The sequence below is a fragment of the Cervus elaphus genome, chromosome 23 (genome assembly GCF_910594005.1).
Source record: "Cervus elaphus chromosome 23, mCerEla1.1, whole genome shotgun sequence".
Classification (NCBI taxonomy): domain Eukaryota; kingdom Metazoa; phylum Chordata; class Mammalia; order Artiodactyla; family Cervidae; genus Cervus; species Cervus elaphus.
The window spans coordinates 23,346,418-23,490,596 of NC_057837.1; the positions used below are offsets into that span (position 1 = coordinate 23,346,418).

The following is a 144,179-nucleotide window of genomic DNA, read 5'->3' on the forward strand; positions in this document are numbered from 1 at the left end:
CTTCCTGACCTGCATATAGGTTTCTCAAGAGGCAGGTCAGGTGGTCTGATATTCCCATCTCTTTCAGAATTTTCCACAATTTGTTGTGATCCGCACAGTCAAAGGCTCTAGCGTAGTCAATAAAGCAGAAGTAGATGTTTTCCTGGAACTCTCTTGCTTTTTCGATGATCCAATGGATGTTGGCAATTTGATCTCTGGTTCCTCTGCCTTTTCTAAATCCACCTTGGACATCTGGAAGTTCACAGTTCACATACTGTTGAAGTCTGGCTTGGAGAATTTTGAGCATTACTTTACTAGCATGTGAGATGAGTGCAATTGTGCAGTAGTTTGAGCATTTTTGGCATTGCCTTTCTTTGGGACTGGAATGAAAACTGACCTTTTCCAGTCCTGTAGCCACTGCTGAGTTTTCCAAATGCTGGCATATTGAGTGCAGCACTTTCACAGGATTGTCTTTTAGGATTTGAAATAGCTCAACTGGAATTCCATCACCTCCACTAGCTTTGTTCGTAGTGATGCTTCCTAAGGTCCACTTGACTTCACATTCCAGGATGTCTGGCTCTAAGCTGGTGATCACACTATCGTGATTATTTGGGTTCATGAAGATCTTTTTTGTATAGTTCTTCTGTGTATTCTTGCCACTTCTTAATATCTTCTGCTTCTGTTAGGTCCATACCATTTCTGTCCTTTATTGTGCCCATCTTTGCATGAAACGTTCCCTTGGTATCTCTAATTTTCTTGAAGAAAGATCATTCAGAGGGGAGTTTCTTGGTGTTTTGAGTTTTTCTTTCTAAAAATAATTTTAAAATCTTAAATCCTAAAGTTATATAATTTGAATTATAAATGGGAGGAGAGGAGATTCAGAGAATCATGTGGCTCGTGTTACTTCTCTAGGCTTTTTCCTAAGTAATAAAATTAGGGAATTGGACTAGACCATCTCTGAGCTCCTCTCCAGCTACCAAACTGTATTTCTAATAGAAATAAATGAAATGGTGCCGTTCTTTCAAAATAGGAATCAAAATTCCTAGTGGAAGTCTCCTTGTGGCTATTATGACCCCCAAAAGAGACAGGGCACAAAGATTCCCTCTATATAACCCAAGTTGTCCTGGTGTCCTAAGATTTTTAGAGACAAGGAAGTCTAGATTCATCCTCACTCTTTCAAAGGCCATCAGAAACAGATTCTCCTGATTATCCAGAACATCTCCATAAAAATAAATGTTGTTGGGAGTTTTCTGGTTGGTGGTCCAGTGGTTAAGACTTCATCTTCTAATGCAGGGGGTGCTAGTTCCATCCCTGGCTGGAGCGCTAAGATCCCACATGGCCTATGGCCAAAAAACCAAAACATAAAAGCAATATTGTAACAAATTCAGTAAAGGTTTTAAAAAAATGTTGTTGTTTGAGAGAGCATACTATATGGTTTTGGAATCTCTGAAAACATCTCTGATGCTGTGAGGCACAATTTGTAAACCAGGATTTTGAATAATAACAGCTGTGAGTTATAAAGTGTATATACTGGTGTACAAACTGGTCAGTTAGTAAGAATTCAACAAAACATAATTTTATAAACAATCTTTTTCTCTATGCATTCTTTTACATTTTTTAAAATGATTCTTAAGAAATTAAGTTTGAAATATTGGGATACACTTGACATTTCTTAATAAATTACACTCCCGTATCTGTAAAAAAATATTTTTAAATTTTGTATTGAGGAATAGTGTAACAGAAAGGGCCATGTATCATAAAGGTGTATTTCATGAACTTTTATCAACTGAATATACCAGTGTAAAGAGCAACAGATCAAAAAACAGAACAACATCACACCCCAGGACTGACTCTCTTCTAGTCACTACCTCCTCAGCCCCAACCACCGTGAGGACTTCTATCAACATAAAGTAGCTTTGATTGTATTTGAACTTTAAGTGGAATCATACAGCTTCTTTCACTCAGTACTGTGAGCTATATACTGCAAAGAAGATTTGCTGGGTCATATAGGGTGTGCAGATGGTTCAGCTGTAGCAGAAAGCAGTGTTTTCTCAAATAATTGCAACCAATGTACATATCTATCATTCTGTGAGAATCCCTATTACTTCACTCCCCTTAGTATTATGTGATTTAGTATTTATATACCCATTTCAATGCAGAGTTCCAAAGAATAGCAAGGAGAGATAAGAAAGCCTTCCTCAGTGATCAAAGCAAAGAAATAGAGGAAAACAATAGAATGGGAAAGACTAGAGATTTCTTCAAGAAAATTAGAGATACCAAGGGAACGTTTCATGCAAAGATGGGCACAATAAAGGACACAAACTGTATGGACCTAACAGAAGCAGAAGATATTAAGAAGAGGTGGCAAGAATGCACAGAAGAACTATACAAAAAAGATCTTCACGAACCCGATAATTACGATAGTGTGATCACCAACCTAGAGCCAGACATCCTGGAATGCGAAGTTAAGTGGACCTTAGGAAGCATCACTACGAACAAAGCTAGTGGAGGTGATGGAATTCCAGTTGAGCTATTTCAAATCCTAAAAGACAATCCTGTGAAAGTGCTGCACTCAATATGCCAGCATTTGGAAAACTCAGCAGTGGCCACAGGACTGGAAAAGGTCAGTTATCATTTCAATCCCAAAGAAAGGCAATGCCAAAAATGCTCAAACTACTGCACAATTGCACTCATCTCACATGCTAGTAAAGTAATGCTCAAAATTCTCCAAGCCAGACTTCAACAGTATGTGAACTGTGAACTTCCAGATGTCCAAGGTGGATTTAGAAAAGGCAGAGGAACCAGAGATCAAATTGCCAACATCCATTGGATCATCGAAAAAGCAAGAGAGTTCCAGGAAAACATCTACTTCTGCTTTATTGACTACGCTAGAGCCTTTGACTGTGCGGATCACAACAAATTGTGGAAAATTCTGAAAGAGATGGGAATACCAGACCATCTGACCTGCCTCTTGAGAAACCTATATGCAGGTCAGGAAGCAACAGTTAGAACTGGACATGGAACAACAGACTGGTTCCAAATAGGGAAAAGAGTACGTCAAGGCTGTATATTGTCATCCTGCTCATTCAACTTATATGCAGAGTACATCTGAGAAATGCTGGGCTGGATGAAGCACAAGCTGGAATCAAGATTGCCAGGAGAAATATTAATAACCTCAGATATGCAGATGACACCACCCTTATGGCAGAAAGCAAAGAAGAACTAAGGAGCCTCTTGATGAAAGTGAAAGAGGAGAGTGAAAAAGTTGACTTAAAGCTCAACATTCAGAAAACTAAGATCATGGCATCCGGTCCCATCACTTCATGGCAAATAGATGGGGAAACAGTGGAAACAGTGGCTGACTTTATTTTTTGTGCTCTAAAATCACTTAAGATGGTGACTGCAGCCATGAAATTAAAAGATGCTTGCTCCTTGGAAGAAAATTTATGACCAATCTAGACAGCATATTAACAAGCAGAGACATTACTTTGCCAACAAAGTCAGTCTACTCAAAGCTATGGTTTTTCCAGTAGTCATGTATGGATGTGAGAGTTGGACTATAAAGAAAGCTGAGTGCCACAGAATTGATGCTTTTGAACTGTGCTGTTGGAGAAGACTTTTGAGAATCTCTTGAACTGCAAAGAGATCCAGCCAGTCCATCCTAAAGGAGATCAGTCCTGGGTGTTCATTGGAAGGACTGATGCCGAAGCTGAAACTCCAATACTTTAGCCACCTGATGTGAAGAGCTGATTCATTTGAAAAGTCCCTGATGCTAGGAAAGATTGAAGGTAGGAGGAGAAGGGGACAACAAAGGATGGGGTGGCTGGATGGCATCACTGACTCAATGGACATAAGCTTGAGTAAACTCCAGGAGTTGGTGATGGACAGGGAGGTCTGGAGTGCTGCAGTCCATGGGGTCACAAAGAGTCGGACACGACTGAGCAACTGATCTGAACTGAACTGACTGAGCATTTATGTCTTTTTTAGTTTTGTTCCTCTAGTGGCTATACCAATATGTGTGTGTGTTTAATATTTCTTTTAAATTGAGGTGAATTTCACATAAGATAAAATTAACCTTTTAAAAGTGAACAATTCAGTAGCATTTAGTACATTCACAATGTTCTGCAAGCACTGTATCTATCTAGCTCTAACATATGTCATTTTCTCCCAAAAAAATTCTTCACCCATTAAATATTCACTCCCTCTTCCCTGACTACTCTCCACCTGTCCATGGTCACCACCAATGTGCATCCTGTCTCTGGATTTACATATTCTGAATACTTCATAGAAATGGAATCATACCATATATGCCCTTTTGCTTCTGGCTGCTTTCACTTGGCATGTTTTCAAAGTTCATTCACATTGGATCGGGACTTCATTTTTCTACAGTGGACTAATATTCCATTGTATACATAGATCACAATTTGTTTATCCATGCATCCATTGAAGAACATTTGGGTTGTTTCCCAAATTGTGAATAGTGGTGCAATGAATATGTATGTACACATATTTGGTTGAATAGTCTTCCTTTTTAAAAAAAATATTTATTTTTTAAAATTTGTTTGGCTGAACTGGGTCTTAGTTGTGGCACCTGGGATTTTTGTTGCAGCATGTGGGCTTTTAGTTTCGGTATGTGGCATCTAGTTGCCTAACCAGGGATTGAACCCAGACCCCTTGCATTGGGAGTGTGGAGACAACCGCTAGACCATCAGGGAAATTCCAAATGCCTCTTTTCAATTCTTTTGGTTAGGAATATATAATTCCTAGGAGTGGAATTTCTGTGTTACATGGCAATTCTTTTTAGCTTATTAGAGAATTGCCAAACTGTTTCCATTTTAGATTTCCACCAGCAATGTACTAGGGCTCCAGTTTTTCTACATCCACAGCAGAAAAAAATAATGTTTATTTTTTGGATGGCCATAGCCATCCTAGTGGGTATAAAGTGATACCTCGTTGTAGGTTTGATTTACATTTCCCTAAAGACAAATGTTGTTGAGCAACTTCTCATGTGCTCCTCGGCCATTTATATACCTTCTTTGCAGAGATTCAAGGTCTTTGCCCATATTTTAATTGGATTTTTTGTCTTTTTGTTGTTGAATTTTAAGAGTTCTTTATATATTCTGGATACTAGGCTTTTATAAAATATATGATTTGTGAATATTTTCTCCAATTCTATAGGTTATCATTTCGCTTTCTTGATAGTGTCTTTGGACATTAGCACAAAAGCTTTTAGTTTTGATGAAGTCCATTTTTTTTCCCTTTTGTTGCTTGTATTTTTGTGTCATATCTAAGAATCCATTGCAAATCTAAGGCCATAAAGATTTACCACCATCTTCTAAGAGTTTTATGATCTTAACTCTATATTTATATTATTGACCCATCTTAAATTAATTTTTACGTATGGTGTGAAGTAGGGATTGAGCTTTATTTCCTTGTATGTGGATCAGTTATGCCAACACCATTTGCTGAAGAGAGTGTCCTTTTCCCACTAATTGGATATGGTTTGGTGGCCCAGACAGTAAAGAGACTGCCTGCAATGCAGAAGACCTGGGTCCAATCCCTGGGTCAGGAAGATTCCCTGGAGAAGGGATTGACTACCCACTCCAGTATTCTTGCTTGGAGAATTTCATGGACAGATGAGCCTGGAGGGCTACAGTCCATGGGGTCACAAAGAGTTGGACATGACATGAGCGAGTTTCACTGAGTGTTCTTAGCACCCTTCTTAAAAATTATATACACAGATGTACAGGTTTATTTCTTAATTCTATTACATTGGTCTACATGTCTATTCTTATATCAGTACCACACTGTTTTGTTTACTGTAGCTTTACAGTAAGTTTTGAAATTGGGGTATGTGAGTTCTTCAACTTTGTTCTTCTAAAAATATTTCTTGCCTTTTAATAGCTCCTCACAATTCCATATGAGTTTGAGAGTCAACTTTCCCATTTCTGTAAAAATTATCATTGGAATGTTGGTAGAGATTGCATTGAATCTGTAGACCACTTTGGGTACTGCTGCCATCTTAACAATATTGTCTTCTGTTCAATGAATATAGGATGTCTTTCCATTTATTTACAACTTCTTTAAGCAATGTTCTGTAGTTTTCAGTATACAAGTCTTTCACCTCCTTTGTTATGTTTATCCCAAATACTTCATTCTTTTGGACACTCTTGAGAATGAAATTGTTTTCTTAATTTCCTTGTCCATATATTTATTGCTGATGTACAGGAACACAACTGTTTGTGTGTGTGTATGTGTGTATGTTGATCTCACACTTCTAAAACTTTTCTGAAATGTGTTTATTATCTCTAGTATTTTTTTTCTTTTTGGTACAGTCTTTTGAAATGTTTTTATATATAAGATCATGTAAAAAATTTTTTTAAAAGATCATGTCAAAAAAAAAAAAAAAAAAGATCGTGTCTTGTGAACAGAGATAGTTCTACTTCTTCCTTTCCAATTGGGATGCCATTTATTTCTTTTTCTTGTGTAACTGCTCTGACTAGAACTTCCAGCACATTGTTGCATAGTAGTGATTAAAACAGGCATCCTCACAGTGTTACTGATCTTACAGGGAAATTCACCATTGAATATGATGGGAGCAGTGGGTTCTTCACAAATGCCCTTTATCATTTGCAGAAGTTCCCTTCTCTTCCTAGCTTTTTTGGGAATAGGGTTTTAGATTTTGTCCAATGCCTTTTCTGTATCAACTGAGATGATCATGTAATGTTTCACCTTCATCTTATTGATGTGGTATGTTTTGTTGATTCATTTTCTTATGTTGAACCACCTTTGCATTTCTGGGATATTCCTCACAATGTCATAGTATATAATCCTTTAAATATGCTGCTAGATTTGATTTTGTTAATGATTTTTTAATTAATGTTTATAAGGAATATTTGTCTGTAGTTTTCTTTGCAATATTTTTGTCTGGTTTTAGTATCAGAGTAATACTTTCTTATTATGAAATGTTTCCTCTTTTTCAGAAGAATTTGAAAATAATTGGTATTATTTCTTTAAATGTTTGGTAGCATCAATTGATTTTAATTTGCACTTCCCTATTGTCTAAAGAAGTTGAACATCTTTTCATAAGCTTATTGGCCATTTTTACATCATCTTTTGTGAAAGTCTGTTCAAGCTTTTTGTCCATTTTCCTATTGGTATCTTGTCCTTTTCTCAATTTGTAGAAGTATTTACATATTCTGGATGAGTCCTTTGTCAATATGTGTATTGTTTTATCTTCTCCCACTCTATAGTTTGCCTTCTCATTCTCTTAAGGGTCTCTTTTGATTTACAAAATTCTTAATTTTAATATAGTTCTATTTGTCATTTCTTATTTTTTGGTTAGCCCTATTTGTATTGTGATTAAGCCATCTTTGCCTACTCCAATGCCATGAATATTTCTCCTATGCTTTCTTCTGAAAGCTCTGTAGTTTTCCCTTTAACAAGCAATCTACCTGGAACTTAATTTTTGTGTAAGGTGTGAAGCAAGGGTTAAGATTTTTTTTCCACTTATATATCCAACAATCCAGCACCAATCCTTTCCCTACTGGCCTGAAGTGCTACTTTGGTCATAAATTAGATAACCATATATGCATGGGTCTTTTTCTGGATTCTTTATCCTGTTCTGTGTGGTGGTTTGTCTGTCTATGCAGGAATACCTAATACATTTTCCTAATTACTGTAAGTTTTGTAATATAAGTCCTAGGATCTGACAGTGAAAGTCCTCCAACCTTGTTCTTTAAGATCGCCTTGGGTAGTCAGCACCCTTTACCTCTCCGTATTAATTTTAGAATCAGTTTCACAATATCTACAAAGCAAAAAGGGAAAACTTACTGGGATTTTGATTGGGAGTGTGCTGTTTATAGGGCTTTGGAAGCTGAAAATAAAAAGGGGACAATCTAGAATTCGGGGAGAAGATCAAAAGAAACATTGTTTATCAATGAATATTTGTTAGGTGCCTGATTCCGGCCATGCCCTCTGGGCGGTGTGGTGGTATGTGGAGATACAGTGGTAACCAAGACACAGTACCTCCATGTAAGGAGCATCTAGTGGACCTCCGAGTCCCACACTGACACTCCCCATAGCACTGGTGCTGCTTGTGTGTTGCTTGTTAATCATGTGTTGTTGATAATGGGTAAGATCAGACTGAGGCATTTTCTGATCATTTGTAAACGTCTTCTGGATGAAACTGAGTGCTTTCCAAATCCTCATGAGATTCACTTAAGAAACAGAAATTCAGAGTTTAAAATGTGCCACTGAGAATTTCATAGATTTTAATTCTCATGACAACATCACCCAACAATGAGATAAAATATTATCCCTATTTTTACAGATGAAGAAACCGAGTCTTAAAGAGGTTGAGTACTTTAACCAAGGTCATACAAGTGTACTACAGATCTAGTAGCCAAAGCCAGTGCTCTTAACCACCATAAATCAAAAATAGAAATGATGTAAAATTATTTATCCTTGTGATTCAATTTCTTGCAACATGTCTGCATGTGCAAAGTTATAACAGAAGAGCCATGACATAAACAGAGTCTTATCGGCCCAGACAGTAAAGAATCTGCCTGCAATGAGGGAGACCCAGGTTGAATCCCTGGGCCGGGAAGATCCCCTGGGGAAGGGAATTGCTACGTACTGCAGTATTCCTGCCTGGAGAATTCCACGGACAGAGGAGCCTGGCAGGCTACAGTCCATGGAGTCCCAGAGAGTAGGACACGACTGAGTGACTAACACAAAGATAGACATGTATGAATTTGTTGGTGTTTCTGCAGTGCTCTGGGGGTAGGGGACAGAAAAACTAGAGTGATTGGGAACCTGGCCTGACCAGGTTGGGGCTGAATGGAGTAAACAACCAAGCAGTTTTGAAGGATGGAACTTTGGTAATACATAGTGCAATTAACTATGGCCACCTGGCATGAAGTGCTATTATATTTCATATGAGGCACTGAGAAATCAAAGGCTTTTCCCCAAAATACAGCATGGGATGTTGAAGAATTCAAAGATATGATGAATTCAAAGACTGCAGGGTAGAACTGGGGCTTCCAATGGTATGGGAGAACTTAAAGAAAGAAAATGGACTTTATCAAGGACTCAAACTGGGACTTTCTATGATTATTCTTAAAGAATCTCTTATATATTGTGTAGCAGGGCTGATAGACCTCAAAATAAATGCTGAGATTACTGAAAATCGAACATCCACTTAGATATTGTGAGTTATCTAATTTCAATACCAGGTGAAGTACCAGCCTCACCAGATTGCTCATGTTCAAGTGAAGGCTCTGAATAAGCAAGTGTAGGACTTGAGGACTGGAGTATAAATACATGGGAGGATTAGACTCAGTATATACTGAAACTCCAACTTGATGGAGTTTCCCTTGCTAATTACAGCAGATAAGATTCTGCTTGCCTTGCTAGAAAACTCCATAAAGACTTGACCTGGTGAGAAATATTTTCCTCATACCTTACCTCCACCACCCATCATTGTCCGTCTCCTATCTCTCTATCTAGATATATAGTTACATATACATGTGGTAATGCGTGTATGTGTGTGTGTATATATATATATACACACACAACTATGTACAGCTACATATATATTAATAACTATGCACATTTATACCTATGTAACTATATGTAGTTACATAAACATATTATATACATATATATATACACATTGGCAGGTATATTCTTTACCCTGTGCCACAAGGGAAGAGTCTAAATATATACATAAGTAACTACATATGTAGCATATGAAATGCATTTATTAGTATATAGAATACATATAGTATATAATAATATGTATTATATATACCCTAGCATGCCTTTGAGGAGATATGTGATTATAACAAAATCCAGTAAGAGAGATAATGACTACATATCAGAAGAATTGTAAAATTATGCTAATTTATATTTGTAAACTTTGGAAACTGATTCTGAAGATGTTAGGCTAAGACTAAGGGATAGAATTTTAGGTCAGACTGAATTTATCGGGTGTGCTAATGCCAGCAGCTAGGACTGGGTCTAATGCTTTGCCCAGTTGGTTGACTGAAACCTGGCTGAATAAAGTTGAGATGCCAGAAATTCCTTGATATAACGTCAAAGAAACAATACAAAAAGCAGAGAGATAAAATGTTGGAGTGGATCCATCAGGGAGAGGCTGCTCCCCCGACTCCCAACTGTGTACCCTTAGAGGGTCCAGAGACACTCCTTGATGAAGGGGGTACCAGCACTGAAGAACAAGCACATGGACATTGTCCTGGCTGTTCAGTGTAGCCTGGGGATGTGTTAGTTGAAATAGTTCAGTCCCCAGTGAACTTGCAATGGGCGTTCCAAGGTCCCACAGCAGTGTCACCAGGCAAGGTGTGTGTGGCAGTAGACTGGGAGTGGTAAAAAGAGTGAAGCCTACAAGAATCTTTGTTAGCAGCTATTTCAGCATTCAGTCCCTTGAACCAAAATTGATGGTCAGCCCCTTAAAGGACTAATTGATGAAATAACCAACAACTAATGAGACTGGTGAATGACAGTTGCTCTGAACCTTGGCATAGGGGGTTCAGAGCCGTTCACCTGATTTCTGAACCTGAGTTGGTTCAGTGACCCTGAGCGTCTGCACTGAAGGGGGAGGGGGACCTGTGGAGGATAATCCTATCACAACAACGCACACGGGTACTGTGAATCTTCCTTCTGATTTTCCCCAATAGTACCTGAAGGTCATTGTTCAGGGGAAGAGTACATTGTAGAGGCAAATACCTAGATGTTTTGGGGGATTATTGGAAACTGGCTAAGAACTAATTGATTCCTGAATGAAACTGGTTTACAGGATAGAGATTATTCCCTTGCTGCCTTTAATCTTAGCAGAAATAGAGCCTTCTCTGTGCATCCTATTTAAAAGTACAAACACCTCCCCATCTAGAACTCCCTATCTGCTTTCCTTGACTGATGTTTTGCTCCATAGAATTTATTGCCTTCTAAGGTTCTATATTATTTAGTTAGTTAATTTATTGTTCCCTTCTTTTAGAACATAAGCTCCAGGAAGACAGGGATTTTTGTCTGTTTTGTTCCTTGCTGTGTCCCAAGAAGCCAGAACGATGTCGTTTATAGGACAGACACCTACAATGTAGTTACTGAATAAATAAAAATGAGAAATAATGTTTTGATCTGTGTTCATCTCTGTAGGCCCAGTAGGACTCTGATTTCACTCATCTGTTGCTAAGAGCATAAGGAATAGATGAAGTGAAAAACTGAAAGAATGACTCCTTGTCATAGTAAGAGCAAGAGCTATGACAGTAGGAAGGGCTACAATCAGACCCCTTGGAGCATTTCCTGTGTATCCCCCTATACCAACAAGTCACCAAAAAGCAAGCCCCATACCTGAGGGGTCACAGAGATAAAGATCATCATAACAAACCTATCGGATGCAAGGACAGGATTCTTTTCACATCATCACTTAAGTCACCTGTATAGTCAGTGAAGCTGATACATGTTTGCAAAAGACAGCGTATTATCAAAACTTTAATTCAAACAAAAACTTAAGAGAAGTATAACAGTGAGCTGATATCTATGGAATTCACTTATGCATCACCCAGAAATAACTGGCCTTATGGGAAATTCTCTAGGCAAGAATACTGGAATGGGTTGCCGTTCCCTTCTCCAGAGGATCTTTCTGACCCAGTGATTGAACTCAGGTCTCCTGCATTGCAGGTGGATTCTTTACTGTCTGAGCCACCAGGAAAGCCCAAGACACTGAGCTGGTACCCTTGGAATTCACTTATGCATCACTCAGAAGTAGCTGGCCTTATGGAATGGTGGAATAATGACACATGTTCTTGATAGACTGCTGTGCTTTCTCATGGGATACAGCAAACCAGCAACCAATTTTCCCACAGCCAACCAGGTGAAATACAGAACTGAGCAGATGCTTGTCACTCATTTTTGTCACCAAATATCTGGACTCTTTCTCCGTATTTCTAGAACCCCTCACTTTATGAGACATGACAATGAGAAACACTTCTTTTTTCCCCACCTGAGTGAGAGCTTAGTGCTGCAGCCCATGAGGTCACAGAGCTGGGCATGACTGAGCGACTGACCTGAACTGAACTGGGCGAGAGCTGTCAGTCAGATGCCTCTACCAGTTCAAAGTCCTGGGAATCAGCAACACAAAAGACACAAGGGCTGTGGTGCTCTGGTGACAGATGCCAGCTGGGGGCTGTTTCCTGAACCAAGAATGAGCACTAGTTCCAGCAGGACCCTCCTGTGCCCACCCAGTGACCGGATCTGTGCCCAGCTGTACTGTGTGCCATTAGCTATTCTGCGTGCAGGGCTAGCTTCTGTAGGGCATGCTGTTTCCTGGCTGAGTGGCCACCAAGCAGGAGTGCGCTGGAGCCAGGTTTCCCTGCTTGTAAAAGGTAATCGCCAAAGCTTCAGGAATTTTGTAAGCCAGTCATTAAATGTAATGTTGAATATTAAATTATATAATATAAACTCACAATTAAATAAATTATCTATAAAACAAAGTAATATACTCTCTTACATCTATAGCACATTTCTCCCTGATTTCATGTTCAGTGACATCACACTGGAAGCTCGGACATCAACCATCATGGGAGTATTTACACCATGGAAATTGGCAAACACCACAAGTTGAGGCTTGATTTATTATTTTGTTGTCTAGAGTTTGACTGTCTAAAATTTAACTGATGGAGAAATGTTAATACAAATTACACTGAAAAGCATGTCATGTTTATAACCATTACTTGTAAACAGCAGAGAAATTTAACAAAACATATTTTTCCCAGAGAGCTATATCTATAACAGGACAGTGTCTTTGCAGTAGCACACAACAAAATTCTCTACAATGAGACTACAATGTCAAAGGGAGGGCAGGACTCTGTCTTTCATTCTGAAGCTAAGCCTCAGCTTGTAACAAGAACATTCCAATGCTTTGAACAGTAGTTCAGTTCCTGTTCAAAACTGTTCATCTTTTTATATGTCCTGATTTAGTGGCAACATCTCTTCCACATCTTATAGCATACACCCAGTGTCCCTAAATGCATGTTTATGTTTTGACATGGTACTAGTGTGCCTATTTTTGAGGAATTTAACTACTCTATTAAAAGTCACAAGCATTTATTGAGTACCTGCTACTCGCAAAATAACTGCTGAAAAATAAGGAGAAAGTTTTATGTGGTCCTTGAAGACCTTTATCATTCAATACTAGAGGTGACATATACACAACAGCTGTAATTCAAATGAAATGTTAGGGGACTTTCCTGGTGGTCCAGTGGTTAGGACTCTGTGCTGCCACTGCAGGTGGCCCGGGTTCAATCCCTGGCAGGGAACTAAGGTCCTACACGTGTTGGGGTGACAAGTAAAAATAAAATAAAATAAAATGTTAACAACAACAACAAAAATGTTAGGAAACATAAAACATGTTCAAATTGCTGGGAAACCTGATTTCAACATGGTAACAATTAACCAGTTATGCCATCTATAACAATAAACCGAGCTTTATAATGAGTATCATCCAAATAAAAATCTTAATTGCTCTTTTCAACGTGAGAAGAAGGAGTCAGACAGACCTGGGCTTGAGAAGCTCCTCAGCAACTTGCTTTCAATGGTTACCTAACTGGTTAATCATTCAGCTGGGGAGGCAGGACCACTTAGGACTGATACAGACTAAGGGGTTCATTACAGGGAGTAGATATTACACAAATGGGGGGGGTGGTGAAGATGTGATAGCAAAGGTCTGTGAAGGAGGGGGATAGTTGGAGGATCAGATAAAACTGCTAACCTTGGAACATGAATGGAAGCTGATGAAGGGCTCTCTTGAAACCCAACTCCTCGGCCGGTGGCCCCAAAGTCATCTGCCTGCAGAGTGGCAAGGCAGGCAGTCAGGAAGGAAAGCTGAATGCCAAGTGGTGGGAGGCAGGCACAACTGACTATGGTAACACAGCGTATTGCCTTCACACCGTGTCTCTTGCTGCACCTAATCTTGCCCGGGATCAAGAGCATTTAAAGGAGAAGACTGGTGGCATTGAGGAAGCTGCTGAGCCTCAAAACGAAAAGATGAGCCAACAAGGACATCGGTGACAGCCTGCTTTGAGGGTGACGGCTGCCACCTCACTTCAAATCTTATACAGATTTCTCCAGAGCCAACTTTAGACAGGAACCACACAAGTGCAGAACTTCCCAGGTATCTCAGCGGTAAAGAATCCATTTGCCAATGCAGGAGGTGCAGGTTCGATCCCTAGGTCCGGAAGATCCTCTGGAGAAGGAAATGGCAACCCATTCCAGTATTGCCTGGAGAATTCCATGGACAGAGGAGTCCCGAGGGCTACAGTCCATGTGGTCCGGAAAGAGTCGGACATGACTTAGTGACTAAACAACAAATACAAGTATAGAAATTTTGAGGAAAATAATTCCAGTTTAGCTAAAACATTATCGAACCAATATACTATATTACCTCAAGTAAAACCCTCTTAGCCTCAGTTCCCTTATTTGTAAAAAGGAAATAATGGTACTTACCTGGGAGTGTTGTTGTGAGGCTTTGTATGGCAAACATATTTTAAAAAGAAAAAAAAAAACCCCCAACTCATTCCTTATTAATTCTCATTTGGGACTTCCATAGTGGTCTAGTGGCTAAGACTCCATGTTCCCAATGCAGGGGGCCCAGTTTCCATTCATGATCTGGGAACTAGATTCCACAGCCCAGGGATCAAACCCAGGTCTGCCGCATTGCAGGCAGATTCTTTACCATCTAAGCCACTACAGAAGCCCAAGAAGACTGCAGTGGGTAGCCTATCCCTTCTCCAGGGGATCTTCCTGACTCAGGAATTGAACCAGGATCTCCTGCATTGCAGGTGGATTCTTTACCAGCTGAGCTACCAGGGAAGCCCACCCACATGGCACAACTGACCGAAAATAAGAATTTGCATGCCACAACTAAAGGTCCCATGTGCCACAACTAAGACCTGGGCACAGTCAAATAAACACATATAAATGTGTTTTTTTAAATTCTCATTTAACTGAGCATCTAATATTGTATACGGCAACACTCTCCGATTCTCCATTCCTTCAGAGGATCCCTGACCTCACTAATCTAAAAATCTTTTCTACTGTCCTACTTCTCATACTATTTTTGCTGTCAATTCCCACAGCAACTCACTTCACACTCAGTATACCCCTAGATGAAGCATTATCTTAACCTCTAACAGGATTACCCTTTCCATCAAGTCATGTCTGTCTGCACTCTTGACCCTTCAGAGAGAATCTTGGGTTCATTTTCGAGTGTCCCTCTCCATCTTTACCTACCTCCATACATGACTGAGTTCTGTCAATTCCTTCTTTAAAGTGACTTTCAAGTGCTCCTTTCTTCCTTGTTTTCACTGCCACTACCTCTCCCTGACTCTTATCTGCTAGATAGTCTCCTTAACCCCAGTTTCCTTCTTGGATCCTGTCTGAATCCTACTCAGCTTCCCGATGTCTCATTGTTCTGTGCTGATTAAGAACTTACAGTTGCTTGCTCTTGTCTATTGTACTAAGTACTATGAAAAAGTGAAAGTGTTAGTCATTCAGTCATGCCCAACTCTTTGTGATCCCATCGACTATATGGCCTGCCAGGCTCCTCTGTCCATGGGATTCACCAGGCAAGAATACTGGAGTGGGTAGACATTCCCTTCTCCAGGGGATCTTCCAAACCCAGGGATTGAACCTGGATCTCTTGCACTTCAGGCACTCTTTACCATCTGAGCCACCAAGGAAGTCCATTAAGTACTATAATTAATGTCAAATCTTTTGATCTTTGAAGAACAATATTAAGAAAATGAACAGACGAGTGGAAATTTTCTCACACACAAAAAAATAGGTAACCTGAATAGTATTATATCCCTTTGAAAAGCTAAAAGCTTTTTTTGAAAAGCTAAAGGCCTTAAAACAAAGGCAAGTGGAGGCCCAGATGGCTTCCCTGGTGAATTCTACTAAATATTTATGGAAAAAATAATACTAATTCTATATAAACTCTTCCAGGAAATAAAAGAGGAAGGAAGTCAGCATTACCCTAATACCAAAAGGAGACTGTTAGAAAAAAGAAAACTAAAGACCAGTATGTCTCATGAACATACACAAAATATCCTCAACAAATATTAGCAAATCATACTCAGCAATATATAAAAGGGATAATACATCAAGACCAAATAGGTCTTGATGAATTTATACCATAAATGCAAGTTAGTTTCAAAAATGTAAAAATCAATCAGTGTAAACTTAAACATACTCACATCAAGTCCCACACCTTGGTATTTATTTGAGAGAAATAAAGCATATGTCTATACAAAATTAGCCCACAAATCTCTATAGAGGCTTTATTTATAATCTCCGAAAACGAGAAACAATCTAAATGTCCACCAGTTGGTGGACTGAATAAACAGACTGTGGTATATCCATACAACAGAATACTATTTGACAATAAGAAGGAAAGAACTATTGATACATACTTCAACATAGGTGCATCCAAAAATATTATACTTAGTAAGAAAAGCCAAACACAGAAACTGCATACTGAAAGATTCTATTTGGAAGACATTCCAGAGAAGACGAAACTATAGTGAGACAAAGTAAATCAATGGTTGCCTGGAATCAGGGGTGAGGCAAGTATAATGACTGCAAAAGGGAAGATAGGAAATTGTTGGGACTATGCCAATGCTCTGCTTATTGAGTGTGGTATGGTTACATGACTGTGTACATTTGCTAAAACTCATTAAATTGCTCAATACCTTGGAGTCCTGTGTAGCTCAAATGGTAAAGAATCTGCCTGCAATGCTTGAGACCTGGATTCAATCCCTGGTTCGGGAATATCGCCTAGAGAAGGGCATGGCAACCCACTCCAGTCTTCTTGCCTGGAGAATCCCCAAGGTCAGAGGAGGCTGACAGGCTACAGTAAATGGTGTCGCAAAGAGCTGGAGATGACTGAGCGACTAACACACACACAAACTTTGGAGTTGTAGAGCTCAAACCTCCATATTCCAAACTGTGTGTCCTCCACTCCATGGTAGGCAAGGGTTCTTTTTTTCTTATTGTTTTAAATTTACTTTGTCTTCTCAATGCTTAGGAAGCATGTGGCTTATGCAAAGATAGTCCAAGCAGAGCCAAAGGACCACAAGTCATGGATTACTTTAACCAGAGGATGAAATAGTAACTCCCTGACAGTTGCTGTAACAACAATCAAGGTTTAGATCCTATAAACTTCAATATACTTTAAGAAGGCAGTGTAACATATATAACTTTATAGTGATCCTTACAGTTAAGATAAAAATAAATGAGAGGTGTTCCAGAGGAAAACATGAGGATGTCTTGACTTTGCTCCTGGACATTTTCTAATGAGTTGCTAACAAAGGAAATGAATGGATCAAGAAAAACTAGGGTAAGAACCAGAGGAAAGAGAAGGAAGGCCCCATGAGGCCTTCTTAAGAGGGAGGTGTTTAGAGGCTGGCTGACCATAATGGACGCTGGCCTGGATTCTGAGATTCCTGGGAAGCCAAGAAATGAAGGGTAAGATAATTACTGTCATCAAGGTCTTTGCGGGTATCTTTTGACTGTTGCTATTAAAAGAGTTCTGTCAGATTCACTGTAAAGAAGTGGTAGGCAGCCCAGAAGGTTTTTATTTAATTTTCTAAGTAGGGGCTTACGTGCTTGGGGTCCTCAAATGGTTATATCATGTGCACTACAGCTGTAAATCTGCATGGAAAAATATCTATGCCAGTGAAAACAAAATTCAGAATTACAATATTTGGTTATAATTGCATGCATGGAACACATGCTAAGGCTGGGCACTGAATGCTTTGCACATACTTAGGCTCTGAACGCTTTTCAAGAGCCATATGAAAGAGATGCCATTATTCCTTCCATTATACATTTGAGACAAATGAGACTTTGAATGTAAGTCCAAGGTCATAGAACTAGAAGGTTGGAGAGGGATATGAACCCAATTTCCTCTGACTCCATGGTCTATATTGCCTTCATTCATTCAATAAATATTCTTTACTATCTGTTATGTACCAGGTACTTGTCTAATAAAAGAACTCTTTTTATAAAAGGAGAGCAAAGTAGAAAAATAAAGAAGTAAAAAATGTAAAGGTTTAAATTTCATGAGCTTCAGTATACTTTAAGAAGGCATTGTAACTTATTTTTATAACCTTATAGTGATCCTTACAATTAAGATAAAAATAAACTTTTAAAGCAGAGTTATGAAAATCTCCCTATTTATCTAGAATATATCTCTGGATAAGTACTCCACAAGAGATTTTTTTTATATTCCTTTTCAATAAATCTTATTATCCTAACCAAGTATATTATTTGAAAAATGGACATTCAATATGAAATCATGGATAAATTCTAATCCTAAATTTGCCATTTAAACTCTTCCATTTCCAAAATATTATTCATCTAATTATTCAGACATCCTGAAGGAAAGAAAAAAGAGAGTAACAATTTTCTTTTCATTCAAAGAATGGTGCTTTATTATTACACAGAGCAGCATTATCTACTCTTTGATTATTGTATTTAGCTGGAATGATCAAGTGATCACTTAAATTTTTTGCATAACGTAAAGCAATGCAGGAGATTGTGTTAACAGTTTAATGTAAAGTTTTGGTTTTTTTTTCCCTTTATCATTTTGGGAATTGTAACCAAGTTTTCTGTTTACACAGTTTTCTAAAACTTTAATAAAATAAAGGGAAGCTAAGAGAAAAAGCTTAAGACAAACACAATTAACTTGTCTTTATACCATTTATATCAATGGACAGATAATTAAGGCATAAGTAAAGGTTTAAGTCTGTTACTTTATGACATAGGCTCCTTGCTACCTTGGCCATTACTTGACAGGATGTTTGCTTGCAAAATGACTATTTTCCTACAGTCACTCTTGATTTTAATATAACAGACTATCATTATGACTCACCTTGAAGATTAGTCACCATAGAATGTCATAGTCTCTACAAACAGTTGAATATTGATCATAGCAACTTCTAGAAACAGAATAACCAAAATGAAATGTAAATGAATTAAAAAGTATTAGTTTGAAAATGCTTTTAGGTTTCTAAAAACACATTAATCATTGGTTAAAATGTCTTGCAACTCTCTGTATTTTAAATTTGTATTAATGTCTACCCTGTTATAAAAGTAATTTAAGGCAAACCTCAAAATTATAACATGCACAATAAAATACTGTTTTCCTTCTATTATAATTGGCATATGTAAAATCAATATTTCCATATACACTGTTAAAGAAAGAGTCCTTTGTAGAATGAGCACTCTCTATGTTCTTTATACAGAAATTTATAAAACAAAATGTGCATCTCCTTATTGATACCATTGGTCTTATAAAATATTCTTTATTTCAATTCACAAATATTTTAATTCAATTACTATTTTAAGAAAAACAAGTTTTCTTAACCCTCTGTCCATCACTACTCACCTATATATTGTAGTTGGGCCTCATTAAAAATCTTCTATCACCTTCAGATTTTAAGAAAAGCATATGAAAATTCCGAGTTTCCTTAGGCCTCATTTGCCCATGTATTTCCATTAACATTATTATTCTTTGCCAAATTTCTCCTCATTTCTTGGTCTATAATTTATAGAACACTGCAAGTCAAATAAAACTTGCCAATTATCTGATTAATTTTGATTTAGAACACCGTTGCTCCAAATGATCCAGTCCTATTTATTTTAGCACAAAATAAAATGTTGAGTAATTACCCAGATACTGGTAACTCAAATCCAAGTTTCTAATAACATGGACTGAATTGACTGTATTAATACAATTCTCCCTTTTACCCTGTTGCCACTCATTATTTTCTTGATATTTTATGACATTAAGATGACTTTATAAATCTTGCTCCCCATTTATGGAAAGTTTCCATGAAACACAGGTTAGAATGCTTACACAAAGGAATGTAATTTTGAAAATAACACTTGAAAGAGTTAGGACAACTGTGGTTATGTTTTAACCTTAATCATCAAATGTTTAGGGAGAAAGAAATGGAAATTTTCATCTATTTCATAGGCACTTGTTTTCACAACAGTCTATAAAATTACTTTCTGAGCATTTGCTATGGTGTAAAAATCAGTTATGTATCAACTCTTTAAAGTATTTTCTTACCAGAGGCAAAGAGGTTGGATGGGGATGAATGAAATAGGTGAGAGAGACTAAGAAGTATAACTTCCAGTTATAAAATAAATGAATTATCAGGATGTAATATATATTATAGAGAATACAGTAATAAACATTGTAATAACTTTGTATGGGGACAGATGGTAATGACTTACCAAGATGATCATTTTATAATGTATAAAAATATCAAGTCACTATGCTGTACACCTGAAGCTGATAGAATAGTGTAAGTCAATTACACTTTAATTAAAAATAAATTAATAAAGCAAAATTTCAGAATATTCTATATATGCAAAAAATGTGACAGAATTGAACACAATTATTCTAAGAATTTTTAAAAGTATTTTTAGACTGAACTTCTTATAAACTTGTTTCAAGTCTACATTTTATTTTGACAAGGGAAATAAAAATATGTATTCTCTTGAAAATACCATTCAAAAAAAATAATTAAAATGTTAACTTCTTATCCAGTATTATTTAAAATGTCATATATCTTTCAAAATATTAAAACTCTTTCACCAAAGACTTTTTTTTACGAAGTAATCTCTCTTAACATATTATTTTGGTTTAAGTGGTTACTTTAAATGAGTTTAAAGCTTATTTTGTTCTTGTGTCTGCAATGTATTTAATTCAGATCACCCATTCTTATATTATACACATAACTTCTGAAATAAGTCATTTGATAAAAGATGGTCAGATCTTTCATTTTATAAGCAGTACAGATGATTGTTACCTGAGTATAGTCTACAAAATACTTCTTTTATTTTTTGTTTCCTTTTTTTAAAATGATACTCCTTCAAACAAAATAAGTATCATTTTTATGAATTACTTAAATTTCAAATTTTAATATATAAAAAGCATGATCTCAAAATACGAACTTTTAAAAAATACTGGCTTTATACAATAATATTCCTTTGAGTAGGCCCATTTGTTCCTTTTCTGTTGTTGTTGGAATTCATTGATCTGGTCAAAACTTTAGTTTCTGAGGTCTTAGAAAATACAGTGTTAGAGTAGAGATTCCAAAAGCAGGACCAGAAAGGAAGGGAATCTGTTAGATATTTTCTGTTGTTCTAGAGTAAGTATAAGCCATCTTAAAACTAGTTAGGTTCTGGACATGACAGATCTTTTGTTCCATTTTGAACATGACTGTGAGACTTAGTTGAATTCAGTGGAGCTAAGAGAATCTTGCTATAATGTACTGTGTCAGAGCAAAAAAAAGTAAAGAAGTTTTTTGTGACATTTCTTCTCTTCAAGGGAAAAAATTTCCTCCCTCCCTCCCTTTTTTCCTTTCTTCTTCCCTTCCTTCTTTTAAGAAATATTCAATCTCTTTCTCCCTCTCTCTTTAAAAGTATACTAACAATTTAAAGGACAGTCTGTATGTATATGGAAGAATTAATCAGACATATTCATCAAAGTAAACTTGTTTCGACATGCCCATGCTTCACTTTCATTCAACTCTAGCTAACCCATGGGTCATTCTGGCTGATACCAGATCAATGAAGTAGGAAATCAAAGTGGTGATCTTTATCATTGAAGTTGGGAATAAAACCAACCTGCTATTGAGGGGGAAATTGTTTATTATCTAAACTATTTGACAGAGTTTATTGGATGATTGGCCAGCTTCTAATTTTTATATCACTTCACTGGTGAAGTAAATATAAATTATGTGACAAGGAGTAAACTTGGTTATTATAACCCACACAAAAAGACACTTTGTCATCATTTCAATCACTTACTGAATTTAAAAGTAAATAGTTTTGATATGTCTGGGTAGAGAAATTCTAAGACACATAATTCAACCTGCTCTTTTCTCATGAATTATACTGTGAACTATAATTGCCTTCCTTGTTTCTTATTTCCTTACCTTTAAATTAAAATTTGTCTGCATCCGTTGCCAAACAGCATTTTAAATTTTTCATTTCCTTTTAAAAACTCATTCCCCATTTCTTCCTAGCTGAAGATTTCATGATTTTAGTCAGTGAGACTCAGATATTCCCATGTGACTTTACTTGCTTCAAAATAAGGGATTAAACTTCCTAACAGAAGCCCTGGAAAGTAGACACGATTTTTCCAATATGCAGAAAATCCTTTGAAACTTATAGACTGTTAAGATACAAAGATTTAACATTAAGAATTATCATTTGATTATTATGCACATTCCTTTAATATTATAGAATTATCTCATTCTGACTCAAGAAGCTAACAAAATCAAGGCAGGACACTCAATGATAAGTTCTAAATTTTACGTTATAAATTCATGACTATTTTCCTTTTTAAACAATATCTTGACTACAGACTTTCCTATTTGCAAAGTTTAACAAAATCATAATTTCTTAATTTCAAAAGAAATACTTTGATACTAATCTATTTAAGAAACTCAGTTTCTTAGTAGTATGATCATTTAACCTATTACAATTTAGATTTGAAATATTTAATTTTGATTACTGTTATATCACATTTTAAAGTTTGATATTTTCCTAAAGCAACTATCTGAAAAGTGAAAATTTAAAAATACCACTAAATGATGAAATTATTAAATAAAAATTGTACTAACTAGTTTAAATGTTTTGAATTACAGTTTTGGGGAAAAAATTCAAAACATTTGTACAAAAACATAAGCATGAATTTTATAAGCATTTTAGAGAATGCTGTAGCACTGATTTTCATTCCTATGGTTCCAATTTCTTTAATGTGACTAGCATTTCACTTGCCCTCACACACTAAGGCACAAACTCCATTGAAAGGAATTTGAGTTTATGCTCCAATCCTCAAATACAGGACAGGCTATATGATGTAAGGGAAGGAAAAGGTTGTATTTGCCTATATTAATTATTGTAGCAATGATCATTTATAAATTCTTAGACACTGGATTAAATATTTACTTTGAAAATTAAAGCTTTCTTGTCCCCTCTGAATGCTCGATGTGGTCTTTTGACATGTGCCACAAGACTACATTTGAAATCACTGAACTCTGCTGTCATAAATGTGCAAAAACTTGATCATTTAAATTCCAAGACCCAATCTACACCTTGCCAAGTTAAGATATTTAATAAAAGAATGTGTGTAGATTTTATAAACTTGACTAATTTTGACTTACACTTTTATATACTATTTGCATCTCAATTAATCACTCCTTCCAAATGTCCATTTGTGGCTAAAATAATTTTAAAATAATAAATTGTTTTTATTAATATTTCTCTCAAGGCTTTAAGATCACTAACCATCAAATAATCCATATGAGGGAATAGAGACAGAAGATGGCTTCTTGTGTTTGTATAATATTTAAGCATTTTTAACACCCTTCTTTCTGGAAAATGAGCAGATAATTCCATGAGTAGGGATAAAACAGAACCCCATTAGAACACAGTATGTATGCCAATAAAACCTTTGGATGCATGAGCATTTAAGTATATTGGCTTTTTTTTCTCCCTGTGGATGTTCAAGGAACTCTTTTGTCTAAAGGAATACTTTACTTAAGTTTTCTCTGCACAAAAGCTAAAGTATTTATACAAACTAAAAATTAAATACTAGAAATTGTTTTCTGCAACTAACAAATGTACCAAGGAGGCCTCTGGGAAAAGCTGACCACACAGATCCTACAAATGCCCCAGCATATTTAAATTGTACCCATGGTACAGAGGCCAATATTAAATTGGCTTCTAAAAAAAACAAGTTAACTAACCAGCACAAAGGATATAATGTATTTTAAGACATTCTAAAACATTATTTAAAATGATACTTTCTAATTCTTTGAATAATTTGTAGAGCCTCAAAAAGAAACCCAAATTTATCAGCATTGTCTATCTTAATATTTGCTGTGTAAAAATAAAAATACATTATTAACACGATCTTTGAACATTTATTTTGCAATTTTCAGCTGAATATAATTGTTATTTTAAAACGCTCTTTCAGGGCAAATTTAATCTATTGGCTTTAAGGCTGAAGAATTTTTTAAGTCTAGTGAAAGCTCCAATGCCATTTTCAGTGATCAAAGTAAAAATTTTAAATAGTCCCCCCCCCAATTTCAGAATGTGTTCATATATAGCTTTTCTAATAATATAGAATATACTGATCTTATTGCCACAAGGAAGAGAGCCTACATCTACATAATCATGCCTTTTAATGATTATACTTAAATGTATTTCAATGGCTTCCTTGTTAAAGATACACATGTATGATCTATAAACAAATACTTAATCCTGTGCCTCCTTCAAAGGGAGTTGAAATAAATGTAGCTATAGGAGAAAAATTCAGTTTTTCTAGTATCAGAAAACATTACGGTGCAAGTTTTGGTGTGAACTGGAAATGGACCCATCACTTAGGCCTAACACAGAAATACATATAGGCAGAAGAGGACAAATGCCTTGTAAAAGAAAGGACTTACATATATACAGGAGAGTAACATGACAGTTATTACAGAAACAATTCTTGTGAATTTCCTAACTTTTATGCTCAGAAACTCACATTTAATTGTACTTACTTTCCTCTTTTAAAATAGCATTTTAAAAAAATCTATGCTCAGCATTACTGCCTTCTTTTTTGACACCAAATTACGATTACAGTTATCAACTCAAATTCTTTTAGAGTATTAACAATCAATGTTATGCAAGGTTATAAAATATATATGTAACAAACATAATGAGCTTGGGTGTTGTTAATGCTGTTTAACTTTTACACAACTCTGCCCTGTAAAATATTCCTTATGCAAATCAGATATCTTGACATTTTTCAACTGACATTTTACTACTGATGAGAAACAGGGAGTTTAGAAAGAAAAGAGAGATGGGAAGGAAAAATGAACATGATTAATAGGTGTTTGTATCATAAAGACTCAAGGGAGACTTTTAAATTCTTCACTGTTCCTATAGGCTGACCAAAGTGGAAAGCTTGTTCTCATGCCTTTCAATGCTTTCAAAGGAGAACTGAGTAGTTACTCAATCTTTACTGATGCTAAATTATTCTATTTGCGTTCTGTTGTTGTGAAATCAGGTACTTTTTATCCATTGATGCAAGGTTAATGTTGACTGTATTCATTAGGAACTTGTTTTTCAAATAAGCACCTAAATTATGCCTTTAAAAGTGTTTCATTCTAAGTCTGTTTCAAATTATGCCTCCTGAAGACTAAAACATCTTCCTCCTTCCTTATCCCTCCTCTCCACCCGAAAGAATTTTAAATTCTTTTGATAAAAAAAACTCATAACCTACTTTGTTGTGCTTTTTTCTTTTTTTAAAGAATCATTCTTGTTCTTCAACTTCGTATAACTATAAAGGGGGAAGTTACTTTATACAATATTTGAAGCTTCAAAATTATGGGCATTCCCTTCTAATAAAGATTTTGTCATTCTTAACTGTATTGTACTAAGATAACTATCTGATATAAATATTTGAGGACTGCTTGACTACTTAAAACAGGACCCATAGATGTTGTGAGCACAGTAGCACAAAATTTGTACCAGTTTCTTTTGGAAAGGTGTTTATTTGCAGCTGCATCTAACTATTTTTTTATCATTTTGTCCAATGTGTTCGTAAATAAGGTATTATTCTCTCAGTTGTCGAAATACAGAACTTACATGCGCGCACTGTATGAATGTATACATGTTTACACACACCTCCACGTAGAAAGGAATCAACTGCCGTATTCCAGAAATGACAATGAAAAAGGAGAAATAAGCAAGAATTATAATTAGAGGTCTACAGTCTCATTCACATAAGGGCAGTGCTAGGGGGTTAAGCAGTTGAGTTAAAAAACAAAAAAGCTCAAAACCAAAAACCAACCAGTTGCCTTAGATTGGAGCTTCCCGCAGCTTTCGCGCTGAGCGGGGCACGGGGAAGGAGTAGTTCTCGGGGCCGGTGGGGACCGGGATCCCGACACCGTCACCAACACCCGCGGGGTCTTTCGGGAGCGCTCCCGCGGGCCCCGGAGGAGCCGGTGACAGTCCTAGGTGAGCGCCGAGCGCGTCCACAAAGCGCCCGGGCCGCCCCTCGCACTAAGGCGCGGCGGCGGCGGCGGCTGGCGCAGAAGGAAGGGCGAGACGGAAGCGGCGGCGGCGGCTGGCGGGCGGCCGGGGACGCGGGCCGGGAGGCCGCCGGGGAGGCCCCGGGCGGGGAGGCCCGCAGCCCGCGCCACCGCCGCCGCCGCCCCAGCCGCGTGCGCGCGGCCGCATCAGCTGAGCGCGCGGCGCGTGTCACGTGGTGCGCGTGTCGAAGGTCACGGCGCGCTCACAATGGAGCTCTCGGAGTATGTGCAGAAAGGCTTCCAGATGCTGGCCGATCCCGGCTCCTTCGACTCCAACACCTTCACGCTTCTCCTCCGGGCGGCTTTCCAGAGTCTGCTGGACGCCCAGGCGGACGAGGCCGTGTTAGGTAAGCCGCTCGGCTCTGAGCTGGATCGGCCTGGGTGGAGGGGCGCTCGGAGAAGAGGAGCGAGACCGAGCGAGAAGGGGAAAGCCCCGGGAAGAGGAAGTCTTCGGGCTTTGCCCTTCGCTCCGGACGGAGTGTGGGGATGTGGTTCTGCCAGAACCCACAGCGGACCCAGATCACTGTTCTCTCCTCAGTTGGCACCTGCACACCGCCAGCTACACTTTCCTGGTCTGATTTTCCCTCTCAGGCTCTTTGTTCTTTTGTAAAGCCGGTGCTCAAGTCTTGTTTGTGGCCTAAACATCTAAGGTTTTCACCCTGGTCTGGGGCAGACTGACACTTGGACTTCATCAGGGCAGCTCCCTGCGATTCAAGCTTTCAGTACTAGGCTGGCGAAGGTTTTAAAGGGTCTGCTTCCAGAGTAATTACTCGGTCAAATAGTGTTGACATTTTCCAGCTTAGAGAATACCTCAAGTTCCTCTGATCATTCCAACACTCTAGTTCAACATGTTTTGCACAGTTTTCACGCCCAGACTCTTAAAATGTGGTGTATAATGTTTTGTTCCGCATCAGTTATCAGGAAGCAAGTCTGTTTTAAGTGGTCCGGTCATTGCGGAGTGCGATGTCAGTATGGATGGAGGCATATTTTAAGATAGATCGCTTTTAAATGCTTTTCTTAATTATAAATATCTCAACAATTCAAATTTTTGTGTTTTTTTCCCCTATAGTTTCACGAGCTAAACATGTGTACAAAATGTATGAAAGTGGAAGTTCTTTAAACGAAAATAGTAACCACCACCTGGGTTGATCTCCAAAAAAAAAAAAAAAAGACTGTCGAAATTTGAAAATATTTTGAACTCTTTCCTTCTCCTCCACCTCCATGTATTAAAGTCCGTGGAGCCAGTTACCTACCCTAAAATTAGTCTTTAGAAGGAAAGTTTATTCATTCTTAAATTTACACCATGTAAAATATTTATCTTATATTCCTCCGTCCAGCTTTAAAGTGACCACTGTATATTTTACAATAGGACTTTTTTTTTTTAAGTATTAAGGTAAAATAAAAAGAAGGTAATTTGACCAGGTAACAGCATGATTATTGATGTGTGCTCTTCATTGTTTTGCCATTGACCATATTGCTCATCTCATTTACTTAAAATTTCTAGTCCTTATAGTTGAATTATTCTTATTATCTTGTTAAAGAGAGTTCTTCACCAAATGAAAATACCTTTTTAGAAACAGGACTATAAAGAATTTATTATCACAGGCATCACTGGCAATTACTTTTATTGTAGATCACCCAGACTTGAAACATATCGACCCAGTGGTTTTAAAACATTGTCATGCAGCAGCTGCAACTTACATACTGGAGGCTGGAAAGCAAAGAGCTGACAAATCAACTCTAAGGTACAGGATTTATTTAAATATCCATTTGTTTTAAAATAGTGCCTTTATGATTCAAATTTCAGTTTTTAAAATGGAGACTAAACTTTGGCTTTTTTTTTTTTTTAGCACTTATCTAGAAGACTGTAAATTTGACAGCGAGAGAATAGAATTGTTTTGGACAGAATATCAGGTTACTTAAATTTTTAAAACTTAACAATTACTATTTTTCTTCTACTCTGTTTGCAAAGACATGTTTTCTTTTTCTTTTTTTCTTACCAGAATAATAGGAATTCCCTAGAAATCCTACTGGGAAGGTAGGTACTGTATAAGGTGTCAAGCTGAGCCACTTTTCACTTGCAGGTATGAATGGAGAGTGCTGGTGTGAAACAGAACAAAAAAACGGGGATCTAGGCCAAAAGAAAAGGGGCCAAAGGGCAAGTGAAACAATTAAGTTAAGCTAATGTTTTTAAACATAAAGTTTATTGAGATAATTTTTAAAATGCTCTAAATTCAGAACTTGAAATAAAGTTTAACAGTATTTTAATTTCAGAATGGATTAAAATTGTGTGTGTGTGTGGTGCAGGAGGTGGTAGACACCATTGTTGGTAAAGGACAAATACTGAAAGTTTTTCTGTAGCTATTATGTACAAAACTGTCATTATATCTTTCAGTATAGGCAGATCTCTCCCTCATATAACTGATGTTTCTTGGCGTTTGGAATATCAGATAAAGGTAAGGTTTAACAAATGTTCTCTAGGGCAATTTAGGGAATCTAAAAAAAAAAAAGAGCTAAAGACTGAAATCTCTGTGTTATGTTGTTTTAGACCAATCAACTTGATAAGATGTACAGACCTGCATATTTGGTGACCTTAAATGTAGAGGTATTTATACAGAAGCCCTGTCTAAAAATTAAATGTATAATGAAATTTTCAATTTCCTTGATTTAAATAAACAGCATTTTTTTCTTCCCTAGAACACTGACTCCCGATCCCACCCAGAGATTAGTTTTAGTTGCAGCATGGAACAATTACAGGTACAGTATTAGGATCTGTGAATATGCCTATCTTCTTACAATTTTTAATTGCGAATTATGCCCATGGAAAGTTCAAAAGAAAATTAACCATCTGTCAGTAGATAATGAAGTTTGGTTAAAGAATTATTGGGAAGGGGTCTTCAAAAGAAATATTTTAAAATAGGCTTTTGAAATTAAGATGTTAACTAATAGAGAACTGGTCTGGTTTGCTGTTCCCTTCAATTAAAATAAACTTGTAGTGTTGAGTGTAAATTCTATTAGTGATGTGTTTGAGCCAGTAGGACAAAGGAAAAGAAAGCTTGGCTTTGAAAAATGTTCTCTTTGCTTTCAGAAACTTTGAAAACATGATTTTTAAACAGTGGTTTTAAATGACTTTTAATAAAGGGGCAAGTTACAAAAATTCTGAAACTGTTCATATTGTCTGTGTAAGACACTGGGGAAATTCAAAATTACATTGATTAATGGACATGACAACGAATTTATTTCTTAGCACTTAAAAAAATAAAGGACATCACTTGAAATTTTGATGAAATTGATTTTTTCCAAAGGAATCTCCTGCAGAGTCGTTTTAATGTAACCATTAATTGAACTTTAAACTTTCCAAAAGATGTGAATACAGCATTATCCTTGTTAGATAACTTGAGAAATTTAATTTTGGTAAACCTTGAGTGTTCAGAAGATTCAGTTAGAAACTATATTTCACATCTGAGGGCAAGCATTTTGAAGATGAGACATTTTAGAGGAAACGTTTACTTTGATAGTGGTTTGTCAAAGGTTTAAAATCTTGAGTTTAAAATTGTTGAGAAAGTGTCTCCCGACTTTTTTCTTGCATCTTTCTCAAGCTTGGATACTTCTCTCTTGTGTTTTATCCTAAAAACGAGCCATGGTATACATCTTTCAGGACTTAGTAGGAAAACTTAAAGATGCTTCGAAAAGCCTGGAAAGAGCAACTCAGTTGTAACTTGGGAAAGTTAACGATCTGCCCGGATCTAGAGGAAGACCAGGAACGTCTTGCCGTCCGCTGAACTATCATTTCTGCGAGCTGGATGTCTTCCTTTTCAGAACAGATTTTTTTGTTTTGGATTTCTGTCACTCATAGGTTTTGACACTTTATTTTTTTACACCTCTGGAAGGGTTAAGAGGGAATTTCTGCCTAAGTATTTGAATCTTTAGTATTATCCGTACACTTGATCCCATTTGATCTTTTCCACGTCTTCCAAAAGGAAGTAGACAGTATTACATTCTGAATAAATAAGTTGTTCCCACAAAAGAGTGGTGAGAGTTTGTCTGGATTTGAGTTTGTTAATTATTACTTTGAAGACATAGACACGATTGGCGTTAACTTTTAACGATCTCCTCTCCTCAGGATTAAAGTTAAACACTCTGGAAAGGATGCGATCTCCGGGGTTGCTTGAAGACCCCAGCTTCGGGACGTGGGGAGCGGGAGCGGGCGCGGTCGCCCAGCGGCGGGAGCCCGTCCATTCCGTTAACTGCGCCCGAGGGCTCGCCCGCAGCCCGACCCTCGCCCGCGGAGCTCCCGAGGCCCGGGAGGGCCGGCCCCGCGCGGAGCCCCTGCCCGGAGCGAGCGGCTGTCCGCGCGCGCCCCGCCTCGGCCACTGGCGGGCGGGAAAGGGGGCCGGCGCGGCCGCGGGAAGACTGGGGCGGGCGCTGTTGTTTCCGCGAGCCCAACTCGGGCGCAGGTTCCGCGCCGTGGCGCCGGAGTCTGGGCCGCAGCCCGTGGGGCCGAGCGGGGGGTGTCGGCCGGCGGTCTCTTCGCAGACATGTGTGCCGCGGGCGGAGACGGACGGCGGAAAGAAAGAAATAACGGGGGTTGGGGTGGGCTGAGCTGCGTGCGGGGCCGGAGCGATGCCCGCGCCGTGAGCAGGGTGGCGCGTGTGGCGCTGTGGAGAAATGTCTCCGCAGCCGCGCCAGCGCCGCCGCCGCGCCGAGCGAAGAGGAGGAGGGGGCCGGGTCGCGCTGCTCCGAGGGGAGGGGGCGGCCGCGGGCCCGACTACACCGACACTAATTCCCAGGCCGCCCTTAAGGAATGAGGGGAGCACGTGACCCGGTGGGGGGGCGGCGGGGGGAGGGGGCGGGCGGACTCTGAGCCATTTTGGAGCCGGTGTCAGTTTCCACTCTGCCTTCAGCGGTGCATTTTTTTTTTCCACCCTCCCCTCCCCCGTCCTCAGCCTTCCTCCCCTCCCCCCGCCTCTCCGCACGCACACACACGGCGCCCCCCACCCGCCCTCCTCCCCCCCAACGGCAACTATGAAATAATAATCGTAGTATTAAAGGCAGAGATCGGGGCGAGACAATGGGGATGTTGGCGAGGGAGCCCCGATCCGGATTAGAAACACCTCCCAGCCCCGCAGAATAATACTGATCGCGCCCCCTCCGCGCGCTCCCTCCCCCGAGTGCGGAGCGGGAGGAGGCGGCGGCGGCGGCGGCCGAGGAGGAGGAGGAGGAGGCCCAGGAGGAGGAGGCGTTGGAGGCCGAGGAGGAGGAGGAGGAGGCCGCGGAGGAGGAGGAGGCCGAGGCGGAGGAGGAGGAGGAGGAGGAGGCCGGGCTCGGGAGGCAGCATGAGCCGAGCGCGGCGGCCGCCGCTCCTCTCGGCTGCGCTCGTTGCCCATTGACAGCGGCGTCTGCAGCTCGCTTCAAGATGGCCGCTTGGCTCACATTCATTTTCTGCTGAACGACTTTTAACTTTCATTGTCTTTTCCGCCCGCTTCGATCGCCTCTCGCCGGCTGCTTTTTCCGGGTACGTAGGAGGCGAGGCGCCTCCGGGACGGGGCCTGGGGGCGGCGGGGGCCGCGCGGGACTCAGGCCGGCCGCGGGTAGACGGGGAACGGCCCCCCCCCACCGCGCCTCGCCCGCGCCGGCCGGGAGGGCGCTGACAGCGTGGGCGCCGAGCCCCGCGCCGCCGCCCGCCGCCGCCCGCCGCCGCCCGCCGGCCCCGCGCGCCGCCCGGCCCCGCGCGCCGCCCGCGCCCGCGAGCGCGCGCCCGCCGCCGCCCGCCGACTCCCGCGGCGCCGGGACCGACCCGCAGCCCGCGCCGCGCCGCCGCCGCCAGCCGGCCTCGGCGCCGCTCCAGCCGCCGCCCGCTCCAGCCCGGACGCGCCGCGCGCGGCCCCACGTTTTAGTTCCTTTCTCCCCCGAGCGCCCCTCTACACCCTCGCGACGCACATGGCCCCCGAGAAGAATACTTCTATTTGCAGCCTCTGCGGCTCTCCCGGCCACGGCGCCCTTTGTTGAGAGGTAGATTTTGATGAAACGGGGACGGGTGCCTGAAATCGGGAGCTGCTTGGGTCAAGTGGCTTCCCTCCTATCCCGAAGAAAGGGCTTTGGAGGGGTTTAAACAGCCAGAGAACGCCCCCATTTTATAGGGACGGGTTGCTTGGGGGGCCGCGATCCCGCCAAGGTGGATGTTAGGCTGAAAGGAGCCCGAACAAAAATGTTATTAACTTAAGTTGGAGGGACACTTGGGTGAATTTAGATGGCTTGTAAGATGGCGGTTCCCAGTTGTTTCCAAGGTCTCCTGCGTTTGTGTTTAAAATGGTAAAGTTTTCAAGGTGTTATTTGTTGAGAGTATCGGATAAGTTCTTCAAATATTACTTGGGAGGTGCTCAATGGGAAGTGGGCATTTCAAATTTGGAGCTTTTTTTGGAGTGATGATGGTGAGTGGACGTTAGTCTTGCAAGAGGTTTCCTTTCTTTTTCCTCTTTTTCTTTTTTTCTCCGTCTCAGAGAATACAGTTTTGTTTTCTGTTTTTTTTTTTTTTTCTTTTTTCCATCTCTAGTATGGGATGCACTTAGAACCATGACTTAAGTCTACAACGTTTTATAGGTTTTACTAAATGTCAGCATAGGTCATGTGGTGAAGAGATGCTTTGGAGAAAGGAGCACTAAAAAGTTGAAGGCATATGTTTATGCAGTCTTTTGGGTTTGACAGCCATGTAGCACGATCTTTTCCCCAGAGATTTACAGTTAATAATTGGAAGTAAACAAGTATAGAGACTTTGATCATTCCCAATTGCAATAAAAGGATTTAGTGGGCTTAGTGGTCACGGTTCAGTATCTGAAATAGAAGCATGTATTAACCCCTTCCCAGAAAGTAGGCAAAATCCTGGGCATATTTATTCAAATCCAAATGTAGGTTGGTGATGCCTAGAATGTTATGTGTAATTCAACTTATGTTTTATAGGAACCTTAACCTCCATGTTCTGGAAACATAAGCCACACTACAGTCTAGAAACTTAAGGATGCCAATTGTTAACAGCATATGCTATCTTAAGACTATATTAACATTTGAGTTTTATTTTAAGTAGAATTCCTTTGAGGTTGATTTTATGAGCAAATTTATAAATTTTTAAATAATTAAGTTCATTTCCATACATCTGCACCAAAGTGCAGAGGGGTTTGAAATAACCTACCTGTATAAACTTACGCCTAGTAATAGTATCTTTAAAGCCATTAAGCCAATGTGTATGCATGTGTGTGTTTGTATACACATGCATACACACACTTCTGTAAGAAAATTGAGCATTTAGTTGCACTTAAGTCCATTGATGCTCTACCATTAAGTTCTTGGATGTGCATTCAGTGCCCCTAAAAGGTGAAATTCTCCCTAGGAGTCAAGTTAACCCCAACTTTACCGATACTTGTATTGGGCTGGGAGCCCCAACTGGGGTTATGGAGTTCATTTGCATTTCTTAGACTGCAATAGTCAAGCTGATTGTTAACATAAGAACTTGCTTCTGTTTTCCTTCATTTTGACATGACTGGTGTTAGGCCTCCAACTAAACTGACTGCCCCAACTAAGTATGTTATAATGACAAGCTTTAACTATTGAGTATTTTTCCATAGTACATTTGGTGCCTTTTTGCTTTCTTAACTGGCAGTTTCTGTGGTGGAACCTAGAAGGTTTTCCTTTCTAAGGTGCAAGAGATTGTTTCTGAAACTCTCTTATCAAACATGTCAGATGTTTTGGAAGTCTTTATTAGGCTGCCAGTGCTTTCAAGTGGTATAAAAAGATAAAGAACTGATTCTTACACAAGTAACAAAGTGATACTTACTAGCACTATGAATGGTTATAGGGTTGTGGCCAAATTCTTCTGAATTGAAGTGAAGGAGTTGTGTGAATTAAGACTTAAGATGAATTTGAAAGGGTTTTGGTCAAGTACGTGAGACTTAAATCTGATTGTTTTCTCTCTTAATATTTGTGTTTGTCTGGTGTTAGTTTTATATACAGGAGAAATTAAGGCAGCTGTTTTTATTAATGCCCCTTCCTGAACTTCAGGATCCCCTGGCATTAGCATGATGTGCTTTCACATGGAGACAGAAGTATCACCTTGCTAACTATCAGTCTAGGAAAGGTCCTGCTGTTTCACAAGGAGAATTTTCTTTCAGAACCCAGAGGCTTGTCTTTAATCACCAAGTACAATAGAATTAAATATTGCTACTCTTTAGGGACACTGCTCCACCCACAACTCCTCTGTAACCCCACTTAGATATATAGTAACAATATGTTGACAATATTCCTCTAAACAAACCTTCCAAAGATAACTGAGGAGTCACACATGACGTTTTCTGGCTGAAGTCACTCTTTGCCACTGTGGTCACTTTTCATAAAAGAGGCTTTGTTTTGTTTTTACCATCCCCCCCCCCCCCCTTAGTACTCCAAAGCTTTTAGTTTCAGCCATTGAACTGTGTTGATTAGTATTTCCCTCTTCTGCATTGAAATTCCCTGAGAATTAAAACCTCAGAAGCATCTTCAAGTTTCACCAGTTCCTAGATTTCTATTCAAGGCAGCTTTGAGAATGTGCTTCAGAGAAATCTGGAAGCTTGGTCTTATATCAGATTCTGAAATGAATGAAGTGGGAGTAAGAAATGCATTTTTCGAGCATGCTGCACGAAGTAATTGACTTCCCTTATTGTCCACTGGTGTATTGTTGCTGACAGTTCCCCCCGCCACTCCCCTCCCCGTGACTTTTCTATAATATATGATATCTGTTGGGAATGTCATTTCATTGTGTGGAGGTTTGCTTGGAGGTTAGGCTGAGAAAATGACATTTGTTTTTCTCTGCTATGGATGCTCAGGGCTGACAAGGTGTTGATTTAGCGTTGGGAATGGGCTGGTCACATGGTTCTTTAACTTATTGTCACTATCGTCGATTCAAGTAGTTTTTCTTGTCTCCATCCAGCATAGTTCAGGTAAAACACAAGGCTTTGTACTCGCCTCCTGTGCGGTAAAACAGATTTCAGTTTTCAGCCTTTCCAAAACTTTGTATCGCTCATCTAATCTGCGGAAGAACTTCCTACTAGAGAAGAAAGCATTAAAGAGGTTCATTTCAATAAACATCTCTGCAATTTGAGCCCTGATGGTTTCGGGCTAAGTGCACAGTTGGCAATTCTCAAAAGATCCCTTCGTGAAAATTTTGACCTAGTGATTGCACTGGAGAGTACGAGTCAAGATCTGAAAGAAGCTCTTCGCGCCGAGTCCACATGGAAAGAGGCCCCCAAGAGTGTCCGAAATGGCCGAGAGTGCGGCTTGCATTTTCCTTTACCACTTCACGCTCCAGGGTCCCCCGGGCTGCCTACCCAGTCGCCCCGTTCGGGATCCTGGTCCCCAGCGTCAAGGGGCCTCGTGGGGCCGCCCCACCCCCGCGCCGCGCGCCCGCACCCCACCCCGCCCCCGCGCCGGCCCCGCCCCCGCGCCGGGCCGGGCCCCTCCCCCGTGCCCGCCGCCGCCGCCGCCGCCGCCCGGCAGCCCCGCACGCCAGCCGAAGCTCCGGGCTCGGCCCGGCTCCGCGCGCGGAGTTGCAGCGGTGGCCGGATGCCAAGTGTAAGTGTAAGTTGCTATGGAAACCCCGACAGAGGCAAGTTCCGAATCCGGAGCGAGACGGAGCCCCGGGCGCCGCCGGATCCGCCCCTCGCATCCCGGCCCCCGGGCGTCCGCGCGCTCAGGCCCCAGCCCGAGGCCGACTCGAGGTGCTTCTCCTGCGGCCCAAGCACCCAGCTCCGGAAATGCCAGGGATGCAGATAGAGCAGAATTTGCTTTCCCTTTGTATCACGTCAAAACGTGCCAGGTTCTGGTGGCTGGAACCGCCTAAAACAACCGGAACCCCTGGGAAGCGGGGGCATGCGCCTGGATTTTCGATCGCAGAGCCATAAGGAAGTTTTACGATAAATTTGGAGTCCTGGAACAACCCCTCGCGGTTAGTAAATATCTGCGGGGAGTGTGTGGCGTCTGCAGCAGCCGTGGGGCTGCTGGGTTGGAGGACAAATGGAAGAAAACGACCCGAATACTCTCAGCTCCCAGCCCCCACCTCAGACCTTTTCTTCTCACTCCTGGAATGACCTGTGGGACCAGATACTACTTTTTTTGGATTCTTTTCCACCTTTTCAGTAGAATTGATCGAGGTCTGATCGGTGAATTCCTTATGTAGAAGACGTTGGGACAATCCTGCTGTACAGTGTTAAAAATGCATTTTATGAACTCCTCCAACATTTCAGAGCGTATGGTTCCTGGGAGTTGGAGATAATCTCGATTCTCTTTCTGTGAATTATAGCCAGTATTACTTTGTCTTTTAGGATCTTTTATCAAGCAGAAATGCATCGAACAACCAGAATCAAGATCACTGAGCTAAATCCCCACCTAATGTGTGTGCTTTGTGGAGGGTACTTCATTGATGCCACAACCATAATAGAATGTCTACATTCCTGTGAGTACCAAGTTTTAGACCTTTTTGTGTCGTAGATATTTAACATCTTGTCCTGAAATTTGAAAACTAACAATTCTGTCTATCCTTAAGAATGTTGGTGCAAAGCAAAGAAGTTGTTTTCTTCTCTTGTATTTAATGACTTTTTGTTAATGTATATAATAAAATATTATTGTGTAAGTATTCTCAGTCTATCAACTGAGTTTAATTGTAAATACCTTTTGGCAGTTACCATTTTGTTACTACTAGTTCTCTGTTTCTGACACTGATTTTATTGTTTAGCATCTAATTTCTGAACTGTAAAAAATTTGTGTTTTTACTTCTAGTCTGTAAAACGTGTATTGTGCGTTACCTGGAGACCAGCAAGTATTGTCCTATCTGTGATGTCCAAGTTCACAAAACCAGACCACTACTGAATATAAGGTAAGAAAATGTTTAAAAGTCATTGTTTGAAAAAAATAAATAAATAAATAAAAGTCATTGTTTGTAATTTTTATTGGAATTGTAGAAATTAATAAATTATAAATCTATACATAAATATTCAATAAATTGTTGACTTTATTTATTTCTTCACACAAAATTCACCCTTCGATCCCCATCTGATATGCATGTTTTGTAGAGGGTAGCCCCCTTCATTTCTTGGCCATTTTAATGATGACTAAACAGATTTTAAGTTTTTTTAACCATATTTTAGAAATCGAATTCTTTTTACATTTTTGCATTGCCTTACTGACCTTGTGACAGGCAAGAGTGAATGTGTTTAAACTGCTTCCGTTCTCTCTTCTTTGTTCTCTTTCATATTAGCTAGTTTGGTCATTTGAAAAGCACACTTCTCTTAGTGAAATGTGAAGAATTTATTAGTGAATATAAAATGAAATATTTTACCAATTTAAGACAGTGCTACCACATAAAGAACTTTTATCCCCATAATTATGTTGATGTAGTTATAGACAGTGTCACAATCAAGTTAAATACTATAACACAAAGAAAACAAAGAATGTGTTGCAATGTATGAACATTATAGGTTTTGCTATATTGAAAACTTAATTTCTAATTTATTCTCTCAGGTCAGATAAAACTCTTCAAGATATTGTATACAAATTAGTTCCAGGGCTTTTCAAAAGTGAGTAACTTGCTTAAAAATAAACATTTTAAAGGTATTTACCGGTTTTACCTGCTATACCAAATATTTGTCTTTTTATTCTCTTTAGATGAAATGAAGAGAAGAAGGGATTTTTATGCCGCTCATCCTTCAGCTGATGGTAAACTCTTTGGAATGGAAAAGATATTTTATTTGGAGGGAGAACTTATTCAGTAATTCATTAAAACTAAGTTTAAAGTACAGTTCCATGCTTCTATGTATGCAGTATTTCATTTAAAATGTTTAATTATTAAAAATCGAATTTTAAAATGTCTTTATAGCTGCCAATGGCTCTAACGAAGATAGAGGAGAAGTTGCTGATGAAGATAAGAGAATTATAACTGATGATGAGATAATAAGTTTATCCATTGAATTCTTTGACCAGAACAGGTAAATTCTTTAGGAAATATGTTTTATGCTAATATATTTATTAGATACATTGTTTGCTTAATAAATTATTTGTTTTTTAGATTGGATCGGAAAATAAACAAGGATAAAGAGAAATCTAAGGAGGAGGTATGTTCCATGGACAAAAACACATTGTTTAGATTCTCGACTTTATGAGAGTGAATGTTGCCCTTTCGAATATCCTAGGGTCAGATGATGCTACCAAATAGAAGAAAATCATCATATTTGATGTTTTAGAGTTGATCTATATCTGATAGTTAATAGATGGAATTTCTATATGATTACTATTCTTACAAAATATTTTCAGTAATATTTAATGCTTTGATAATACTGAAGGAGTCTGTTCATCTAGTATTTATAATAATAGCACATTCAAAGTATAGTTGAGAACAGTCGAATCTCAGCTTTGGTGTTAGTACCTTTTATCATACTCAGACATCTATCTAACTGACAAAAAAAAATCTTAAAGTTAGGAGTTAAAAAAAATTAACTTTTCTTAATTATGCTTTTAGGTGAATGATAAAAGATATTTACGATGCCCAGCAGCAATGACTGTAATGCACCTAAGAAAGTTTCTCAGAAGTAAAATGGACATACCTAATACTTTCCAGGTATCTACTTTATGGTTTTCATGCGTTTGATGTAAATGCTTTTTCAGAAAATTCAGTGACCTTTTTCTTTTTGCATTCTAAACCCCAAAAAGCAACATTTTTTTTTTTTTTAAACTTGGTACTTTATTTGAAAATAGCTCTTTAAATGTTTGGTATGGATCCTGTTTTATGCTATGAAAGCAAACCCCTTAATGATTTCAAGAAGTTTTTCCTCATTTGAAGTTCCAAGAAGGATTCTTGCTTTGTCCAAATGTTTGGAAAAAGTGTTTCTTTAAAAGCGTTTTTGTTTTTTTTTAAATCATTTTTGGATTATATTTAGATGATCAGAAAATGTATATTCACCATAATTCTTTGTGATGCTTAATAATTGAAGTGTTGTTTATCAACAGATTGATGTCATGTATGAAGAGGAACCTTTAAAAGATTACTATACACTAATGGATATTGCCTACATTTATACCTGGAGAAGGGTAAGTAAGCATACCTGATGCTCATAGGTTATTTTGGTAAGCTGTACTTAAAGATCTAAGACTGATTCTTTCCCCCCCCTCTTAACTTTGTAGAATGGCCCACTTCCTTTGAAATACAGAGTTCGACCTACTTGTAAAAGAATGAAGATCAGTCATCAGAGAGATGGACTGACAAACACTGGAGAACTGGAAAGTGACTCTGGGAGTGACAAGGCCAACAGCCCAGCAGGAGGTATCCCCTCCACCTCTTCCTGTTTGCCCAGCCCCAGCACTCCAGTCCAGTCTCCTCATCCTCAGTTTCCTCACATTTCCAGTACTATGAATGGAACCAGCAGCAGCCCCAGCGGTAACCACCAATCTTCCTTTGCCAATAGACCTCGAAAATCATCAGTAAATGGGTCGTCAGCAACTTCATCTGGTTGATACCTGAGACTGTTGAGGGAAAAAAATTTTAAACCCTTGATTTATATAGATATCTTCATGCCATTACAGCTTTATAGATGCTAATACATGTGACTATCGTCCAATTTGCTTTCTTTTGTAGTGAAGTTAAATTTGACTATAAAAGATGGACTAGATGTGATATTCATATGGACGTTAATGGAAAAGAAAGATCATTTCTCGAAAGAATTAGTTTCAGAGAAAGCAGGCAAGATGTTTTTCTGTGTTAGGACCGATGTGAAATGGTTTCTGTCACCATTGTTTGGATTTGAAAATCTGCAGTGGATATAAACATTGGGCCGTAGTTTGTTAATCTCAACTAACGAAACCTCCATTACATCCTCCTTGATTGTTCTTGTTATTATGCTGTTTTGTGAACCTGTAGAAAACAAGTGCTTTTTATCTTGAAATTCAACAAATGGAAAGAATATGCATAGAATAATGCATTCTATGTAGCCATGTCACTGTGAATAACAATTTCTCGCATATTTAGCCATTTTGATTCCTGTTCGATTTTTTACTTCTCTGTTGCTACGCAAAACCGATCAAAGGAAAGTAACTTCAGTTTTACAATCTGTCTGCCTAAAAGCGGGTACTACCGTTTATTTTACTGACTTGTTTAAATGATTCGCTTTTGTAAGAATCAGATGGCATTATGCTTGTTGTACAATGCCATATTGGTATATGACATAACAGGAAACAGTATTGTATGATATATTTATAAATACTATAAAGAAAATATTGTGTTTCATGCATTCAGAGATGGTTGTTAAAATTCTCCCAACTGGTTCGACCTTTGCAGATACCTATGTTTGAGCCTTATCAGCATAGAATATTTTTAACGTGGATATCTAATTCTAACTTCTGTTCCATTGGAAGCAATTGGCATTATTGTCATACGGATTTTTCTCTAGTAATACCTTTTACTTTTAAAATCGCTGCATTAAAGGAAAACTTTTCACTAAGGCATTTGGAAATGCTGTCGTCATTTCCTGTTGCTTACGATGGTAATTAATGTGTTTTTAAAATGCATATTGATCACTGTAATTCTAAGACCAATTTTGAAATAAGCCAGATTGCTGGAGAAAGAAAATTTTTATCTAAAATTATTTTAATATGTGGCATAGTGGAAATCTCAAATTTAAGAACTGCTTTTACAATTATAAACAGTGGAATATACCCTCTCTGTAACGTCAGGAAATAGAAGCAATTTATTGTGAGCTTCTACAGGTATTAGTTTTTAAATAGAGTGAGCATGTTGAATTTAAAATATGAATATCCCCCCACCCCCAAATTTTCAGTTTGTGTTTTGCTTTGGTCGAACTTGGTGTGTGTTCATCACCCATCAGTTATTTGTGAGGGTGTTTATGAATATTGTTTCATGTTTGTATGGGAAAATTGTAGCTAAACATTTCATTGTCCCCCGTCTGCAAAAGAAGCACAATTCTATTGCTCTGTCTTGCTTATAGTCATTAAATCATTACTTTTACATATATTGCTGTTACTTCTGCGTTCTTTAAAGATACAGTAAAGTTTTATGAAACCACAAAATACATATATTTTTATTTTGACCTAAATTTGTACAGTCCCATTGTAAGTGTTGTTTCTAATTATAGATGTAAATTTAAATTTCATTTGTAATTGGAAAAAATCCAATAAAAAGGATATTCATTTAGAAAATAGCTAAGACTTTAATAAAAATTTGATATGAAAAGCACAATGTGCAGAAGTTTTGGAAACCCTGTTGTGGATTACACCAGGTAAAGGCTAAAGAACATCCATTGCTGTCTTAGTGATGTTGCTGAGAGTACATGCTTTGTTGTATAATTGCTTGAAAGCCCAATGGAAAGATGTATCTGTTTATTTACTTTATAATCTTTGAAGTAAAAGTTACTCATGTTTGCCAATTTTGGTGAATTTAACTTATTTTTCTAGGCTTTTCTTCTCAAGTATTTCATGATGTTATCTAAGACAAGAAAAAAAAGTTAATGAAAGTTTCAAGTGATGTTTTTACTTTGGATATGACCATGTATATAAAAAATGAAAAAGTATTTTCAAAGGCTAAAAACTTCAAGTGCTAGTGGACTGTCATTTGACTTAACACAAAACCAAGTCTTAGGACCAACACAGAGCTCAAAGACTTTACCTCTCAACTTTTTATGGATTTATTTTTTAATTTACTTAGTAAAATATCAGATACTGCATTTATAGCTCACCTAACGCTATTTTCTCATGCTTGAAAGCATGTCCATTTATTTTGTTTGAAAAGAGGAATTTTCCCCCAGTCAATGTGAAAATTGTTTAAGCTTTAAAGGCTATTTCAGCTAAAATTTGTCTTTAAATAAAACAGAAGAAAGATTACAATGTTTTTTATTTTCGATAACCAGCCATCAGGCTTGACAATTAGGCTTTAAAAACTTTTGCTAAAATGCCACTTAAAATTTCAACCTTACAAAAACCCATAGCTGCTAACTTTGTAGCTCTTAGTAGTCAATGCAGGAAACATGAAAAGTCGGCTGTTGCTTCTTAAAAGTATTCTGGGATTCTATACCACAAAGTTAGAGCTAAAAATACTCCACAGAAAACACCTAAATTGATTTCACAGATTTTAGCTTAAATGCAAAAAAAGAATGAGGCTGGCTCCTGTTGTGTAAATAGTGATCTATCTTGCTTTACACATGCATACCCCTTTACAAGTACTTTCTTGCTTTTAAAATTGCCGGCCGTTAATTGCTCTGAGTTGAAAAAAAAAAGTTGCCCTTCAGTTGACTTCACCTACCAACCATAGTGCTTCGTTTCCATATTCGTATGTGCAAATGTTAGGACCTCTGGAGGTACAATGCAACCGGCAGAGTAAGCTATTAGGGCTTTTCCTTCATCCTTTCCTCCTATTCTTTTCCCAATATTAGAGTTGCAGTTCACTTGTGGTCTTTTGGTACACTCACTGTATAGGCCTATGAAGTTTTGGTATGAAAAATTAATAGGAACATAAAAAGAACCCATGTGAAATCCTACTTGCACTGGCCAAGGAGAAATGAAAATGTTTGGTTTTTTAAAAAGAGCTTATGTTAATTAACCTTTAGAGGAGATGGGATTTTAATTTTAGAAACAATCTACACATTGAATCTAGTCTCCTTTAGAATCCTGAGGTGAAGGAAGTGTTATTTTTGTCCACTTCTCTTTATACTTCAAAAGTTTTAAAAATACATCTTTTTCTTCTGGGTATTCCATTGCCCTGGGATGACAGTTGGAAATTCTGATTTAGTGTTCCATGGAATGGAGGATCCATGTTATTTTGAAATACAATGATTGTTTCCTTCATACAATTTTACTCGCGTGTTATCCAAAAGAAAAGGTCTTGATGAAATAACATTTTAAAGGGCCACTAAGAGAAAAAAAAAAGTATATACCTTTAAGACTTGTAAGGTGTAAAGAGCACAGAACGCAGCTCCAAGGTAAGGCTCTTGGGTTAGATGAAGTCATTTCTTGAGGATGTTTCTTCAAGTATAAAATGAACAGTACAACAGGTGATTATTTCTAAGGTTGCTTTAAAAAAAAATCCTGATTCATCCAAGATAAGCTGGACCACAGAATTCAGATAGATGGGTCCTTTACAAGGAAGAGAAAGTATCACATAATAGAACCTCCCAGTAGATTAGACGTGGAAAATACCCCGCGACGCCTTTCCATCGCCTTAAAAATCTCAAGATCGCCCAGTTTTGATTATGAAAGTCTCCGAAAATGTTTACACAGTCGAGTGTTTCCTGTTTCCGCAGTTAATTTTTTTTTAACGTTTTTTTCTTCTTTTGGTTCTTGAAACGGATTTCCTTTATTTGCACCAGTTTCTTTTTCTGAGTGTGCAATTTCTAGAGGTCTCACATGAAGACTTCACCACCAACTTTATGTCTTCATCAAGTCGACGACATCAAAAGTCATTTATCACTGGAAAGGCTATTCCAGGATCGTTGGGAGTTTTCTCAAGAAGTTCCAGAGCATGTGGAAAACTCACGCGAAGTCTCATTTAACCCTCTAGAGGAATAGTAAGCACTCAATAAAACTTCCAATGAACGAGTTAAATTACTTCCATTCTTCTAACTCTGGTCTTAAAATATCCTTTCCAGAGGCTATTAGAAGGGACTTCCCCAAAATAGCAAATGATGTTCCCTCAGACTCACCTACATTTCAATGTTTTAAAAAAGTTACTTCTTGCTGTTAGGTCGTCATAAACTCCAAACTTCAAAGTGAACCTGATTTCAAATTCGGTGCGGATTCGGCGCTCTCCAACCCTGTCCTTCTAAGTTAGCTGGAACCCAACTGACCCTCGGAAGGCTGCGGACCAGGGTACTCCCGAGACGCGTAGAAAATTGGGATGGGCGGAATGAGAAAATTACAGAGAAGGATAAAGAGGTGACTGGAGTCAGCGATGTCGATCTAGGGGCTCCAGTCTTAGGTCTAAGTGCCCCCAAGAGTGGAAATATTCAAAGAAAGCCGAAGACAGGAGCGCACGGCGCGGCTTGGAACATAGAGCGGGGGCAAGGGTAATTAGGCTGGAAAGAGCAACTGCTTTAAAAAAGAAAGAAAAGGAAAGAAAAAGGCTTCTTCTGTTCAGGTATCGGGTGGAAAGGGCATAGGACGCCCGCCTGGAGAAAATGACCTTCCTTTCCCGGTAAATGACCTGCCTTCCCAATTAGGGAGCATTCACCGAAAGGACGGGTTAAAGAGGAAACGACCCTTCTCCCCGCTTTATTTTTTAACTAGCAGCATTCCGAGGACTGCAAAGAGCTGCAGCCCAGCCCTCTGCCTGGGATCGCGCCGTGGGGTTCGGCCCGGCCCGGCTCGCGAGCCCAGGCCGCGGGACACCGGGAGGCCATTTTGCGCGTGCGCCGCTCGCCTCGCGCCGCTCTCAGTTCCGCGGACTCAGCTCCCGCCAATTTTGAAAGCTAGATTCTCAGGCCCTAGCAGGCTGGGGAGGAGGGGAAACGAAGTCGTTTCTCCAAGTCCGGACGCCTTGGCGAGCCGCGGCGACAGCCGGGTGCGTGAGACCTCACAAGGCGGCCCCCGTCCGGCCGAAGCTTTTCCACCGGGCGGGACACCGAGGCGCGGCAACTGGCCCCCTGTCCTATGTCCCCGGGAGGCGGCGGCTTCGCGTGCAAAGCCCTCAGAAGCGCATCCTTACGGGGGCCATTCCAGATCATTGTCTCGCTTTGCCCTCCTCCCTGTGGCTGCTTCAATCCCTATCCTCTTGCTCCTTCAGTAACAAGGTGTCCTTGGAGTTCGGGGTTTTGTTGGGGGAAAATTGTAAGCCAAATTATTAATATAAAACTGCCATCCTGGGGGTTCCTAAAGGCTGAGCTTCGTGGACTGGAAAGGCCGATGGGAGAGAGTCCTTAACCCTCTTAACAGGTTGAACTTGTCTAATAGGTGGAACGGGCTCTAATACTCTGGGAAGGAAGCTTGACCAGGTGATAGTGTCGAGGAAGTGAGAGGCCGCGCGACAGGAATCTCAAGATCTGGGCGAAGGACCACACTTTGGGACCCAAAGGCGACGCCTAGGTCTCCGGCCAGGGCAAAACTGGGAGGTCCGGCGGCCTTGAAACCCCGGCGGGGCAGAGGATCGGGCGGTCGGAGGTTGGGACGTCGCCTCTGACGGCCACCAGGACGCAGTGGTTTCCTGCAGAGTCCGCGCCTGCCTGATTCCCCGGGGGCAGAAACGCTTTTCTGGCCCAGGACTCCCACGTGCGCCCAAAAACCGGGAGCGAGAGGGACGGCTTGGGGAGAGGGGTAGGGGTAACTGCAGAGAAGTGAAAGCGGCCTAAAATGGGCGACACCGGAGAGTCCTCTTTATCGGCGCAGACTGCAGGGGCCGCCATTTGGTGGCGGATTTCGGTATTTCTGTAGCACGTTGTGCTGAACTTCACAACTGGCTGGTCTACGTGGCACGGTCGTTTCGGAACCGCAGTTCTTAAAGATGCAAATTTCCCCTGCCCACCCGCCCCCCCACCCCCAGCCAGTCTCCAGGGATCCCCTTCCCTCCCCCACCCCGGGTGGAGGGCGCGGCGGCTCCGCTCCGCCTCGACCCGGGGCGGGGACCTTTCCTCGGGGCTCCACTGGCCTCCACGAACGCCCAAGGGCTAGTATGATGAGGGGTGGCGCCTAGCGTAGGACTAACGAGTGTTTTCCTCCCCGTTTTCCCCGAGATTGCGAGCCCAAAGCTTTCTCCCCCGAGGAGAATCTCATTTCCTTGGCGGGCGGTGATGGGCATTGTCTTTTTTTGCACGGACCGCATCCCAGCCCTGGGCTCTCCGCCTCACACCTCTTGGAAGCAAGGAAGAGAGAGGCGGGCCAGGCCTGGCGGGAAGGGACGCACCCGACGAGAGGCTGCTCCTCCCTAAGTGTAGGGTTAGCCTCCCGGACTCGCGATTACATCTCGGCCCGGCGCCCTCCGGAGACACAGGGGAGATAAACACCTCTCCGGAGTCTCAGGACGTCGGCAGGCGTCACCCTGGGTCACCCTGTCTTCGAGGATCTCCATGAAAAGCCCCCGAAATGCGAGGTGCTTATCGAGTGGAGAACAAAGGGCCGAGGGGCGAGCGCGAGGCGAGTCCGCGCGCGGTTGTCCTTGGCTGGGCCCGGCTCGGAGGCGGGGGGCGCCGGCAGTGCGGACTCCGAGCCCGGAAAGGAGGCGGCGGGCGCGCTGGGAAGTCCGCGGCCCCCGCCTACCCCGGCGGACTGGAAGAGCCCCCAGTCTTCGAGCCAGGGCTGCCATGTTGCATTCGCGGAGGACACTAGTGATTTGACGCTCCCGAGGCAGCGACACCTCCGACCCGAGAGCTCTTTGGGGCAGCCCTACAAGCGTCACAGCCCGAAGGGATCGCGGGTCGCGGGCGAGAGCCCGATCCCGGCGGGCTGCGGAGCCGGCACGGCCGCGGCGCCGCCGCTTCCCCTCGCCACCTTCCTTCCAGGGGCTGCGGGGCTGCGCGCTCGGCAGAGGCTCGGTTGCCAGTAGCAACCACACGACGGCGATTTGCAGCCAAGGCTGCAGCCGCCGGTACCGCAGCCGCCGCCTCGTACATCTCGGTGTCTAGCATTCAGAACCCTGGGGGTTGCCCTCGCTGACATCTCTCGCCCCCTCCCCGGGGTCCTCATCCTCCAGGACCCTCAACTCCGCTCGAAAGCAAGCTCCCCCGGCTCGGCCCTGCCCCCACGGCAGACAATAGACAAATAGGCTCGGAGCACATTGCAGCGCGGTGCTGAGCCGGCACCTGAGTCCCCAGGATCCTTGCGCTCGGCTTCGTCCCAGCCCCAGGTGCCCTTGTCTCCAACTTGAGCCGAAATTCTTTGTCAGTGGCCAGTCCATTAAGAAGCCTTTCTCGACATCAGCAGTAAGGATAGTGGTAAAGAAAGAAGTCAAGACAAGACGCCCACTCCCTTTTTAGTAACGCCGACACAAAGAGCTTTGGGTTGTGTCTGGTCTTGGTAGCGGTGGCTTTCCTCTGGGTTAGAGCCACAGGCAAACCGTACCGTCTTCTCTCTTCTCTGTCTACCAGAATATTTTGCATGAAATTCATAATATAACTTTCAAACATTACCTCCAGATACCTTTACAGAAGTGGATGGAGCACTTTTTTCCTCCTTCATTTCATTTGATGAACCACACCAGCTCTTGGTAATGAGGACTGAGTGGTCTGATGCTTAAAGAAAATAACTGACATTAGCCCTTAGGAATCTTTCTGCCTTTTCTACTATCTGTGGCTCTAAGACATTGATTTAATTTTTTAAAGAACTCTTGTTAATGTTTTAGAGAGGTTTTTATTGAAGAAAAATCTTCAGAGTATCCAACACAATCTCTTGATTAAGCTAGTAGGATAACCCAGGAAATAGGTGCATTGCCAAATTTCATCGCTTTTACCAAATGTCCCAGTTTTAAAAAGCCATTAAGTTAGTGGAGTGTTCTTCCTAGATTGACATTTAATGTAAGTCACAGATGTGCTGAAATTAAGTTTAAAGCTCCTTGAGGACAAGCACCTATCCTATTTATCTTTGTATGCTCCAGGGTCCTTTTAACATAACTCAACAAATATTTACTGAATTTCCAGAGGATTCCTGAAGTTCAACAACCCTTATGAGAAATAAAACTTACTAACAGCTACTATAAAGCTTGGATATCTTTCATGGACTCAATGAAAAGGTGAACATTTTCCAATGAAAAGGTAAACATTTTCCAAGCTAGTGGTACTAATCAGATATCCTTACTCATGCATATTTTTTTACCTAATTATATTTCAAATGTGGTGATTGTATTTAAAAATATCTGACAGATGTTTCCAGAATTCTAAGAATGACAAGAACTTGCAACTTTGCTATTTTCCCACCAAAGGTGTCTGGAAATTGGTTAAATAGGCATAAGAGGATATTTTAAAGTGACTTTAATACGGGACAGGCATGGCATTAACTGTCTTCACAGTTCACCAGGAACTCTTTAAGGGGCTAGTATTGGATACTGCAAATCTACTAAGACAATGCACAGTGAAATAGCCTGTTTAACTTAATCTTTAAAATGTACTGAAAATAGTTAATATGTCTTAATCATACCTGATGGTAAACTCAAATCAATGTGTCTCCTAAAATGCTTCTTAGGTATGTTATCAGAGGTTCACCTTTAAGCTTCAGAAAATGTCAAGTTCATGATATCAGACAGTTTACTTCAAAGAAGAAAGTTAACACTACTTGATTCCTAGAGGCAACATGATGACCTGTTGCTTGCCCAAACACCCCCACCCCCACCTGAAAAATAGGAAAGCAAGGCTTTAGTGAAAAGTTCCTTTCTAGGTCTTTCAAGAAAGAAAAGCTCCAACAACTTGCTTTGGACCAAGTTAAAGAGATTATCTCCCTTTTTCATTATGACTGTGTCTTTCAAAGAATTGAAGGATAAGATCAAAGTGCATTCATATTCATGTGAATTATCGCTATTGACTTGAATAATGATGGATTTCATTGTTTTATTTAAACTGAAACCAGAAAAGCTGCTGCTTTTGAGTCTACACCCCCTAAGGCTGTAGAATTTCTTCTGAGGACTCAAAAGCCAAGCAATTAGGTCTGACAACCACGTCATTTCCAAAATGTACTTCTGCACAGAGGACTTTTTATTGGAACTGGTTACATTTCTATAGAATCCTACCATGCAATTTTTGACTCCTTTTCAGCCTTCTGAACAAAACTCCTAAGTTCAATAAACACTCATCCAAAATACTTAAGTATAAATGGTGCTGGGGAAATTGAGTGATGTTTAGAAAACATCTAGCTGTTCCTGAATCAGAAAATTAATGTTATCAGTAATTAACTCAGGAGAGTGCTTTCCCTTTGAACATGATTTATTACAGTTTGTTTTCTAGTGTAACTGAAGAAGTTAGAGTAAGCTTGGGAAAATGTGTTTTCCAGCTGTTTCTTTCTAAATATGCCTCATGACAGCTATCTTAAAATATTTTCATTTGGGTTCTCTTTAAACTATCCCATCACTTTCTAGTGAGAAAGAGGCTACCAGATCCAAGGGACCCCACTCCCTCTTACCAAATAATCATGCTCCTCAAGTTAGTCACCAATTAAAATGATCACTTTGGAGAAGACGTCTAAGGAAATTCATTAGAATAAAGTAAGTTTACAACAGAATACTACAGGCAACCTTTAAAATAGGCTTAAGGAAATGCTTTTTCAAGAACTTTAATACACACAATTTGTATAGGCTCTCTAAACTTAAAGACTTAGTGCAACCAGTTCTATTATATTCTGATAATCTTCAATGGGTTCTGAGAATACCCTTTCCAAAAAGAAAACTGGTATTTTAATTGGTATCACTGTTAAATGTTTGCCATACAGCTAAAGCAAATGCATAAGCATCACATTTTAAAAAATCAGTGTTTTTTTATCCAGTTGTGCTACAAGAAGTCTCTATCTTAATTTGTCTCCATTTGGTGTCCTTAGTATTGCAAAGCATTCTCTAAGGCAAAAGTGTCTTAGTAAATTTGATTCTTTGGAATTTGACCATAAATACACCAACATTACAAACTTTGTAAACTTCCAAGACCTTCACCCTTCACTTAAAATCAAAATGATAGGCAATTATTATTATTTCACGGGGGGGGGGGGAATCACTTCTTGAATAAAAAGTGTTTCTTTACAATTCATTTCCTGTCTTACTAAGGGGAAAGGCATTAGCATTTTCTTCATATAGGTGGTCATTAATTTTTTCTTATGTCCATATAAGAACCTTTATTCTTCGCTTTAAAAAATAAATATGAGGTAACACTGAAATAGGAGGTAAAGTAATACAGCTTTAGCCATATTCAGGTGTTTCCTCTGAAATGTATATTTTTAAAAAAGATGACAGAAGTTGCATAGCTTGCTTGGACTAAGGAGGATGCAAATCATAGCGCAAGTATTTCCACTTAAAGAATGGGAAGCTGTGCCACTGAGACTTCCAAGTCTAGCCTACATTTTAGCGGAGCTACCTCTCCGCTCTGATAATCTGTGGGGGGAACCGAAGGACCGGGTGGATACACAGCCTGGGCTATTTTTGTGAAATCAGAAACCTTAAACACCTTCTCTTTGTACTTTTGCACTATTTCCTAGGAATCAGAGCATACAGTTATTTTTCTGTGTAATCAATGAGCAAGAAATTTTGGCTTGGGATTTGATGTAGCAAAATGACGTCAAAAAATTTTTTTAAAGACTTGCACATGCGCAGTAAGACGCCTTTTTTTTTTTTTTTAAGTAAGCTTTGGGCTCTTCACCCCGCCTTCGGGATCCGGCCCGCACTGCGGGGTCTAGGAAGCTGGCCGATCTAAGGCGGTGTAGGATTCCCACACTCCACTCGGGGCAAAGAGAGTCGGATCCCCCCTCTCCAGCCAACCGGGCTCTCTTTTTTAAGTCCCGGCAGGAGAAAGTCAGGGGAAGCAGGGCCGACCTGAGCGGCCGCCGCTAGCTTTTCTGGCTGCGCAGCGCTGCGGGGCTTCTGCTCCCGGGGTTCCAGCCTCTGCCTACACCCGGCTAGCCCCTGCGAGTTGGCCGCACCACTCCGGGGCCCACGGGTCAGCCGCGCCGTGGGGAGGCTCGCGCTGGGACCTCTCCGCGAGAGCCCGCGCAGCGCTGCGGTGCTTGCTGGAGGCCTGGCTGGGGGAAGCAAAGCGAAAGGACTCGGGCCTTCTTCATCTTTCAACCCGCCCCCAGCAGACGCCGGCGGCGGCATCTACGGCCCTTCTCCCTCCTGATCCCTCCCCAGGCCGGCGGCCCGCGGAGCCACGAGTCAGTCGGAACGGGGACCTGCCCGCTAGCTCTCCCCCCCAGGCCCCGCGGGAGGGGCGCCGCCGGTGCGGAGCCTGCGCGGCGCTTCCGCCCTCGAGCCCTCGGGCCGCGCGCCCCCGCCCTTTCCACGCAACGGTTCTCCCGGCCCTGCCGCCCCCACACCCCCTTTTCGGCCCATCCCAGCAACCCACGGCAGGGGCCTCGCGGGTTTCTGATTCAGACGACGGCCTGACCCCAACCGATTCATGCGCCCTCTCCCCCGTTTAGAATCGCGCGGAGTCCGCGGAGATGCCCGTTGGGAGTTTGAGAAACTTTGGCCTAAAGGAAAAGCCGAGGACATCTGTGGAGCATCGTCGTCATTCCTTCCCCTGGGGCCCCGACACCCACTGTCCACATTGAACGCAGTCGCCTGCCAGGGCCAGCGCCGTCGAGCCGGGCATCCCGCGCCCATTGCGCGCGGACACCCGCCAGCGCCCAGCCTTGCGGCGTCGGTCCAGAACCTTCCCAGTGCGGCGGGCCTGACAGGACCGCACCTGAGTGATGCGTGACCGCGTCTCAAGGGTCTTGGCCCAGACGCGGGCTTGGTGAGGCTCCAGGGCTTTTGTGTGTGTGTGTGTGTGTGTTTTTTTTTCCTTTGTGGCATCTTCTATCGTTTGTCTCTGGCGTCCTGTACTAATAAAAAGATGGAAAAGGAATAGTACCGACCTTGCTTGAGATGAGTCCAACAACAAGATTTTAAAGGGGTGGGGGGTCTGAGGAGTGCTAAGAAGGAGTGGCCGACAGACATCTAAGGCAAGGCGCCTAGAGGGTATCTGGTGGTGCCGGGCTTGGGTACAGTCTTAAAGGAAAACCCACGTAAGTCTTTAAAAAGAAGATGTTCACGTAACACACACACACACACATATAGCAGCAATAATTTGTCTTTTGTGCGGTGTCTCATTGCCTTTGAAAGTGTTACGCTGTATTTCAAATGTTAGCGTCATCAATTTCATCACTTTTTGCTATATGGTCATTTTGGAGGTGAACTCATTCGTGTGTAGAATTTCCCCCTAATGATGGTTTACTTTGGTAGTGGAAAAGCTGAGTTCAATCTCAGCATCCATTGAATTACTGGAAAAGGAAGCCATTACAGGCATATCTTTAGAACTTTGGGGCCAGCAAAATCTGTCAAATATTTAAACATTTTGTTGGCCTTAATATAAAGAAACGTGAAAACTTTAAAGTTTAAAATATAAGGAGTTGCCTTTAAAAGGCTTGAAAAGCAAATGATAGGAAACAAGACAGAAGCACAACACCTGCATAGAAATGTTAATCTTCCCATCTTGGATGGAAGTGTCCGAGGCTCTTCTGCTTTGCTGACCAACTTGATGGCACAAATGGTTGGTCTCCTGAAACCCAAACGTAAACTCCTGAGGTTTTTTCTCAAAAGAGGAGCAGAGCAACATTTAAGATGTCATATGTTTCATCATTACAGGTAATATTTTGAGAAAACTAACTTGGTTATGGGGTATGTAATACCTTTATTTTTCATTCAAGTATGTATATATGGAGTTATTAATTTTAGATTTTACGTGGCAAAATGATTGTTGTATTCTTATAACTTGAAAAATTACATGCAGTTGCCAAATGAATGCATATTAAGTACTGCCATTGTGTTTTTAATTTCTGGGGTGGGGGGGGAGGAAAGGCGATTTCATATCTAGGTAAAAGCCAGCTAATTTTTCTTAAAAACAAGACACCTTTTATTAAAGTGATATTTTAGATATTCTCACCTTTTCCCCTATGTCACCCTAAATCCCTCTTCTTTGTTCCCAAAGCACTTACAGCACTGAGTGCAATTACAGTCCTTAAAACGGGGCAGGCTGCAGTATATGCTTGTTTAATGAATTAAACTTTCTTCAGATGTCTTTATCTCCCACTAGATTTCATGTTCTAGAAGACAGGTACATTCTGTTATTTGTAGTGTGTGGTAGACACTGATATTTAATGTTTTGGGCTTGGGAGAGAAATATATAGATACACTTGATTTATCTAGAAGCAGTTTACAAAATGTGGATATTATACCAAATTAACATCTAATTAGCACATACAAAGCTTTAACTTTAAAAATTCATCTAGAAACTGAAAAAAGAACATGTCTGTTAAAATTAGTAAAATTTCTTCTAGGCATGTGTAGAATATATTCCCATGATAATGGGTTTTTCTGAATTCCCAAAGCAGATTTTTAAAGAGAAACAGCAGGATTTTTAAACTGGCTTTAGAATGTTGTCTTTTTTGAATCTCATTTTCATAAAAAGAGAAATTAGATGCAAAAATGATTTTGAAATTACATGTGATTAGCTTTATACAAAAGGGGCCAAAGTTTTCCACACAAATCTTTCATGGAAACATTTTTGCAAGTTAATTCAGATAATATGTTTCATTCTCAATCAAATGTATAGCTTACTGTGTCAAGTACATTGTAGATCTGTATTTAAAGTCACTAGGTACTAGAAGAGTAATCTTAATAGCACCTTTCCTTTTTTTAAAATCGAAATATCCCTTTGAATAGTTTTCTTTCTCACTACTTAACTGTTAGAGGTGTGTATGTCATCTTGGGGCATACAATTAACATTGTAAAACAGAATGGTATTTTATTTTAAAGTTAGTAAGTTCAAAAGTGGGTCAGAAATTATACTTCTGTCAGTAAAAGTAATCTTCCACTTTTGCCATATCTTACATTTTAATTACTAACAATTCTTTTCTGTTTTATGATTAATCTATGTTACATTTTTTCATTTAATTTTAAAGACTTCTAAAAAGAAAGTAGAATAAAGAGCAAAGATCTAGTTTCTTTAGTTTGTCCAATTTCAGATATAAAGTAAGAATTCTATATTGTGTTTTATCAGGAACAATACAGTTTAAACCACAGACACTGTTAATGACAAATACTCAGAATCTATAGTTAAAATAATTTATACTCCATTTAACTTAAGTTTTCAAACTTTGAAGTGTTCCACAAATAGACTGTCATGTTTACAGGTTTAGACTCCCCCCCCCTCCCCCCACTATTGGGCTCTTATCTCAACGCTTTTAAAGTGGAAAATACACAGTTAAAAACAATGACTAAAAATGGCAGCTGTAGTCGCTTAGGAGTTCGAATTGTTAAAGGACTGAAACCAAACATAGAACCTTTTAGTTTTAAGGGGATTTTTTTTTCATAATGCAACAAGGAACTGAAAATAAAATTACAATGAAGGTTTATTTGCTATTTTAATTATTTGTCCAATCTGTCCCCCTCCCATCTCTAAATTAGTACACACCAAAACTTTAATTTTAAAACACCTGTTTCCTTAGGGAAATATGGGAATCACTGTTAGACTTTATGTCTTAGGGTTAAGTAAAGGGATTGTGGGTATTACTGGCTTCAGAACTTCGAAGCAAAAGACATGCACCTGTTCTGGGGGTAGCAGGAATCCCAATGAACATACTTATTCTTCTTCTTCTGATTGCTGGTCCATTCCACAACTATTTGGGGCTTCAGAAAATACCAAGACTTCATCAGAGAGCTCAAGTCAGAGTGAGATTTCAAAGATTATTATATAGGACTTATCCCAAATATGAGAACCAGCTAAATTTGCATGTTTCCTTCTATTAAAGAAGAGACATCAAGAGGTTTCCTGTCTTGGCACTACTCAGCAGCAGCTGTGACTATCCCCTTGACATCTGGCGAAATTGTAGTTTCTGATGGAGGAACATTTAAAGTTGACACCTGTCACTGAAACATTTGGTATAGTTTTCAGACCTACTAGAAACCAGTGATAGACTACCTAACTTTTGTTAAACGAAACTGGGTAAGAAAGTTATGTCAGCTAGAGAAGTCTGATTATGATAGTTTGAATCAAGACTTTCCAGGTAAAGATTCTCTCTCCTTTTCTTTTGGAAACGTCCTTCAGCAACAAATGAAGTCTACATTTAAAAGACAAAATGTTTTTTAAAATCTCATAAAAATGAGGAAGCAGCAAAATTGGTCGTAATTTGGAAAAGTCACGGAAGATAGGACGTTTATATTGTTTCCTTGTCTGCTTTTCTCATTGAATCTTTAGGACTGCTAATTAAATGCTTTCAATACATTATAATTAGGTGTATGAACCTAGGTATCCTGACCCTCTAAGAATCCTCAAACCTGAAATGCCCAGTATATAAAAGCTGGACTAAAGGGGAAAATATTTGACTTGAAGGCAGCACTGACAGTAATGTATTTATCAGATAACACAGCGTCATATGTGAGATTTCTCTCGACTGTCGAAGCCCAAGCGACGCCATCGCGGCAGTGTGCTTGTCTCGCCGCACTAGGATCGAGTTCCCTTGGCGCATGGGGCTCCCTCTCGCCCCGCTGCAGTCAAGTTTGGGTTCGGTTTGTGAAGTTCTCTGACCTCCTGGCGGACGCCTGTGCCCACAAGGTGTGACCCTCGACGGCGCACGGCTCCCGCGACCGCCGGGCGAGCTCCGCGCGTCCAGGGAGCGGTGCAGCTGGAGTTCCCCACCTGCGACCGCCGGCCGCGCAGGGCGCCCAGGCACCGCGCCGTGACGTCACGCTGGGGACTGCGGTTGCCGCGAGACGGCCGCGTTCCGGTTCCGGTCGGTTGCCCGGGAGACGAGGGTACACAGAGAGAGCCGCTGCCGTCGGAGGCAGAGCTGTAGCCGTGGTTGCCTGCTCCGTAGACTCGCAGGCTCGGCGCTGTCGAGTCCGGCACTCACGAGCCGGTGACGGGCGCAGAGACGCGGGCGCCATGAGTCAAAGGCAGGTGCTGCAAGGTAGGCCCGGGCGCCCCGACGGGGGAGGGAGGACGGCGGAGCCCGAGGGCCGCGCGAGGCGCCCTCCAGCCTATGCCTCTCCCCGCAGTGTTCGAGCAGTACCAGAAAGCCCGGACCCAGTTCGTCCAGATGGTGGCGGAGCTGGCGACCAGACCCCAGAACATCGAGACGCTGCAGAACGCGGGTGAGCCCTCAGCCTGCATCCGCGTCGCTCCTCACCCGGGTCCTGCCTCCCCTGCAGCCCCGTCCTCTCCCCAAACCTCCATTCCTAGTTGCCCCAGGCCCTCCTCTCAGCCTCGCCCCTCACCCTATATCCCCAGTCCCTTCGTCGCCCAGTGTCCCCTGGCCTCGCCTCAAGTCCCCGTCTCCCCGCTCCCCCGCTGGCTGGGCTGTCTGGGAGCTAGCTGCAGGGCGGGGACGGACGATGGCGTCCCTAAGTTCCTCCAGTCCACCGCGGAGGCTGTAGAAGTGTTCGGTCTCTTTTGCGGATCTTTGCGGGTCAAGTTTCCGGATGGGTATGAGAGGGGCCAGGCATTCCTATTTCCATCTTTATCTCAACTAGGCAAATGTCAGATTTGAAAGTCAAGACCGTACAAATTGCCTGGAAGTCACTTTATGTGAACGTGAATCTACCCTAATCAGCCCCATTTTCCCGGATGCCCTGCCTTTGATCACCTTAGACTTGACTTTCTCACACCAAAGGAATTCCAGAGCGGTTGATAACGTTATTTCTCGCCTTGTCTTGGTGAAAGAGTAAAGAAAGATATGCTTGAATATTTTCCCAAGAGATTCCAAGTAGGCAGAGACCTACTTGAGAAATCTCTAGTGATGCTCGTATTCCACGTCTTGATCCGAACTTACGTAGATTCTACAGGCAGAGGAAGAATGTGTGTGCTATGTGTGTGATTTTCTCCTTACCTTTTCACATAATGGTGGTCCCTTCTCTCTCTCTCTCCATCCTCTGTTTCTGATTAAGGATGATTCCACCACCACCTGAAGGTAGCATTTTATTGCTGCTGTGTCATGAGAAACCTTCAATTTATGGGTTATGATCTTTAAAACTCATTTAAATTAACATGGAATTAGAAGAGAAGTAAGAACATATTTCCAGGGCAAGAATTTTAGACACACTGTTTACTACTCTGAGTTTCTTTGAGGGGAATTAGTAGTACACTAGGTGGCAATTTCTATTGTCAGTGGGAGGAATTCTGGTGCTTATTCATTGCATGCTTTTAATGGGGGGGGGGGGGCCGTGGAGGAGTGTAGTTAGAATAGGGAAAGTGTATTTTATAATCACTTTAAAAAACTATTAATTTTGAAGTAAGTGTACATTCACATGCAGTGGTAAGAAATAATACAGAGAACTCAGTTGCCTCAGAACTGTAGTGTGACCCAGGATATTGGCATTGATAACAATCCATCAGGTTTTGGGGTTGTTTTTTTTTTTTAGTTTTCCCTAGTTTTCCTTGTACTAGTGTGTGTTTGTGTGTGTTTAGGTCTATATAATTTTATACTGTGTGTATCCATCACCATTACAGTCAGAGATTATCACCACAGGATCTCTTACCTCCCTCTTTTCCCTAACTTTGGTCACCCACTCATCCCTTCTCCATTTTGAAATTTTCAAAGCTGATAATCTTTCGTTCTACAGTTGTTTCACGTGGATTCATTTCCTTTCTTCTGCATGTGTATATGTGTGCTTGTGTGCACGCACGTATGTCCCTCAAAGTATCCAGCACAGTGCTGGACATACAGTGTTTCATATACACTGACTATGTTAACTTTATTAGAGCATGTTACATTTTTTGAACACACTTTTTTGAGGGAATTTTTTTTCCTTCCAGTCCTACTTTTGCTATTTACAAATATTTGATTTTTGGGGCAGTATGTATACAGCTAAACAAAAATGTAATTTCTTAAAAAGGGAAAATGATTGACATTATTTTAAAAATTTGATAGCTGAAATATGGATTGTACAGATAACTACTAAGATGCAGAATATCATGTTTAATGTAAGAGTGACAGATTATCTCTTCCCACAAGTATACACTATAGAATATATTATGGAATTTAATCAATACAAACAGGCTAAGTCATCACCAAAGTATAAGTAACTTAGATATGACATTCTTAAATAGCCACCTATTGCACTTACAGTCTGACTTAGGAAAGAATGGAATACAAAAGTAATATAGCTTAACAGTTTGAAATGATCTCCACTTGGTGAGAGCCTGTGATGGTTAATTTTATGTCAACTTGACTGGACCTTGAGATCTCCAGACAGTTGGCTAAACAGTATTTCTAGGAGTGTCTAGGATGTCTAGGATGGAATGGTAAGATTTTTCTTTCCCCTGAGGAACTTATTTTCACATACTTCATGTTATCTAAATTCAACTTAAGCACCCCTTTAATAACTTTAAATAGAGACAGATAATGAAGATTCCAATAGATTTATCCTTTTAATATAAAAAAACCCTGTAAGCTTTGTTATGAAAACTGCTCTTATTAGTCATTTAAGCATTTAAGTGGTTTCCTTTTCAAAAATCACTATGGATTTAAGATGCGTCTGAATGAGCCACAATATGTGTACATAAATTACATATTTTGATCAATTTTTTTCCAGTCAAGTGAATTCATTTTGGTAACATAAGATACTAGTACATTTTATTCCTGACTTTGATATACAGTCTTTATACCTGGGAGAGTTTTGTTTTCTCACTTTTCTCCCTTAATAAACTGTTTAAATAAACATGTATCGGGGGTCCAAAATAATGTGAAAAGAAGTTTCCATATAGACATCATGATAAATTAATATCTTGTTAAGAATTTTTAAATCCATTGACTATGAAAGGAACCTTAAAGGTGAAAATTATCGATGAAGTTTTATTTCATTTAAAAATCTCTGATCTATTTCATTGTGTTTTTGATGTGTCAGTGAGAGAATTTGCTCTATTAATTATGTCCAAAGTAATTTTAAAACACAGTGTTGCAAGATACCTTCTTCAGAGTATTTGGACAAATAGGTTTGACTTACTATAAAAACTGTACAGTGTGTCTGTAACCTGGATTTTTTTCCTCTTTGAGATTTTGTTCTTTCTAAATCAAAAGAACATACATGAAAACATTAAAAAGTTTGTTATAAAATCTCATTATGCACTTTCAAACCCTATATGTCTGAGCCCTTAAATCTTACAGGTATTTAAAAATGAATTTGAATACTTTCCCTCTTTGAATAATTAGTAACACTTGACTGCAGTGATAGAGATAATACATAGTAACTTGTACCAATTGTAGAATTTCAGCATTTGGAAGTGGTTGTTTAATTATAAAATATAAGAAAGATGTTTTATGGTATACTGGAGTGCCAGGTCACTCTTTGGTTGTTTAGAAGGTCTTTTAAAATAAGCTAATAAAAGCCCCAAGAACTTGATTTTTAAACTGCTTAGCTACATTAAATAAACTTCTTCTGAAGCAGCTATTTATATAAGAAAAGTAAGGGTAAAGTTTAAAATAATACTTTGTAATATTTTGCTTATAACCTATACCCAAATGGTAAACGTGGCAAATCAAAAGTTATGCATATTTTCAAAAGAGTAGGAATAGAAAAGTTTGCCTAACACTTTAAATATGCACCTGTATGAAGCGAATTTACAAATTGAGGCAATTTATTTGGTTCATAATTCAAGATAATAAGTAATGCATATTGACATAAAATTTTAAATTACATGTGTCTGGCACAGGGTGAAAATCTTCAGATTAATGATCTAGCACTTCGGTTTCTATGAGAAGGAAAAGCCTGTAGCTGGCATTTATGATGTATTGAAAACACATCCTGGTAGATACATGAAGCATGAGTCTCCTACAAAAACTACTTTTCTAAAGGATTTTAGAACCGAAAAAATAATTCGTAAAGCAATTTCAAAAAACTTAATGAAAAAAAAAAAAACCAAAAAACAAAACTTAATGAGTTATGCTCTTTAAATTTGATGTTTTTCCAGTATAAAAGGAGCCTTATAGTTCTGAATGTATGATAATTACAGCACTTTTTATTAATGACAGAGGGAGTGTTTTTCTTTTTTAAGGATAGAGATAGAGTTGTTTTTTTTTTAAGGATAGTGATAGAGGTTTTTAACTTTTTCTTTTTACATATACTTAAGTGGAAAATATTCCAGGGAACTATAAAAATTCTGAATTTGTATGCACCTAGTATGTCCTATAAACAAGATTTTTCAGAGTTTTATTGTATGTCCCAAATCATTGTTCCTATGTGGACATTTCCTGTTTTGATATCTAAGCATTGGTACATAAGTAGAAAATAATACAACCAGGACTAGAATTTCACTGTTTTCCTAGGAAAAGCTGGATGACTGAAAAAAAAAAAAAAAAAAAAATCCAAGCAGTACATGAGCCTGAAAGAGTAGGTTCTTAAAATGGCAAATTGTGTGGGTTAAATTTTAATGTCACAGATTAAATGGCTTTGAAAAGTTATCTCAGTGTTTTCTAAAAACACTTTACATTTGAGTGTTTTTTCAAGGCCTTTGCTCCTCTGACTAGAACCTTTTCCTACATTTTTTTGCCCAGTTAATTCCTACTCATTCTTTATAGCTCTATTTAGATGTTGATTCCTCAGGGAGACCTTCCTCGAGCCCTTCCAGTGAGTTGTCTCTTATGTTTCCCTGATTCTAACATTTCTCTTTCATAGTCATCACAATTGTAATAGTTTAATTTCTGCTTTCTCTACTAACTGTTAAGTTCTATGCTTAACATAATGCTTAGCTTATCATAGAGCAGATGTTCAACATGTTTAAAGAGGATGGAGTAATTATTTTTCTAAGTGTTTTCATATCTCTTAGATTAGATTCTTATAACAGCTCAGGTGAGTAGAGTAGGTATCATCTTCACTGTGGTTAAATCTCAAAGAAATCTGGATAATTGCCCTCATCTCTAAGTGAGTTAGTGGCCGAACTGGGACTAGGACCTGTTTCCCTATTGCTAGCTGACTTTGTGCTCTTCCTGTGTTACCTGAGGTATCAGGAAACCATTCATAGATGTTCTAGGAGTTTCGAATAAACCTCAGTGTTAACTTTTTTTTTTGGCCGAGCCACGTGGCTTGTGGGAGCTTAATTCCCAGACCAGAGACTGAACCCCTGTCGTCGGCAGTGACTGTGTGGAGGCCTAACCACTGGACTGCCAGGGAATTCCCACTTAGGGTTAACTTTTAAAATACGTCATCTGTTCAGGCCTTTGGGTACCAGTGACTGTTCAGTAATTGTGTGTAATGGCTTTTGAGGTCTCCTCGAGGACCACTGTGGGACCTTGAGTGAAGGCCTACATGCTGAAGACTAACTTTGATTGATAAATACCCGGAGATTTGAGGAAATGGAAGTTGTATTTAGCACTTAAACTGGCCTCAGAGTTCTAGAAGACCTTTTGGCTTCCTCTTAACTTCTAAGGAAAGCCTTATCAAACCAGAGGCTCTTTCAAATCACCCAGAGAAAGTGTCTAATCCCCTGGAAGTTGAGAACCAAGAGAGAGTATTTGACAGAGTTGTTGGACTGACCCCCGCCACGAAGAGTGCCCGGGAGACCTTTCCCAGAGAGGCCAGCTGCCCTCTGACTGACCGCCTGCCCTCCTGGGCTTTTTGAGAACATGTGAAGTAAAGCTCAGTGAAGAAGGAGGCCCTTGATATTTGTTGGTTGATTGATGTGAGCGAATACTTAGCACTTCCTTTTGTTCTTTATTTAATCATACTTTGTGTGAAGGACTTTTCTTCCACGTTCACAGGGAGCAAAACTTTGGGATTTCTGTTAAGTAGATGTACTGGTCCTAGGAGAAATCCAGGGCCGTACCTTGAGGAAAAAATTGCCCTTGCTTTGTAGTTGGCCCATCTGAACACAAGTCAGACTTACCTAATTTTCAAAGTGAAATATTGGTTTTGCCATACACCCTGGTCTTATAAGTGCGGCTCAGTTTAGAATTTATTTTTTAATCAAGTTCTGTTAAAAATTGAGGTGAAAACTAGTGATATTTATGCTTGAGTATGTGTACCTATGTCTCCAAGGGAAATGATCTCTGTCCACTCACTGTCGAGTTAGAATCACTATTTAATTGTGTACGAATGCTAGATTACATTAGTTTTCCATGGAACTGTCTTTGTAGATTTAGTCTAATAATATTCCCTCTTCTTTTTTTGAAGGCTTGTTTAAAAATAGCTACTTAGACTTTCCCATGACTTTTAAAATCTATCATTGAAGACATTGTGCATTTTGCTGTTACTTTTTAAATATAAAATTATATTATTTCAAAAGTTTTTTTGATATGGACCATTTTTAAAGTCTTTATTGAATTTATTACAATATTGTTTCTGTTTTATGTTTTTTGGCCCCGAGGCAGGTGGGATCTTAGCTTCCAAGCCAGGGATCGACCCTCCATGATCTGCACTGGAAGGTGAAATCTTGACAGACTAGACTACCAGGGAAGTCCCCAAGTTATACTCTTTTATACAATCGATCTTTTGCTATTTGTTTAAATATTATGTTTCAAGCTAGGCCTATGATTTCAGGGAAAAAAATTGTTCCTGCTTCCTTTTATTTCACAGAATGATTCTCTTTTTCTTTTGCTGCCACGAAACTCAAGATTTATGCTCAGAGTTCAGTTGTAGCAACTATTACCTAAACTATGTTTCTGATTAAAAAAAAAAACACCCAGCCCCCCTCTCCACTCCATCACTCTTAATTATTATCTTTGTATCCATATCTTTTAGAGTGAACTATCTCAAAACAATGTAGGCAGAGGATGAGTAAAACCAAAAATTTCATCTGAAGATAGATTTTTTAAAATTAATTTATTTATTTTAATTACTTTACAATATTGTGGTGGTTTTTACCATACATTGACAAGAATCAGCCACAGGTATACATATGAAGATAGATTTTTGAACTGATTGCCTTTTAAAAGTTTCCTTTTCAGAAATTACCCATGAAACCTCTTGGAGCAGGCAGTCCTTTTAGCAATGTCTTCTCTTTTCTCTGTACTAGCCTTATCCCGACATTCCAGTCTTCTCCAGGCAGATGGGTGTAGTAGGTATATCTGTAAAAGAGAAAACAACAGCCTCATCATTTGCTCAGAAGAATTGAAAGCAGGGACTCAGATGGATACCTGCACATCAATGTTTACAGCGGTGTTATTCACAAACCTGAAGGTGGAAACAACCCAAATGTTCATTAACACATGAATAGACAAACAAAATGCATGTACATACAATAGAATATTGTTGTTGTTTAGTCACTAAGTTGTTTCTGACTCTTTTGCAACTCCATGGACTGTAGCCCACCAGGCTCCTCCTATCCATGGGATTTCCAAGGCAATAATAACCTCAGATATGCAGATAACACCACCCTTATGGCAGAAAGTGAAGAGGAACTAAAAAGCCTCTTGATGAAAGTGAAAGAGGAGAGTGAAAAAGTTGGCTTTTAAAGCCCAACATTCAGAAAACTAAGATCATGGCATCTGGTCCCATCACTTCATGGCAAATGGATGGGGAAATAGTGGAAGCAGTGTCAGACTTTTATTTTTTTGGGCTCCAAAATCACTGCAGATGGTGATTGCAGCCATGAAATTAAAAGACGCTTGCTCCTTGGAAGGAAAGTTATGACCAACCTAGATAGCATATTAAAAAGCAGAGACATTACTTTGCCAACAAAGGTCTGTCTAGTCAAGGCTATGGTTTTTCCAGTGGTCATGTATGGATGCGAGAGTTGGACTGTGAAGAAAGCCGAGCACAGAATTACTCTTGAGAGTCCCTTGGACTGCAATGAGATCCAACCAGTCCATCCTAAAGGAGATCAGTCCTGGGTGTTCATTGGAAGGACTGATGCTGAAGCTGAAACTCCAATACTTTGGCCACCTCATGCATAGAGTCGACTCATTGGAAAAGACCCTGATGCTGGGAGGGGTTGGGGGCAGGAGGAGAAGGGGACGACAGAGGATGAGATGGCTGGATGGCATCACTGACTCGATGGACATGGGTTTGAGTAAACTCCAGGAGTTGGTGATGGACAGGGAGGCCTGGAGTGCTGTGATTCATAGGGTCGCAGAGTCGGACACGACTGAGTGACTGAACTGAACTGAATATTGGAGTGGGTTGCCATTTCTTTCTCTCGGGGATCTTCCTAATCCGGAGATGGAACCTGGGTTGATGACGCAGGCAGATTTTTTTTTTTCTGTTCTTTTGTTTTTGGCAGGCAGATTCTTTACCACTATTATTCTATCTTAAAAAGTAATGAAATTTTGATATGTGCTACAATATGGACAAACCTTAAAAATATTTTGCTAAGTGAAAGAAGCCAGACAAAAAAGGACAATATTGTATGATTCCATTTATATGAAGTATCTAAAATAGGCAAATTCATGGATACAGAAAATAGAGTAGAAACTACTGCAGGCTGAGAGTGGTGGATATGGGGAGTTATGGTTTAATTGGTATACAGTATCTGTTAGGAATGATGAGTAGGTTCTGGAAATGATAGTGGTGATGGTGGTGTAACATTATAACTGTACTTAATGTCACTGAATTGTGCACTTAAAGTGGTTAAAATGGTCAATTTAATGTTAGGTGTATTTTACTACAATTTAAAAAAGAGAAAACAAAGAAGAGAAGTCACCAGGGCAGCCAGAAATCTTTACTGTGACTTCAGTGAACCCAGAGGCCTGATTTGCAGAGACTTGCTTTCAGTAGAAAAAAGTTGAGATGTTAAATATCTTTATAAAGCACCTCAAATTGAAGTAATATGTATAGAAATTATACACATGTAATATGAGACTGAGTTATTTTTTTGTCTTTATAAATGTTTGACCTTTTCCCCCCTGGCTTATATATGCAATTGGCCTGCAAAATGCAAGTGATAGGCCTATGTTGTATTAAAAGGAATTAAGGGAAAGGTTGATTGAGGCTATTCTATAATTTCTTCCAATACTTTTTTGAGAGCATGAGCTGCCTTTACTCATGTGTGAGGTCCCTATTTCTTGCCACTTGGTAAGCCTTGATCTATTTTTTGAATGAATAATTGTGGGCAGGATCCATGAGGTTTTTATTTTTGTAAAACTAGATAACAATGTAAATATTATTAATAGAAGCAGTGCCTCCAGTATGGCACTGAAACAACTAACACAGAAAAGAAACTCAAAGCTATAAAGTTGGGGGTGGGGAAGATTGTAAAGATTTAGCCTATAGGTTAAATTTCATAAACATTTTCACACCATTTAATGAATTTATATAGGGAAGACAAAACTGTCTTATAGATATCAGAGTATAATATGTGAATTACTTTTACTATTAGATACAATATTAGGTAGTACTTGTTGGTTCCTTCAGTGGAGACCCCAGTGAGTTCATTAGCTGCTCACTGAGGACCTTGTCTTATTAGATATTATAGCAGTTATTCAGACTGCTGTAACCTATGGACTCTATATTTTCATGCATTCACTCACCAAGGATCAATCACCATGGATTCCTAATGGACAGACAGGTAAGGAAATTTTTTTTATGTTATATATGCTCCTCTCCTTCCTCCTCCCCTCCCTCCCTCCCTCCCTTCCTTCTTTCCTCAGTTCCTCTTGCAGCATTATCTGTATTTTTAGGACAAACCTGAAATTAAAGTAACAAAACATGCTTAGCCTGTGTAGGAGATAAAAACATGTTCCTGGGAACTGAAGAATATGAAGCACTAAGAGGCAATTCAAAGACTAGAAATTTGGGGCAATATTTTCTCTAGTAAAAATGACCTTATTCAGATATTTTAAATGGAAACTTTAGCTTTTACAAAGTTTTCAAAATTCTCATTGTCTGAACAAGGGCATATGACAGAGCATCTGTATGAAAGCCTAACTTTGATACTGAATATAGGAGTAGAAGCGAAAAGAATTGTGTGTCATTTTATTGACCTGATATTTGCTGGGCCAAATGAAGTAGAAAAAGGGAGGAGAAAATATATAAATCAGCAAAATTCCTTTGAATATGTGGACAAGTGAAATATATTTTTGGGGGTAGAACATCTTATTGCTAAAACGGGAAACTGAAGATAGCCAGCACTGGGAGACTTGTGGTATGCTAGCTAAATATAGTAGCTAATAATAAATAATAATGTAATTGTGCTTATTGTGCTTAGTCGCTCAGTCGTGTCCAACTCTTTGTGACCCCATGGACTGTAGCCCACCAGGCTTCTCTGTCCATGGGGATTCTCCAGGCAAGAATACAGGAGTGGGTTGCCATGCCCTCCTACAGGGGATCTTCCCAATCCAGGGATTGAACTGGGATCTCATGCATTGCAGACGGATTCTTTCCCAGCTGAGCTACCTGGGAAGCATAAGAAGTGTAAACTCAGATAGATGAATTCATTCTTCAAATTCATAACATGAATTTGATAAAATTTTGATAAAGTTCGGTGTATAAATTATACACATATAATATGAGAATAAAATTTTGTCTTTAGAAATGTTTGACCTTTTTTCCTCTGGCTTATATATGCAATTGGCCTGCAAAATTCAAGTGATAGGTATACGTTGTATTAAAAGGAAATAAGGGAAAGGTTGATTGAGGCTATTCTATAATTTCTCCCAATACTTTTTATGAAAGTTCTAATAGAACTTTATAATAGAACTTTCAGAGTTTTTGAGATTTAATTAAAAATTTTAGGTTAATAACTCAGTATGGATTAATTTTCTATTTATATTTCAAAAGACAGTTCTATCAAGTTAGGAAAAAAGGGAATACCAGAATCATCAGGAAAAAATAACATAAAACAAGTTTATGATTCTTTTAAAACTATTCTAAGCATATTTTCATTTTATATTTTTTGTCTCATTAATGTATTTATTATGAAACTTTAAATATATCTTACGAAATTTAGCTTTTCTTTTTTAGAGTATTGACCTGTTTTACTTAAAATGGTACATGTTCATTATAAAAAAATCAAGTTATACTCAAGAACAAAACAACAAAAAACCCCAACTCAATTAAAAAATGGGCAAAGGACTTAAATAGGCATTTCAATAAAGAAGATGCACAAATGTTCAATAAATACATTCACCATCATTAGTGAGAGGGAAATAAAAATGAATCCACAAGGAGATACCACTTCATACCTACTAGGTTGGGTTATTCTAAAAAAAATAAAATGCAAGCATTGGTGAGGATGGGGAGAAATTTAAACCCTTGTACTTTGCTGGTGGGAGTTTAAAGTGATGTAGCTTCAGTGTAGTGGAAAGTGGTTTAACGGTTCCTAGATACTGGTGATGATTACACACCATTATAAATGTGTTGCATGCCACTGATTTGTACACCAGAAAATGCTTAAAATGTTATATATATTTTACCACTATTAAAAAACTTAAATCAAGTAATAAGCAACCACAAAGAAGAGATCAACAAATGGTTGGTTTTAGATCCAGCTTTCTAAAAGGAACCATGTTAATATTTGGTAGTCATTCTAATACCTTATTTTGCACATTGAACTGTTTGTTGTGAGATACTTCAGAAATTATCTCTATAGAAAGTGTAGAGAATAATGTAAGCAACGCTTATGCACATGGATGTGCTGAATTGTTTAACGTGAGCTGTGGCCCAGGCCTGAGAAAGGGGGGCTGTGTGCCTGCAAAGTTAACCAGCCTGAGCAGGATGCAAACTTGCAATAGTAACCTTCTGTAAAAGGATCTAACCAAGTCAAATTAGACAGAAAAAGGATCACTGAAGAAAACTGGGAACTGAGAAAAGCCACAGGTCACATCATTAAATGTTTCTATGATAAGCATCCTTATCCTCTGTTTATGTTATTTGATAGTACTGTTTATCTTATTTTGGTCTAATTCTAAATGTTGTGTTTTCCTTTTATTTCTATTTCACGTGTTTCTGGATATAACATTACAAAAGAATATTGGTAATATGTATCTGCTTTTATAAGTCACAGGGGTATTTTTTAACAAAAGATGTCATAACATGCAAGTTGAACAGCCCACTGTAAATTACATTTAAAAGTCAAGGGGCACTTTGTTCTAGTTTGAACTCTGTCATCACCTTTTTTTGTAGTATTATACTAAAACACCTTTATTAAGGGGTTGCTTCCAAGATAGCACAGTGGTAAAGAATCTGCCTGCCCATTCTAAAGAAGATCCCCTGGAGTAGGAAATGGCAACCCATTCTGGTATTCTTGCCTGGAAAATTCCATGGACCGAGGAACCTGGAGGTCTACAGTCCATGGGGTCACAAAGAGTTGGACACAACTGAGCACATAGCACAGCAGAGTTAATGTCGAGTTGGAATATTGATTAAAATGATCCAAATGAAATAGTTTACCCCACCTCCTCAATTTTCCGTATTATTTCCATCCAGTTTTACGTATTATTTAGTAAGTATGAATAAAGAATGTCTGAATTTCTAACCTTGCTCCTGCATTTTAGCTGTGTAATTTCCCTAATTTTTCTCAGCCTTCATGTCCACATCTGTAAAACAGATATGATAATAGGACCTACTTCATAGATTTTTTATGAGAATTCAGTAAATTGATATAGAAAAGAAGTTTTTAAACACAAAATAATAAATAAGCTACTTTTATTATTGTGCTGTGATCATGGTATTCCTACTATATTCAACCCTAGAATGAATATTAATGAGAGCTAGTAATGTGACATACTTCCTTATCTTAAAGAATTTATTTATTCAGAGACAGTGTCAGAAATCTGAATTTACAGCCCTTTATGAATGGGAAGCCCTAGTCCAATGGCCCTTCTAACTCACCTGGCCCTGAAATAGATCCTCATAAAATTTCTGTAATAGACGCTAAGTCGGTTGGGATCAGAGAGAAAAAACCACCAGAAGACTTGAGAGGAAAGAAGTGAACTGAGCCCTGAAAGAGATAGGGTTTGCAAAGACTGTTGGGGGGGTGGGGGCACGTGGGGTTAAGGGGGGGAGCACAGCTCCTCAGTACCTTCCTTCCCACCCCCACCCCCATAACCCTGCTAGGTGGGCTTTCTACTGTGTGCATTACAGCCTCTCTGCATTCCTCGTGACATCACACAGCTAGAGTTTGCCAAATCAGGGATTTAAACTCTGGTTCTCCAAAGCCGTTCTTAGTTCCTTGCTAGGCTGCTGCTTTGATAATTGCAGGTTATATTATTCTATGCCTTGTCCAGTTGGCTGCTGCTTAATATTGTATTAGTTTTTAGTGGATGGTTTTTGTTTGTTTGTTTTTAATGATATTTCCCTTTGCATTTTCCTATCTGCATCTATGCTGAATGGTATGTTTGCTTTTTAATTTAAAATTTGCTGATTTCTTATTTCTTGTAACATAGGCGTAATGGCTTTGCTGAGGCCTCTTCTTCTGGATGTGGTCCCAACAATTCAGCAGACTGCTGCCTTGGCTCTGGGGAGACTGGCTAATTATAATGATGACCTGGCAGAAGCAGTCGTGAAGGGTGACATTCTTCCACAGCTTGTTTATTCACTAGCAGAACAGAATGTAAGAATTTTTTAAAAGTTATATGATTTTTGTTTTGGATTTTAAAAAAATTGATAGTTTGGGTACAATTGCAAGTGTGCAAGCATAGAATTATTAGGATATTAATACAACCTTCAATTCTTTGAACTACACATAATAATACCTTTAGGGTATTTTACTTTGAGGCTAATAGATTTTCTGCATTACTGTTGTTATAGGAGAAAACATATTAAAGTTTTTAATGGAATTATACACACGGCAGTGCTTCTATATATGGCCTTATTCAAGTTATAGGATCAGTCTTTGAAAGATGTATGGCACCCTGGGCAAATAAGTTACATACAGTAGTGTTGTGTTATTCGCTCAGTCCAACTCTTTGTGACCTCATGGACTATAGCCTGCCAGGCTTCTCTGTCCATGGGATTCTCTAGGCAAGAATACTGGAGTGGGTTGCCATTTCCTCCTCTTGGGGATCTTCCCGACCCAGGGATCGAAACCAGGTCTCCTGGATTGCAGGCAGATTCTTTACCGTCTGAATCTAGTTAATGGGCAATGGAAGAGAGAGCTTTGAAGCAAGGGGGAAGAGAAGTATTTGAAAGCAAGGAGAATGCATGTAAGGGAAGGTTTGACAAAGCATTTTTTGCCAAGTATGCAAGCATGTCAGGCCTTCTAAGGGTCATCTAAGAGTGCTTCCATTTTTTCCCCATCCTGTCTGGTTCCCTTTATGTTCCTAACAATAGTTAAGGATCTTCCTTTAGGTAGGGTCTTTGCCTGTTTGTTCCATCCTACTGATTTATCATAACCTAGGGATATATCTTTCTTGACATGTCTTTAAGATTAAATTATCTTTCTTACACATGTATAACCAGAGGACAGACAATTCAATTAAAAAATGGGCAAAAGACTCCCACAGACATTTATCCAAAGAAAATGTACTAAGAGCGAAGATGAAAAAGTACTCAATGGCATTAGTCACTAGGAGATGAAAATCAAAACTGTGAAAGGCCAGCATTGTACCTACCAGGATGGCCATAACAAATAAAAGAAAGAAAAAAAAGGAAAACAGCAAGTGTTATTGAAGATGTGGAGAAGTTGTGTACAGTGGCACAGCTGCTATGGAAAACAATTTGGCAGTTCCTCAGTAAGTTAAACATAATTACTATATGACCCAGCAGTTCTACTCCTGGTTATATTTTCAAAGAAATTGAAAACAGGTGTTCAAGCAAAACTTGAACACAAATGTTCATAGCAGCATTATTTGCAATAGCCAAAAGAATGACTAGATAAAGTAAATGTTACATATCCATACAATGGAGTATTATCAGTCATAAAAAGGGGTGAAGTACTGGTGCATTCTACAACATGGATGAACCTTGAAAAAGCTATATTAAGAGGAAGAAGCCAAACAACGCTACATAGTGTATGATTCCGTTTATATGAAGTATCCAGAAAATGCAAATTCATAGAGATGGACACAGATTAATGATTGCCAGGAGCTGGGGGAAGAGGGGAGTGAGAAGTGGCTACTTAATGTAGGGGATTTCTTGTTGGAGTAATGAAAATATTCTGAAACTTGATAGGTATGGTTGCACAACACTGAATGCACTAAATGTCACTGAATTGTACACTTTAAAAGGGCCGTTTTTTTTTTTTTTTTTTACAAAATGAAATAAAATTCTAATTGCTTTAAAATGTGCCTTTTTTTTTCTTTTTTTAAAAATTGGAGAGTGAATTGTTAATGACTTTTATCTCTAGGAGGAGTTACAAAAATTGTATTTTTCTTGTAGGTGTTCTTTCTATCATCAAATGCTTGGACTCTTAGCTCCTTCTCTGAGGGCAAGGTCTGTGTTTGATATCTCACATAGAAGGTTCTCTAAGGTTTTCTAAGTGTGAATGAGTGCCCATTAGTTAAAGCAACAGGGCACATGTGAGGAGAAAGTGAGAATGGGAAGCATCTTCACAGGCTTCTGTCTCCCTCCCCTTCCAGGCCTTTAACCCATTTCTCACATGAGATTTAATCTCTTCTCTGGGCATATGAAGTCCTCTGGTTTGGTTTTCCCTCCCTTTTCCTTCCAGGTTTTCTTTCGTTCCTCCCTTCCATCCTTTCTTCTTTCTCTTCTTTTCTTTTCTGGCAGTTCTTTTGGTGAGGCATTCCAGGAGAGAAGAGAGTTATGGATTTGGAGAAGCAGAACTTAAGAGGAAGGGGGAGTGAAACAGGAAAGTGTGAATTCTAGGCACTGTAGTTAATACTAACTGTTGGTGTTCAGTAAAGTGTGAATTTGAAAATTCTGCAATATACATTCAAATCAGCTTACGGTAATGACAAGAAATGTATCACTATTATTTTTCCACAATCATGAGAAAATAATCTATGGAAAGCTATGTTAAAACTCTATTCTAATTTTTGTAATGATTTAGTAGGTATTTCGTTATGGACTTGTAAAATTAGACTTTATAACAAATTTTTAATTTTTTTATAATAAATATTTTAATGTCTATATATGTTGACACTTAAGAAACTAAAGAAATATATCAAATAAAAACATTACTAACAGTATATTCCTTATCTTTTCAACATATCCTAATTTTTAAGATATAATCTGTTAAAATATACCTTTTGTATTTTCTCTCTCATATTTATTGATTTTTAATATTTTAGCCTATGTAAATAGAATGCTTTCAAAACAGTTGTGGTAGTCACCTAGTTGCTTTTTTCGTTTACACTGTGAAGAAATAGAAACTTTATCTGATGATTGCTAAGTACACCTCAGAGCATAGTTGTTATTTCAGGATAACACGGGACACCAGAAAGGTTAGTTGAGGTCATGCTTAGAGACTGAGGGCAAGTAAAGGAAATGAATTTGTCAGGTGACAGTTTAGTTGCACGTGCTAACAATCTAGGCGTTCCCACAGGACAAACAATACCTTTCACTGTAATGCACAAACATAAACTCCCATTATTTTATGAATCTGTAGGAAATAGAATGCTTACATTTTATTTTATGCAGTTTCCAAATGCATGTTTCAGAGTAAAACATTTGAAATGAAATTAAAGATGTCCACCGTTTCAGTTCAGTTACTGAACAAAAGCAATGGGGAAGCTCAAAAAATCAAAATGACTTTGCAGGATGTTTTTCATCTTTTGTATTTAAAAACTGCTGAGCTTTTTTTTTTTTTTTTTTTTTAATATCAGTGTCATTTTTTATGTTTTTGTTTTGGTCAGTTTTAACTTTTAGCTTGATTCACACTGAGTTTTGTCTGTTTATCCTTGTAGCGTTTTTACAAGAAAGCAGCTGCCTTTGTGTTACGAGCAGTTGGTAAACATTCTCCCCAACTAGCTCAGGCAATAGTTGATTGTGGAGCACTGGACACACTGGTGATTTGCTTGGAAGATTTTGACCCTGGAGTCAAAGAGGCTGCAGCCTGGGCACTTGGCTATATTGCAAGACATAATGCAGGTAATGGCCCTTATTATAAAACAGGATTATTAAAGTTTACATTAGTAAGGTAAACCTGGTTTTGCTTACTAGTAAACCATAGATATGAGGTCTTAATGATGTGTCTATACATTATGGGAGATAAGTTTTGAATGAAGGCCAAATTGTTTAAATCACAAATTCATAAAAAAACAAACAAACAAAAAAAACCCTGTACATGTCAGTCTTTATCTTAGTTAGCAAAAGAGACATTTGAAGACAGAGTGGGAAGCGGGGGGACATGGGGAGAATGAGATATTGATTGATTCAAAGACCTTGGTAAATTGGTTCTGTTACAAAATTATTAGAGCTTGTTACTCCCCAGGGGACATTGGGTCTTCACTCTCACTTATGGTAGGGTGTTCCAAGGTAACCAAGAGCCATGTTGTATGAGTGAATAATGTTGAAAAGATGTGGGCATGGTAGCTTTCTAGAATATATTTGTATTCAGCCCAAAATTGGCAGGAAGAAGAAGAAAGAGAAGGAATACCTTTTCTTTTTTTTGGAATACCTGTTCTTATGAATTGAGTTCAGTAAGGCCATCAACAAGGGACCTGGGCCTCTTGTGTGAAGGTTGTGCCAATACACTTGATTGGTAAAAAATATACAGTGAACAAAATTGCTCCCACCACTTTACAGAAGTTGCTAAATAATATGCAAATAACACAGTAAGAGAATAACAGTTTGAAACATGTAAAAGTGAAAACTTTGCTAGTAATCAAAGAACTGCATAATAAAACATCAGTGGAAGTAAAGCAGAAAAAAAACCAAGTGGTTAAGAGCACTATGGCCTTAGCTAGAATCTGAGTTTGAGTCCAAGTTCCAGTCTTTAGTTGCTGTGTGACCTTGGACATGGCTTTTAAACTGTCTGAAACTTAACTTCCTCATCTGTAAGAAAGGTTGTACTACTTCCACATTTGTTGTGAGATTGATGAGATAGGCCAGTACGTGGTAAATATTCAATACATTTAATATTATTAAAACTGAAGATTTGAGAAGGCATGATGATGTTTCTATTGACGAAGGCACTAGAAATTATATGAACTTGTAGAAAACCATGCAAATCTAAGCCATAAAAGAGTTTATGGTTACTGTAGAAAGCCTGCTTTGAGAATTCATCCTAAGGATAGAATCCCACAGAATGAAGAAGCTGCATTTATGCAAATGTTACTGTAGTGTTATTTGTAACATGAAAACCCCTCAAATATTTGGTAGAAATTTAGGGGTTAAATTATAGAAGTTTACTTGATGGAGTCTCATTCAGTAGTTATGAATCCTGCATGATAACATGAAAAAGTGATTGTAATGTGAGAAATTAGAAAATTATATATTACAATTATGTGTATGTGTGAAAGTCACTCAGTTGTGTCCCACTCTTTGCGACCCCATGAACTATACAGTCAATGGAATTCTCCAGGCCAGGATACTGGAGTGGCTAGCCTTTCCCTTCTCCAGGGGATCTTCCCACCCCAGGAATTGAACCCAGGTCTCCCGTATTGCAGACAGATTCTTTACCAACTGAGCCATAATGATATAAAAATAAAATCTTATGTGGATTTAAGTTACAAGCGAGTACATGTTTGTGTTACTAGGGTTATAGAATGAAGAATATTTTAAATTCATTTTCTAGATTTTTCAATGTGCATGCATGTGTAAAATGACTGTTTATTGAGTAACTACTATGTGCCTGGCTCTGTGCAGTATGCATCAGGGTATTATCTCATTTCGGCTGCAGATACAACTAGGGCAGGTATTACTCTCCCTGTTAAACAGAGGAAGAGAGTGGAATGTAGAGGATGCCTGAAGTTGCGTTAATGGTTGAGCCAAAATTGGAATCTAAATCTGTCTGACTCCAAAGCCAAATGTCAACCCTGTACCATACAGTTTCACTGCATACTTCTTGAAAGAGTATTGAAGAAGAAATTCAAAACAGAAACAGGAAGTGGCTGTCCCATATTATGTTTAATTTGGTTTTTAAATGATGACACTGTTGGAGACAATAAAATGATGTAAAAATAAATCAAGAAAGAAAACTATTGTCATGCTTAGAATGATTCAGAATTGGTACAATAAAATTATTTCCTTAATATCTGAATTTTGGTTTTCCAAGTAGGTTCACCTTAGGACTATTGCTTAACACATGTTGATTGAGAAAACTAAGGCAGGGTTTTAAATTAGAAGCTGGTTATCATGGGGAAACTACATGAGTATATTGTCATTTTTTTTTTAATGTCAGAGGACTTTACAGATCATAACATGAGTATTTTAAAGGGTAATGCAAAAGAACTTTGAGGACAACCGTGCAGATACTGTCAGGCGGGTGCCCATAGATAACCTTTCCATATCTCCCTTTTGTTGAATCTGAGGCTAAATGATTATAGTTTATAAATAGGCTCTGTCTAAGAGATTGCATTCCAATTTCTTGCTATAATCTGGCTCCCACATGGAATTCCCAGTGTAATTTCAATATTTCACAGTCATTAGGGGCTTGGGACCCAGAAGCTCCCAGAAGGGATTACTGAATAGATTTCTCAGAAGGAAAGGGAATTGTTATCTAGGAAGCAGTAAGTCATAATTCACTTCCTGAATATCAGTGAAAAGAGAAGATTTACCTTCAAATGACCTGATTTCTTTCTTGATGATCTCCTAAAAATGGAATATATTGAGATGGAAGGGATTCATTCCGCGTTTTCTTCTGGGAATTAGTGGTAAATTGTTTGATTAGGTAGTTTAAGAAATATAAACCTTAAAGGAGATACAAAAGAAATGACCTTTAAGGGCAATAGAAGGAAAATGTTTTGCGTGAAGCAAACAAAAGTAAACACACAATTACTAGAAGAGTAAAGTCAGTGGGCATCATCTGATGTTTCCTTATTTGAAAAATACAATTTCTAAAAGATACTTGTACATATAGATTTTAAGGCATTGTACAGCTAACCAAAGGAAATTGGAGGCTAACCGTCAGAAATGGTGGTCGTAGTGTTGTTTTTAACTCTAGGCAAATCGTCTCATTAAATTTCCACGATAGAGTCACCAGTTACTGAACACAGTTGATAATACACACCTCTTTGAAGATGAATAAACTACCTCTTTCTGTTTTGGGTTTCTTGAGGAAGGCTCAGACTGCTTGTTGCTCCTCCTATCCTGCTACAGTCTCCCTCTCAGCAGAATCATTCTGGTTGTGTATTTACCTAACTAGTGTCCAATCTTTCATTATTTTCAAGGACTAGCCTTGCTTCTGGAGCTACAAGGGGTGAGGCCAGAGGAACGGTGGGCCCTGCTGCCCTAGTGCTCCCACTGGGAGGGCCCAGGCCCTCCCTGCCCACTCTGCCTGGCAGCCTGGCACCTCGAGCCTTGCGCCTGTGGGTGACGCAGAAGTGGAGAAGGGCTGCCAGCGGCCTGGGTGGAGTGTGTGGCAGCCGTCACAGCACCGGGGGACTGAGGCGGGAGCAGCGGCCTGGCGGCAGTCTGAGGAGGGAGGAGCCTCGTAGGTGTTTTGGAGGAATGCTTTTCCATGTTTGGGCTAAAAAGAAATAAAATTTAAGTGTTTGTTTAGGAGCTTTAGCTAAAAACACTGTCTCTTGTAAACTTTGTTTCCTATAAACCTTTGCTGTCTCTGAGTAAACCTTGGCAAGTTCTCAGTCCTGGCAAAGTGGAATAGGTTGGATTAAGTGTCCTAAAACATTTTAATTATTAACACAATCACCCTATTACAGATGAGGAAACTGAAATAGAGAGGTTAAAGGATTTATTCTGGTCAGACGGCAGTTTATGGCAGAGCTGTTTGGCCATTACTCAGAAGCCTTCAGAGATTCTTCCTTTTTATAATATGAGAAAGGCAAGTGTATGAAAGCTCATCACTCTTCTTAAGCTCCTTGCAGTATCTGCAAGTCTCCCCAGATACTTCTGTTCTTAATTCTCGATGACTGGTTCCACATGTGTGACTATGCTGTCTCCCAGGGACCTGATTTATCTCCTTAGGACCTAAATCAAATGAGAGACTTCCCTCCCTGCTTGGTGGTGGTCAGGAGAGGGGACTGCTGCAGCCCCAGATGAGCAGTGCTTAGCGGGCTCAGCTGATTAGGATTCCACAGAAACAGCGGGTAGACCGTGTCTTGTTCACCAAGTAGATAACGTAAGGGAGGAATCCAAACAGAGCTGGCTAGCTTGATTCTTTTTTGTGTCATTTAGAATAATGAAATGATAAAAAGAGAAAATAATTTTAAAAACCAGAATTTTTGCATATATTCTTCCTGTGCCACTCATGCCAGCCATATATAAATAGCAGTAGTTTACATCATGTGGAACAGGCTTAGCATGCAGTACTTAATTTTTAAAAAATCTACATGTTAGTGACAAATATCTGAGGTAATTAAGAACTCCATACTGTAGGTCTTAGAGTAAGGAAGGAGGGGGAGAAGGGGACAAGAGGATAGTAATTCTGTGTTAAAAGCCATAAAGACTTTAGTGATACCTGTAGATAAAAAGTTGGTTTCTGTGTCACATTTTTATAACTTATTTTATCTTGGAGGGGTTGAGGAACACATAAGCATAGAGAAAAATGATGTAAATGAGATTATATGTATTATATATTATACCAACTTTGATCCTAACATTTGTTTCCACCAATACTTTTCTCCTTATTTAGGTGTTGGTAAAAAAAGATAAAAGTAAAAATAAATGTCTCTTCTATGTTCTTTGGACATAGACACCAAATGTGTTAAAGTAACATTTTAAAAAATAAATTTATTTATTTATTCTCTATTCTCTAGCTGCAGTGTGTGGGTGTCTCATTGTGGTGGTTTCTCTTGTTGTGGAGCACAAGCTTCAGCAGTTGCAGCTCCTAGACTCCAGAGCACAGGCTCAATAGTTGTGATGCACAAGCTTAGTTGCTTGGAGGCATGTGGGATCTTCCTGTACCAGGGATTGAACCCGTGTCTCCTGCTTTGGCAAGTGAATACTTCACCACTGAGCTACCAGGGAAGCTCTAAAATAACATTTTTAATTGTAACTTTTACTCAGTGGTTACCTAATTGGTTAGTCCTTTATAGGGTTAGTTTGTATGCTGGTAAAAAACTATATGTGAATTTTTCTGTGTTTTTATTTCTTGTGATTTTTAAAGTACAGACTTTTGATTAATAAAATCTTCTAAGCTTTCTTTGCAATTTTTTTTGGAATTCAGAATATGGAACAATAAAATATAATTCTGTACTCTCAGATTCCCAAGTCACTGAGAACTACAACTTTGTATATAAGGCTAGCAAGCAATTTCTTTATCTCCATCATCATCATCGTTGTAATTATCAAGAAGTATTTGAGGCACTTATGTGTATGTTACCGTGTCTTTTGTTACTGTACAAGGTAAAATAAGTTGGCTAACATCTTACCTCTAAGACTTTATAATCTAAGATGGAAGAATTGATACAGTGAGCGTAGAGGTCATCCAGAGAGCTGACCAAATATCGAACGAGAAGGTACAATATTAAGAATATGAATAATATATTGGGTGATTTTACTTTGGATCAAGTGAAAGACAAATTGTGAGTTATGTTTTTGTACTCTGGTAGAAAGGGGAATCTTTGTTTTTAAAAACTTTGTTATATCCAGATAACCCCTGAACTCTGTTGGGCATAGATATAAAAAGAAAAAGTGACATTGATAGGGATAAACACACACACCTACAATCAATTAATCTTTGACAAAGGAGGCAAGAATATACAATGGGAAAAAGTCTCTTCAGCAAGTGGTGTTAGGAAAGTTGGACAGCCACATGTAAATCAGTGAAGTTAGAATATACCCTCTCACCATACACAAAAATAAACTCAAAGTGGCTTAAAGACAAACATTAAGGCATGACACCATGAAACTCCCAGAAGAGATCATAGGCAAACATGCTCTGATATAAATTGCACCAGTGTGTTCTTCACTCAGTCTCCCAAGGCAATAGAAGTAAAAGCAAAAACAAACAAATGGGACCTAATCAAACTTAGAAGCTTTCGCACAGCAAAGGAAACCACAGACCAAATTAAAAGACAACGTATAGAATGGAAGAAAATATTTGCAAACAGTGTGACTCAGAAGGGCTTAATTTCCAAAACATAAAACAGCTCATACAACTACAACTCAACAACAAAAAAAAACAACGAATCAAAACATGGGCAGAAGACCTCAGTGTCTTCTTTCTCCAGAGAAGAAATACAAATGTCTAATAGGCACATAAAAAAGATGCTCAGTATTACTAGTTTTTAGAGAAATGCAAGTCAAATTGACCATGAGGTACTATCTCACATCAGTCAGAATGGTGATTATCAAAAAGTCACAAATAACAAAATGCTTGAGAGGGTATGGAGAAGAGGGAACCCTCCTATACTGTTGGTGTGAATGTAAGTTGGTATAACCACTATGGAAAACAGCATGGAAGTTCCTCAGAAAGCTAAAAATAGAGTTGCTGAATGATCCAGCAATTCCCTTCCTGGACATATATCCAGACAGAACTCTAATTCAAAATGATACATGTACCCCTCCATTCATAGCAGCCTTATTCACAACAGCCAAGACATGGAAACAAATGTCCATTGACAGATGAATTGATAAAGAAGATGTAGTACATGTATATAATGGAATACTACTCAGCCATCAAAATGAATGAAATAATGCCACTTGCAATAATGTGGATGGACCTAGAGATTATTAAGTGAAGTAAGTTAGAAAAAGAAAGACAAATACCACAGGATATCACTTATATGTGGAATCTAAAATATGACACAAATGAAACTCTTAGAAGAGATCATAGGCAAAACACCTGTCTATAAAATAGATAAATTCACCTATCTGTGGAATAGAAATAGATTCAGGGACGTGGAGAACAGACTTATGGTTGCTAAGAGGGAGAAGGTTGGGAACGGGATGGAGTGGGAATTTGGGGTTAGCAGATGTGAGCTAATGTATATGGAATGGATGAACAACAAGTTCCTGATAATTAGGAAAATTTTAGGCATGACTGGAACAGCGTTCATATGTGAATCTACTTTTTCAACTGTAAACTTTTTGGAATCTTAAATACTGTAGATAGAGCATTTCCAATAAAAATTTAGCAGCTAAATTGAGACATGTTGTAAGTGCAAAATATACACTGGATATCGAAGACTTGATGTGAAGAAAAGAGTGTAAAGTATCTCATTAAAACCTTTAAATATTAATTACATGTTTAAATTATAGCATTTTGGATATATTGTGTTAAACAATGTGATTATTTAAAAAGTTTATTTTTATTTTTAAATTAGAGGATAACTGCTTTACAATGTTTTATTAGTTTCTGCTGTACAACAGTGTGATTCAGCTGTAAGTATACTTATATCCAGGCTTCCCAGGTGTCTCAGTGGTAAAGAATCTGCCTGCCAGTGCAGGAGATGCAGATTTGATCCCTGGGTCAGGAAGATCCCCTGGAAAGGGAAATATCAACCCACTCTGGTATTCTTGCCTGGGAAATCCCATGGATGGGGGAGCCTGGTCGGCTACACTCCATGGGGTCGCAAAGAGTAGACTAGGACTTGGCAACTATACAACAGAAACAATGCATATATCCCCTGCCTCTTGCGTCTCCCTCCCATCACCCCCATCCCACCCCTCTGGGCCATCACAGACAGCGAGCTGAGCTTCCTGTGCTATAGAGCAGCTTCCCACTGGCTGTCTGTTTAACACATGGTCGTGTTTATGTGTCAACGCTGCCCTCTCAGTGAGTCCCACCCTCTCCTTCCCCCACCCCTGCCCATGTCCACAAATCTGTTCACTACATCGGCGTCTCTATTCCATTTTTAAAATTAATCTCACCTATTTCTTTTTACTTTTTAAGTGTAAGTGGCTACTAAAAAATCTTAAATTAAGTATGTGGCTCGTGTTCCCGTCAGACAGTACTGACTTAGAATTCCTGTGCTGTCTCTGGGTTTTTTCGTTTAAAGGCGATGAAGTGATGATGCTATGGCCTCAAAAAGTCACTTAATATTCATGCTTGTGAATCAGTATAGCTGAATGGTGACATGTAGTTAAGTTAAGGAATATGGAACTAACCGTACTATTTGGGGAGAAGTAAATGATGAGTCGACTTCAAGCAACCACTTACTAATGTAAGGGCTGAAATATACTTTATAAGTGGCTAAACTATCAGACTTGCACATTGTCAGTGAGGCCCCATGTTGATAATCCCCTTTGGAAAACAGTATTGCAGTGATTATTACCTTGACCTGTATGAAATTACCTGTATTTGATTGGTCTTGACTTAACAAAAACAGCAGTTTCTTGTGGTTTAATCTAAAAATATCAAGAACCTCTGAAGCAGGGCAGCTAAAGCCTATGCTCTGGGACAACCTAGAGGGATAGGGTGGGAAGGGAGGTGGGAGGGGGCGTTCAAGATTGGGGGGACACATGTATACCTGTGGCTCATGCTCATGTTATGTATGGCAAAAACCATCACAATATTGTATAGTAATTATCCTCCAATTAAATAAATTAATTTTTAAAAGCCACCATTCTTCTCCTCAGAGCCTCTGTCTTAAGTAAATATACACATGCATGCACACACATACGAATGTGTATGTTTGTCTAACGTGTGGAATATGTATGTTTGAATATAAGACCCATGGTAGCCAGACTCCAAGATGCCCCTCAGATATTCCATGTCCTGGCATTCTCACCCTCATCCAGTCCCTCCCACCTCACCCCAGGATTGATGTGTGTTACCACTAGACTGCAGCAGAAACAATGGTCTGCCGTTTCTGAGCATGGGTGACCAGCTTTACAAGACTTTACAAGGATTCTGTTTTGGAAGTCTCTCATCACTTGCTTGGAGGGAAGCCGCTGCTATGACCTGAGGACCCTCAGGTAGCCCATGGAAAGGCCTGTGCTGTGAGGTCTTTGACAGCCAGCAAGAAATGGAGCTTTCTAGAATGACATGAGCGAGCTTGGAAGCAGATCCTACCCCAACTGTGCCTTCAGAGATGCCGGCGGCCCCCACAGACAGCGTAGCAGCAGTTTCCCGAGAAATTCCAGGCCTGAACCACCCAGCTGGATGGCTCGTGGATTTCGGACCCACAGAAAGTGTGAGAGAGAAAATAATGCTTTAAGTTGCCAAGTTAGGGTCAGTTGGTATGTAGCAATGGTTAACTTATACATAATCTTAAAGCACTGTACTTAATAGTACAAAACCCCAAGCCCACAAAACAATTAAGTGTCCTGAGTGGGGGGGGGGGGGGGGGGGATGGTTAAGTAAACTATAGCATATGTGCTCAGTGGGATATTATGCAATTATTAACACTGTTGGGCCAGCTCATCCTCGGGAATAAAAGTGGACAGTGGAGGCCCAAGGGTAACTTCAAGGAACCACTCAGAAGGAGTCACACCAAGAACTGCTGACCAGGGAGCCCTTGTATGAAAACGTCCTGTACACTTTCTAACCATCCAGTATTTTGTTTCTGTTTCCTCTCTCCTTCTTGTGTTCTCATAGAGAATTCCACTAGGGCACAGCTGACCCTTTACTGTTTAGCCTCCTCTGTTAGCCTGAGCTCCTAGAGGCCTGAAGCAAATAACAAATGCCAATGAAGTTTGAAGGTTCAAAGTTTAATAAAATGTTTTTAAACATCTTAAAATCCACTTAAGATTGTTTTGTTTTTGCAGATTGTAGGTATTGTGAAACTACAATTATGGTTGCAATATTATATAAAGCAAGAGGAAATGTATTTTTTGTTTGGGTTTTTTTTTTTTTGGCTGTGCCACATGGCATGTGGAATTTTAGTTCCCTGACTAGGTATTGAATCCACATCCCCTATGTTGGAAACACGGAGTCTTAAACTTAACCTGGATTGCCAGGGAAGTCCCTAAAGCAAGTGGAAATGAATGGAAACATTTCTAGATACAAAAAGTATATTTTGTAAAAAGCTGATTCCAAGTAGTTTATTGTTTCATCCCAAGAGCCCTCCAGACCCTCTCTGTAGTTCTGCCTTCTTCCATTCAGCCTAGTTTCAGCTGTTGAGTAGCTATAAGTATGAAAGTCACTAAAATTGGGGTTTTAAAAATTGCTTTATATCTTATGCTACTTATTATCTTCCAAGGCCATGTCAAAGTCTTTTTCTTTTCCCACCTTCTCTTTCTGTCATCTCCACTTCTTGACTTTTCCTTTCCGTATTTTGAAGCTGTTTTTTTATGCTTGAGCCTTGTATAAATGTGCCATCTTTCCAGCTGATTGTAATTTCTTACTGAGGCCCCATTAACTCCAGATCAATGGCTTATTTGACTCACTTGACTTTTTAAAGGAGCTAGAATTATTTAACCTTCAAAGCATATGTATGTATTTATGTATGTATGTATGTATGTTAACCTTTAATCTCTCAAACACTCAACCCATGTGTAAGGGTTAGATGGATGGTTCTGAAGATTGGGTGGAGAGAAATGGTATAGAAATGATGAGTAGGAAAAACGGCCTTTGTGAGGGTAGGGGATAAATAAAAATCATAGATTAGATTTTTTTCATAATGATATGCAAATTCCTTCCACTTTTTCACACTCCCACCTGCAATTGGAGATGTCAACTTCTCAACTCAGAATTATAGCTCTAGTTAACTGTTAACTACACTGTTAACTACAGGAGAATGTTGCCTCTCTCAGATGTATTGGTGTAGAATAAAGGTTTCTTGCTAGCTGGCTCCCAAGTCTGCCTCCTCCTATTCACAGCCCTGTGTAATCTGCCTCCACGCTGCACCAATGATATATAGCAGAAGTGATGGTATGTCCCTTCTGAGGTTAGGTTATGAAAGACTACAGCTTCTGTCTTGGGTTCTCTCCTGTGGGTCTCTCACTCTGGGGGAAGCCTCATCGGTGAGCAGCCTATGGAAAGACCCAGAAACAGAGAGGAACTGATGATGCCTTCTTCCAACATTCCCGTGGCTCTGCTGGGAAAAGATACAGACCCAGTCAAGCCTGCGATACCTGCAGCCCTAGCTAATGATTGCAACCTCGTGAGAGGTCACAGCCGGAACCTCCAGCTGAGCCGCTCCCAGATTCATGACCTATAGAAACAATAAGACTATACATGTTTCCTGTTTTAAGCAGCTGAGTTTGGTGTGATGTTACATAGCAGTAGGTAACAACCCATTGTAAACAGTGGGTTAGACCAAAAACTAGACAAATTCTTTTACTTTGGAAGTGACATTTCTAAAGTCAAACTTGAGTATGCTGTGCTGTGCTTAGTCGCTCAGTCATGTCTGACTCTCTGTGACGCCGTGGATTGTAGCCCATCAGGTTCCTCTGTCCATGGGGATTCTCCAGTCAAGAATACTGGAGTGGGTTGCCATGCCCCCCTCCAGGGATCTTCCCAACCCAGGGATTGAACCCAGGGCTCCAGCATTGCAGTCTTTCTTTACTGTCTGAGCCACCAATGGTCAGCTTATAAGCAACTTTGGTGATTGCAGCTCTGTATTTGTTTTGACTGTGATTTCACCAAATCATGAAAAACTTGGTCAAATGGCTTGATAATATAATGTAAGATTAACGTCATAAGTTGTAGCCACATCTTAAATCTTTTTTTAACCTGCTTTATTCAAAAAGGTTTTGAAGTAATACAGTTATGTGTTTTACAGCCAGATGCAAAACCAGCCTATCTTTAAACCAATAAATAGGGCAAACTAAATGCAAAAAAATAATGATTCATAATTTTATTTTTAATGAAGCAAATACTGAAAAACGTAACATTTTGTCAGGTTTAAAAACAGTGAGTTGCAAGCAGTGTTTGGAAAAATATATAGCAATAAAGTTAAAAGAAATTAGAGTCCCTGAGGTGTTTGAGTTGCCTAATTACTATATAATTTTGAATATATATATATATTTTAATTTAATTTTATTTTATTCATTTATTTTTATTAGTTGGAGGCTAATTACTTTACAGTATTGTAGTGGTTTTTGCCATACATTGACATGAATCAGCCATGGATTTACATGTATTCCCCATCCCGATCCCCCCTCCCACCTCCCTCTCCACCCGATCCCTCTGGGTCTTCCCAGTGCACCAGGCCCGAGCACTTGTCTCATGCATCCAACCTGGGCTGGTGATCTGTTTCACCACAGATAGTATACATGTTTCGATGCTGTTCTCTCGAAACATCCCACCCTCACCTTCTCCCACAGAGTCCAAAAGTCTGTTCTGTACATCTGTGTCTCTTTTTCTGTTTTGCATATAGGGTTATCATTACCATCTTTCTAAATTCCATATATATGTGTTAGTATGCTGTAATGTTCTTTATCTTTCTGGCTTACTTCACTCTGTATAATGGGCTCCAGTTTCATCCATCTCATTAGAACTGATTCAAATGAGTTCTTTTTAATGGCTGAGTAATATTCCATGGTGTATATGTACCACAGCTTCCTTATCCATTCATCTGCTGATGGACATCTAGGTTGCTTCCATGTCCTGGCTATTATAAACAGTGCTGCGATGAACACTGGGGTGCACGTGTCTCTTTCAGATCTGGTTTCCTCAGTGTGTATGCCCAGGAGTGGGATTGCTGGGTCATATGGCAGTTCTAATTCCAGTTTTTTAAGAAATCTCCACACTGGTCTCCCTAGCGGCTGTAATATATATACAAAAAATATATATATACATATTTTTTCCTTTCTTTTTTCTTTTTGGAGAACCTCTTCATTTTGAGTACTTTTTGTGAGTTCTCATGATGGATCACTTAATTTTGCTCAAATTCTTCCCTCCTACATTGCTATTGTGAGCAGGAAAATTAGCTGAGTGTCAGTATATGTGTAGATTAATCCTTTTTTTGCAGGCCAGTTTTTAGGTTTTTGTCAGTTTCTTGGAATTCACCTCTGAATTTTCTTATATAACCACAATAGTGGTTCTTCCTTTATGACTCCACAACATGTCGTCAAGAATCAAAAGTAGAGAGAACTACACCTTTTTCACATCCAGAAAGTCCCCACAGCTCATTTCAGAAGGTTTAAGATTTAAGCCTAGGATTGTAAAATGATGAACGTGTTTTATTTGGCCTGCACTATGTTGTCTTAAGGGGCTTCCCAGGTGGCACTAGTGGTAAAGAACTCATCTGCCAATTCAGGAGACATAAGAGAAGTGGGTTCGATCTCTGGGTTGGGACGATCTCCTGGGACAGGGCACAACAACCCACTCTAGTATTCTTGCCTGGAGAATCCCGTGGATAGAGGAGCCTGGTGGGCTACAGACCATGGAGATCACAAAAGAGTCAGACCCGACTGAAGTGACTTAGCACGCATGCATGCATGTTGTCTTACACAGTGTTTTTTGTTTTGTTTTTTAAAGTTTCCAAAACTTAAAAACAAGGCAATCAGATGTCTGGCTTCTCTGGAAAAATCCAAGGATCTGACAGTGGTAGGCCTGCATTCCCATGCGGCAGTGCTGGGCTGAAGAAACAGTAGTTGGTGCTCCTTGTATCTGGTGCATATGTTTTTCCAGTTTACCATGCTCCGCACTCACTTATTTTTCCTCTGGCTTCACTTATTTTAATTACTTGCCTGGGTCCTGTCTTTACCACTGCTGATCTAACCAAACCATGAGCTGTAACAATTAAGAGGGATTAAGGCCATGGTGGTTGTTTAGTTGTGTCCAACTCTTTTGTGATCCCATGGACTCTAGCCTACCAGACTCCTCCTGTCCATGGGTTTTCCCAGGCAAGAATACTGGAGTGGGTTGCCATTTCCTTCTCCAGAGGATCTTCCCAACCCAAGGATTGAAGCTGCATCTCCTGCAGCTCCTGCCTTGGCAGGCGAATCCTTTACCACTGAGCCACCAGAGAAGCCCTGAGGCCATGATGAGCGCTATTAAAGCAAAATGATTTTTGCGTGGTGCACCTGGTTTCACCTGTTACAGCTGTGCCTATTATACACTGATGGACTGTCCTGTTTGTGTTCTTCCTGTCTAGTCCACATAAAGTAATTTATGATATTTGATTCATCCAGCTTTAGATACTAGTAATTTTATGAATATTGTTGATCTTAAATGTCCCCCCTTTTATCTGTGTCTCTTTTTGTTTAAAAAATTAAATCTAAAGTCATACTGAGCTTGTCACAGCTCCATAGAGATGGCTGCCTCATTTCCTTCACTCAGCAATGAGGTGTTCAGGAGGCCGAAGAGAACTAGTTATTCCTTGGCTGAAAATAGCTGACCATCAGATTTGAGGACTGTATATCAGTTGTCTACATGCATGCAATCAATGGCTTTAATTATTATTTATGAATAAGGAAGGTGCTATTGGATAGCACCTGGATTTTTATTTCCACTAACAATTTGAAGCCTAAAAAATTGTTAAAAATGAATAAGACTTAGCATTGAAAAAATGTAATATTTTAACTGTAACAAAGGGATGAATTAAGACAAGAAGGAAAGTGTGAAAAAGTGAATAGTATTTCTAGAATATATTTGTAATTTTTCAAAGAATAATTATGCATTCTTTCTGAATTTCTTTAAAGGATATACATTCCCACCATTTTTAAAAATAAGAAAATTTCTTCCATATTGAGAAGTAAGCTAAAGTATTTATATTATTTTTCCTTTATGATAGTAATGTTAGTATAGTTAGCCCCAGCAATAGCTACGTGTTTAGTCAAAGACATGTTCATGTTTCTTTTATTTTTTAAAAATAATTATGTTGAAGAAAATTTGGCAAATAGAGAAGAAAATGTATCACCAATAGTGCCATAAACCCCATTTAAATCCTATTAATGTGTTGGTATAACATAAAACCTTTTTTCTCTGATTTTTTTGGGGGGGGCATAACTACTTCTAATCTTGCTGATTACCTGACAGTATATGATTATGTCACATATTCTTGCATAAAAGAAGATATAGTTGTTAAAAATTCACTTTTTGAAGATTCATTTAAAATTTACAAGGAGGTTAAGATATTTTCCCACACTGAAGATATATTTCTTGGCTTGTATTTTTCCCTGGTCAAAACTTTCATGAACGTCTGTACATATCAATCTTTGATTTCCAAAGTGTAATAATTAATTAAACAACCCACACTCATTTCCAAATTAGAGTTAAAATGAATTCTGTGAGATTTCTCCTATGGAGAGTAACTTTAAAAAAATGTATTTATTTATTTGGTTGCATTGAGTCTTAGTTGCTGCAAGCGGGATCTTTTAGTTATAGCTTGTGGGATTGAGTTCCCTGACCAGGGATTGAACTTGGGCCCCTGTGTTGGGAGCAGAGTCTTAGCCACTGGACCACCAGGGAAGTCCTCTATGGGTATTAACTTTTAAGTATACCAGATTTTTGTAAGAGTTTTGGTTATTCCTGCCTTTTTTTTTTTTTTTTTTTTTTTTAAGAGTAGAAAAGTATAGGGAAGAAGAAAAGGGGAGATGGAAGGAAAATGGGAAGCACTGCCTGAAATTGCACCCTGTGTACATTTCCCCAAACACTCCACGCACTTGACTCCCAGCCCCGCTCTGCACTGTGGTCTGTTCACACACTCACCTTTAGCAGAGTCCACCAGAACAGAACAATGTTTTACTCTATTTGGCTTCCCCAAGATCTAACTAACCCAGTTTCTGGCACATAGTAAGCATGTAATGAACACTAAATGACCAGAAAATAGAGCAAAATATGTGCATACACCAAGCCTGAGAGAGGACAGAATCATATCAGTGTGGCTGGGGCTGTAAGTCAGACTATCAACCGCGGGTGGCTTAAGCCTGAGGATGTTTTTCATTTCACATGACACAAAATTCAGAGTCAGGGCCATTCCAAGGTTGGTTGTGCAGCTGAACAGTGTCACGGGGGACCCAGATGTTTCTTATTTTTGTACTCAGCCATCCTCAGCATATTGGCGATTTCTCCTATTACAGTTGCAAGATGGATGTAGGAGTTCCCAGTTGTCATTTGCAGGCAGATGTGCCCATGTCCAGCACAGATGAGGTGGTGTTTCCTCCTGTGTGTCTCTGTTTATTACAGAGGAAAATCTCTCACAGAGGCTTCCAGCTGACTTCTACCCAGGTCCCATTTGCCAGGATTGGTTCACAAGCCCATGCCCTGACTGACAAGAAGCCAACTGCGACTGGTACAGAAATAACAGAGGAAGCGATGGTATGGAAGAGAAGAAAGATACACCGCAGGAAAAAAGAGTGGTAGAGGCAGGATGAAATAGTTAGCCTGTGGTTTGTGTAATATATTGGATTGGCCAAAAGGTTCATTTGGGTTTTTCCATAACCTAATATCTTATAGAACCATAATATCTTATAGAAAAACCTGAATGAACCTTTTGGCCAACCCAGTAGTATGGCTTGTGTTATTTAGGCCTATTATATTGTAATGTGTATATGTACTTTTACCTGTATATATGTCTTGTACCCAGTATATGTATGAAGGTGGTTGAACAATATTGTTTATTAATAACAGTGTGTGCCATCTAAGAGCAGAGCCAGGTTTTGAAGGAACATGTAAACTGGAGAGGTAAAGTATATGAAACCGAAGTACATCATTGATTGCTAGGCCCCATCCAGGTCCCTGGAAGCTTCATTCCCTTCAGGCAAGCCTTTCTTTGGTGCTTTCCCCATCTTTCCCCTCATTTAGCATCACTATTCCAGAAAGAAATGGAAAGCAGCTTTAGATGGGAATGGGTAACAAGCCAGAAAAACTGGGTTTTCTTTCATAACAGAGTTCAGGGAAAGGAGGATAATGGTACTCAATTATTCAAGGAAAGAATAAAATGTATGGGAGTTACAACCATAATACTGTTTTAAAGAACTTTGTCTTTATTAATAGTACTTTTAATTGTTCACTGCATATTCTTTACTGTTAGAAACAGTGTGTAAAAGTGAAAATACATACATAGATGAAGTAATCCTTATGCTTTCTCAACATAAAATATTTAGCCCAGTAGAGTTGACCTTGAACAATGTGGGAGTTAGAGGTGCTGATCCTCCCCAGAGTGGAATATCCGAGTATAATTTATAGTCAGCCCTCATATTATCATTTCTTGCATATCTGAGATTCTGAATCCAGTCAACCACTGATGGTGCAGTACCACAGAGTTTATCATTGAAAAAGTCTGCCTACACATGGACCCATATAGATCAAATCCAGTGTTGTTCAAGGGTCACTTGGATATATAGATTCCAGTCACTCTTGAATATGACTATAGAAAGTTGATGTTACCATACAACAGGGAGGTCTGGCGTGCTGCAGTCCATGGGGTCACATAGAGTTGGACACAATGAAGCGACTGAGCAACAGCAGCAACCATACCACACCTGTATAGTTTGGATTGAATTAAATTAACATGCTAATTATTAAAATAGAATATAAAAATTATATCTGGAAATTACATGATATCACATGCTTATGTTTTCTTCCCTTTTCCCTTGGGAAGAAAGAGTGATTCCCTGCTTTACCTGCTATATTGTTGGTCTTCAGGGAATGGCAGTAGAATCTCAGAGAGGTTTCTGAGGAATGTCTTCTATTGATTTGAGGTGGATATTTAATAGTCAGTTGCTGCTGTTATCTTTTTTTTTTAACTAAAAATTATTTTTTATTTTTACTTTTTGGCCATACGGTGCAGCATATAGGACCTTATTTCCCTGAACAGGGATTGAACTCACGCTCCCTGTAGTAAAAGCAGAGTCTTAACCACTGGACCACCAAAAGAGTCCCCTCCCCACCTTTTTTTAAAAAACATATTCCTCTTATCTGCCTCTGGTTCTTGAGATTACATATTAGCTTCCCATTGTATTTCATATTTCACACTGGATTTTTTAATTGAAACATATTTGCTCATCAGTGTAATGTTAATTTGTAGAAGTGTATCATTTGCACCAGCGTTGAATGAGTCTGGCACATAATAACCTTCCATTAATACTTGTTTAATGAAAGAATGAATGAATCGTTGATACAATATGGGACTTCTCAAATAATTATAATAATTGAAGGAAAACAAGTGTTGGACACTAACCTTCATTTTCTAACATTATTTCCTTTTAGAAAATGTGATATTACCGATTGTTTGAAAAATGAAAGACTCTTGTTTAAAGACTAAGTGATATGCTGAATTGATAATTTGGCTATTGACATAAATCATCCAGGAGTGGAATTGCTGGGTCATCTGATAGTTCTGTTTTTAGTTTTTTGAGGCTTCTCCATACTGTTCTCCATAGTGGCTGTACCAATTTACATTTTGCTGTGTGGTGACCTAAATGGGAAAGAAATCTAAAAAAAGAGGGCATATATATGTATAACTCACTCATTTTGTACAACAGAGACTAATGCAACGTTGTAAAGCAACTATACTCCGATAAAAAATTTTTTTAAAAATAACAAAAAAGATATAAATTGTCAAGCTGCTACACATCTGAGAAAATGAGAACATAATTTGAAAGGAAGAGATTGTAGAAATGGGTGTATGTGATTCAGTAAGAGAGACCATGAACACGAGAGTAGAATCTGTAACTATGTAGTATATTTTATGCTTCTGAAAAGACATTTTTTACACATATATGGTTCTGCCTGTTTGCCTCACATTCTCTGTAATTTAAAAGCTGTGTTATTTTTTATAGCTGTTATTCTTGGAGGCACAAGTAAATCAACATGTATATTCAAAAGATATTATTTCTGACATATAAAATGTTTATGATTAATTTCTCTAATGTTAACATTTGTATATATTAAATCCTGTTGTTTGGTTGTAGTTCTCATTTTTGAAAATATTTTTGTATGTACAACAAAAATGCACCTTTTGTGTACAAAGTTTCAAAAAATCTTTTAAAAAGTACAATAAGGTGAAAGGAATTAAAAAATTGACATTATTGGCACGAGATTCATGTTAATGTTTACTCATGTAAATAGCACAAAATACTGCCTAATTAGTGTGGTTGGTAAATTTTTGGTACTTTAATTTTCTCTGTTATTGTAAACCATGCATAAAATGCTTGCCTATTGAGAAGTGCAGAATTGTCAGAGCTTAAACAGCTGACATCTGCTTACTCTCTTAAAAAAAAAAAAAAAAAAGAATAACAAGCCATTTCAGCCTAATCTACCTCAAATGTGTTCATGTAAATGGAGGTCCATCTATTGACCTGTATTCTTTTCAGCTCGTGATTGGCCCACATGGTTCATGAAACCAGGAAGGCTGATTTGAAATGCAGATGTCGAGACAGTGAAGTACACCTCCCCCCCCCCTTTTCCCTTTGCTGTATCTGTCAGGGTGAAAAGTGGCTTGTACAAGGGTCAGTCACCCATACTCACTTAATTACTTTTCTTGGACCCACAGAGCTGTCACAAGCTGTGGTGGATGCGGGAGCTGTTCCTCTTTTAGTGCTCTGTATCCAGGAGCCAGAAATTGCTTTGAAAAGGATTGCTGTTTCAGCCCTCAGTGATATTGCGAAGCATTCTCCAGAGTTAGCACAGACAGTGGTGGATGCAGGAGTGATTGCTCACTTAGCCCAGATGATCCTGAACCCTGACGCTAAACTGAAGGTATTTTTTTTTTTTATTATGTTTGTTTGTTTGTTTTTTGTATTATTATTTTTTTTTCCAGTGGGTTTTGTCATACATTGATATGAATCAGCCATGGATTTACATGTATTCAAAAAGTTGAGAAACAAATGAACCAAGATTCCGATAATCTTAAGAAAATGGAAACGTGTGCAGATGGATAGTATACATTTTTAGATAATTAGTAAATTATCATGCAAAACAGGTCTGAGTATATTATGTATTTGGGTCCTTTCGTATGTGGAAACTATGCTGTAAGGATTAGACAATCACGATGTGACTGGGGAAAAGTACGTGCAATGCTGAAAACTAGAAGTAACATCAGAATTAATAATTAAAGTAAGGAATCATGTCACGATTAAACCTCAGGGTTAGAAGGGACCTAAAGGTTTTCTAGCCCACTGTTATATTTACGTTTTCTATGAAAATGGCCATATTAGTCGTCTTTTGAGCTTTCTAAAATTTAATTTTCAGTTAATAGTCACCAATTATACCTCTATAATAGTTACGTTTTATAAGATTTTAAGATTGTCAGTGTTAATTAGACAATGTAAAATTCTTTAAAACGATAACAGCAACATGCCCAAAGTTCTGCTTGATCATGTCTGTATTACATTATTGTACTTATCATAAACTAATGATTTAAGTAATACATAATTAAGAAATAATATTCATCCAAAGGGCATATTCTTTGACCAGCCTCAATAAGTAAATATTTAAATAGTCAATAGTGTGAACTAAGATGTTCAACTTGGAAATTAGGAAATTTAAGAATTTGAGTATTTAGGTATAAGAGTAGAAGGTGAATACTTCATGACTCTTAGTTTATGTTGGATTTGTGATTATTTCTTCCTCTTTACAAAGGAATTTGAATGTGTACAAAGCTGTTTAAATTACATCTGAACTCCACAGTGGACTCTGTGTAACATTTGCGTTTGTTTTTTGTTGAATAGCGTCAGGTCCTTTCAGCTCTCAGTCAGATTGCGAAACATTCTGTGGATCTGGCAGAAATGGTGGTCGAAGCAGAGATTTTTCCAGTTGTACTTACCTGTCTGAAGGACAAAGATGAATACGTGAAGAAAAACGCTTGTACTTTAATCAGAGAGATTGCAAAACATACGCCCGAGGTAAAACACGGGGAAAAGAAGTCAGCTTCAAAATGCAACCACACGCCGTTAGTTTTAGTTATTAAGCAGAACATCAGTTGTTGACAGGGCCCCGGGTGGTGTCACATGTTCTGAGGGTTTCTCACCCTTAGCACAGTTGACGTTTTGGACGAGATGATCCTTGTTGTGGGGGGCTGTCTATAACTGTAGGGTGAATATTCAGCAGCATCTCTGGCCTCTGCCCACTAGATACTCATGGCACCCCTCCCCTAAGTTGTGACAATCAGAAATGTCACCAGGTATTACCAACTGTCTCCAAGGGGACAGAAGTGCCCCCACTTGAGAACCTCTGGGTTGTAGCAATGGAGTTTGAGTCTGAAATCTCAGTTTTTAGTCATTAATCATTTTCTGCTTTCCATTTCTAAGTTGTCGGGACCGTGGACCTTTGTTGTCCTGTCACTCTAGGTCATCCGGGTGTAGTGAGAGAGAGCGCCCCTCCAGATTGGGAGAGATCACCAACTCCCTGCTCAGCTGCTCATACACAGTGGTTCCTGCTCTGGGTTCTTAGGTGGGAAAAGAATAGAGACGAAATGAACTTGGGTAGATTCTGAAGTTGTGTCTTTTTCTGTGCATATTTTCACGAATCACTTTCATTTCACCAAACTCTTCAGTATTTATTCTTTATTTCACCCAACATCTTTATCTGGTTGAGAGTTTTCAAGATTGAAGTGCCAACAGCTAGTGACCATTGCTAGCAAAGGACGGATAATGAGGCTAGAATATTTCAAGTTTGACCTCATCTTTCAGTATTGAGTGATTAATCTGCTTCATACTCACGCATTGTGCTGGGTGTGGAGGGGGAGCGGTTTCAGCAGTTAGCTAGTTATGAACTAGCCCTAGGTTTAGTGTTTATGTGAGGAACTTTGACATCTATTACGATAAAGATGAAAGTCATGTAAGAAAAATTGAACAGCAGAGAGGTTCACAGTGAGCATATTCTGTAATTAGAAATAGCAGGATTGTTACCCTTGTATATTTCTTTGATAAATATAATACTTTTGAATGATATTTTGAAATGAATGATATTTCAGATTTTGTTGTTCATTCCCTAAGTTGTGTCCGACTCTTTTACGACCCCATGGACTGTAGCCTGCCAGGATCCTCTGGCCATGGGATTTCCCAGGCAAAAATACTGGAGTGGGTTGCCATTTCCTTTTCCAGGGGATTTTCCTGACCCAGGGATCGAACCTGAGTCCCCTGCCTTGGCAGGTGCATTCTTTACCACTGAACCACCATTTTTTAGGTCTGAAATTTTACAATTTGGCAATGCTAACATAATATTTAAAGGTCATCTTACACTGGACTTCCCTCATGGTCCAGTGATTGAGAATCCGTCTTGCAATACAGGGGACATGGGTTCGGTACCTGGTGGGGAAACTGAGATCCCACATGCTGTGGGGCCTGCTTGCTGTGGTGAAGACCCAGCACAGTCAACTAATACTGCTAATAATAAAACCAAAATATCCTCTATAAAATATTTTAAAAAATAATAATAAAGATCATCTCATACTTTAGGGCCATGATGATGTAACTCTCCCTCTTTTCTCTTAGCTTTCTCAGCTGATAGTGAATGCTGGGGGAGTTGCTGCCGTGATCGACTGCATCGGGTCCTGCAAAGGGAACATAAGGCTGCCAGGCATCATGCTGCTCGGCTATGTGGCAGCTCATTCTGAGAACCTGGCAATGGCAGTCATCATTTCCAAGGTTTGCCCTTGCTTCCTTTTCCCCTGATTCTGCAGTGAGATCCTCTAAGACAGCCACAGATTAATACTCTCCCACAGAGTGTACAATATAACTGATCAGAGACAAAGAATTACCAGCTTTTTTCCAGGCTTACTAGTAAGTTTGCCAGAGCACTGTTTAAAATAAGGTTGACTTGGCAGGAAGTTTGAAGTTTTACTCGGTGTTTAATATTAATAAAATGTCAGCACCTCTGAGTGTTAGTATTATCTGTATCTAAGTAAATGTGTATTTTGTATCTTGAAGGATTGGCTTTACAAATATGTAAAGCATACTTTGATTAAAGACAACTAACATACCCAGTGGTCGTTTGTATCATCTTGTACGGATGGCTGTCTCTCCTTAAGCTTCCAGGAGCTAATTTCTCTTCTTAGATGTGGGCAATTCAGAGTGCATGGGCACATGTCGGATAGCAGTGTTTCTGTTTACTTGCTCAAGGGATTTGGCCTTATCTCAGTTTACAACTTGGTATTAACCTACCAGATTGAGTAACCCTGGCTCGTAGTAGGTGCTCAAAAAATATTTGTTGAATGAGTAAATATTGATCTCCTGAAGCACGCTTCAAAGGCTGTGTGTGCTCCCAGTGTCTCTGGTAACCCTCTAGGGTGCAGGTTTCTTATCAGCCCAGAAAACCCGCTGCTCTATGTTAAACAGAAGTGTGGATTTTTTTTTATCCTTTGCTAATCCTCAGAATAAAAAGGAGCCTCAGATCTTTATTTTCTACCTATTCCTTGATAATACTTTACTTCACTCCCTTTTTATCCTGAGCCTTTCCTTTTGTTCTTCTATTACCAAAGACTCTGATAGTGACTAGGGCAGTAGTGCTGCTTTCTGAAGGGTCACGGTGGGGATATTATTGGAATTCTTGATTCTCGGTTCTTGTGTGGATTGTCAGAAAGTCCACACATAGGAGGAACAAGGAAAGAAGCCGCGATTGCTTTTGCTTCCTGTGTTTCTTCCCCAGACTATCCAGGAGGTGCTCCCTCTCTTTGGTCTGGGGCTGCTGGCCTCTCATACCTGGTTGTCTTTCATTTAATTGAAGATCAAGGTGGGGGCAGCAGCAGTTTGAGGCCGATCACACAGCACCGCATCATTCTTTCTGGTTCTGTGTAGTATTGTCAGGATTGACAATACCTCCCGTCTAAATAATACTTTCTAACGTTCAAAGCACTTTCACGCTTCTTGCCTCATTTGCTGTTCATAACAGTCATGGCTAGTAAGTCAGCATTTTGGGGACTGTCTTCTTTTCCTCCTGCTTCTTCATTCTTGGTATGTCTCAGATGTATGGACTTTCTGGAAAGTTGCCTCATTCTGAAGATAGAAAAGATTCTGACCTTTTTTTTTTTTTTTTTTTTTTTTTGGGCTGACATACATTTTTAGTTGTAAGAAAGAAGTCAAAGAAGTAATATGGCAGATCTCTTCTGGAAATTGGTCTTAAAAGCCAAATTTAGGGACTTCCATGATGCTCCAGTGTTTAACACTCCTTGCTTCCAATGCATGGGGACTTAGATTTGACCCCTAGTTGGGGGACTAAGATCCCACGTGCTGAGTGGTGTGGCCAAAAAAAAAAAAAAAAAAATTCAAAGGTGAAGGAAAAAAAATTATATATGATCATTTGGCCTTTGCTTGTGGGAGGATGACCATATGATAGTGGCTTTTGTGGTACTGAATTTAAGGTGATAATTTAGTGTCAGTATTAGATAATTTAGTGTAGTCTCAAGTTAGAGTTATGCCCATACAGAATGAATTATAATTTGCTTTGGTTATTTGACTCTTCTTTGGGTATATAAGCTGTGATGCATTTGAGGCCCTTTAGTTAATTCTGTTTTATTTAGCTACAATTGAAGTTTGAAGTACAAAATACAAGCACATGCCATCTGTGTAGTAAAAGTACTCATCCCTACTTTGACATTCAGTCAGATTAAATTGGGCAAAACTATTGTGTAAATGTTGACCAAAAGTAATGGAAATTTACTATTTTAGGAAAGATTTTAGTGAATATATTTCACCTAAAATTTACTTAAATAGGATTCTTGCTCATATTATTCATTTGATTTTGGGTCTGTAGTAGGTGTTTTGCTTTTGGATCTCTTGGTGAAAAGTCAATTTTTAAAAAGATTCTAAGTTAACTTTTTTAGTTTAGAAGGGAAGCAAATGGTTTTAAACTCCTATGCATTTTTAATTTGTCACAGTGGTATCTGGCTTTGCCTAAATACTAGCCTGTGGCATCTGTTTTTTGGTTAAATGCCTCTGTTGGGGAGCAAACACTAGTAGAGATATTTAGTTTAGTTGGATTGTTACAGATAATTAAGGTAAATTAGTTCTAGTCGTTTTATTGACTTGAAAAATGACAGCCCCTGTGAAGTGCTCATTTATTGAACCGTTTAAAGGAAAAAAAGGATCAAGACCGAAATGATTCCTTCTAATGTCTGAGAGACATGGAAGACCCTTTAATCCTGCTCTGGGTTCGTAACTCTTGCTCTTTTGATCCCACACTGCAGGGTGTACCCCAGTTGTCACTCTGCTTGTCAGAAGAACCAGAAGACCATATTAAGGCTGCCGCCGCCTGGGCCTTGGGACACATTGGGAGACACACTCCTGAGCACGCACGGGCCGTCGCTGTCACAAACACTCTGCCTGTCCTGCTCTCTTTGTACATGTCAACTGAAAGTTCTGAGGATCTTCAAGTGAAAGTAAGTGCTTAATTCTTCATTGTTTTAATGACGATTTGTTAGATTTTCAACTCATAATATGTAATTTAAAATGTTTTAACTTTTATTGTGGACAATAGTATTTTTTTTTTGTAAGGCTGATTGATTTTTGTCTGTGCTGGTCCTTGCTGCTGCTCGCAGACTTTCTTTAGTTTCTGCGAGCGGAGGCTACTCTAATTGCGGTGCGTGGGCTCTAGGCACTTGGGCTTCAGCAGTTGCAACTGATGGGCTCACTAGTTGTGGTGCATGGGCTTCGTTGTTCCAAGATGTATGTTATCTTTCGGGACCAGGGATGGGACCTGTGTCTCCTGCACTGCAGGGCCGTTTCTTAACCACTGACTGGACCACCAGGGAAGTCCAACAATATCATTTTTCTGAGTCAAGATATAAGTTTATCAGAAGAATTGAGGTGATTCTTTGAAAACGAATTACCCTTGTCTCTCAAAATCAATGATAAACTCTAAAGGAAGTTCTCTATGGGTACAAAGTTGTTTGTAAAACAAATGTCTGATTGTTTCCATCTACATTTCTATTGACTTTTCTTATGGAATAGGAATTGAATAATAGGACTTTGGAGGTGAAATTGGCCAGAGAGAACTTTAGTCCATTTTAAATTAAAAATTGAGCCTAAAAAAATTTAAAAGGAATGCGTCTCCAAAGGCCTTCCTGAAGCATGAGTGACGAGTGACCTCTCCTAACTCCAAGTCTGTCTGAAACCTTTTAATTATGTCTTATATTTGTTCCTTGAAAGGAAAATGACCATACGATTCCCCAAATTAAACATTTTAAAATCTTGTATTAAAAAAATGAGGATTTCTGAAAAAAATGTTACTGACTACTAAAACGGTTCATTAAACATGAATATAAAGTAGGATGGGTTTTAAAAATAATTTTAGAATTTCAAAGAAAGAAAAATGTTTCCCAGCATACTCCCTATTAGGAAAACGTGTAACTTCTTGAAAGCAGCTCTCAGAATTAACTTGGGTTGAGGGAAATACATAGAAAAGACAATAATTCAAAATAAAATGAACAGTAAGTTAAATTACTCTTAAATTTGAAGGAAAACAATAAAGTAACAAATAGGAAAACACATTTTACAACAACTTTAGATAGTATAATGGGACAGGAAATCTATTTGAACTGCACAGTTTGAGAGACTCTGAAAGCTATCGAGTGAGTCATTTATTTGATTTATAAATTTTATAAAAGTGAATTTATGTTGATTTGATTGTTTACATGTTTTTTTCTCTACAGACTCATTGAGGGAAGTTGATTTCTAAGATTAACACTTTTTCCATTTTTATAAGACTTTTCTAGATCAAAACAATGATTTAATAGATTTCAAATACTTGTCTCCAATGTTGAGTCTATTCCTTGGCAAAGCATGGTAGATGGTAAAATTGATAATGTGCTAAGGTCTTTTCCTGTGTAACAATTCTGTGATTCTTTGACTTTCTGGTGAGAAACCACAACTGCATTTCCAGTTTTGAGTTGTCTAAATACAGATGATTTACGCAAGTGTAATTTTAACCTACGTCTGTCATTCTCTTTTTGCCTCAAATTTCTTTAACCCATCATCATCATTGTCTTTCTTCCTCCGTCCCCCTCCCCTACTTCCTCCTCTTTCCTTCTCCCTCCTCCTCACTTCTCGTCCTCCCCACCCTTACCTCTTGTGATCCAGGGAAATAAAAGAACACATCAGCTACAGCATGAATAATTAATAGCAGAGTAGATAGCAATTATAGTTTGAGAAACCCTTGCAAATAGTCTCTTAGGGAGCACTATATACTATTTACATGCTACCAAGTTTATATAACTTGATTTTTAATGAATGTTATGATGCTGTATTGTATAAATATCATCGGAGTAAAAACGGTTGATTACTTTTTGAAGTCAGATAATTTTTATTGTGTATTAGTTTAACAAAGGTGGTTATTGTTAAAACATTAAGGTTTACTAATAGATGGTTCCTTCTACCTTTGTGTGATACAATATTTACTTTCAGGAAATACAGTGGGTATTAAATTAAAAGTGATTTATCAATCATTATCCTGCCATCAATCTTTCCAAGGCTTTAAATCCATCCAAATATTTTCTTATTGTAGGTACTTAGTCATTCCTTTTTTTTTTTCCTTCTCCAAGGTCTCTTGGAGTCTATCAGTTGTTTTAAAGGCCTTAGAGTAAAAGCCCAAATCCTTTGATTTGACACTATCTCAAAAGGGAAAAGTATCCAAGAACTTTAGGAACTGTCTAATGGTGTTTCTCATTTGTTATTCTGTAGCAGCTTTCAAATTACAAGGCCATGTTGAAGTTACTTTTGTCCCCAAGACCTGTAAGCTTCTGTAAGCATTCTCTAATTGGTTCTGAGCCAGGAGAGCCCAGGAGCAGCCCCTTGGAATTTCTTGCACATTTTCACATGGTCTTACTATCTGCCTGTACCTATGTAATTTCAAATGCCTTATGAAAACTGAAAAAAAAAAAAAAAACCATATCTTTTATATAATCATCTTACCTACATATATTTTGAAAATATTCAGGCAGTTGCATTTTCATTTGTTTAGATTCAGAGGTATTAGATGGAATTAGTTTGGCATTTGAATGGTTATAAAACTATTCAAATAGTTATGACTATTTCTAACATAATTATTTAAATATTACATTCTTATTGTCTTGCTTGTTCCCCTTTGTTTTTAGCATCTTTATTGAAATATAACTTGTATTCCATATAATTTACCCATTTTAAACTATATAATTCAATGGTTTAGTGAAGATTCTAAACAGGTGCTACCATCACCATAGTCTAATTTTAGAACATTTTATTTTCCCATTAGCTGTCACTCCATGTCCTCCCTGTCTAGCCCCAGGCAACCATTATTTTACTATCTGTCTTTGAGGATTTGCCTCTTCTGGGCATTTCATTTAAACAGAACCATACAATATATGTGGCCTTTTGTGCCTGGCTTCTTACACTAAGTGTAAGTCTCAGGGTTCATCCACGTTGTAGCATATATCAATATTTTGTCCCTTTTAATTACCAAATAATTTTCCATCATATTGATATACCCCATTTTGCTTTTCTATTCACTGCTTGGACCTTGAGTTGTTTCTGCTCCTTGACCATTATGAATAATGCCACTGTGAACATTACTGTACAGGTTTTTGTGTCGATGTTTGTTTTAATTTCTCTTGGGTATATACCGGGGAATGGACTTGCGAGGTCATATGATAACTCTTTTTTAACATTTTGAGGAACTGCCAAGCTGTTTTCCAATGTAGTTGTACCATTTTGATTCCCACCAGCAATGTATGAAGGTTCTAATTTTCAACATCATTGCCATCACTTGTTACTGTCTTTGTTTTTAATTGTAGCCATCTTAGTGGGTGTGAATTCGTATCTCATTGTGGTTTTGATTTGCGTTTCCCTGATGGCTAAAGATGCTGAAATTTTTTTTCTTGTGCTTATTGGCCATTTGTATATCTTCTTTGGAGAAATATCTAATCAGACCTTTGGCCCATTTTTAAATTGGGCTGTTTATGTTTTTATTATTGAAAATCTAAGGATTCTTTACATCTTCTGGAAACAAGCCTTTATCAAATGTATGACTTACAAATCTTTTTTCCTATTCTGTGGGTTGTCTTATCGTTTTATTGATGGTATTGTTTACAACAAGTCTTTAAAAAATTTTAATGAGATTCAGTTTATCTTTTTTTGTTTTTTTTTGGCTCCTGTGCTTTTGGAGCTATATGTGAGAAGACTTTTCCTAGCACAGAGTCATGAAGATTTACTCCTGTGTAACCCCCTCATTTAAATAACTATAGCTCTTTGGTCAGAATACTTTCAGAATAAAATTAACTTTTGAATAAAGAAGCATTTTTCATTTTAAGCAGTTTTCAAGAAAGATCATTCATTTTCAACAATGAAAGCAACAATGAATAATTTTTTGTTACTCCTTTCATTTTCTGTGAAAAACAAAGTGGCATCAAGTGTTTGTCTACAATTGACAATTTTGTTTTGCTAATTACTATTCTTATGTGTGTTGTTAATAGGAAAAAAGGGTAGTATTGCTAATCACTTATTGTGGTTTCTACAAGAGCTTTGATCAGTGTGGCTAGAGTCAGTTTTTAGAAATGACAGAAAAATTAATGAATGTAGAATTGTAGATGCTATGCTAGTTTATAGGAAAACCAGGCTCAAACCCAAGTTGCCCTACATAGATAGTCCATGATTCCTTCCCTAACATTGTCATGTAATATTATATATGTCTAAAGATAAACACTAACTACTAAATGCTGTGACATTTAGCAAAATTCATATTCTCTTATTCATTATTTTGAAGTAACACATTTCTTGATTTTCTGACCTAGGTAAAGGATTTGTTGACCCCACGTAATTTCTGTACAATTCACAGAATAAAATCATAGGAACAATTTTATTTCACTCACGGCAATAAGTCACCAAATACAAGTCGTATTTTCTAAAGGCTTGGACATTTTAAACCCAACATATAACATGATCTTGTATGTAGAAAATCCTAAGGAATACGCACAAACACATTCACAAATACTAGAACTAATAAGAGTTCAAAAAAATCACTCGGTAGAAGGTGAATATGTAAAAACCAACTGTGTTTCCATATTCTAGTAGTGAGTAACTCAAATATGAAATTAAGAAAATTTATAATAGCATCAAAAGAATAAAATATTTAGGGATAAATTTAACAAAAGAAGTATAAGACTTGTATACTGAAAACTATAAAACATTGCTGAAAAAAATGAAAGAAGATCTGAATAAATGAAGAGACATTCCATGTTCACCAATCAGAAGGTTTGATATTGTTAAAATGGCAATTCAATATTGTTAAAAATGATCTACATGTTCAATACAATCCCTGTCAAAATCCCAGTTGTCCTTTTTCCTCAAAAAACTTGAGAAGCTGATCCTGAGATTCATATAGAAATGCAAAGGACTTGAACTTGCCAAAACAATCTTGAAAAAGAAAGACTTACACTGTCCAATTTCAAAACTTCCTATGAAGCTACACAAGCAAGATGCTCACAGAAAGACTATATATGTATATATCAATGTAGTAATCGGATAAAAGTCTGAAATGGACCCTTTTATCATCAACTGATTTTTCACAAAGGTGCCAAGGCAATTTAATGTTAAAAGATAGTTTTTCAGCAAATGATACTAGGACAATTATTATATCTTCAGACAAAAATATTAATTTGGATCCTTATCTCATACTGTACACTAGAATTAACTAAAAATGGATAATACTGATAGATCTAGATGTAAGAATTAAGATTAGAAAACTCTTAGAAGAAAACATAGGAGTAAGTCTTTTTAGCCATGGAATAGGCATTGATTTCTTAGAAATGACACTTAAAGCACAAGTAATAAAAGAAAACACTGATAAATTGGATGTCATCAAAATGAAAAACTTGTATGCCTCAGAAGACATTACTGAAAAAATGAAAAGACAAGCCACAGACTGAAAAATTACTAACAAATCATATATTCAAGCAAGGACTTGTATTCAAAATATATAAAGAGCTCTTACAACTCAATAAGAAGATACATAACCTCACTAAACAATGGGCAAAAATGAATAGACATTTCACTGACAAATGACCAGTCAGCACATGGAAAGATATTCAACATCATTGGTCACTAGTGAAACACGAATCAAAACCATAATGAGATATTACTTCACACTCAGAAGAATGGCTGTAATTAATAAGCCAGAAAATACCAAGTGTTGATCATCTTATGGAGAATTGAACCTTCTTACACCCTACTGGTGAGAATATAAAATGTTGCAGTCATGTTGAAAAATAGTTTGGTAGTTTCTCAAAATATTAAACATAAATTTACCATTATCACTCAATAACTCTACTCTTCAGTATTTTCCCAAGTGAAAATATTTGCATGTGAATCTTCATAGCAGCATTGTTCACATTAGCCCAAAGTGGAATTAACCCAAATGCCCATCAACTGGTGAATGGATAAACAAAATGTGATAAATCCCTGTAATGGAATACTATTTGACAATGAAAGGAGTGAAGCACTGATATGTGCCATAATGTGGATGAACCTCAGAAACATTATGCTTAGCAAATGAGGCCAGATCCAAAAGTTAACATATTATGATTTCATTTATATGGATGGTCCAGAAGAGCAAAATATAGAGACAGGAAGTGGATTAGTAATTGTCTGGGGTTGGTAGGGGTAAGTAGAGGAGGGAATATGGAATAACTATAAATGGGCATGGGGTTTTGGGGATGATGAAGAAAAGTTCTAAAATTAGATTGTGGTGATGGTTGCACAACTCTGTAAATTTACTAAAAATCCATTGAACCATGCACTTAAAATGAGTGAATTTATGGTATGTAAATTATATCTCAATAGTGTTGTTAAATAATCTTAAGCCCAGATATTGACAAGTAAACAAAAATCTTAACTAATATACTAATATTTGTTTCATGCTGGATAATACAACTGATTATTATTAATGATATACATCCTGATGTAGAAGTTTATGGTCAAAAATCAAGTATATTTCTTGATGAAGGATAGTAAAGTTCAGTGGATTCCTACTGTCATTAGAGTTCTTGATTAGTAACTTGACAGTCTGTCACCAACTTGGAACTGTTAGGATTGGGGTATGGCTGTCTGGCACAGTGAATGTGATCTCCACTAGCACATTAGTAGACTTTGTCACCAACAGCTGTTAAGTTCATCATAAAGCTCTTCATTTCATTTTCAAACTCCAGAACACAAGACGTGACTTTTTGTCAAGCTTTCATTGACTACTTACTTTGGTATGTATTTTGCTTTGTATTTCAATAGAGTAAAAAAGCCATAAAGAATATCTTACAAAAATGCACCTATTTACCAGCTCTTGAACCATTTCTGTATGATGCTCCTCCCAATATTCTGAAGCACGTGGTTGGACAGTTCAGTAAGGTAAGACATACTCTTTTAGCCTGGAAGTGGGGAAAGAGAATTAAAACAAGGTACTAACTTGCATTTTTCTGTTGGGTCAATGTTTTCTTCTGTAAGATGGGGGCAGGGTTTTACTGTTTGATTTTACTGATCATATCGACAGGGAGGGTAATATAGGTTAATGAAATTCACATGTTAATAAAATTCACACATAAATAATTCACACTTCCTTCTTCATCATGCTTCCTCACAGCCTCTGTACTGTCTTTTTTCTGTTCTTGGAGAGTAAAAGAGTCAACATGTGAAAGCCTCATAACCCTTTGGTAGTTTCCCTGGTGTCTATTAGTCTCACTCAGGTGGGAACAACTGCAAAGATCCCTACAGTATTTTTTGCGAAATCCATGCACTCACCGGAGATGCTTTCAGAGAAACATTTGGAATGTATTGGCTTATTTGGTGACCACTCTTTAACCAGCATGGCTGTCATGTTTCTTAGCTCACTGCAGACTCAAGATAGTAAGGTGGAAAGGTCAAGCTGCTAGAATGGGTTCGGCCAGAGGAACTGGCTACTGACGGCTGAGGCCGAGCGAGTGTGTGTGTTCCCACCGCTGTGGATGGCCAGGAGGGGGCCTAAGTCATCAAGAGGTGGTCAGGTTGTGTTCAGGCTGGATTTAAGAAAATAGGGTCTTTGAAATTAGTATCTTGGTGTGGCTGTGAGCTCAGGCTCTGGAGCTGGGTTGCCTCGGTTTCTACTAGCAGCAATACCTTTAACGATGTCTTGACCTCTCTAAACCTTAGTATAATTACCCATATACAGGGACTAATAAGAGAACCTATTTTATAGGGTCATTGTAAAGATTAATGAGTTGTTATATGTATAGAGTTTAGCCTAATCCCAGGCACTCAAAAAAAAAAAAAAAACCCACAAACCCCCAAAAAGTTGTTTTTGAGAAATAAAACATAAAAGTACTAAATGCTGACTTTAAAAAATTAGTAAAAATGAATGGGGGCCAAATTCACTTGAAGCATCAGTTATAAGGCTATATAAAGGAGGTACTACTGTTGTGTACTATATTTCTACAAATAATAAACAAAAACTGTATGTTGTTAAAATGTTTAAGCTAGGCCCTACAGCTGAGTAGATCTAGTTTTAGGTATTCCTCTGAAAGATCATACTGTCTTTGACGCATTTCTGTGATCTCCAACACCTTGCTGCCCCTTAAGCACCATAGTCACTGGATGGCAGGAGGTTTTACATTGGTGAAGCCCCCTCAGGATACAGCTCTGCGTATTAAACACCTGTGCTCTGTCTTCCTCCTTCTAAGAAAATAATAAGGGGACTTCCCTGGTGGTCCAGTGGCTAAGAGTGTGCTCCCAGTGCAGGGGGCCCAGGTTTATTCCGTGGTTGGGGAATTAGATCCCGTATGACACATCGAAGATCCCACGTGTTGCAACTAAGCCCTGGTGCAGTCAATACATTAAAAAAAAAAGAATTAAAAAAAAAAAGAAAATAATCAACCTTTGTTTTCTGGATGCTAAGTAAGAAAGCAACCAGCTAATTTGATCAGCTAAGAGGAAGGAAAGTGTAAGGGGACAAGTGGGTCATCTATAGACCGTCATCATCTCTTGTGCGTAGCTGACATTATTTCTGAAAGTTTCCTTTCATACTCTAATCTTTCAGGCTACCAGGAGTGAGATATTCTAGTTTTATTGAACTTGCTGTGAAAATGAACACTAGCCTGAACTGAGTTCAAAATAAGTCACTTTTAAAGTAAGTCAGTGGGATTTGTGGAAGTTAGCTAAGATAAAATAAACACAATACCACATACCACATACTCTTATGTGCCTTTAGGAATATATGCTTCAGGTAGAATTTTACCTTTTCTTAATCTAAGGATCCAGAGCACTAGAAAAGAGAGAGGAAAGCAAGACAGAAGATAAAAAGATATTAATTTAAAAGATAGGAGGTAATAAAAACTCTCCAGGCCAAACAAAATATTTAAAGCCTATAGGCATTTCCACTTTTTAGAAACATGCACACTTAGTGTCATCTTTTATTGTCTAGTTGATGTGTATTATCATTCTAATAGCAAGATCCCTTTGTAGTTTTAGTTTTGTTAAATGCCTACACGTTAAGCATTAAGGGATAGACGAAAAATAGTAAGACCAAGTTCTTTTTCAAGGAAATTTATAATTGAGCTGGGGGACTGGATGAAACAATCAGAAAACACTTCGGTGTGCTAGACTTCATGATAAACTTTAAAAAATTTTATTTTTTAATAACTTCTGGGATCTTAGTTTCCTGGTCAGGGATGGAACCCTGTGCCCTCTGCAGTGGAAGTGCGGAGTCTTAATAACCCCTGGAGCACCAGGGAAGTCCCTAATAGTTAAACTATTATGTGGCAAGTGCACTGAAAGGGGTCTAACAATGCTTTGAGAGAAGAAATGTACCCAGCTCAGCCTGGGATAGAGAGTAGGGGTGTCCCAGAGAAAGTTTCTTAAAGGAAGTTACTCCCAAGTAATGGGAGAAGTGTGTGGAGGGCAGAAGGGATTTCAGAGAAGAGGAAGCAGCATAGGCAAAGCAAAAAATGGTTCAGACGCACCCTTTGAAGTTATTGAAACAAAATTTAGTGTAGAGATTGGTATGGAAGGACTTCGGAGAGTTATTTAGGACCTGAGTCACAGAAGACCCTCTGCGCCTTGTTAAGGAGTTTGCCTTTAACTTTGGAGAGAACTTGAATGGCTGTAAGTGAAGGACGGGCCCTGTTTTATATCATACCTATACGGTTGGATCTCTATTACCTTTGCTTCTGTTCATTGCCTTTATTGCATCTCCACAGCATACCAGGTTGATACATTTCCAAAAAGGCTGCATTTTTCTTAGAATCATTTGCAAATTTAGGCTCATTATGTTCCAGGTATATTAGACATAAATTCTCTTTTTCATTTCCTCATATATTATTGCTTTTCAGGAGTAAAAATCCATCTTGGAAAAGAAAAGCTGACACTTTTATGTGCTTCACTTTTCAAGGTGCTGCCACATGATAGCAAAGCTCGACGACTTTTTGTAACAAGTGGTGGACTTAAAAAGGTGCAAGAGATAAAAGCAGAACCTGGATCTCTCCTTCAAGAATATATCAACAGCATTAACAACTGTTACCCAGAAGAAATAGTAAGGTAGGAAAAATGGACTTTGGGAAGGTCAGTGTTATTCTGTTTTTCTATTCTCAAATTGAGATTTTTATATCCACCGTGCGAAAATGTGGACTTTGAAATAGCACAGAAGACCAACATATACTCCTGCTTCTCCCTCGGTCTCTTTTCCTTCAAATTAAATGATGCTCTGATTGACACATACTTTTCCAAATGAAACTGAAATGTCATTTGAGACATTTCTGTACTAATTTAATGTGTGCTTTACTAAAGAGTACCCAAATACAGAGTTCAAAATAGATTATAAACTGTTAATAGAAAGTGTTTGATTTTCATAGTTCCCTGCATATTGTTTCTCTGCCTTAAGCTCACATTCATATTAATGAGACTATTATTACAAATTACTGCTATTACAGATAGAAGGGAGATGTTGATGGAATACTCTGTTCAGTTCAGTCGCTCAGTCATGTCCTACTCTTTGCGACCCCATGGACTGCAGGATGCCAGGCTTCCCTGTCCATCACCAATTTCCGGAGCTTGCTCAAACTCATGTCAGTCGAGTTGGTGATGCCATCCAACCATCCTCGGTCGTCCCCTTCTCCTCCTTCCTTCAGTCTTTCCCAGCATCAGGGTCTTTTCCAATGAGTCAGTTCTTTGCATCAGTTGGCCAAAGTATTGGAGTTTCAACTTCAACATCAGTCCTTCCAATGAATATTCAGGATTGATTTCCTTAGGATTGACTGGTTTTATCTCCTTGCAGTCCAAGGGACTCTCAAGTGTCTTCTCCAATACCACAGTTCAAAAGCATCAATTCTTCAGCGCTCAGTTTTCTTTATGGTTCAACTCTCACATCCATACATAACCACTGGGAAAACCATAGCTTTGACTAGACAGACCTTTGTTGACAAAGTGATGTCTCTGCTTTTTAATATGCTGTATAGGTTGCTCATAGTTTTTCTTTCAAGGAGCAAATGCCTTTTAATTTCATGGCTGCAGTCACCATCTGCAGTGATTTTGGAGCCCGAGAAAATAAAGTCTATCACTGTTTCTCATTGTTTCCCCAGCTATTTGCCATGAAGTGATGGGACCGGATGCCATGATCTTCATTTTTTGAATGTTGAGTTTTAAGCCAGCTTTTTCACTCTCCTCTTTCACTTTCATCAAGAGGCTCTTTAGTTTCTCTTTGCTTTCTGCTCTAAGGGTGCTGTCATCTGCATATCTGAGATTATTGATATTTCTCCCAGCAGTCTTGATTCCAGCTTGTGCTTCATCCAGCCCAGAATTTCCCATGATGTACCCTGCATGTAAATTAAATAAGCAAGGTGACAATGTACAGCCTTGACGCACTCCTTTCCCAGTTTGAACCAGTCTGTTCTTCTATGTCTGGTTCTAACTGTTGCTTCCTGACCTACATACAGATTTCTCAGGAGGCAAGTAAGGTGGTCTGGTATTCCCATCTGTTGAAGAATTTTCCACAGTTTGTTGTGATCCACACAGTGAAAGGCTTTGGCATAGCCAATAAAGCAGAAGTAGATGTTTTTCTACTCAGCCATAAAACAGAATGAAATATTGCCATTTGCAGCAACATGGAATCAACTAGAGATTATCATAATAAGTGAAATAATTCAGAAAGACAAGTACTATATGATATCACTATATGTGGAATCTAAAATATGTCACAAATGAACCTATCTATAAAACAGGAATAGACTCACATACATAGAGTACAAACTTGGGTTGCCAAGAGTGGGGAAAGACTGGGAGGTGGAATTAGCAGACATAAACTATTATATAGGATGTTTAAACAACAAGGTCCTACTGTATAGAATAGGGAAGTGTATTCAATATCCTTTGATAAGCCATAATGGAAAAGAATATAAAAAGAAGAATGTCTATATGTGTATAACTGAGTCACTTGGCTGTATAGCAGAGCTTGGCACAACATTGTAAATCAACTGCATCAGTAAAAGAATAGAAAGAGATGTTGGATGGCAAAAAGAAAGTTACTATCTGTATCTGAGAAAAATAATCTTTATGAAATGCAGATTCTTCATAGTAATGTAGCAGGAAGCTGTCTTCAAGATAAATTTTTTAATTTATTTTTACAATCGGGGTATAATTGCTTTACAATACTGTGTTAGTTTTGCTATACAACAAAGTGAATCAGGTGTATGTATACACGTAGCCCCTCCTTCTGAGCCCCCCTCTCACCCCTCCAGGTCAAAACAAAGCCCCGAGTTGAGCTCCCCGAACTGTATAACAACTTCCCACTGACTATCTGTTTTACATACAGGAGTCAGCGCTAAGCTCTCCATTCATCCCACCCTTGTCTTCTCCCACGGTGTCCACAAGCCTGTTCTCTAAGTCTGCATCTCCATTCCTGCCCTGCAAATAGGGTCATCAGTACCATTTTTCTAGATTCCATATATATGTGTTAATATTTGTTTTTTTCTCTCTAACTTACTTCACTCCATATGACAGACTCTAGGTTCATCACATGATGACAGATGACCCAATTTCATTCCTTTTTATGGCTGAGTAATATTCCATTATTTATGGGTACCACATCTTCTTTATGCATTCATCTGTTGATGGACATCTAGGTTGCTTCCATGTCCTGGCTGTTGTAAATAGTGCTGCAGTGAACACTGGGATGCATGTGTCTTTTGAATTATGGTATTCTCGGGGTATATACCCAGGAGTGGGATCCCTAGGTCACAAGGTAGTTCTGTTTTTAGTTTTTTAAGGAACCTCTATACAGTTTTCCATAGTGACTGTACCAATTACATTCCCACCAACAGTGTAGGAGTATTCCATTTTCTCCACACAATCTCCAGCATTTAGTAATCAATATAAAAATTATTAATGAGCTATTTAACATTTTTTATACTAAGTTCTGGAAATCTGGTGGGCATTTTGTCACTTCCAATACATCTCAATTTAGATATTAAATTTCATTGGAAATACATGATCTGTATTTAGATTACATAAAGTTTACAGTTGAAAAAGTAGATATGCAAGTTGTTCCAAACACACTTAAATTTTTTCCAATAACTGAGTTGAATATCAGTTATTAATATTTTCAATTAAAATTTAATATAAAAGTCAGCTCCTCAGTCATATTTCTAGGGCTCAAGAGCCACCTGTAGCTAGTGGCTACCGTGTGAAACAGCATGATTTTTAAAGTTTTGGTTTTTCTAAATCCACTCACTCTTTAGCATTTCTATAAAAAGTATTTACCTTGTGTCTAATGCATTTATAAGACCTAGGAAGGTGAGGCCTGCTTTAAAATTTGTGACTAACTCATGGAGAGACAGCTGTAACTTCCTTGTTTAGGAATACTTTGAAGAGACTCACTGTCTAGGGGCAATTTTTCTCAAGGATAGGAGGCCTTTTGGGACTTCCCAAGTGGCTAGGATACACTTGGATAAAGAGTCTACCTGCCAATGCAGGAAATACAAGAGATGTCGGTTCAATTCCTGGGTTGGGAAGATCCCATGGAGAAGGAAATGGCAACCCAATCCCATATTCTTGCTGAGATAATCCCATGGACAGAGGAGCCTGGGAGGCTACAGTCCATGGGGTTGCAAAGAGTCAGACACAGCTGAGTGAGCAATCACACAAGCCCTTGGTGCAGAAATATTCTTTAATGTAGCTCTTTATGTATGCATGTATGCACATGTTTATCTGTGACTGCTTGTAAGCACACTACTGAGAAAACACAGCTCTTTTATCCACAGTAACTTGACAAATTGTGGAAGAAACTAATGTAACATAAGTTATGAGTTTTTAAGTCAAGCACCTGAGGAGAGATAAAGATAATTAACAAAGGATAAAGTAAGTCTTGCATGTTAGGTTTTATCTGGAGAAAACACCTTAGGAGTTTTAATTATTCCAAGTGTTTTAGAAAATTTTAAATTACACTTGCTAGTTTTTTTAATCCATTTATTGTATCATATATTTATTGTGATCCACACAGTCAAAGACTTTGGCATAGTCAATAAAGCAGAAGTAGATGTTTTTCTGGAATTCTCTTTTTCAATGATCCAACAGATGTTGGCAATTTGATCTCTGGTCCCTCTGCCTTTTCTAAATCCAGCTTGAACATCTGGAAGTTCTCGGTTCATGTACTGTTGAAGTCTAGCTTGGAGAATTTTGAGCATTACTTTGCTGGCATGTGAGATGAGTGCAGTTGTGCGGTAGTTTGAACATTCTTTGACATTGCTTTTCTTTGGGATTGGAATGAAAACTGACCTTTTCCAGTCCTGTGGCCACTGCTGAGTTTTCCAAATTTGCTGGCATATTGAGTGCAGCACTTTCACAATGTCATCTTTTAGGATTTGAAATAGCTCAACTGGAATTACATCACCTCCACTAGCTTTGTTTGTAGTGATGCTTCTTAAGGCCCTCACTTGACTTCACATTCCAGGATGTCTGGCTCCAGGTGAGTGATCACACCATCATGATTATCTGGGTCATTAAGATCTTTTTTATATAGTTCTTCTGTGTATTCTTGTCACCTCTTCTTAATTATCTTCTGCTTCTATTAGGTCCATACTGTTTCTGTCCTTTATTTAGCCCACCTTTGCATGAAATGTTCCCTTGGTATCTCTAGTTTTTTTGAAGAGATCTCTAGTCTTTCCCATTCTGTTGTTTTCCTCTATTTCTTTGCATTGATCGCTGAGGAAGGCTTCTTTATCTCTCCTTGCTATTCTTTGGAACTCTGCATTCAGATGGTTATGTCTTTCCTTTTCTCCTTTGCCTTTAGCTTCTCTTCTTTTCTCAGCTATTTGTAAGCCCTCCTCAGACAACCATTTTGTCTTTTTGCATTTCTTTTTCTTGAGGATGCTTTTGATCACCACCTCCTGTACAGTGTCACAAACCTCTGTACATAGTTCTTCAGGCACTCTGTCTATCAGATCTAATCCCTTGAATCTATTTGTCACTTCCACTGTATAGTCATAAGGGATTTGATTTAGGTCATACCTGAATGGTCTAGTGGTTTTCCCTACTTTCTTCAATTTAAGTCTGAATTTGGCAGTAAGGAGTTTATGATCTGAGCCACAGTCAGCTCCTGGTCTTGTTTTTGCTGACTGTATAGAGCTTCTTCATCTTTGGCTGCAAAGAATATAATCAGTCTGATTTTGGAATTGACATCTGGTGTTATTCATGGGTAGAGTCATCTCTTGTGTTGTTGGAAGAGGGTGTTTCGTATGACCAGCATGTTCTCTTGGCAAAACTCCATAGCCTTTACCCTGCTTCATTTTGTACTCCAAGGCCAAACTTGCCTGTTACTCCAAGTATTTCTTGACCTATTACTTTTGTATTCCAGTTTCCTGTGGTGAAAAGGACATCTTTTTTGGTGTTAGTTCTAGAAGGTCTTGTAGGTCATCATAGAATTGTTCAACTTCAGCTTCTTGGCATTAGTGGTTGGAGCATAGACTTGTAGTACTGTGATATTGAATGGTTTGCTTTGGAAAGGAACAGAGATCATTCTGTCATTTTGGAGACTGCACCCAAGTACTGCATTTTGGACTCTTGTGTTGACTATGAGGGCTACTCCATTTCATTTAAGGGTTTCTTGCCCGCAGTAGTAGACATAAGGGTCATCTGAATTAAATTCACCCATTCTGGTCCATTTTAGTTCACTGTTTCCTAAAACAGCCATCTCCTGTTTGACCACTTTCAATTTACCTTGATTCATGGACCTAACTTTCCAGTTCTGATGCAGTATTGTTTCTTACAGCATTGAACTTTACTTCCACCACCAGTCACATCCACAACTGGATGTTGTTTTCGCTTTGGCCCCGTCTCTTCTTTCTGGAGTTATTTCACCACTCTTCTCCAGTAGCATATTGGGTACCTACTGACCTGGGGAGTTCATCTTTTTCAGTGTCATATCTTTTTGCTTTTTCATACTATTCATGGGGTTCTCAAGACAAGAATAGTGAAGTGCTTTGCCATTCCCTTCTCTAGTAGACCATGTTTTGTCAGAACTCTCCACCACGACCCATCTGTCTTGGGTGACCCTACACGGCATGGCTTATAGTTTCAGAGTTAGACAAGACTGTGATCCATGTGCCTCCTGAGAAATCTGTGTGCAGGTCAAGAAGCAACAGTTAGAACCAGACATAGAACAACGGACTGATCCCAAATTGGGAAAGGAGTACATCAAGGCTGTACATTGTCACCCTGCTTATTAACTTATATGCAGAGTACATCATGTGAAATGCCGGGCTGGATGAAGCACAAGCTGGAATCAAGACTGCTGGGAGAAATATCAATAATCTCAGATATGCAGATGACAGCACCCTTAGAGCAGAAAGCAAAGAGAAACTAAAGAGCCTCTTGATGAAAGTGAAAGAGGAGAATGAAAAAGGTGGCTTAAAACTCAACATTCAAAAAATGAAGATCATGGCATCCAGTCCCATCACTTCATGGCAAATAGCTGGGGAAACAATGGAAACAGTGACAGACTTTATTTTCTCGGGCTCCAAAATCACTGCAGATGGTGACTGCGGCCATGAAATTAAAAGGCATTTGCTCCTTGAAAGAAAAACTATGAGCAACCTATACAGCATATTAAAAAGCAGAGACATCACTTTGTCAACAAAGGTCTGTCTAGTCAAAGCTATGGTTTTCCCAGTGGTCATGTATGGATGTGAGAGTTGGACCATAAAGAAAACTGAGCGCTGAAGAATTGATGCTTTTGAACTGTGGTATTGGAGAAGACACTTGAGAGTCCCTTGGACTGCAAGGAGATCCAACCAGTCAGTCTTAAGGAAATCAATCTGAATATTCATTGGAAGGACTGATGCTGAAGCTCCAGTACTTTGGCTCCTTTGAAAATACCCTTTCTTTGCCATTGCATTGATACTCCTTAAATATTTTGCTGTGTTTCTGGTACAGTCTTGTGAGCTGGTGTTCTCTTCCTTGATCATTTCTAACCTCATACAGAAAGCATTCCTGCAGTATAATTGGTTGGTGTATTAGAGATTTCATTCAAAGGATTATTTCAGATAAATATCTTACATTGAATCTTTTGTGCATACTGTGCCAAATCTTTTCACAAAGATCTAATAGAAAATTTTCTTTTTCAGGTATTATTCCCCTGGATATTCAGAAACACTTCTGCAGAGAGTGGACAGCTATCAACCACTTACTAACTGAGCAAAGTTACATTTTTATGCTCGAATTGACAGCAGAGTATTTGTGAATGATATTTATTAAAGTTCTTTCTAAGTATTTGAACTAAATACATACTAATTTAGTCATTGTGAAATACTTTTGGGTAATATTTTCTAAATTTATGTAACACTTTAAAATCTAGTGGTTTGAATGTATGAAGGAACTAGTCATGATCCTTTGCATAGGATCTGATGGAAAGGCAAATTTAAAAAAGACAATAAAGGGTCTTCACAAATTTGTTATTGTTCCATTAAAGACCACACATGCTCACACTTCTAACGAAAGATAGTGTTCAGAAACTCTTAATTAATTTGCCAGTTCCTCATAGGCACAGGCAAGGAAGGCTGGCCTTGGGAAGTCTAAGGATACCCAAGGGAAGTAGTTGCAAGAGGACACAGGGACAAAGTCAAGGCATTTGAAAGAAGCTGACGCTGGTTACACAAATGCATTATCTGAACACATGAACTCTACCGGTACCCTGGCAGGTTTTCCTAAGAATTTAGGAAGTTTCCTCTTCCTCCTAAGTTTTCTGTCTCTCATCTTACTCTTCCCTGAACTGTTCCTTACCTTTCCTGGGGCTGGATAGTGTAGAAGTTAATATTAAGCATTGTACTATTGCAGACATCCCTCTCATTTTCATTGAAAGGTTTCTTCTTAGTCTAGGCCTTCTATTGAAGCAAGCAAGTAAAATGGGTCCTCAGTGTTTCCTTGTCCTAGTTTCACATTTCCAAGTTTCAAAAGTCACATTTTCAGGGATTTAAGGAAAATTTTGAAAAAGATACTCAGACTTTACATGCATTTTCACAAATGGAGCTGAAAGGAAGCTAAGAGGGAGTTGTTATAAAATTTTAAATAAAAAAAGCATTAGTATTGTCCTTTTTATTTTCCCTATGTGGTGTTACTAACCTTGGGGAATATATGATTGGATTCAGGAGTCTTGGTTAGTTGGCATGTGTGTGTCTTTTTTTTTATTATTATTATTTAAAGGGACATTCCTGACAGTGATCTACCCAGGAGGCCTGAAGAGGAAGTAAATGATAACCAGAGAGCCCCCTTGGACATAGTTTCCAGTCAGGTTAGCCTTCAGGTTTCCTATTGGACTCTTTTTTTCCCCCCTCTCAAAAGAAACCTATCCATTTATTTTTGATATTTTCTAGACTAATCTCTGTCATCATTTTCTAATAATATGTAGCTTTGTTGTATCTTTTAAAATTTTATCAAACCCAAGATAATCCCATTTCTTTTTGCCTTATATCAGTCTAGCAAATGTTATGGGAATAGTGAATTTCTCATTATGTATTTCTTGCTATTATATTTTTTGTTTGAGAAATTTCACTTCTTACATCATTTCATACTTACCAAATAGTTTTAAACTGAGGAAAATAAAACATTTAAGTTTGAATGGGTGTTTCAAGGTAATCATGCAATTTGGAAAATGTATGCTATGAAATGTTTCTTGGCTTAAAGCAAAATGAAGCTTTCTTTATTCTTTGAAAAGTCTATCCAGAGATTAAAAAAAATTTTTTTTCTATTTATACTAGAGGAAAAATAGCATTTGTCCTCTATTCTTTGTTATTTTCACCCCTGGTTTGAATTTTGTCAATTCCAATCCTCTGGCCTGAGCAAACCCTGTCTTACTATTTCCCCTCCCTGGCCCCTGAAGTTTATTTGAAATTCGACTGTCATTAGGATATCTCATTTAACTTAGATTAACAGCAGTTTATTTTTAGGACTTCAGGAACAGATTGGGTGAATCTTACTATTGATTGAACTTTATTCATTCAGTTACCTGTTGCAGAAATAGGTGCATAGGTATCAGTGATGCCTGAAAGGAGATATTTGGGTTCTAGTCATGTCTGTCAGTTAGTAAGACTGATAATACTTGTTCAGCTGACTCATAAGATGCTTATGACGATAGCTTGCATTGATGCATAAAACAATTTTGTCAACTATTCCATTCTGTACAAACCAATATGTGATTTAGGGACAATGCTGACAGTCAATGAATATACTTTTTGGCCAGCAATTGGGCACACCAGGCCCCACACTCTTAGATAAGTAGAATTTATACCAGATGCTTTATGATAAAGAAAAGCTAAATTTCCTGCCCTCATGGAGTTTTCTAATATAAACACATTTGCCCAGACACGGGGAGTAAAATAGATAGAAGACACTGACCACCAAACAGGCATATTTCATGCAGTATGTAAAAACAAATGACAACCTCATATTTACAACAGGAGGTTGATCTGTTTTTCTAACCTTTCCTCTCAAACTATCCCCTTAAATACAGGATTAAAGATTTGCTTGTTTCTAAACTTGATTTGAGGTCCTGCTTAACATAAACCCTGACCTTAAATTCCTGGGTAAGGCCATCTCCAATTCAAGATGTCAAGTTTAGAAACTAACCTTGAAAGAATGAAGGATTATTCTGTTGTGTTTTCAGATCTCCAACCCTTTCCTTAAATTCATAAACCCTGACCTTAAATTCCTGGGTAAGGCCAACTTGAGTCTAAGATGTCAAATTTAGAAACTGACCTTGAAAGCATGAAAGATTTGTTGTGTTTTCCAGTCATCTAACTTTGATTAAGTTAGGTGCTAGCAAGTGGTGAGGTTTGTGTATACTGTGTTTTATTTTGCTACAAAATTCACTGTGTAGAAAAAACAGATTTGTAGCTTTTCTATTTCAGAGTTTAAAAGGATCAAATGACCGTCTTAATTGTAACTATTGCATTTACCCATTGGTTAAGGCACTTTGGACTTTTTTTTAGGATCAAACTGGCTTTAATTATTTTTTTTAATTGTATAGTTTATTTGCAATGTTATAATATCTTCAGGTGTACAACACAGTGATTCAATAATTCTATAGATTATACTCCATTTAAAGTTACTATAAATTACTGGCTATATTCCCTGTGCTGTTTAATGTATCCTTTTATACATAGTAATTTGTGCCTCTTAATTCCCTACCCCTAATTTGCCCTTCCCCTTTTCCCTCTTCCCACTGGTAACCACTGTATCTGTGTCTGTTTCTGTTTTATTATATTCATTTCTGTATTTTTTATATTCCAGATACAAGTGAGATCATGCAGTATTTGTCTTTGTCTGACTTAGTTCATGTAGCATAATTCCCTCCAAGTCCATCCGTGTTGTCACATCAACTATTAGTTTCTTTTACCTTGTTTTGTCACTGACAACTGTAAGGAGAGAAGAGGAGGAATTTGGACCATTAATTTGCAGCATGTCTTACTGACAGTTAAATACTGTGGTTTGTTCTGTTTTCTGAAGGTTATTTAATTAAATTCATGACCTATGATGCTAACTAGCTCCACATCTAAAATAATTGCTTCTCTGTTGGTGATATGTAAAGCCGGGATTGATTTTCTCCTGGCTGATAGCTCTCCTTTCTGAGTCATGAATGTCATCTCCACTCTCCTCCCCACATAATTTGATCTCTGTATTTGATCACTATTTAGTATACACTTCACTAAACAGATGTCTGAGTAATTAAAATCCCACATGGGCACACTCATCAGCGAGCTACATCTATTTAACAGTCAGCCTAGAAACTTCTCACCCTCGGCTCTTCTCTCATCCTGGTGTCATCTGTCACTGGCCTTTAGCAGGCTTTAAATATTAGAGTTCAAACCTGGCTATGTTTGTTTTCCTGTATTCATAGAATCTCTCCTTTCATTCTCAGCTTGCATTTTCCCCACAAGTCCCTGATCTCTTTCTCCTTCAACTCACCTGGAATTTATGTCCAGTTTTCTACCAGCATTTAAATTCTCTTTGGATGAATCATCCTATATTTCATTCATGCCAGCACCAGAAAAAAAAAAAAAGAAAAATCAGAACAGTGTTGTCAGAGCCATGGATTAAGAGTGCTTTTTATTTTTTTCCCCTGAGGCATAGCCAAATATTTCAGTCCGCACAATCCCCCCATTTTTTTTTTTAAACTATTTGAGATCAAATCCTGGAAACCTGTTTGGTGGCTACAGGTCACTGAAGGATTTTGATGGCCAAGAATTATAGAAGGAAAGAATGTGGGTTTGGAGCAGAAAAGGGAAGCTAGGAAGGACTTACTACATGAAATTTACTCACTTTTGAGAGAGGATTTAGATAGAACTTTATTGATGAAAATGTTTATACTTAGGCAATATTCTTATGATAAATCTTACAACACTGATATAACACTACATACAACTTGAGGTCAATGCTGTAATTTACAGAGGTAAAGGAATTCTCTTTGCAGTTGATGATGCACAATTGATTTTAGGAAAATTTTGAAATGAGTATAGAATATATATTTTCTGATACTTATCATTTGAGACTTGAACAAAATCAGATACATGAGTGGGCAGCAGTCATACAGCAAAATAATTATTTATTTTCCTCCTTTAAAATAGAATTCCAGTGCATTTAACATGGATCATTTTTATAGACATAAGTTTATCAGAACTTGGGTGTCTCGTGAAGTTCCCTTGTATTCACGACACTGGGGAATTTTAAGGTTATTGAAAAACAAGCAACAGGTTCAGAGGTTAATTAATACAATTTTAGTTCTATGAGAGCAAATTCTGAAAGTACTTGTATAAACATTATCACCATAATTGTATTTTAAAACTATGTGAAAATCATATTTTGCCTGTAGCTTCTTGTTGGTTGTTTGGACATAACTCCTAGCCTTGCTGTCTAAACTAACAAATGCCAGGTAAATAAACAGAGACATAAATTAATAACAGGATTCTTGGACAAATAGTGACATGGACCAGGAGCTAGTGTTTCAGGAAGGTAAACGAGTTCAACATGATGAGAATGCTTGCGGGTGTGATTTCTTTGACCGTTGATCATCCAGCATCACTACAGTCCTGATGGCTCCTGAGCTAGAACAATTTTCATTCTTCCAGTGCTCAGGGTAACCTCCCCTTGCCTGTCCCCTAGCTCCCTTCCCCTCCATGCAGCTTGTGTTTCATCTGTTTAAAGTTCAGGGCACTTCTTTCTCTTATCCAAGCTTTGTAAGTCTTGTTTCCCCTCCAGTCATTCCTTATCACATGTCCATCCATGCTCTGCTGTCAGCTTTTTTCAGATCATTTAAAAAAAAAAAAAGGAAAAGGTGACTTAACTCCAGTAACCCATTTCTGGCTTCCCACTTCCTTAGTGTAAATCAGGGAGAATCTTTCCTGACCTTCTTACCATGTTGTGAGGGTCAGATGTGCCCCTGTGAATACAAGGGTTTTATACATGGTTACTTGTGGCCAAGGGGCTTGGGCTCCAGCCCCACCTACCTGACTGAGATACAGTTTCAACCACTCCCTTGCTGTGTGAGCTTTAGCAAGCTGCTTACCTTTTCTGTGCCTCAGTTTCCTAAGTGGAAAATGGAAATCATAAAAGTATGTAAGTCCTGGGGTTGTTTACTGATGGTTACATGAGACAATTCATGCGTATTATGAAGTGAGTACATGCTCAAAACAGTCCCTGTGTTGAGCCCCCAGCAGGTGTTAGCAATGTTTTGAGCCCCCAGCAGGTGTTAGCAAGTGCGGACATCTGTGAACTTCCTCCCAGCCTTCCCTCTTCAGTGGGGCCTCTGGGACCTGTCCTCATTCAGGCACTGCCGAAAGCTGGGCTGTATCCCTTGGGTGTGGTCTGGGAGCTAAGGATGGGGCAGGATGTAAGAATCCTGGCTGAGCACACACCTTTGTGGATTGACAGGCCTCTCTTTCTCTAAGTTGTGTTCACTGGGCGTAGCTTCTCCTCTGATGACATGTTTATGTTGATACTTCAGTTTGCTGCCTTTATGTACTTAAAGCCACAGAGATACATCTTTCCTAACCTGGAAAATGGAGATAGTAAGAGTATCTGCCCCTGGGTTTGCAATGAGAGAAGTCAAGTGAACCCCTTAGGAGGAGACAGGGAAGCACAGTATTCTAGGGTTTGCTTTTGAAAAAGAAACTGCAAAAATAAATCATGTAATCCAAATATCATCACTTTGTACATATGAAATAAGGTGGAAACAAATCAGAACATATCAAAAGCAAAACCTTCCATTCTAAAAATGGGACAAATGATTCTTCCAAATGAACTCTCTTCTTCAAAGTGGTTTCCTCTGAATTTATAAGACATAACCCATAGTACAAGGATGCTGTTTTTGTCCCAGAGGTGTTGGGATTTCTTCTTTGAAAAGGCTTTTAAGAACCGTGGTGCAAATACAAACTCTATCATTTTATATTTATGACAAATATCTTTCTACTTCTCAACTTTTTATTTATTGTTATTTTTGACATGTTGTTCAGTCACTAAGTCATGCCTGACTCTCTGTGACCCCATGGACCCCATGGGCTGCAGCACACCAGGCTCCTCTGTCCTCCACTGTCTCCCGGAGTTTGCTCAAATTCATGTCCATTTAGTCAGTGATACTATCTAACCATCTCATCCAAAAATGTCCTTCTCATTTTTGACATACGATGTTCTAAATGTTTATGCAGATACATCTATGTATCTTCCATTATTTTGCATTTTTTCCCACTCAAAATTCCTTATTTAAGGGACTCATTTATATTTTAATATTTCATGTTTGCCTCTTTAATCCACTTGGGATATATTTCAGTAAATTGTATGAAGTGAGCATCTAATGGACTAAATTATTGGCCAGTTTTGAATAATCTGTGTCCTCCTTATTGGTGATGCTTCATTTATGGACATAGGACTTTTTCTGAAACATTCATCTATTTGTCAAGCTTTTCTCAGTCATTCAAAATCACTAATTGCTTTGGCTTTATAATTTGCATTAACATCTGGTACAGTGAATCTATTATTATTATTTCTTTTCAAAAGTATTCTGGCTATGATTCTGTTTTTTCTTACAAACAGCAATTTTTTTTCATTAAAAAATAATCTTACTGGAATTTGGTTAAAGTCACAAATAAAGGAATAGAGACATTTATCTAGAAGCATATGAGATTTCTCAATCTATTTAAACCTTTTGCTTTCATGTTTTTTTCTTTCTTTCTTTGCATCAATCCCTTCCAGGTGTTGCCAATATTATTTATATGTTAATAGAATCTTTTAAAAATATATATTTCCCAACAGGTTATTACTGGATCTGGAAAGGTTACTGGTTTTTAATAGTCATTTTAAATAGCTTTTTAATCATGTCTCTTGTGTTTTCTAGGCAAAACATCTGCAAATAAAGGTAAATTTTCTTCTGCCTTCAATATTTTACCTGTTATTTCTGTTTCTTGTCAGAATTATTTCAGCATAATTTTAAAGGATAGAGTTGATAGTGAGCATCTTTATACCTCATTTTAATGAGAATGCCTCTCCTGTCATATCACTGGATATGGAAATTTAAAAATACACCCAAAACAAGATTGAATAGTAAAAAGAACTCTCATTTCCCATTACCTAGCTTCAACAATTATCAATATTTTGGCAAACATTTAAGATTATAAATTAATCCAGACTTTTTAGATGCTAATTTGGAAATATCTATTCAGAAATGGATCCAGCAATTACATTGCTAGGCATTAATCCTAGTGCACCAGTACCAATAGGCAAAGACACGCAAGGATGCTAATGTGACTGTATAGCATCGCAGAAAACTAGAAGATATTTCTCAATAGGTGAATGAAAAATAATGGCACATTCATATATGTAAACTGTTCTATAATTCATGTATATTCAAATAATAAACTACAAAAAAATGTTGTACATCTATGTGCCGATATGGGAGGATGTCCAAGATACCGTATACAATGAAAAAACCAAGTGCTGAATAATCTGTATAGTATGATTCCCTTTTCAAAAGGCAGTAGTCACATACTTAAAAAAATTTTTTTTTTGGCTATCCTGTGCAGCATGCGGGATCTTAGTTCCCTAACTTAAACTCGCTTCCCCTGTATTGAAAGCTCGGAGGCTTAACCACTGGACCGGCAGGGAAGTCTTAGTCATATGCTTTTATGTTCATGGGAAAATTCTGGAAAGATATGTAAGAAACAGTTAATGAAGGTAATGTCTGAGAAGGAGAACAAGGAATGATGGTGGGAGGTTGAGGAATTACTATACAGTTTCTCCTCTTCCTTACAGTTTGACTGTGACTGTCCTACCATTAGCATTATTATTTTTATGTTGTTTAGTCACTTAAGTTGTGCCTGACTCTTTTGCTACCCCATGGACTAGCCCGCCAGGTTCCTCTGTCCATGAAATATTCCAGGCAAGAATACTGGAGTTGGTTGCCATTTCCTTCTCCAGGGGATCTTCCAAACCCAGGAACTGAACCTGCATCTCCTGCATTGGCAGGCGGATTCTTTACCACTGAGCCACCTGAGAACCCCCATTATTTTTATAAAACCTTATTAAAGATATGATGTTGGCTATTGGTTTAATATTTACTAAGAGATTTTTAAAAATTTAGCTGTTTTAATGAGGTGTAGGTGTTAGATTTTTATCATCTATTGAGATAAGGTTTTGTCTTATATGGCCTAAATGTATGATTTGTTATTTCAAATATTTTTCTATTATTAAAATATTATGGCATTTCTCAGATAAAATCTTCCTGATCTTATTAAAAATTACTTGTTTCATTGAAAATAACTTGCTGATAATTTCTGGGGGGAATTATGGCATTTGATTTCTTATGTGAGTTTATATCTTTGACTATTCTTTTTGTACTCTTGATAGGTTTTATAGTTATATTTGCTTCATAAAATGAATTCTATTTTTATATATTTATATGGTCAGAAAGGGAATTATATGTCTTTCAAAATTTGCAAGATTTGCTTATAAAATCTCTAAGATGAGCCTTTTCTGACTTCTTCTCTGGTTTTTATCTACTTAGTTTTTCTAACTTATTGATAAAATTTGGGTGACATATATTTTTCCTTGAAAAAAAAAAAGTATTGGAATATAGCTAACTATATACATAGTATTCTTAGATAATTTTTTAAAAAAAACCTCAAACTTCTCTGTATCTATTGTCTCCTTTCCTCTTTATAATTTTATTTATATTTTCTTTTTTTAATTAGAGTTGCCAGATATTTCTCTACTTTCTTCCTATTTTTTCCAAAGATTTACTTTTGGAATTGATCAATAATTGTGGCTTATTTTCTCATTCATTAATTTCTACTTCAATCTTTCCTTGATTCTTTTCTCAGAGTTTAATTTTTAAAAAAGTATTACTTCACTTATTTGTATTCTTTCACATTCATTGTTCTACTGCTAATCAATGTTCCTAAACTTGGTCTGATTTCAAATGACTGTGGGGTATTTCTAAAAATTAATATACTTTCAAAAGAGAAAGATTTGCTATTCCTGATGCTGTCATTTAAAAGAATGTGACTCAGTGTCTTATAGAACTATAAAGAATTCTAAAAATGTTTAGTGACAATTGCAGCAAGCTTAAAGTGACCTATTCTGAGAGGGCCAAGATCTATAAAACCTATACATTTCCTAAAATGTTTTCTACCTTCATATATTTGGAAAGAATCAAGGGCTAGGAGTTAAAGAGAAAGTCTCATATTTGCTTAATGGGTTGTCCTCTAATATCACATGTCTATAAGTCAAGATATTTTAAAATGCTTTTTCTTTATGTGAAAATGTATTTAAATACAATTTGAACACAGCCTGGCTTCATGATTGCTTGTGATTGAAATTAACCCTAGATAAAACATTTTTCAAAGGCAAAGATGAAAAACTGTTCATTTGATAGGATGACAAAGTTTTCCCTGCAAAAATCAATGATGCAGATAAGAGAGAACATGTTTTTAAAAATAATTTTTACATGCTATGAAACACCCGATTATACACAATAAAAATGTCTTTAGTAAAAAAAAAAAAAAATTGCTGATAGAAAGGTAGATTTGCAGGTGTGACCTTTGCCAACATATGTAGATCATCATCAGATCTACATGTTTGTAGAATTATGTAATAGTGTTTAAGTGGCCAGGAAAGGGAGGATTTTGTGGTCAAGAAAGTGGAAATGTCCCATTTAACATATGACCCTGGCCAGTCTCATCTCAAATTACTGTTGCTCAAGTTACAGATGGTTAGCAAGCCAAGTGGGAGGGAAGAGAAAGGGCCAACAAACCTACAGTTAAAAGGAGGCCACAAAGCCAGTGGCTGTTATCATTAAAAATACAAACTTACTCAAATCTTCCATATTTAAAGTAGTGCAAAGAAAAAAACTGTCTTGCACAGCATTCTGGACCAGAAGACGTTGCTGTAAATGGGTTTAACATATATCCTCCCCTAATAATTAGGTTTTAGGAAAGATAGAACATAGTTTTATGAATGAACTGAAAAACATATAATTAGACCACCCTTCCCAACTGACAGCTTTATGATCATGATTGAAAAGCAGTTTTTTCGTTTTGCACTTATTTGCATCTCAAGTTTTTTAAGCTTCCAAATGTTTAAAACATACAAGTGCCTGTGCTCTAGGAATTTACTCTTGAGAGAAAACACCATTAGGAACTAGTAAGTGGGGGAAAAAAATTTTAATCTCTACTAACACAGAAGCAAGTATGCATAAATTTATGTATTTAGTATTGGTTTCAACTGATTGCCTTGTAAAGAAGCAGTTCAGGGCTAACAGAAGAGTGCGTCAGAGCCAAAAATAATCCTAATGTTGGTTGTGAAAATTTCAGTAAAGTACAGACTGAAAGCCCAAAGGATGCTAAAGGATTATCTAGAAAGCAGAGCCTCAAGCCAAGTTTAAGTGCTAAGATTTTATTAGGAGGTACGACCCCAGGGCAGCAAGGGTGAGGGGAAAGGCAATGCAAAGCAATGTTTCACTAAGCTGAAAACAACTTGGGGAGAAAGTACAGGTGGACTGCTCAGTCATTTCCCAAGGACAGCTTCTAGACAGCCACACTGGGACCTGCTGCCTACGGAGCAAAAAGGAGAGGTCCGTATTTCTTGCTCTCGGCCCCTCTTTTCTGGGTATGTCCCTGACCCTCCAGGCCATTGCCAGAGACAAGAATAGGCTGAACCTCTGTGTTTTTCACCCGAGTCTGGGACTGGTGGGAGGAGCCTGGGCCCCTCTGCACTGAGCTAGAGGCTAAGATGAGAGAGGGGGTGCAACTGAGCAAACCGGGGAGGTGCACAAGCTGGGTCTGGCACAGCGCATCCTTCTGGGACCTGAGCTATTCCAAGTGCTGGTGGTCATGATTCTTAGGGGGGGGGAGGAGCCACTTCATTCAGAGATCGCTCAGATTGTGTAAATGTAATTATTTTCCATCAAACTGTCTCCTGTTCCTCACTACGCTTACCCACTGCTTTAACTCTTCCCCTCCCAAGATTTTTTGAGGTGTAATTTGAATCGGATTCTTTACCGTCTGAGCCACTAGGGAAGCCCAAGAATACTGGAGTTGGTGGCCTATCCCTCTTCCAGGGCATCTTCCCGACCCCAAATCGAACCGGGGTCTCCTGAATCGCACGTGGATTCTTTACCAGTTGAGCTACTAGGGAAGCCCAATTTAAATATAAAAAAATCCACCCATTTGAAGACTACAAAGCCTTGGATTTTGGCAACTGCACACGTCCTGTAACACCCAGTCCTATCAAGGCGTGGAATCGTGCCATCGCCCCCAAAGTTCCCTCCTGCTCCCCTGCCTCCCATCCTCTCGCCTCTTTCATCCCTCCCCAGGCAACGGCTTTCCTCACCAGTTTTGCTTCTGCTAGAATTTCAGATAAACGCAATCGGACAGACTGGGGATTGCGTAGGACAGACCCCCTACGCCCACCTGTACCAAGCAATTTTTTTTTTTTTTTTAATCCATCCTTGCATTTTTACGCTTCGCTGTTTTGGAGAACTTCCTCTGTGTGCTAAACGTCGGGCACTTTACCTGCATTCGCCCGTTTGGAACCCTCACAACTACCCTTCTTTACAGCAGAGTGACCCGAGGCTAGGGGAGCCCGGCTGGGGAGCTTGGGGAGGGGGCGCGGGGCCGACACCGGCTAGTCAGATTATCACGCTCGCCCAGGTCGGGAGCCCGATCTGCGGCACCTGCGGCTGGAGAGGGGAACAGTGGGTCTGGTCGTGTACAGCCGCGGGCCAGACAAACGCCCCGGGACGGAGGCCTTGCCGGGCCGCCCGCAAGGCCGGAGCCATGGAGGGTACTCCATCCTACCATACTCGGGCCGCCGCCTCCGGGGCTGCTTGCTCTGGCTATGCGTAGGCGGGGCCGCGGACAGGCGGCGCGCCAGGGCGCGGAGGAGCCGCGTTTCCGCGGACGCGTCACGTTACCGGGCGTTTCACCGCGCGCTGTTTCCCTCCGCGCGGTCGGCGCTACTTCCCGCGGGGCCCGAGGACCCCAGTCGGCGGTGAGGGGAGCGTGCAATTGGCTGCGGCGGCGTAGCCGCTGCAGAGGAACTAGCGAGAAGAGTGGTGCCAAGTCGTTTTCACCTCCTCCGCGGCTGCCTCTCTACGGTAGTCCGCGGAGGCCTGATTTGAAGGACCCGGTGGAAACAAAGATGCCGGTACTGTGCCCTCCGGCTAGGCGCGGCCTGGTCGCAGCTACTGTCTGGCTGCCTGACGGGAAGCAGCCGCTCTATTTTTCTTCTGCCGAACTTGGTGCTTCGCGGCTGCGGAGGGACTGACGAGGAGTCTTTGTCTGCGGGAGAAGAGCTGTGGCGAAGCGGCTCTTCCTGAATGGCCACCGGGCCGCTCTCTGTGTGCTCCGCTGGCGATGTTTTCCGCGTCATTTAAACCCGGGAAAATCTGCTTTTCCTCTCCTGACGTTTTCATTCTAATTGGAGTCTTGGCGTCTAAGTCGTTAGAGGGCTACCCTCTATCTCTTTTAGCGAATCTGAAATTTGAGGGGCCGAGTTCTCTTCGGACGCTTAGCACATCTTTTCCTCCCTCAGAAAGAATTGAATTGGAAAACCGTGGAGGTGGGCGAGGCTCACACAGACTCAGTCCTGAAATTTCTTTTGCTGAGTCCACGCTGATGCCCGAGACGCAGGCATGAGGAGGGGGTTTAAAGTTGTTTGGGGATCCCATTATTCTACGACTTCTTAGTGGATATCCAGAGAAACTGCCCGATCAGAGAAGGTGGAGGCTGCCAAACCTCAGAAAGGGGCTTCCAGTTCGCTGCGGAGGCGTCTGTTGTTTGGTTACACTACGGCCTCGGTGGCAAAAGGGGGGGAGGAGGGTGTATTTTGAGAGCATTGCTGATCTCCTGTTTCCCTTGGTGGCATTTCTTACCACCTGCTAGATGTTGTATATTTTATATATTTATTGTTTGACTTCTCTTCCCCCACTTGATCTAACCCTGCGTGAACAGGGGCTTGTTTGGTCACTGTGGTTGCCTGGAGCGTAGCACAGCCTAGTGAAGTACTGGGGGCTTCGTAAATATTTACTGACTCAGTGAATGAAAAACACATGGCAAATTCTTTAAAGGAATCGTGAGAGAAGCACAAAACTGAAAGCCATGTGACATGGGAAAGTTGATCTCAAACCCGCTCTTTTCATTTCAGAGCAGTGATTGGTAAGGAATGGCCAAGAGATAGTGATATCCACATTTTGCAAAAGAGAATAGTGAAAAGAATGAGCTTTGCATCTAGGGTGCTCTCCACTTCACTCTAGGGATTAAGTCTCTGAGGTGAACCCACTAAAAATCTTTGAAGAAAATTGAAACCCTTTTTCAATAGTCCTATGTGCCCCCTCAAACACATGCTCAACTCCATCTGGGGGTTTAGGCGGCCTGTCTGATGAGTAAGATAAGGGTCTTTGGGACATTGAGAACACAAGACGGACACCAATGCGCCACACAGGTATTTTTCTGTGCTGGACCCTCTGTATCATGTATCATGTTGGAGACACATCTAGGGACTGTTTCACATGAAAATTAGTTTGCTAAATTCTGCTACCTGAAAGCCCTTTCATAAATGGCCCCAGGGGATGCTTATTCATAAATGATGGACTAATTTTGAAGGAAGTGAAAGTGGGGTGGTTTGAGAGTGAACAGCCAGCTTCTCTAAAGAATTACCCTTGTCTCAAAAAAAATAAAAAAATAAAAAGAATTACCCTTGTCTCAACCTCCATTTCTTTGAAACATTTGGTTAGGAAACGGCCACATCTTGGCCAGGAAAGTTTATAATACCTGTCAGAGGTTGAAAAGTCCTTCACAAAAAATAAGTTTAAGATTTCATATATTAATTTCTCAACCAACCAGTAATTATCTCATCCTGGTATGCAGAACTGGAGGTATCATGTAAGATCATTCATTCAACAAGTATACTATATTTATTGATATTCCTTGTTCTAGGTATTGCAGATAAAGCAGTGAAAAAAAAATTCCTATTTTATATTGTTCTACTTCCAGACCCCTTCCATCTTTTCACTATCTATTTTTTTCTTATTTTCACCTTTCATCTACCATCTACTTTACCACTTTTTTCAAAACATTTCTTAGTTCTGCCCCTCACTTCATCCAAAATATGAACATACAAAAATACATGATGAAGTCCATTTAAAAAATCAAGTCCTTTTAAAAACACAGCTTTTTACCAAAAAGAATCTATTTCTAAAATGTTTGTTTTATGGCTATAATTTTTCAAGTTTAAAAATGAAAAAATGATTTTGCTGTTTCCTTCATTTTGCTATTGTATAAGTGAAGATAATTACTGTTCAGTCAGCTTTCACCCTGCCATGAGAATGTTTCCTTCACCCAGACTTTGCCTAACCATACCAATCTTACAATAAAACACAATAAAATATTATGTGGAGAATAGGATGCGTGTGTGCTCAGTCATGTCTGACTCTTTGGACTGTAGCCCACTAGGCTCCTCTGTCCATGGGCAAGAATACTGGAGTGAGTTGTTGTTCTAGGGGATCTTCCTGACCCAGGGATCAAACCTGTATTCCTGTATCTCCTGCCTCTTGCATTGGCAGGCATATTCTTTACTGCTGTGCCACTGTACCAATATTAAAATTTTTAAAATAGAGGTGTTCCTTTTCCAGATTTTTAAAAAAGGAGTAAACTGAATGTTGGCTTAGAGATTAGGAAGAGAAATGTACAACAAAGTTCTAGTGCACAACACAGTAGCAGAAGGAATTTTCTTAGTTGTACTAACTAGTCTTTTTCATCATTTTTCTCTTAAGTTTTTTTCCCTTTCATTCAGTCCAAAATTGCTCACTGGCCCAAATGTTCCCTGAAGATTATGCCTTAACTACAGTACTCCCCTTTTCCCATTTAAACATGTTACGTTTCAAACTTGCTTACACATTCTTTTGAACAATCCCTATATTCCTGCTAATTCCCTTCAGCCTGAACTGAGGAAGCAGACAGCCTCTCTGTCCTCCCTCACCTCCCCTCCTCCAGCCCTAATGCCAACTCCCAATTGCTCAAACCTAGGGGTTAGAGCTGAATTACCCAACATGCTAGTCATTTTCAACCCTGGTTGGCATATTAGAATCACCCGGGAGACTTTTAAAAAAATACTGATTTCATGGGCCTACCCCTGACCAGCGACCTTGGAATCTGTGGATTTAGAGTTCCAGCATTGATATTTTTGTAAAGCTCTCAGGAGATTCTAACAAAAGGTAGTTTGAGAAACAGTGCAGTGGGCAGCTCAAGTATCTGTTTAGGGTAATGATTCTCAAACTTCAGTGCTTCAGAATCGCCTGAAAGGGCTTGTTAAAACACAGATTGCTAGGTTCTAGCAATCAGAGGTTCTGATTCAGTAAATTAGGGGTGGGGCCAGAGAATTAGCATTTCTGACAAGTTCTCAGAGGACGGTGCTGCTGCTGGTTTAGGATTACACTTTGGGAACCACTGTCCTAGTACACCAGGATAAATGGACACCAAGAAAAAAATGAGAGGGGTGAGTGGGGGGGGGCAGGGAACCCAGAAAGATTCATATTTCAAACAAAACTTCTCAGTAACTTTCATGGTGCAAATCAGAAACATTTTGAGCTTCCTTACCTTTGCCAACAAAGGTCCGTCTAGTCAAGGCTGTGGTTTTTCCAGTAGTCATGAATGGATGTGAGAGTTGGACTATAAAGGAAGCTGAGCGCCAAAGAATTGATGCTTTTGAACTGTGGTGTTGGAGAAGACTCTTGAGAGTCCCTTGGACTGCAAGGAGATCCAACCAGTCCATCCTAAAGGAGATCAGTCCTGGGAGTTCATTGGAAGGACTGATGTTAAAGCTGAAACTCCAATACTTTGGCCACCTGATTCGAAGAGCTGACTCATTGGAAAAGACTCTGATGCTGGGAAAGATTGAGGGCAGGAGGAGAAGGGGACGACAGAGGATGAGATGGTTGGATGGCATCACCAACTCAATGGACATGAATTTGGGTAGGCTCTGGGAGTTGGTGATAGACAGGGAGGCCTGGCGTGCTGCAGTTCATGGCATCGCAAAGAGTCGGACACGACTGAGTGATTGAACTGAACCTTTATTTTATGGCTAGTTTGATTCTTGATTTAGACTTGTGTTTAGGGAGATAGGACTCCCATAATTCTTTTACTGCTAAAGATGGCTTTTAAAAGTCTTAAGCCCTATGGTTAAGCATCCCACAAGCCAATGCATCTCTTCGTGTAAACTGCAGCTTTCACCTTTCTGTGAGAATGTTCACTAGATTTTCCCTGACCATAATGGGTCATAGTAGCCCACCATAGAATATTTATGGAGAGTAGCAAAGTAAAATATTAATACACACATATTGCTCACATCTCCCAACAAAAAGCTCTAAGGCAGAAACAGTGTTTATCTTGTCTTCCAGGTGATGGGTGAATGTATCTTGCATGTTGAACCCTCTGACAGAGAACTTGACCCATGGAGGGCATACAAATAAGATTGCAAGAAGACCTGTCAGAGTTATGGAAATGAAAGGTACTTTTGCTCTTGAATAACTTTTCCATATGTTTTTGCAGTTTATCTTTTCCCTAGCAGCACATGAGATTTTCTACTTTATATGTAGAAAATCAGGTGCAGGAAGCTTTCAAACTTGCCCAGAACCATACAGCTCATTAGGTCTGAAGTGAAAGCTGTTGACTCCCAAACTCTGCCTCCTTTTCTGTAGAATATACTATAATTCAAATTACAGACCACTGGATCTGAAGGGAAGAGGGAAAGAATTTGAACTTTTTTTTAATCCTGTAGAAGTGAAATCTAAGAAAAACACCCTACATTTTTCAAGTCCTTGTAAGTAACAGGGTTAATGTGTGGTTAGATGCAATTTATGATGCCTTAGGGAAGAACAATCTGAAAAGGGAGTAAGACCGCAACATGGATGGACCTTGAGGGCAATATATTAAGTGAAATAAGTTAGAAAGACAAATACCATATGATTTCACTTATATTTGGAATTTTTAAAAAACAAAGAAACAAACAAAAACCAAGCTCATGGAGAGAACAAACTGATGGTTGTGAGAGGTGAAGGATGGGGCTTGTGAGAAATGGGTTAAGGGGATCCAAGGTACAAACTTCCAGTTATAAAATAGTTTGTCAGGGGACGTAATGTACAGCGTGGTGACTATAGTTAATAGTACTGTATTGTGTATTTATTAGATGCTAAAGAGTAAGTCTTAGAAATTCTCATCAAAAGAAAAAAATTCTGTAACTGTGTGGTGATGGATGTTAACTAGACTTACTGTGGTGATCATTCTACAATATATAGAATATAGATATAGAATCTACAATATATAGATTCTATAGAATATAATCATTCTATAATATATACAAATATAGAATCAATTAATACTTGAAACTAATATAATGTTGCATGCCAAATATACCACAGTTAAAAAGAAAAAAGAAAGAAAAGGGAATAAGAGAGTAGAAGAGATTTAAAGTAAAACACTTATATAGTTAGCTAATAGTCTTGGCCTGAAAGAAATCCCGTTGGACTTTAAAAGAAAACAGGCAAAAGACTCACCTTTTCAGTTAACTACTGCTGTTACAAGCCACCTCCAAATTTTGAGGCTTAAACAGAGACTGTTTTATTTTCTCACAGTTCTTTGGGTTAGGAATTCAGGCAGGGCACTAAGGATGCCTCTTTTCTGTTCCATGTCGTCTTGACGGGGGTGCCTCAGCTGGATGACCCAGAGTGACCTCATCCACTTCCGGGCCTTGGTGCTGTCAGCTGGGTGAGGCACCTTTGTTCTCCTCCCAAGTGTTCCCTCGCTCTCTTTCCATGTGGTCACACATCATTCAGTCGTCTAGCATTTTTAGATGGTGGCTGTCTTCCGCGGAGTAAGAGGGATTACGTACCACCAGTTTCCTTGTATTCTGCTGATCAAAGCAAGTCCAAGGGCCAGCATGGAGTCAAAGGATTGGAAAATAGATTTACTCTTTTTGTAAAAATAATTTTATTTATTTTTGGCTGTGCTAGGTGTTCGTCACTGCTCCAGTGTTTCTCTAGTTGTGAAAAGCGGGGGCTGCTCTCTAATTGCAGTGCTCAGGCTTCTCGTTGCGGTGACTTCTCTTGTTGCAGAGCACAGGCTCTAGGGCATTCAGGCTTCAGTAGTTGTGGCTTGCAGGCTCTAGAGCACAAGCTCAGTAGTTGTTACCCTCAGGCTTACTTGCCCTGCGGTATGTGAGGTCCCCCCAAACCGAGGATTGAGCTCATGTCTTCTGCATTGGCAGGTGGATTCCTTACCACTGAACCCCCAGGTAAGCCCTAGATTTCACTCTTGATGGGAGAATGGTACAGGCACATTGCAAAGGGGATATGGTTCTGTTTTTAGAAAGAAGCCATATACAAAAGAGTATATTATGTGTGATTCTATTTATGTGAATTTCTGGAAAAGGTAAACTCATCTGGGGGTGGAAAAAAGCATATCATTGCCAAAAAGTATGAGCAAACTTTGGGGGATAATAGAAATATTCTGTACCTTGATTGTGGTGGTATATGGGCTTCCCAGGTGGCTCAGTGTTAAAGAATCCACCTGCCAATGCAGGAGACATGGGTTCGATCCCTGGGTCAGGAAGATTCCATGGAGAAGAAAATGGCATCTCACTCTAGTATTCTTGCCTGGAGAATTCCATGGACAGAGGAGCCTGGTGGGCTACAGTCCATGGGGTCACAAAAGAGTCGGACATGACTTAGTGACTAGAACAACAGTATACACAGGGAGCATTTGTCAAAATGTATGCATTTATTATAACTATGGGGTATATCCAAAAAAAAGTAGGATGTAGGAGGAACTGTGGAACCATCTTCAGAAATAATCTGCTGTACATAAAAGCTTAGATCTGAACCTTTGAAGATCATCTGATCCTGTGTCTTTACAGACAAAGAAAGTGAGGCCCAGAAAGAGGAACTTTCTGTATCCTTTCTGCCAAAGGATACTCTGTTAGTGATAAAACCAGGATTGCAATCCAGGCTTCTGACCACAGGCTTCCTCTGAGAAGACTGGGGAAAAGGATGCCCCAAGCCTGGGTCTCACTGACTCACTTAGCTGTAAGCATGTCTGGGAGTGAAGGATGGACTATGAGAGCTGTCAGTGTCCCTTTGCATTCTAGAATTTTCCAGGGATCTCCAGTGCTCAGATTTCTGTCTCTGTTTCTAGTTCTGAGGGACTGTAGACAAGTTCCTGTAACTCCTCTGTTAAGTCAGTGCCTGAAATAAAGGTTAATGGGGCAATATTTATACATAGATTTGAACACTGTGTGGAAAAAAATAAGAGAAGAGAAGCTACGCCACAGCCACTTTTGTCTACAGTGCTGTCTCTGAGTTTCCTACAAGGGTGCTGGTGGGAAAGAGTAAAGAGGGCTGTGGAACTACAGAAGCAGCATTATTCACTTAGGTTTTACTAAAATTAATAAATCCACCTTTCAGGCTCATAAGAGTTACTGCTAGCTTTCATGAAGTGCTCCATAGAGTAAGATAAGGTTGAAATAGTGAAAAATAGTATTTCCACTCATAGTAACATGCAAATGTTAGGACATATGTAGGGAATTTGAAAAAAATGAATACAGCTCATTCTCTACCTTTAATATACTATCCTTACTCAGAAAAAAATGATTTCAAACCTCATCCAAAGTGTCTCAGACATTTATCAGATGTATCCAACTCCTCTGGATGCCAAAGAACCTTTTAAAAATTATCTACAAGAGACAACAGAACACTTTGGGCTGAAATTATTTGTGGCCGATACATCAGAGAGTAACACCGTGCTGATCTTGAGCAATTACCCAGAGAATTACAGACTTGAACTGCAAAGGGTATCTGAGCTTTTTGCTAACACTAAGTCACTTTTGAAATTAGTTACCATAGCACTAAACATGAGTAATTCAGCAAAGAAACCTTTTTAAAGAGAGAACAGCACTCTGATAGATTCCTGAAGCTTAGAATTTTCTTCATTTTAGTTTTAGGTTGTTGTCATTTCCCCATTTTTTTGTTACTTGTATAATAATAATTATTATATAGTAAGCATCTTATTAAGTGAGGGGATGCTGATTTGCATCTTGAACTTGTGGTTTCTGTCTCAAAGCTGCTGTTTGGGAGGAGCCTGTTCTTTCACAAACTTGAAGGCCAGTTGCAGTATAACTCCCCTGGCCTAACACTAATGCCAGGTGGGAAGTGACGCATTTATGGAAATAATTCAAGCCAAAGAAATCTACTCTTGTTTGGATTACCCCAACCAGGCAGTGCTCTGCTCCTGAATGGACTCCCCTCGGGTTAATTTGGGTTAAAGAAGGCAGAGCAGTGTGGGATATAAGGGAATCAGCCCCCAGCTCTCCTGGAGTCTAACCCTGCAACCTCACAAAACTTAGCTTGGTCTAAGCCAGACAGACGTTCCCAGCTAAAGACCTTTTTAAAAGTTATACTTTCACTCCATGGCTGCCATCTTTTGAAATATCTGGATTACCCAACATGTAGTGTTATTCATAAACTTTTACCCAGGTCCACACACATTTTTTCCTAGGTAGTGCTAGCGTTCTTGCCTGGAGAATCCCAGGGACGGGGGAGCCTGGTGGGCTGCCGTCTATGGGGTCACACAGAGTCGGACATGACTGAAGCGACTTAGCAGCAGCAGCAGCAGTGCTAGTGGTAAAGAACCTGCCTGCCAACCCAGGAGACGTAAGAGATGTGGGTTCAGTCCCTGGGTCGGGAAAACCCGCTGGTGGAGGGCATGGCAACCAACTCCAGTATCCTTGCCTGGAGAATCCCATGGACAGAGGAACCTGGTGGGCTACAGTCCAGAGTTGGAAAACTGAGTGGCTAACACTACTACTACTACGCACATTTTGGTAAGGACTTTTTCTATAGCACTGGGAATGGTGTACAGATCTTCAGTACTACCTTAAGAGCTCAGGAACCCAGCATGATAGGAAACTCATGAGGAAGATGAACCAAGACTGCTGAGTTTTCTACATGCCTGCCAACCTGACTCCCACTCCCCTCCATCACCGCTATTCCTCTGGAATCAATGGTTGTTTTAATCACCTCCTATTTAATGCCATTGGTGAGAGAGATTCTCTCCCTAGAATTACAGGGATGGCCAGACACACAACTCCTGACTCTGGGCAGATGAGATTGACAGCAGTTTATTGGTCATCTACATTCATAGCCAGGGGGAGGAGGACCCCACACACGGGGCCACATAAAGGTTGCACCGGGGATGGAATAAACAACCAGGAGTTGTGCATAGGGTGGGGAGCAGGCTTTTTTTGTAATATCAAGAGGGTGAAGTGCCCTCTGATTTCCATGACAGGATGTGACTAGCTTATTTGAATTCTGAGGGCTGGGAGGCAGGGAACTGAAATCCACTGTTTAGGGATTAGCACCTGGTCCAGTTAATGAGGGTTGTTGGGCTGGGGCCTTAGTTTCAGGGTTCAATGCCACAATAGCCATATAGGGTATTATATTTAGACCACCATCTACAGTGCCCTCTTATAACTGGGCAGGGGGGTGGTGGTGGGTGGGGAAAGGTGGAGTGATACAAAAGATGCAGACCAAGCTTCTCTAGTTAATCCTTTCAGGTAGTCACATTGTAAGTGTTCACTGAATATCTTTATGTGCCAGCACTCCAGGCCCTAAGGCTTAAACATGAATGGAACACAGTCCTATTTTGGAAAAGTCAAATGGAGGAGAAACAGAGGACATGAACAGATGGTCATAACAGAGTGGCAGAAGTAGGAGCCAAGATGTGTGCATGTGGTGTGAGAGCACAGTGATGAGGGCAGGTCATCCAGGGGTGAGGGCCAGTGAGCTGGCCTTGAAGGATGAGTAGGAGTTTGCCAGTTGGAGAAGGGAGAGATGGGAGCATCGTAGCAGAGGGACCAGCATGACCAAAGGAGTAAATGATCATGACATGTTAGAAATAAGTGACAACGGTCCAGCAGTCGGGGGTGGAGGGTATGTTGTTAGTTTAGTGATTGGAGTGGTGTTGACACAGTCGCAGAGGGGCAGCCTGGGAGAAACCAGGAGCACTGTACCTAGGGGGCTGCCCTAGCTTTCTGCTTCTCTCATATTCCTTCCCCCACATTTCCCTCCAGTCCTCTTTCTCTTGCAGGCATCTTCTCATATTGCAGAATCAGATCATGCCTTTATTGGGAGCCAGGGCAGATAGGAGCGAGATGAGAGGAGATGAGAGGAATGTGCCGAGGGGACCAGAATAAACTGTACTTCCCTGACCATCTCACTAAAGGCTGCCTCTGAATACACGTGCAAAATATTGTGCCAGTCTCAGCACGTCAAAGGTCCCAGGCACAGGCCAGGCCAGGCCAGCTGGGTGCTGCCCAAGCTTTGTCACAAGTGCTCAGATCTCCTGAAATCTCTCTCCTGCTGCTTTTGGAATCTTTTCCATGTTCTGCTCCTGCTCTCCTTGGCTGCGACGACCAATTCTATAAAAGACTCCTCTAGAGACTAATTTTCCTGGAGCAGAAATAGGGGAGAGGTAGTTCAAGGTATTTCATCCAGGTCAGGAACTCTGCTGTTAGCAGTCCTACCTTAGCAGATAGATCTCTGAGCTGTGTTTATTTCCTTATATAATTTTCTGCCTTCAGATGTGCTGCTATCTTGGATTGGAAATTGCCTTCCCTTCATTTCTCTCTATGTTCTCATCTGGAAAACTCCTACTTATCTTTCAAAACCTAGTTCAAAAGTCACCACCTTAAGAAGCCTCTCTTGAGCGAGCCAGTTGCTTCCTTCTGACATTCCCTTAGCAGCTTTTACAATTTTTTTTAAACACGGAACACATTGATTATAATTCTGTTTGCATACATTTTCTTCACTCATCTAAGTTCCTGAGGCATCTTTGTTTCCATAGCAACCATCAGTAACAGACACACAGTAGATATTCAGTAAAACTTAAATGAATAAAAGAGGAAAGCCAAAGAAAACTTTTTAAAAATCACACATGTGAATCAAGCTTCCAACTACTAATTTACAGAAAATAGAGAAGAAAATTTCTTTTCCTGCCACCCCAGGAAATATCAGCAAAATCCTGAGAAAGGAAACCCGTTAGGACAAACATCCTAGTTTCTTGGAAAATAAATTGCAAGGGGGAGAAAGAGAGTTGGAGGAGGACCAGTATTTAAGAGACTTAGAAGACCCATCAAACAATTGCAAAGTTGGACTTGACTTGGATCTTGATTTTTTAAAAATTTTAGATTATGACATGTATGAGACCTTGGAAATTTGAACATAGGACATTTGATGACTTTAAGGCCTTATTGTTAATCATTTTAGATGTGATAATTGTGTTATGTTTACTTTGAAAAGAAAGTAGTCATTATTTTTAAGAGATGAGTCCTGAAGTATTTATAAGTGAAAGTATATGTCTGGAATTTGCTTCAAAATAATATTGGAGGGAGGAAGTGGATGACAGTGTAAATGAGGTAGGTTTGGCCATGGGGTTGATGGTTGTTGAGGTTGAGTGATAGGTGGGCACAGAAAGAATCACCCTCTAGATATTTTTATGTATATCTGGAATTGCTAGCAGTGTTTAAAAGCAACAAAAAGTCTTTTTTAAAAGCTTGAATGTTTTGCATTTACACTTTGCAGTACAATAATTATTTTTTAAAATATATTTGTTTGGCTGCAAACAGGTCATGGTTGCAGCATGTAGGATCTTCAGTCTTTGTTGTGGCATGCAGGTTCTTTTAGTTGCAGCATATGGAACCTAATTCCCCGACTAGGGATTGAACATGGGCCGCCTGCATTGGGAGTGTGGAGTCTTAGCCATGGGACCACCAGGGAAGTCTGTACAGTAACTATTTTAAACAACAGAACTGAAATAATTACTCCTAACCTCAATGTGAAAAAAATTTTGTTTAATGTATGCATGTATGTTTTGTTATGTGTTTGTGCTAGAATATTTTCCAAAGGAACATATTTATTAAAAAAAAATAAGTAAAGCCAATTAGGAAATAGGGGGCTTATATTTAGGAATTCACTTTCTTTTCTCTAAAATTTATTTTATTCAAGTATAGTTGATTTACAATGTTATGTTAATTTCTGCTGTACAGCAAAGTGATTTACATACATACATGTGTATGTATGTACATATGTATGCACATAATGTACATACATATATACATTCTTTTTCATATTCTTTTTCATTATGGTTTATCACAGAATAATGAATATAGTTCCCTGTGCTATACACAAGACCTTGTTTATCCATTCTATATATAATGGTTTGCATCTACTAATCCCCAAATTCCCAGTCTATCACTCTTCCACATCCCCTCATCCTTAGCAACCACAAGTCTCAATGTCTGTGAGTCTGTTTTGTAGATAAGTTCATTTGTGTGGTATTTTAGATTCCACATACAAGTGATATTGTATGGTGTTTGTCTCTCTCTTTCTGACTTTCTTCACTTAGGTAATCTCTAGGTGTTGCTGCAAGTGGCATTATTTCATTCTTTTTTATGACTGAGTAGTATTTCATCATGTATGTACCACATCTTCTTTATCCATGCACCTGTTGATGGACGTTTAGGGTGTTTCCTTGTCTTGGCTATTATGAATAGTGCTGCTATGAACAGAGTGGTACATGTATCTTTTTGGATTATAGTTTTGTCTGAATATATGCCCAGGAATAAGATTGCTGGGTCATCTGGTAATTCTATTTTTAGTTTTCTGAGGAACCTCCAAACTGTTTTCCATAGTGGCTGTACCAATTTACATTCCCACCAACTGTGTAGGAGGATTCCCTTTAAAAATTCACTTTCTTAGTCAATTTTTAGGAACACATCTGTTTTTTCCATATGTATAGTTGAATCTTTTTGCCTTTTCATACCATTCATGGGGTTCTCAAGACAGAAATGCTGAAATGGTTTGCATTCCCTTCTCCAGTGGGCCATGTTTCGTCAGAACTCTCCACCATGACCGTCTATCTTGGGTGGCCCTACATGGCATGGCTTATAGTTTCATTGAGTTAGATCACATGTGATCATGTGAGTTAGATGTAGTTTGTTTAGCTTTCTGTGATTGTGGTTTTCATTCTGTCTGCCCTCTGATGGATAAGGAAAAGAGGCTTGTGGAAGCTTCCTGCTGGGATGGACTGGCTGTGGGGGAATCTGGGTCTTGCTCTGATGGGTGAGGCCATGCTCAGTAATCTTTAATCCAGTTTTCTGTTGATGGGTGGGGCAGTGTTTCCTCCCTGTAGTTTGGCCTAAGGCCAAAAGGACTTATGCCAGTATGCTGCAGCTCCCAGGACTGTTGTATTCAGTGGCAGGCCACTGTCAACCTATGCCTCCGCCAGAGACTCCTGGACACTCACAGTCAACTCTGGCTCAGTCGCTTGTGGGGTCACTGCTCTTTTCTCCTGGGTCCTGGTGCACACAAGGTTTTGTTTTTTCCCTCCAAGAGTCTATCTCCCCAGTCCTGTGGAAGTTCTGTAATCAAATCCCACTGGTCTTCAAAGTCAAATTCCCTGGGGGTTCTCAGTCCCTTTGCCAGATCCCCAGGTTGGGGAATCTGTGGTGGGCCCTAGAACTTTTGCAACAGTGAGAGAACTTCCTTGGTATAACTGTTCTCCAGTTTGTGGGTCATCTGCTTGGTGGCTCTGTGGTGGGGCTAATGGCAACCTTCTCCAAGAGGACTTATGCCACACACCGAGCCTCCCAAGTCTGCTTCATCGACTACACTAAAGCCTTTGACTGTGTGGATCACAACAAACTGTGGAAAATTCTTAAAGAGATGGGAATACCAGACCACCTTACCTGCCCCTTGAGAAATCTGTACGCAGGTCAAGAAGCAAGAGTTAGAACTGGACATGGAACAATGGAGTGGTTTCAATTTGGGAAAGGAGTACATCAAGGCTGTATATTGTCATCTTGCTTATTTAACTTATATGCAGAGTACATCATGTGAAATGCCAGACTGGATGATGCACAAGCTGGAATCAAGATTTCAGGGAGAAATATCAATAACCTCAGATATGCAGATGACACCATCCTTATGGGAGAAAGTGAACAAGAACTAAAGAGCCTCTTGATGAAAGTGAAAGAGGAGAGTGAAAAAGCTGGCTTAAAACTCAACATTCAACAAATGAAGATCATGGCATCAGGTCCCATCACTTCATGACAAATAGATGGGGAAACAATGGAAACAGTGACAGACTTTATTTTCTTGGGCTCCAAATTCACTGCAGATGGTGACTGCAGCCATGAAATTAAAAGGCGCTTGCTCCTTGGAAGAAAAGCTATGACCAATCTAGACAGCATATTAAAAAACAAAGATATCATCTTGCCGACAAAGGTCTGTCTAGTCAAAGCTATGGTTTTTCTAGCAGTCACATATGGATGTGAGAGTTAGAGTATAAGGAAAGCTGAGCACCAAAGAATTGATGCTTTTGAACTGTGGTATTGGAGAAGACTCTTGAGTGTCCCTTGGACTGCAAAGAGATCCAACCAGTCCATCCTAAAGGAAATCAGTCCTGAATATTCATTGGAAGGACTGATGCTGAAGCTGAAACTCCACTACTTAGGCCACCTGATGCAAAGAACTGAGTCATTGGAAAAGACCTTGATGCTGGGAAAGATTGAAGGCAGGAGGAGAAGGGAATGGCAGAGGATGAGATGGTTGGATGGCATCACTGACTTGATGAACATGAATTTGAGCAAGCTCCAGGAGTTGGTGATGGACAGGGAGGCCTGGCATGCTGCAGTCCATGGGGTTGCAAAGAGTCAGACATGACTGAGCCACTGAACTGATAGTTGAATCTACAACTACTAAACTTTAGTGTTTTATTAATAGTATTTATTGCCAGTTGCAGACAATTCTCAGGTGCAAAGCAAATTTGGAAAAACAGTTTCTAAGCACAATCACTAACAGCATTAGCAATAAGTAGATTTTAAAGTTTGTTCACTTACACAAAGTCCAAAGTTCTATGAGTTTCCAAGAGTGCTTATCGGTGTGAATAAACAAGGTGTGGTAATACTCACATGGGCAGTTTTTGAAAGAAAGAAAGAAAAATTCATTGAATTAGTTTGCACAATATTGGTTACTTAGAACATTCTATTACCTGTATCTTCACCATAATATTGTCTTCAATGTTTTTATATGATAAATATCTTATGAAAGTTAAATATTACATATCAGAACGTGGACTTTTGGGGTCAGATTTGCTCAAAGTAATCTGTGAATGTAGGCTATTTTTCTGCCCACTCTGTAACTCTTACCCTGAAAATTACCAACACTTGGTCCTTGGAACTAATGATTATCACTAAGTGTGTGTTTAGTTAACATGTCAATGGTATGTGTGAAAGTTCAATTTTTAAATTAATCGAAAATATTCCCCAGTTTTAAACATAGCTTGAGATTTTTAAGGTGTGTGCAAGTATTGCTGTATGATTGGGAAGTTTACTGGGTGTCTGCTACGCCATGTAACGTGCTTGGTTGCTTTTCCAATGTTGTTTCATTTAATCCTCCCAGTGTGCAATAAAGGAGAGTTTTACTGTGTCCATCTTGCAAATCGGGAAAGTAAGGCTCAGAGAAGATAAAAGGCTTGTCCAAGGTCGCACAGCCTGTAAGCAGTAGGGGGAGACAAGTGTTGGTTACCCTAATTTTACCCTTCTGCCCTTGTGCCCCATTTAATTATTTTCTCCTCAAGGTTGTGAGCCCCTCAAGAGCAGTCTTTCAGGTCTTTGGGGCCTTCATGGTTCCTTAATCCAAGTGAATATTAATAAACAAAAGTGAAAGTTGCTCAGTCGTGTCTGACTCTTTGCGACCCCATGGACTGCAGTCCACCAGGCTCCTCTATCCAAGGGATTCTCTGGGCAAGAATACTGGAGTGGGTAGCCATGCCCTTCTCCAGAGGATCTTCCCAACCCAGGAATTGAACCCAGGTCTCTCGCATTGCAGGTAGATTCTTTACTGACTAAGCCACCAGGGAATCCCCATATTAATGAATATTTGTTAGATAATCTCAGCAAGTCATCCAAGTGTCAACATCCAGCTGTAACCTCCTTAGGCCAGGATCTGGGCTTCTTGGCTCATATTTTCCAAGCTTACCTTTGGGACTATGTAGAATTATACAATAGAGCTTCCCTGTGGCTTAAATGGTAAAGAATCTGCCTGCAATGCAGGAGACCTGGGTTCAATTCCTGGGTTGGGAAGATCCCCTGGAGAAGGGCATGGCTACCCACTCCAGTATTCTTGCCCAGATAATCCCTTGGATAGAGGAGCCTGATGGGCTGCAGTCCATGGGGTTGCAAAGAGCCAGATATGACTGAGCAACTAACATTTTCAGCTCATGACTATACAATAACCACTTAAGAAAAGTGTTTGAGAATACATCTGGAGACTTAAACTATATAAAGAAGAAGTGGGAAAAGTAATGATATCAAAGAATAGGATCAAGGTTGAGAAAAATTGAGGTTCAAATTTGGAAAATGACAAATCAACCAGAAAGGTTGATGCTGTTTGGTCTTCACTCTATAGTCTTACTTCAGAAGAAGTAGAGAAATTAACAAACTATGGAAGAAAATTCCTAGAACACTGGGATCAAGTCAATACACCTGATGGTTCTGGAAGACAGAATTTTCAGAGATAAAAATACAACAGATCACTCCTTGAACCCCTTGGTTCA

At 39.2% G+C, this 144,179-nt stretch overlaps 3 protein-coding genes and 1 long non-coding RNA gene across 8 annotated transcripts; 3 read left to right on the forward strand and 1 right to left on the reverse strand.

The window, feature by feature from the left end:
- Positions 1–14,298: 14,298 nt before the first annotated feature.
- LOC122681520 lies at positions 14,299–26,125 on the reverse strand. Of its 3 annotated transcripts, XR_006337017.1 has the most exons (4): positions 25,922–26,125; positions 25,717–25,776; positions 18,932–18,998; positions 14,299–14,355 (listed from the first exon to the last, which is right to left on the reverse strand). It is a non-coding gene; the product is annotated as an uncharacterized LOC122681520 (long non-coding RNA). The 3 variants fall into 3 exon arrangements; XR_006337015.1 differs by lacking the exon at positions 25,717–25,776; XR_006337016.1 differs by having other exon boundaries at positions 25,717–26,125.
- A 175-nt stretch (positions 26,126–26,300) lies between these two features.
- COMMD3 (COMM domain containing 3) lies at positions 26,301–30,189 on the forward strand. Its single transcript, XM_043883700.1, has 8 exons — positions 26,301–26,509; positions 27,796–27,907; positions 28,013–28,076; positions 28,166–28,200; positions 28,558–28,618; positions 28,711–28,767; positions 28,860–28,919; positions 29,821–30,189. The coding sequence occupies exons 1-8, from the start codon at positions 26,371–26,373 to the stop codon at positions 29,878–29,880; spliced, it is 588 nt and encodes a 195-aa protein (XP_043739635.1). The 5' UTR covers positions 26,301–26,370; the 3' UTR covers positions 29,881–30,189.
- Positions 30,190–31,539: 1,350 nt separating this feature from the next.
- BMI1 (BMI1 proto-oncogene, polycomb ring finger) lies at positions 31,540–41,614 on the forward strand. Of its 3 annotated transcripts, none has more exons than XM_043883696.1 (10): positions 31,540–31,677; positions 36,509–36,639; positions 36,963–37,059; positions 37,704–37,759; positions 37,848–37,898; positions 38,059–38,167; positions 38,248–38,293; positions 38,698–38,796; positions 39,186–39,266; positions 39,360–41,614. In XM_043883696.1, the coding sequence occupies exons 2-10, from the start codon at positions 36,528–36,530 to the stop codon at positions 39,687–39,689; spliced, it is 981 nt and encodes a 326-aa protein (XP_043739631.1). In that variant the 5' UTR covers positions 31,540–31,677; positions 36,509–36,527; the 3' UTR covers positions 39,690–41,614. The 3 variants fall into 3 exon arrangements, with proteins under 3 accessions (XP_043739631.1, XP_043739632.1, XP_043739633.1); XM_043883697.1 differs by lacking the exon at positions 31,540–31,677 and adding an exon at positions 32,018–32,174; XM_043883698.1 differs by lacking the exon at positions 31,540–31,677 and adding an exon at positions 36,004–36,132.
- A 14,013-nt stretch (positions 41,615–55,627) lies between these two features.
- SPAG6 (sperm associated antigen 6) lies at positions 55,628–115,423 on the forward strand. Its single transcript, XM_043883739.1, has 11 exons — positions 55,628–55,802; positions 55,891–55,986; positions 69,147–69,313; positions 72,567–72,750; positions 92,058–92,263; positions 93,235–93,408; positions 94,999–95,151; positions 97,689–97,880; positions 104,752–104,868; positions 107,879–108,024; positions 115,101–115,423. Exons 1-11 carry the CDS (start codon positions 55,778–55,780, stop codon positions 115,168–115,170), a joined length of 1,530 nt encoding a protein of 509 aa, XP_043739674.1. The 5' UTR covers positions 55,628–55,777; the 3' UTR covers positions 115,171–115,423.
- The last annotated feature ends 28,756 nt before the right edge of the window (positions 115,424–144,179 follow it).

Coding starts and splice junctions, on each gene's coding strand:
- BMI1 (XM_043883696.1), top strand. CDS start 36,528: ATGCATCGAACAACCAGAATCAAGATCACTGAGCTAAATCCCCACCTA. Junction 38,797..39,185: donor ACATACCTAATACTTTCCAG/GTATCTACTTTA, acceptor GTTTATCAACAG/ATTGATGTCATGTATGAAGA. Junction 39,267..39,359: donor ACATTTATACCTGGAGAAGG/GTAAGTAAGCAT, acceptor TTAACTTTGTAG/AATGGCCCACTTCCTTTGAA.
- SPAG6 (XM_043883739.1), top strand. CDS start 55,778: ATGAGTCAAAGGCAGGTGCTGCAAG. Junction 55,987..69,146: donor CGAGACGCTGCAGAACGCGG/GTGAGCCCTCAG, acceptor CTTGTAACATAG/GCGTAATGGCTTTGCTGAGG. Junction 72,751..92,057: donor TATTGCAAGACATAATGCAG/GTAATGGCCCTT, acceptor TTGGACCCACAG/AGCTGTCACAAGCTGTGGTG.
- COMMD3 (XM_043883700.1), top strand. CDS start 26,371: ATGGAGCTCTCGGAGTATGTGCAGAAAGGCTTCCAGATGCTGGCCGAT. Junction 26,510..27,795: donor GGCGGACGAGGCCGTGTTAG/GTAAGCCGCTCG, acceptor CTTTTATTGTAG/ATCACCCAGACTTGAAACAT. Junction 28,201..28,557: donor CTAGAAATCCTACTGGGAAG/GTAGGTACTGTA, acceptor TATATCTTTCAG/TATAGGCAGATCTCTCCCTC.